Source organism: Sphaeramia orbicularis, chromosome 12 (genome assembly GCF_902148855.1).
Source record: "Sphaeramia orbicularis chromosome 12, fSphaOr1.1, whole genome shotgun sequence".
NCBI lineage: Eukaryota > Metazoa > Chordata > Actinopteri > Kurtiformes > Apogonidae > Sphaeramia > Sphaeramia orbicularis.
The window spans coordinates 56103906-56248084 of NC_043968.1; the positions used below are offsets into that span (position 1 = coordinate 56103906).

General features: G+C 36.8%; 2 protein-coding genes across 3 annotated transcripts in view; one reads left to right on the forward strand and one right to left on the reverse strand.

Moving 5' to 3' along the window:
* Positions 1 to 18011: 18011 nt before the first annotated feature.
* Positions 18012 to 52311, forward strand: adra1ab (adrenoceptor alpha 1Ab). Its single transcript, XM_030149671.1, has 3 exons — positions 18012 to 18142; positions 32023 to 33286; positions 51059 to 52311. Exons 2-3 carry the CDS (start codon positions 32377 to 32379, stop codon positions 51529 to 51531), a joined length of 1383 nt encoding a protein of 460 aa, XP_030005531.1. The 5' UTR covers positions 18012 to 18142; positions 32023 to 32376; the 3' UTR covers positions 51532 to 52311.
* Positions 52312 to 106206: 53895 nt separating this feature from the next.
* dpysl2b (dihydropyrimidinase like 2b) overlaps positions 106207 to 144179 on the reverse strand; it is a 60859-nt gene continuing 22886 nt past the window's right edge. For both annotated transcript variants that reach the window (XM_030149662.1, XM_030149663.1), the window contains 13 exons: positions 142297 to 142385; positions 137816 to 138000; positions 133938 to 134102; positions 132607 to 132668; positions 127704 to 127784; positions 127316 to 127384; positions 124244 to 124364; positions 121220 to 121376; positions 120998 to 121139; positions 118347 to 118517; positions 111026 to 111205; positions 110052 to 110217; positions 106207 to 108374 (listed from right to left, as the gene is read on the reverse strand). In XM_030149662.1, the coding sequence (XP_030005522.1) occupies positions 108283 to 108374; positions 110052 to 110217; positions 111026 to 111205; positions 118347 to 118517; positions 120998 to 121139; positions 121220 to 121376; positions 124244 to 124364; positions 127316 to 127384; positions 127704 to 127784; positions 132607 to 132668; positions 133938 to 134102; positions 137816 to 138000; positions 142297 to 142385 (1680 nt within the window). In that variant the 3' untranslated portion in view covers positions 106207 to 108282. The remainder of the gene's footprint in view (positions 108375 to 110051; positions 110218 to 111025; positions 111206 to 118346; positions 118518 to 120997; positions 121140 to 121219; positions 121377 to 124243; positions 124365 to 127315; positions 127385 to 127703; positions 127785 to 132606; positions 132669 to 133937; positions 134103 to 137815; positions 138001 to 142296; positions 142386 to 144179) is intronic.

Sequence of the window (144179 nt, forward strand, 5' to 3'; positions counted from 1 at the left end):
CTTTCTCTTCAGCAAAGGCGTATATTATGTGCTGCTCTCACTGCAGCCAAGAAAATGCTGGCATTGAGATGGCAGCCGCCTCATACTTTATCACGGCAACAATGGATCAGTTATTTTCTAGATATAGTTATGATGGAGAGGTCAGTGGCCTGGATGTCTGCAACCAGTCGAAAAATGCTTAGTATGTGGGATGGTGTTTACTTTATGGTTAAAGAAAGAGTGCAACATAATTGTCTGTGACTTTCCTGATCACTATTCTGTTTATATCTGTAAATTATATTCTCTTTCATCTATATACACGTATTTGCCTTTATTAGTTGTTTTTCGTAGTCTGAGATCCAGATTGGGTTGCTATGGGGGTCGCCACTGGTTGTGGGGGGCGGATTATACTTTGTGTGTCACAGAATCTTGTATTATAAAATGTGAATTTCTTTCTCTTTCTTTTGTATTGTACTTCTGAGATGCACTATGAAAACAAATAAAAAATTGATTAAAAAAAAAACAAAAAAAAACAAAACCAAAACCAAGTTACCACTTAGAAAACTGGCTAAGCTCATGGATAAAGGCTAGGAAGGCAGAGAAACAAAGACAGTGAGAATAAAAGGTTCAAAGTGTAGTTTGGCTTATTTTTCCCTGCACTTTACTGAAACTGTCAAGCTGTCATTCCAAAACTTCCACAAAAAAAAAGTTTTACATCTTTTAAAACCTTTTGACCTATGCAAATTAGCAGCTGAGTTTAAAACGAGGATCTGAACAAAACCACGGCCTCCCAAAAGCAGGCCTGTCAGTGTTTACAACTGTTTGATCTTCACACAGATCAACTCGACACAAACTCTAAACTTTATGTTTTCAAGTGCAATGCTTCCTGCCACTTTTTTGTTGTTGTTACTCACATTTTCTCAAACAGATTCAGTCTGGTTGTGGATTCTGTTATGTTAAAACCTGCTTTGGACATTAAAAAAACAAACAAACAATATTTCAGGAATGGCTTCACACAATGTCTTGGAAATTGGAGAAAATGTTCACTTGAACTCAAAGATGCTCAAAAGATGGCCAAACATCATGACCACTGTCACCTCTGCATTCATACTAATGGGATAGGGAAAGGTGAGACCCCACAGACCAAGCCTTGGGCCATAACTTTTTATTATTATTATATTTCCATATATTTAACCCATAAAGACCCAAATACCCATCGTTGACCAAAAGCATCTACTGATCTAAACTATTGGTCCATTAATCATATCAATACATGTAAATAATTGGTGTAAAATGCAGTTTGTCGTCTTTTCATGGTCATCAGATATGACCCATTTGGACGTTCAGAGGCTCCGTAATGAACGTGGAAACACCGTCATCTTCTACAGTATTGATTCACCAATAAAACCCATATAGCTGGATCAATGACAGTGGATGGGTACACTATATTTTACTGAAAAAGTCACCTTTTCTTCAGTTTTTTTCTGTTTTGATACAATAACCTTAAAAATAGAAAATAGATGATTTTCACTGGAAAAAATTTAAAATTCAGAGGACAATATTATAATAAATGGTGACAAATCCCTTAGGAAATGTTAAATAGAGAGAAAAATTCATTTGGGAACTGCCACAAAAGTCACACTGGGTCCTTATGGATTAACCAGGAAAAATGACTTGTTGAGATTAAAATTTCCTTTTGCAAGAGTGTCCTGGCCAAGACAGTAGCCATGCATCCACAGCAAATCATCTCTGGACCTGCTGCTGTGGTCCTTCTTCTCTCCTGTCTTCATCATCATCACTCATTTATCCATATAGTTGTGATAGTGTTTATTATATAGTTACAGAGATCAGTGGTTCTCAAACTTTTTACAGTGGAGTACTCCCTGAAATAGAGTTTGTTAGCCAAGTACCCCCAACTCTCACTCCAGGATTTTTAACTGAAGAAATTAAGTAAAATTTGTTCGTGTGCCAAAGGTGTCTGTTTTTATTTTTAAAACTTTGTAAACAACATATATTTATTTATCTGTAATATACTAAAAATGACACATTTTGTATGTAAATTTTGTGAGCAAAATATAAATGGAAAGTGCCATCTTTTAAAAGAAATTAATTGGTCATTAATTAATAAATGAACCTTTCATCAACACAATATAATTACTTAGCTACTCAAATAAACTCATCTTGAATAATATAAAAAAGAAATGTTCTTAAAATGTTACCAAAGCTTAAACAATATGATTGTTAATAAAATTAGGAGTGTCAATTTTATTATATGAAAGCAATTACTGTGTTTTATATTTCAGCATTATTTCTCATTACCTGTTTTTTTTATTCTGTACATGATGACTTATTTAATGTATTTTTCCAAAAAAAATTTCAACTACCCCCTAGCCTTCATCCAAGTACCCCAGGGGGTATGCACACCCCTATTTGAGAAAGACTGACATAGATGGTAGTTGTTTCTATTATTTGTACTAACAGCTGCAGTAGTAGTAGATACACTGTTAATACTTGTATTTGTAGTAGTAGTATTAACAATTATGGACATTTGTTGTAGTTATTGGTAATTATAGTAGCACCAGCTGTTTTAGTTTTTAACAGTTGTAGTTCAGTTTGCTGTGCATACATGTGTCGTCCCTCCCCCCAAATTTCTCTCTCTCTCTCTCTCTCTCTCTCTCTCTCTCTCTCTCTCTCTCTCTCTCTTCCGACCTCTCTCTCTAACCCCAACTGGTAAAGCCAGACGTCCATCCTCCAGTCGGGGTCTACTCCAGGTTTCTACCTGTTAAAAGGATGTTTTTCCTTCCACTGTCACCAAGTGTTTGATTCTGTTGGGTTTCTGTAAATTGGCATAAGAGTCTGGTTTCCACCAGCTCTAAATGTAAAGTGTCATGAGATAACTTGTTATACTGTGATGCTATATAAATACATTTGATTGATTGATGGATTGATTAAAAACCCACATAAAACACAGAATAAAACTCAGTGCTAAAACCCACCATAAATCACCATACTAAAAACATACATATAAAACACTACCAATAATTTAAAAGGGACAATAAGTATAATAAACAATGTTCCTTAAAAGCATCTCAAAGCAGAACCTGCTTCAATCAGTTGGAAACCATCAATTTGATTAACTTAACCCATCTAACATAACGTATGGCTCTAGTTTAGTTATGTAACAGGCATATTTTTTAGCATATTAATAATATACAAAACTTAATGGCAAATTGCCCTTAAAATTAGAAATCCAATAAATATGTTTAAAATAATATTTACACAAATCTTATGAGAATAATTAACATCAAGTCTTAATTGTAATGGCTGAAAGTCAGTAGGAATTGCTCATGTTCTTGTCCATTTTGTGCCAGAGGTGGGCTGTTTCCTGACTTTAGCTAATGCTATTACCAAGCTAATTACTGTTTCACTTGTCTACATACATAAAAATTGCCTGTAAACTGATTTCTATGTAGATGACCCTTTGAAGGATTCACTGTGAATATCCTTGAGTTCTTCATCGGCTCATCTTTACAGCTGAAAAACTACACATACAGTATATTCACTTAAACATGCAGTCCACTAGAGCTCCCAGTGCTTCACAGATTTCAACACAAATTTCATGCAAACCCCCCTGCAAGCACAATTCCTCTATACTGAATCTGAAGGGACTCAAATTGATTGAGCTGAAGAGATTGTGAAGCTGTTTACTTCCCATTCTGGGATATGGACTGTGATGGTTGCATGATTTCCAGTAGGTTATGGCAGCATTACGACCTCTGGAACTTGTGTTTTCACTGCAGCATATGTAGGAGGGGTCCTAGAGCCAGCTTGGACAGAAATACATGCAAATCAGCGAAATGGGTGGATGAAAACTCAAGGATAGTAGTGTTTGGACAAAACAGTCCCAAACACTGAACTACGGAGTATAAACCTAGTATACCAGTATATCAGAGTAGTAAATCAATATCCCCAGTGGCATCAGACTTATGAGACAACTCTGTCATTTCAAGATAAATGCATCACTATGATATTTGAGGCAGGAGGGAAAAAACTCTCAAACTGAACATAAATACCTGTTCCTACAGGGGCATCTCTGACACCTGTGGTCAGGTCGCTGAACCGTCACCGAACCCATAAATAACTGAACCTGAAACAATAACCTGAGAGAAGAAATGGCCTATTTGTCATCCTTGGGTTATTATTGATGTGTTGAACCCCTCCTCGCTCTACCCGAGGTTCACTTCAGTGTATCTGCAAAGTGAGAAGCAGATACTGCCAGGACTGAGACGATGCCACCAACCACTGGAGCGGAGCAAATCCCATCTTCCCCTGGGTGGATTAATGTCAGCTAACAGGCAGTTTTCAAACATGTGATGGAAATCACTGAAAACATGTACATGTATAGACTGTCAGCTTGACTTAAATAGATATTTTTCAAAAGAATACATGTTGAGGCTCCAAGAAAAGCTCCCCAAGCGCTAGAATAAAATGCTGCTATCATATGTTTCTGCAAAACACAGAAACACAGATGGTAGTCAAGATAGACTCCAGCATCTCTGAAACTTCATGAGGACTAAGTGATTCAGCAAATGAATGAATGAATGAATGAATGACTGAATGAAGTTAGGGTTAGGAAAAGACTGTGTTTTGGTTAAATTTTGAAAATATCATCCATGACTTATCCCATCTTTGCAGACTGTGCAGTTGCAGATCTATAACATGGGAGAACAGTACGAGGGAACCCCCATATACACTGTAAAAAAAAAAAAAAAAAAACAGTAGAAAAAAAAAAAACGTTATTATTCCAGCAGCAGGGGTGCTGGGCATACATACATACATACATACATATATGTATATATATATATATATATATATATATATATATATATATATATATATATATATATATATATATATATATATATATATATATATATATATATACACACACACACACACACACATATACATACACATATACACACACACACACACACACACACACATATATATATATATATACAGGGGTTGGACAAAATAATGGAAACACCTTCACCTCAAGATGATAATGCCCCAATCCATACAGCTAGAATTGTTAAAGAATGGCATGAGGAACATTCTAATGAAGTTGAGCATCTCATATGGCCGGCACAGTCCCCAGACCTCAACATTATTGAGCATTTATGGTCAGTTTTAGAGATTCAAGTAAGACATCGATTTCCACCGCCATCGTCTCTAAAAGAGTTGGAGGGTATTCTAACTGAAGAATGGCTTAAAATTCCTTTGGAAACAATTCACAAGTTGTATGAATCAATACCTCGGAGAATTGAGGCTGTAATTGCCGCAAAAGGCGGACCTACACCATATTAAATTATATTTTGTTGATTTTTATAGGTGTTTCCATTATTTTGACCAACCCCTGTATATATATATATATATATATATATATATATATATATATATACACACACAGACACAGACACAGACACACACACACACACATACATATACATATATATATATATATATATATATATATATATATATAATTTTCAATAAGACTAAGTTGTACAATCCACTGATAAAAACTATATTTGGACAGTTTATCAGCGCTTATACATGTTATACATTCACAAAAATACATTTATTCAACATTTTTGTTGTGAAACCTCCTGTAATTACACAAGATATTTATCAATTAACAAACAAGTCTTGTTAAACTTACAGAACAAATACTTCTTTAATGGTTAATTGTCAGTAATTTTATCTCATTTTATAATATTTTTTACAGTATTAAACTTTAAATTATCAGTTTAATCATAAATAGAAAAGAAATATTTGTGAAATTATGATACATTTGTAAATGTATTTTAACTGTATCTTTCTGTCAAAAAAGAAAAATTTCTTTTAAAAAATGGAAATTTTGTGGTTATTCACAGTTACATTTTTTTCATGTTATTTTACATTTGACATGTAAAATCACAGTCTATTTTTGTCATTTCATTGATATTTTCCTGTATCTTAAAAATACGGGAAAAATCTGTAAAATAAACAATGAAAATTCTGTTAAATTACAGATTTTTTTTTTTTTTTTCAAGTATATGTATATTTGAATGGATTCAATCAAAGATTTGCAAAAATGCTTCAATAAAACTAATGTAAGTCTCATAAGTTATTTAATAATTTATATTTCTACATGATTGTACATAATACCTAATATTACAATAAGTGTTTTAAACGTACAACAGGAACAAGACCAATGTTAAAACAAAACCAAACTGTGCAGCGATAAATAAAGAGACAAATACAAATATTCCACCACTAGAAGAAGAACTGCTCTGTAAATAATTACAGTAATTGCCCATAAGATGTAGAGGAAAAAGAGAGTTCTTAAATCATTTTTGGCTTGTTTCAATGCTTTGAGAAGCCTGTGGACATTGTAGTGGTTTTAACCCTCAAAGACCTAAACAGCAACCAAAAACAAGAACTTTTAGCCACTAATTCTATCAAAACATATAAATAATTCAGTTAAAAATAATTCTCTGGGCAGATATTGACAGATTAGGAAATAGTCCAAGAACATCAGCCACCAAAAAATCAAAACTGTACTTCTTTAAAAAATAAAGACACAAACATCCACCGTTGACCAAAATTGTTTACTGATATAAAAAGTTAAATTACTGTTGATTCACTAATCTTATCAATACATGTGAATAATTGGTGTAAAATACAGTTTGTCATCTTTTCCTGGTCATCAGATATGACCCATTTGGACGTTCAGAGGCTCCGTAGTGAACGTGGAAACACCATCATCTTCCACAACATTGATTCACCAGTAAATCCCATGGAGTTTGATAAATGACAGTGGTTGTAAATACTTGTTTGTATGTTTACTTCATGATATATTTTGTGGAAAAAGTCACTTTTATTTCAGTTTTCTCTCTTTTGATATAATAACCTTTGAATTTTTTTATCTTAACCATAATCACATGCTGCCAGTGCATAAACCTGACTACAAAAAGTGTTAGAACTATTACACATGGACCAAAATCAGGGGAATATCTGTACCACTCCTCTGCAGCTCTCTCCTCTTTGTCCATAAGGGTTAGGTTCTGTGAGTCCATGAATGTAGTGAAGATAAACCCTGAGCTCACTAAAATCATGCAAAGATTTCACCAGGGCAAGATGGTAGTTCATCCACTGAAGAAACTGAATGTGCCTATTTAATTCATATATTTCAGCTGTTTTTTTTTTTTTTTTTTTTCACAGAACAAAATCCAGACAGTAACACATATTTATTATACGTCTCCCACAGTGGCGGCTGCTCGTCTTTCAGAGAGGGGAAGCTCATTGTCGGCTTACATAAAAAAAAAAAATAAAAAAAAAGTCAAGTTATTTAAACATAAATTCGTCCCTCTGTTCCTTTTTAAGAAAATGGTCAGTGACCTTATCGTACCAACTAAACAAGAAAACGTTGAAATTATGTTAAACTGAAACAAGGAAGTCCAATGAGTGTCTTTTATTTACAGTGCAAGAAATTAACAAGTAATTTCGTAGTGGTTTCTCTCTCGATTTCACAGCAGAATGTGCAACGGTATTAAACTGAACTGTGTCAGTGAAGGAGTAGATTTCAAAACAGCTGTCAATCAAACGGGATTCAGCCTTTCGACTGATCCTCCAATCAGCACGTGCAAGCCTGGCGTCCAGCCCGGCCAAGCTCCGCCCACAGCTCCATTCACCCCCAGAGATGCCGGGCGTCCGGGGATGGGACAACATTGTGGCATTTATCCAATTACTGTCCAGTTTTGAGGCAATGAAAAAAACTGTTCCACGCAGTCCCATTGAAGTGCATGGACACTGAACGTCTGCGGGCAAATGCACTGACCATAGATCGTATGAGAAAACAGCGCAATGGGAATGTATGAGAAGTGAACAACATCGAGTCTGTTGATTTGTGAAAAAGCTGACTCTGAACGAACTCGTCTGTGAGATGAACGTGTTCTAACACATTTGTAGTCAATGAAATGTCAACACAACTGTACATATTTGATCATTTAATTTTCGTAGTTTTTGGGGAAGCCGAGCTTCCCTTGCAGTCTTTGAGAAATCACCTCTGGTCTCCCATAAATGAAGTAAAAATATGAAATATTGAACTTAAATTCACCAACTGCAGCATTCAGGTCTAGTTAAGGTTGTAAGGCTCCGAGTACGAAAACTGAACCCAGATGCACGACCCAGAGACAGACTGAAAAGTTCACAGTGTTTATTAAACACCTAGCTCACTGACAGTTCAATGAAAATGATAAAGTACAAAATCTTGAGGATAATGGTCACTGGGTTCTTCTCCGGGTGAGTACGCCGGACCGGAAAGGAAAACCCACCGTCCGGTTCAGTAGAACTTGTCGGTATCCCGACTGGGGAGAAGCAGAGGGAGGTCAGTGGCAGAACCAGGTCATACACGGGTAGGCAGTCAAACAGGCAACAGGACATAGGGATCAGGCTAGCTCACGTACCGTTAAAGTCAGGCGAGGAGGTCAAAACCACGAGGTCAGAAGGAGGCAGAAAAAACCGACAGGGATAAGGCAACAGGCAAAAACAGAGATGGCAAACCGGGTCAAACACAGGTAGGCAGACACACAGACAGGATCCAAAAAACGCTGGTAAGTATCTCACGAGGAAAATACGAACTGGCAACGAACAAGGGGAAAGACAGGGCTTAAATACACAAAAGGGAGGGAAGACAATGAGACACAGGTGGGAGTCAGGTAATCACACAGGTGGACACAATCAGGGACAGGAAGCAAAGACACCAGACATGACACACGAGGGAAACTTAAAATAAAACAGGAAACAACACACAAGACAGACAAGACAGACAAAACCAGTCTAACGTCTGGTGGCAGGCTTGACAAAGGTTGGTGGAACATCTTTGAATAGAAACCACTGTCTCCGGTGAAAGAAAGTTTATCATTATTTGGACAAGAAAAATCTGAAAACAACAAGGTGGTGAGAAAATACAAAGTAAAGCAAACAGGTACTGTGAAGGCAGAAAGGCCAAAGGGGGTTCATGGATGTGGAAATGAAAGTATGCAGCCAATCACTGGAAAAAGGTGAAGTGCAGTGAAGCCACAGGAGGGAGGAATCTAGTTTGGTTAAATAAAGCTGCAGAACAGAGAAGTAGTAGAACTATTTTGTAAAAATAAATAAATAAATAAAATGAGCAAATTAATGCACTGATACACTACCAGTCAAAAGTTTGGACTCACCTGGTTTTTCTTTATTTTCATGACTATTTACATTGTAGATTGTCCCTGAAGGCATCAAAACTAAGAATTGAACACATATGGAATTATGTAGTTTAAAAAAAAGTGTGACATAACTCAAAGCATGTTTTATATTTTAGATTCTTCTAAATAACTACATTTTGCTTTTATTTCTGCTTTGCATATTTTTGGCATTCTCTCGATGAGCTTCATGAGGTAGTCACCTGAAATGTTTTCAACAGTCTGGAAGGAGGTCCCAGTGATGCTGAGCACTGGTTGGTCATCTGTGGTCCATCTCATGTCATTTAAATGAGAAGGTGAGTCCAAACTTTTGACTGGTAGTGCATATAATATTTTCTTTGTAAAGATATTTGTATTGCACATCTACAGGACATGTATGGAGTATGCAAATAGAATAGAATGCACAATCTTTTTCACACTTTTCACACACTTTTCAATCTTTTTCACACTGACACTACAGCCAAAAACATCACTAGTCGAATGTTTCAGAATCAGATCAGAAATATACCATCACCACAGTAGATTACACTGTAAAGTAAAGTAAAATGCATTCAAAATAAAAGCAGCTAAACTTTAACAAATTTGAGTCACTAATAAAGAAAAAATACATGCTTGTTGATTGTAGTTTCTAAGATACAGTCTTGGGCCAAAATGTGAAATTGGTGTTATTCAAAAGGAATGTTTGTCTCAGAGCAACCAGATCTACCTCAAAACAGTGTCTGCACATTACAAGACATTCACTTTACAGGTTCTATCTAGTGGAACATTTATAAATCCATTGTATCAATGTACATAAACAAACATATATGTGTAATAACATGCCATCATTTATATTGAAAACATGAGCTACTCAGTACTTTGGTCATGTGTTTTCTGATTCATCTTATTAAAGTACGTAAGATTTAGCACATTTAATGTCTGAAGCAGATATTTTCTAAGATGTTGTAGAGCAGTGTTAGTGGTTAAAAAAAAAGGGGGAAAAAAAAGAAAATGAAAAACAAGGAAATGTATGGGTTCCCCCCCTAATGGAGTAGACTATTTTCTCAGGAGTATAATAACACACAAGCTCATTGATCCAGTGTTTCTGTGCTGGGACGTGGTATGAAATTATAAAAAAAAAAAAGGAGAAAAAGATTGCAGAGTGAGAAACATAACATCATTCTACAAAAATTATTGGCTCTTTCCATCCCATTGCATTTGGCAGCTCCCACAGCTAGTTCTACACTGTTTAAGGATTCTGTACCTCATTTCAGTCTTGTTTTTTTTAATCAACCTGCCAATCACATTTTGCTCGATTGGTCCTTTTCAAACTATTTGATCACCAGAACCTTAAAGCCTCTCCCCTGCACTGGTTCACCCAAGCCAATACAGAGTCAAGGGGTACGTGGGGTACACTAACATTAGATCCAATATAATGGGAATGTCCCAGTAAACCACAGGTGTCAAACATACGGCCCGGGGGCTAAAACCAAAGGGTCCAATTTGGCCCCTGGGATGAATTTGTGAAACGCAGAAATTACACTGAAGATATTAATAATCAATGGTGTTCAAATCATTTTTGGTCAATTCAATCTCAAGTGGGTCAGACCAGTAAAACACTATCATAATAACCTATAAATAATGAAAACTACAAATTTTTCTCATTGTTGTAGTGTAAAAAAAAAAAAAAAGTAAAATTACACAAAAATGTTTACATTTACAGACTAGCCTTTTACAAAAAATGTGAATAACCTGAAATGTCTTAAGAGAAGTATGTGGAATTGTACCAATATTCTGCCTCTTACTAAATGTTTTGTGTACTTGTAGATCCACTGTGATCTGTAAGTTATGATGCATATGTATAAATAATAAACTAAGGCATAGTATTGTTAAAGTTGCACTGATTTTTCTTAAGAATTTTCAGGTTCACATTTGTTTATGTTGTGTTCAAGTACGGCTCGTAGATGTAAACATTTTCATTACGGAATTTGACTTTTTTCACTCAAAAACATAGAAAAAAACTTTGGAGTTGACATTATTTATCAGTTCTTATCCTATTATTTATATTATTTTACTGGTCCGGCCCATTTTATATCATATTAGGCTGTATGTGGCCCCTGAACTAAAATGAGTTTGACACCCCTGCAGTAACCAGTTTAGGGAGCCAAGAACCTCCATACCAGGCCGACACCCAATCCACAATGCACTGGCTCCAGGGTGGGACCCCGGTAACAATGAACAAGGTAACTTGGTTCTTTAATTGAACATCCACATGGATTGAGAATTGCCCTTCGTCTGACCTGTCACCTTGGACCAGTTTACCTTGGGAGACCCTACCAGGGGCTAGATGTCCCTGACAACATACCTCCTATAGGATCATTGTGGGCAGTCGTCGTGGCTCAGGAGGTGGAGCGGGTTGACCAATAACCAGAAGGTTGACTGTTTGAATCCTGCTCTGTCGTAATCCCTGCCGTTGTGTCCTTGGTCACTCCCCCTCCCCTTACCTCCAGTGTTACTCACATGGGTGTATGAATGTGTGTTACTGTTTGATGTGGAATTTCTCTGGGTCAGCCTATGACTACACATGTAGTATACCACCACCAGAACATGAGTGAATGAATAATGGATCCAATATAAATCTATATATATAATCATTTATGTCTATTTTGTTATCATTATTATTATTATTATTATTTAAAAAGTCCAGGCTAAAAACTGCTCTGTTCAACTGTGCACAGAACAACTGAAAGGGTTCTATCTGCACTCTTCTCTTTTACTTTCTTTTAATTGATTATTATTTATGTTTTATTGATTATGTTTTAATTGTAATTGTGTGTTTTTAACCTGTCTCTTTTACATTTTGGTAAAGCACTGTGAATTGCCCTGTGCAACAATTGTGCTATACAAATAAATTTGCCTTGCCTATTAGTATTATTATTATTATTACCCGAGATATATTAATGATGGATGGATGGATGGATGGATGGATGGAAATGTTCCTGTTGAATGATTTTCCTTTGAGTGCCTAGTAATTAGTCTGTTGTGCCTCCTCAGGACAAATAGTGGAAATCTCATTTTGATACCCATTTCTGTGCAGATGACACTGAAAGATGTAATTTTCTTTTTTTACATGAAGCACCTGAAATGCATACCTTCTATACCATGCATGTTGCTGTATCTCCCAGTCTGTAGTCTTCATGAAAAGAAAAAAAAAAGTTATATTCAGTTTTTGAGACACTTTGAATGTTTCACACTTCAGTAAAACAGCGTATTTTTAAGTTTATTTTATCAAGCATATTAATATTCTTTTTCATCAACTTTCAAAACATTAAAAACCAAAGCCAAACAAGACTAGAACTAAAGACAGTAAAAAAAAATTCCACATAAGAATAACACAGAAAATGTAAAATATCTTCAACTAGCGGCTTTTCATCTTCAAGTGAGCAGTGGATGAAAGAAAAAGGCTCAAAGTGGCTTTAATTACTGGGGAAAAGCAGTTGTATACAACAAATAAAACTATTTGTTCTCTTTTATAGTGTGACTCATTGATGTTTGTTGGTAGTTAATTACACAGCACCATTACTACCACTTCCAAAATTCTTGAAATACACAGTTCTCAGAGATGAACATTACAGATTCAGATCAAAAAGATCTAAATCATTGGTAATCACAATAAACCACAAAAGATCTTCTGATGTTTTATACCAGGTTTCATTCAACACATGTCAGATGTTTTTAACTGTTTGTGCTGCTTCTTGTCATGGGGTCAGAGGTCACAATAAATAGTGACTTTAACCCTTGGAACACATTTATTTCAGCTTTTTATGTCTTTTACCTGTTCTCAGCTGCATTTGAATAGAGTTCTTATTCATTCGTTCAGATCTGCACTGTTTCTTTTAAGCTTAAACTTTTTATCTGTTTTATCTGTTTATCTGTTTTATCTATTTATCTGTTTTGGTTATTTTTTCCTCATTCCTATACTTTTTATTGCTTCCCTGCTGTAATGCTTTTAACGTTTTATGTAAAGCACTTTGAATTGTCTTGTACATGAAATGTGCTATATAAATAAACTTGCCTTGCCTATTTCTTGAATATTTTTATTATATTTATGGTCATTTCAACACTGCAAAAATAACCTAGTGCTTCTGCACAGTTCTGTATGTGCATTTCTGTTAAATTCATGCTACCAATGAGTATTTTTACTTGATGAATTGTGTGATTTTTTTTTTTCTTTTTAATCTATAATCTTTCCTGTGACTTTTTGTATATTTTGATAGTTTTTATAGGTTGTTTATGCACAAAACACACAAGTCATGGATGTCAAAGTCACTTTAGTTCAGGGGTTACATCCAGCCCAATTTGATGTCAAGTGGGCCGGATCAGTAAAATAATAACAAAATAAGCTATGAATAATTACTTCTTTTTTTTTTTAAGTGCAAAAACATAACATTAAATTATGAAAACATTTACATTTCCAAACTATCCAAACAAAAAATATGCAAATAACCTGAAAAAAAAAGAAATTTCTTAAGAAGAAGAAGTGCAGTTCTAACAATATTATGCTTCAAGTTACCAGTTATACATATGCATTATGGATCGGATCTACAAAGGCACAAAACATTTAGTAACAGGGAGAATATTGTTAAAATTGCACTTAATTTTCAATAGACACTTCAGACTGTTGAGATCAGGTTAGTCACCTTTTATTTTTAAAGGATCATTTATTAATGTAAATAATTTTGGAATTTAATGTTTTGTTTGCACTAAAACAAAGAGAAAAAATTATCATTGTTTAATAGGCATCTATATCATAATACTGGAAGGTTTCAGAGTGTGTGTGTGTGAGTGCGTGCGTGCGTGCGTGCGTGCCTGCACAATTCTGAGAAACTGAGATGCTTTTAACTGGCCAATTTGGCACCTACAGTTGAGGAATAGTCCCATCTCCACATTAAATATCTCGGCAAGTTGACAGGACCAATATTTTTTGAGATATTAGCAATTTTGGAATACAGTAGCCTTACAATCATGTTGCTATGCCCATTGGCGGTCGATAGGAAGTGCATTACTATGCTGCATGATGAGAAATGAAGTTAAAAACAGGAACGACACATTTACTAACTTCAGTCCCTAGATATTGGTATTGATGTGACCCGTGGTTTCCCACAGGTCAACGCACTAAAGTAATATTATTTTTTTACATTAAACCACGAAGAAAATTTGGAGTCACATTTATTTATTTATTTATTTATTTATTTATTTATTTATTTATATTTATTTATATTATGTTGGGTTTTTTTTTACTTGAGATCACAGTTGGTCTGTATGTAGCCCCTGAACTAACACAATTTTGACACCCTTGACCTTGAAATATCGTTACTGTAATTTTTGCACTTTGCTAATCCATCCTTCAGACCAGATTGGAACCTTTGATGGGCCAGTTTTGGCCCACGGGCCACATGTTTGACACCACTGACCAAAGTCAATACGATAACACTGTTTGCTCTCAACGTGATATCATGACTCACTTAAATATGCATGACTCACTTAAATATAATTGGCGTGTTATCTGTCTGCATTAGGAACTTTCCGTGTGTATGTTCACAGTGTTATTAGCCCCCTGTCCAACCTGAACTGATGCGACAAATTCCATGCACTGAGAGTTAGGGTTAGGGTTAGCAGCAGTGTTGGGGAAGTTACTTTTAAACTTTTGCTCATTACTTCTTTAAAACGTAATCCATTACTTTACTTAGTTGCCCTCTACGGAAAGTAACTTTTTACATTACTCATTACTTTTACCTTACTTTTATGTTGCTCGACTTTGGGCAGAACCACATATCTGTTTCTAAATGTGTAGGGCTACATAAAGTTCTACTATGGAGGACATAACATGCATTTCTTTTGTGGTCTTTGTTTTTAAAAAATGCCAGAGCACTGGACAAGAAAACATTGGACTACTACAGGCTTCAACACTACCACTAAGAATTATCACACAGTATGAAATAACATAACCTCGATCCATCTTATGGGCATACAGGTGAACACAAAATATGTAAGGCAGTGGTTCCCAACCTTTTTTGGCTCATGACCCCATTATAACATCCCAAATTTCTGGTGACCCCAGACATTTCAAACAGAGAGTTTTTTTGTTTTTTTTTTTACTAAAATTAATTTGTTTTTGATCGTGTAATAGTTTGCTATACTATGTTGTAAATAAATGTTAATTTTAGACAACATTTAGTCTATATAATGTATATTATTGTGGACGGAGGCAGAAAAGCCAGGTGTAGATTACTGCACAAAGTGAGAATTTTAATTTCCTTGGTCAGGATATGTACAGTCAGTCCAGTTTGGATTTACAAGGTTGACAATTAATACTGAACAAACAAGAACTCAAACTATGAATTATGAAAGAGCTGCAGCATCTGAAACTGACCACAAGGAACATTTGAAAGATAAACAGAACCACAGTGCTGCAGTTTCAGCTTCAGTTTGTCATGTCTTTTATGGATTGTTATTGTCTCTCTCAACTCACTATTTATTTTTATCAGTAAGTTTTTATTTTTATAATTATTTTTATCAATTACTATAAATTTCAGGCGACCCCATTTGAATTCCAGGCTACCCCATGTGGGGTCCCGACCCCAAGGTTGAAAAACACTGATGTAAGGGCTTATCATTTTTTTGTCTAATTCTTGTTTAGTCACCTAGTGAAATGAGGTGAAATGAGAGCCTGTGGCTATTACGCAGCTGTTTCACTACTGAATGTTTACACTGAAAAGAATGCGTTTGCGCATTCATTTGGAGCATGCACATAATTCTTAGGGCATAAAAAAATTGGGGGGAAAAAATTGTACGTGAAACACAAATCTGTCCATAAAAACAGTAACATTGTGCCGAATTGAAAAAGGAACTACATTTCGTCACCTCATTTTCAGTAGTAATGCATTACGCTACAATTTACCCAGAAAAAGTAGTTAAGTTACTGTAACATGTTACTTTATAACTCGTTACACACAACACTGGTTAGGGTTATGTTATGACGTATCTTACGTTAAATGGAAGATGAATGTGTGACTTTGACTTTGACTAGTTCTAAAATGTCGGATGGACATCATACATCATGAACCAAAATGGAGAAGAAAAAATGTAATGTTACAAGTTGTTTTGCTTGAAGAATCTTCTCTTTTAGCAGATGTATCCTTATTTGTACTGAACAGTCAGTGTCAGGTTGGATTTGTGTGTGTGTGTGGTTTTGATGAACTCACACCTGCCTGTGCTGAACTTGGAGAAAAGCTCAATTGCAACGAGAAAGATCTAATTTTACATCTTTAGAGAGTAATTGTGGTAAAGAGAGCTGAGCAGAAAACCCAGATTACGAACCTGGAGATTTTTTGTGGTCAAGAAATGCTAGCCTTATTGTGCAGGTGTTAAGCAAGAGCGTACTTTTTCAAACTCGTTTGTGGTTCAGCTATGCAGTTGGTTTGATTGACAGGTGTCCAAGGTGATTGTTAAACTCAAATGAACTTTCAGCATGGGCTTTTCTTAGAATTAGCTTATGGAGTGCAATTTTAACAATATTCTGCCTCAGTTTATCATTTCCACATGTACATTACAACATACAGCTCACAGTGGATCTACAAATACACAAAACATTTAAAAATAGGTAGAATATTGTTAAAATTACACTTCAGACATTTCAAAATGTTCATATTTGTTGAGGTTATTCGTATTTTTGTGAAATGTTAATTTGTTTTAGTGTAAATACAGTAAAATGACATGAAAATGTTTACATTTATGAAGGGAAAAATGTGGAGTTGTAAGTATTTATATGTTATTATGATAGTATTTTACTGATCCGATGAACTGGAGATTAAAGTGGTCTGTTTGTGGAACTGGAACTAAAATGGTTAATATCTTCAGTGTACTTTTTGCATTTCACAAATTCATCCCAGGGGCCAGACTGGACCCTTTGGTGGGACGAATTTGGCCCCCGGGCCATATGTTTGACATCTGTGCAATAAATCAAGCTATTGCTTTAACTTTTTAAAACCTCAAATCTTCTTTTTGGTGAATTCTTCATTTCTCCTGGTTTGGTCCTTCCATCCAAAACGTAACTGGTGAGTTAATTTAAATTACGCGACCCCCCCCCCCCCCCCCCCCCCCCCTCTGGTAAGCAGCCTAAATGGAGTAGTCCAGCGCCACTGTTGGTCCAAAAATCTCTAGAAAACACAGCTTTTTGTCCATAACCAGAGATTTTTTGGTACTGAGGTGGTTTAAATTTAACGAAACTGGGGCAGTAGTTCATTAACCAAAATAAATTGTGGTTTTTGAGATTTACTGCTTGCTTTGTGTGTACAGTGTGAACCGGAGATCTTGGCGTAAAATGACACGAGATCAAATGGCGTTCAATAACACACGAAAGCTTGGAAATGCTTGTGTATAGAACGCCAAGTGCCATAAGAACTGGTGTGACATACAATGGCATTTCATAAGATTAGTCTCTTGCTCTGGTCTGTTCTCTTTCCTTTTCGTTATTGATGCTGATGCTCGGTGTCACCTCCCTCTCCATGTGGTAGATGACACGTCCGTTCCTTTATCAGCACATGGGAGCCGTGGGGGGGTTGACGGGGAGGGGCCTGGAGGGATCAGGTGGGATGGTCCTCAGTGTCTTTATTCCTCAGCAGTGCAGGGCTGGAGGAGGAGGAGGATGAGCAGGAGGAGGAGGAGGAGGAGGAGGAGGAGGTGGATGGCACCGGGGACACACTTGACACCGCTCTCAGCGCACAGACAGAAACACACGGCTGTGTACTGAGAAAATTAGCTCAACTATTTCCTTTTCTTTTTTTTCTTTTTTTTTTTTTTCCAAGTCTGTGGAGGAAGATGTGTGCATTCTGTAAACGGTAAGACTTCTTCTTCTTCTTTTTTTTTTTACTCTTTCATCCTGTCACCTCACAGCTCATTTTACTGGCTCAGTGACTTCTAATTTCCATAATGGATCAGAATGATTATTTTGATTATTTTTAATCAGGTGGAGAATTTTGGTGATTACCTTTTTAATGAGTTGCTGATGAGTATGTTGTTAAATCTATTTTATTCTCCACCATCAGCTGAGGATGCTTATCCAAGCAACCTAATGATGTGGATTTTTTTTTTTTTTTTGTCAGTGTTAATTCTTCAAATGAGTCAATACTTTTACAAATATTGTTTTAATAAATGTGAACTGTAGCCCTATTTTTCTGTGCATCTTAAAGATTCCCCTCAACAAGTTGTAGTCAGTTAAAACACGTGAAAATATCTAAAAAAAAAAAAAAAAAGAAATAGCAGCCTACACATCTCTCTTACATCCTTCTGTGCTTTGGGACTAAAGAAAAAACATCAACCTATTTAGATTAATGACAGGACAAGACAAACCGTGTATTGTCCTCACCAAAGGACACTGTTCACGATTGATAAAAACCTAATGATGAATGTTATGAAGGTATTAAATCATGAACTTCTGGCACCGGCTGCCGTCCCCTCGTGTGTGTAGAACTTTAGAAATAGACTTCAGATGTCCTGTAATTTATCATCATAGTGCACAGCTCCAGAGACTCGACACTAACTCTCACAGACTCAGTGTTTGTAGAAGGAAATGATGTATGAGCTTCTCTAAAGTGGCAACAGAATGCATTACGGCGTTGGGAACATTCATGCATGCCTGCGGAAAGTGTTTTATATGTTAAATGTGATATTTGTTCAGCGTTGGGTGGCAGATAAATACTAAAAATCTTTAAATCAGATAGTTAATAGTGGGGGAATTAAATAGCAAAATACAAGATACTTTGATAATGAATTAATTCTATCAAACACAATCAAGCAATTTCTGGCCTCAAGCTTTTAAATTTACACCGCTTTTCTATTTTTCTTATATCATTCATTTTTAATATCTGAGGTGCTGGATTGTTTGCAGGATAAATCAATCCCAAGATGTGGCCCTGAGCTCAGAGAAGCTATGATGGGCCTTTTGTTTTGCATAATTTATTTATGGAACGAATAATGGCATCGTTTTAGTTGCAGTCTTTCAGCAAAAATAACAACATTCACATTCGGTGTTGTATGATTCATCTTTGAAAAGGCATTATGGAAAGGATTTTAATTATGAGTCCGACTTACGCACAGCTCCTTCGGTTTGAGTGGGCTTATGGGAATGTTTCTTCAAGGGCAAAGATGGGGTAATGCTTTCAGATGGATTTCAGGCTTGATTGGAGTGTAATGATGCTGCAGTGGTGGTGCTTTATTAAATATTATCTGCAGAGAAAGAGACAGATGAGCTGCTGGTCAACTAAATGAACATGTCTTTAGGGCTCATGTCCTCATTCATCATCTTTTAATCTCTTTGTTTTTTCAAGTTTTTGATGGATTGTTTTATAAATAAATTCTGCAGATGGAAACAGGGATATGAGTGTCCCCTGTCTCGATCCATAGGGTGAGGGATCGTTGAGTGGTTTTATGAAAGTGATGGAAATCATACGTTAAGATCTCAATTAAACACAGGGTTACCATTTGGAAAAACAGCGCTCATTCCTCCAGTGTAGTTCAGACTTCTGGAATCAATCTGCACCAAACAGTTCTGAGAGTCAGTGAGGATTAAGACCTGCTGTGGAGTTCCACTGAGTGTTACAAACCTTCAGGGGCATTTGTCCTTTGTATTCACCGATATCACCGATAAGAGCCCTTAACCCTTAAAGACCTAAACAGCTGTTGGCGACTAAAATCATCTACTGATCTAAAATGGTTAAGAACTTCTGAACTTCTAACCCTATCAATACGTATAAATAAAAGTCAGTTTGTCATCGTCTCATGGTCATCAGATATGACCCATTTGGACGTTCAGAGGCTCTGTAGTGAACGTGGAAACACCGTCGTCTTCTACAACCAGTCAATCTTTCGTAGTTTGACAAATAACAGTGGTTGTAGACTAGAGCTGCATGATATTGGAAAAAACTGACATTGTGATTTTTTTTTAACCCTGCGATATGAAAAAATACTCAGGAGGATATAATGGCTGCGTGGTGCCGACACAAATGGTCAAAGTCATTAGTTGTGTTACCTCTCATTGTGTTGACAGGTGGAAGACACTGTCGACACAGAACACGTGTTTCAGTATCATTCTTCTTGTAGCTGAAATAATTCCAGATAACTGGCGTTGCTTTTATTTTTGGCACCAAGTCTTAATTTTTGGGGATTTTCTGTTGTTTGTTGCTCATTTTTCTATGTTGTTACCAGCGACTCACTCCAAACTGATTAAGAACAATTGTGATTGGTGGATCGCTGTGTGCAGTGTGTTGTCAGGTACGCTTGAAATTAGTTGAGAACACATTGAGTTCATTTGCCTCCTACATTGCAGGAACTGCGATGTGACTATTGCGCACATGTACATTGTGATGACAAATGCTCAAACGATATAGTGTGCAGCTCTATTGTAGATGCATGTTTTTATGTTCAGTTAATGCTGAAAGTGACATTTTTTCCTTCAGTTTTCTTCGTTTTGATATAATAACTTTCGAAGGCAATCTAATACATATACATCATCAGTAAATCAAATACAGTAAGATGCTTAATTTTGACAGAAAACTGCAAAACGCAGAAGATAACTTTATAACACATGGTGATAAATCATGTTGACTAATTCATTTAAAAGCTGCCATAAAAATACTTCAGTCTAGGATTACACGTCAAAGCAAAATTATTTATTTGTAAGTAGTAATCTCATTGCATTTGCTCCTTCACATGCAGACTCTAAGCTTTTTAAGAGCTGTTGTCATCACAGCTAATGCTTTAAAACATCCATTTCTGATGCTGCTTTCCTTGTATATTTAGACAAATTGCTCCACTCTGAGGCCATATAAAGTTCCTCTTGACATGCAAACTGCCCTGAAAGAGGAGCTAAAAGACCCTTAAAACCATGAACAAATCTGCAGTGACAGAACAATAAAGAAGTTATTTCCACCAGTTAGAAGAAGAAAAAGAAAAGACGACTAAGTTCATCCTGTGTGAAGGTACCTGATGTTAAAGAGGATCTGAAATGATAAACACTATGACCCTGGTTCCACATCATGTCCAGATGGAGGTTTTCATGGCCCAGAAAACCTCCATCTCAAATAGGTCGACCCTTAGGCCAACAGAGATTTAGCTCAGTAGGTAATGCTTCGGATTGCAACACGGAAGACGAAGGTTTGATTCCCAGTTGAAGCAGCGATTCTTTCTGCAGATTTTCAAATGAGGGGGTGTGGCACCAGGGGTACCGGTAGTTAAATCCACCATTAGCTCTTTAAAAGATAATTTACTGAGTTAACGAACTGAAAGTAAATGATCACCATTGTTGTCCACTTAGAAGGCATTCTGGAAAAATCTCTCTGTGAAGCTGATGAATAAAGGTATAAACTCTTCCTTCTTTTCATCACCAATGATGTTCTCAGGGAAGTCCATGTTCTACCACATGGCCTTGGTGCTTAACTCATAAAGACCCAGGTCTACTTTTGTGTCAGCTCCCAAATGAAATTTTTCCCATATCTAACATTTCTTAAGTGACTTACCACCATTTATTATAATATTATCCTCTGTTTTTTGCATTTCATCAGCATAAATCAGGTATTTTCCTATATTTAATTCACTGATCATGAAAATGTTCGTAAAAGCTCAGATTAAACTTTAGGGTTATTGTATCAAAAACAAAGAAAACTGTAGAAAAATGTGACTTTTTCAGAGAAGTATATCATTAACCCTTTCATGCACAGTGGTCACTACAGTGGACAGCTATTCTACATCTGTTCTCTAATATATTCATGGGTTTTGTTGTTTTAGTTCGATATGAGTTAACACAGTGGACACTTTTGCACCATCCCATACACTGACATTCATACCAGTACTTTAACTCTGCTGTTCTTCATAAACCTGATCTGCACTAACATGTTTGAGTGTAAATCAACTGCTAATAAAAATATTGCATATGATAAAATGTGAGGAAACATCAAATTAGCTGCATTAAAAATGTTTTGATTTTGTATATCACTTTCTGATATTCAAAAATTAAACACATGGTGTCCAATGGAGTGGACATTTTTGGAACTCCACAAAAAATTATGAAGGTAGATTTGTTTCTGTATTGCTTTAACAAAAAAAAAACATTTTCATTACAAAAAATAAAATAAATAAATAAATAAAAAAATCACTTTAATCAAAAGAAAAGTGTTCAAATGCAATTTTTTGGATCGTAATTTTTTTTTATTTTGGCATTCAAACACTTTGTTTTATTTAATTTTTTTTTTAGTTAAAGCAATAAAGAAACAAATCTACCTTCATTAGGTTTACATTTTTCATTAGGTTTTCAACAGGTTTATAAAAAAAATTCAATTGCATTTTTTTTTCATGCCTAAAGAGGAACAAAAACACTCAGGAAAAAAATCTTGACTAAGGTTTTCATAATTCATGCGTGAAAGGGTTAACTGAACACTCCATCCACTGGAATCCATGTGTTTTACTGGTGAATCAATGTTGTAGAAGATGACAGTGTTTCCACATTCACTATGGAGCCTCTGAATGTCCAAATGGGTCATATCTGATGACCATGAAAAAAATGGCATTTTACACCAATTATTTACATGGACTGAAAGGATTAGTGGATCAGCAGGTATTAAACAGTTTAGATCTCTATGGTTTTGATCACCTGTTGCTGTTTGGGTTTTTATGGGTTAACGCAGCTCATTCCATAAAATGAAGAGTTGAGGCCTCATGTACTTTCAAATTTCCAGATCTATGAATCTGTGTGTCCACTTGTTCCAGTTCCACAATTCCTTGATAAATTCTGATTAACTTGGAATTGAGCGCAGGTGCACATGTCACTGGGACCGCCTCATCTCCTCCCATTAATAACTATGCAAATGAGGACAAATACATGTTATGTTTTTGTCCAAATAACAATGGCCAAGACATCAGCAATGTTAAAGAAGAATTTCACTGAATGTGTACTTGATATTCATGTATCAGAGGAGGAGGCAAGATGAAATATTTTATTTGGTTCTCAACCCTCCAGTATAACTAATAAAAGAAAAAGCGTGGTGTGACAGAGTGTGACTAAAGCACTATTTGGACTGGATTAGTATTACATGGGCACGTGGGGTAATGCTGCTTTACCACAGGACTTCAGTAATGCTGTAAATTTAGCAGGAGTGGAATTTCATACCACAGCAGAATTAAAGGAAAAATGGTCTGACATTAAAGACGACGTAAAAGTATGAGTTCTTTCAGTCACATGAGGAGCAAGTGGCTTCAGTCATCAGGGAAACGACACTTTCTGATGTCCTACACAAGGGGCAACTCAGATATGTGAGATAGGTATGGTAATCCCGAAGTACATAAAATATAAACATGATTTAGATGCTGCTTATTCACAACAATTAGAACCAACCATACATGTAGTGACATGTTAGATTAACATTAAACAGACAGAACACACAGATACAGGACATGAGGTAAAGTCACTGATTGTTTTATCAGTTATTATAACTTTTGCAGTTGTTATGGCTGCATTTTGTTTCATGTTTTTAGTTCTCTGATGACATTATTATTATTATTATTATTATTATTATTATTATTATTATCATCATTATTATTAATACTAGAATAAAGTACAAAATTAAGTGTGTGTATGCAATATATTTAAATGATTAAAATGTTGCTTATATATTAATTTCAATATATAAGCAATATATTACAAGATGATAATATATACAGATTTTTTTTCCATTTTGTCCATTTGTTTTATTATTTTATATTTGATCACATTGGCTTTTTTTCCAATTTGATTCATAATAAATCAAATTGGTTTTATTCATTTTTAATCTGCTTTTTTTTTTTTTTTTTTTTTTTTTTATTAATTTTGTTCATCATTAATTCCAGCTTTGTTCATTTTGTTGATTGTTTTCTCTTTTTTTTCTCTTTTTTTTTTTTTTTTTTTACTGTAGGTTATGTCTTATTTGTTTTCATTTCATGCTGTGGAAGCAGCACACATCCACAAATGGAGTTGGTACAGAGAATCCTAACCTTAAGTGTATTAAGTGGTGGGAGTGATATATGGACAATGTTTGGTTCTCTGTCTGTGGCAGAGCTACAAGCTTTTCATGCCCTTTAGAAGAGCTGAACCTAACAGCAACCTTTCCCAAGACTATAGCAAAGAGAGGACAGATTTCCTAGATCTTACAATCTTTCAGGGACTTTCTATTAAATACTATTCAGGAAACTTACATATGGAAACACCCTAATACATACCAAGGGTTTCCACCATGAAATGCTGCAAGACTGTTCCATTTGGCCAGTTTCAATCCATTACATCTAATAACCACTGAATTAACTCAGAGAATTTATGAACTTCGAAGTCAAATTAGTGAATAAGGTATCGAAGAATATCTGATTTTCAGAGAAAAATGCAAAATACAGCAGATAATGTTAGAACAAACAGTGGTAAATCACTTAGGAAAGGTTAATTGCAAAAAAAAAAAAAAAAAAAGGATTATTGGACAATTATTTGGAAGTCACCACAATAATAGTTGTTGGTCTTTGAAGGTCAGTAGCATTCACACCTTTAACCACTGTTGTAACAGGGATGGTTAGAAAATTAGGGCCAGATCTACTAAAGGTTTACGTGTAGTAAAACAAGTGCAAACTCTTTGCACACGCAATAAGATGTGCAAACTGATTTACTAACAGTGTGCACTAAGGGTTGTGTAATTCAAAGGCGCAAAAATAGCGCGTCTGTATCCAGTTAGTACATTTGACACAATAAATATGCAATAAGGGGTGTTTACACGCAATTGTGCATGTGCTGGGAGGAGAAAATGTAAATATATTAATTTAGTAATTTGTAAATGCTACTGTTCCTCTTGATCTGATGGTTGTGATTAAAAATATGCACCAACATTAGGCTACAGTGTGACAAAATTATGTGTGCCTGACTGTCCGGATCATTCCAGCACACTGTTGCCATTAGTGCTGGTGTATCCCAGAGCAGTTTTTCCAGCATTTTGTCTCTATGACAACAACCAGTAGTGCACACAAAATCCTCATTTAAATAGGGCGGTCTCCAAGACTTTGCACCTGTTGACATTTGCGCAGACAATCTTAGTAAATCACCTGCAAAGCGCGGATCAACCCCACATGAAAATTCTACATTGTGCACACAAATTAGTACACACAAACTGGGATCTCAGTAGATCCGGCCCTTAGAATTTTGGAAATGGTGATGCTCACATCCACATTGTTGTCATTACATGTCCATTACTGATATCTAGTGTTAATTCAACATGGACACCAAATTACAGGTGGTTCTGTCTCTGTCAGCAGCTGATGTGTAGTTAAAATCTGCTTTTTATCTTAATTTCATTCACAGTGCTGTTATCCAAGCAATCTGCAATAATTCCGTTGTCTAGCATCGTTATTGGTCATGTGATGTCCATTATGCAACAAGTTAGCATGATTATTTCTAAAGCGTTTCTCAAATGTTTGTGGATGGAGAGAGAATAAAATACATTTAGCATAAATGTACAGATGCCTTAGTTTAATAGATGTCTGGTTTTGGTACAAGAGGAAGTTACCATTTTGCCATATAGAAGAAAACAAACTCAGTGAAGTGCATTTTGATTATTAATGAGTATTTCCATTTTGTAGTTGAATTTATATCTATAGTCTCATAATACATACTGTTACTGTGATATCAAATTCCATGTACTGGTACAGAAGATCCTACAGAGATGCCTCCATAGTGCTACTTTTATTTGATCAACAGTCATTTAACCCTCATAATGAGATGATTGGAAGCAATTTTGCTTGAGAAATAAGGACAAAAGATTATTAATCATTCGAGTTGTTGTTGGCTAATTTAGTGTCCATTATGTGAACAAGTTCTTCATACATGTTGAAATATGATTCTTATTTCATTCACTTCTCTATATTCTTGATATAGATTATATTTTTAGACAAGTTCCTTGGACAAATACTTCAAGAAAAGCTTATCACCCCCCCATTGTTTAGATACAAAACATACAGTCTATGTGTATTTATCAAAAATAGCAGCAGTTGAACATATGCATTTTGGGTAGACAGGGTGACGTTGCTGGAAAGAGAAACAAATGCTTTAATATCACTGAGATGCTATTGGAAAGTGCGTGGGAAGGCAGTGAACAGAGGAGCAGACTTAAAGGTCATTTGACTAATCTCCCGTGTTTTATCATTTTGACCTCCGTTCTGAATACATGCATGAATGAAACATGAAGAGGAGGAGGAGAGCTTTTACTTAGGCGATAAAGCTGTGTATGGTTTAAGGCGGTGCATGTAAATATACTGTAATCCTTTAAATGTATAAAACCCTGTCCTGCAGCCATGAAGCTTTAGGACACTGCCATCATTTTACTGCACGTAGATGTGCCTCTCTGCTGTTATAATACCACTTTAAACATACAGTACGGAAATACATCATGACATATCGAATTTCACTGTATAATGTTCAATGTGGATGGTAAATTGTTTCCACAATCATCATTTTTACCCACAATTCTCTAACACAGTTGGGTTTCTGTAGATGTGGGAAATGTCTTTTCACAGCCACTTCAATGCACTGAGAAAACTCATTATAACCAAGCATGTATTTCAAATATCACAGCATTTCAGTCCTAGACATATATATCCATTTTCATTTCTATTCCCCCTCTGGCCACTGAAACAGAAACACCAGCATCAAGTGTTTCAGACTCTGATTCTGTACGTGTGACTAGCATGTCTGTAAAGCCTTTATGGCAGCTCTGCTCTTTACTTTACTTCCCTCCCATACTTTTATCTCGTTCAGTGACATCCCTGATCTGCGACATGTTCACTCAGTAGTACTAAGGGGTGGGTGGTGCATTATCAGCCGCCAAACCCCTGACTGCATTAATACAGCGCCCTCCTCCAGGTTCAATAGTTGGTTTGTCATCCTGAGGTTGAGTTAGACCTCCCGCCTTCAGACTCTAGACCTTCAAACGCATCATCACAGGTTCCAGCTGTCTCCTCTTGAAGAATTCCTCTCTGCTTTCATTTATCTTTGTATTGAATGCATGGGTGGCTGCTCTCATATAATGCAGATGATCTTCTGTATGCCTCAAGGATCATTACTGTCTCCTGGCGTCCTTGTCTCTACCTTTGTGATTAAATTTCTGGGGGTTTTTTATCCTCTTTTTCATCCCTTTAATGCTCAGCATGGGACAAATGTGACATCTTTTCTATAACTTTGTAATATACTGACTTCATCTCTCATCATTCAATTCATTCATTAGTTAACATTTGTGACCTTTTTTTCATTTTTTTGCATGATGAATAAAACCCTTGCGTCACTCACTGTCTAATATCAGAATCTGAATACCTTATTCCTCTCAGGGGTCAACTATATGACATGTAATACACAACATGTAGTGGTTAGTACTGTCCCCTCACAGCAAGAAGGTCCTGGCTTCAATTCCAACCAGGGACCTTTCTGCGTGGAGTTTGCATGTTCTCCCTGTGTTTGTGTGGGTTTACTCCGGCTTCCTCCCACCATCCAAACGCATGCATTAATAGAGGGTATGCATTTACGTCACTTCCCCTCCAGGCCACGCCCCTCTAAGTCAGACTGAGCAGCAAAAAACCAACCACACTCAACATGACAGAGTATAGCAGTAAACGCAGCGAGACCGGGAAAAATGTGAAATATGAAATTAAACTAAGGACAGTTGGACTGGACATGGATCTGTACGAGCTACCAAAGAACAAGTGATCCACGAACATTGACATGTGGACAGAAATCGCATATCCTGACATCCAGGGTGTAGGGGATCATCGCTATTTTTACCTGAAACAAATATACATGGTTTCATCATTACTGACAACCAGGGTCCAAAACTAGGGCCCAGAACCAACTGATCCAAGGTGCATTTACAGAAGACCATGTACTGACCCCAGTGAATATATGCATGATCTACTGGTACTGAGGAGATTTACGTCTAGTTCAGATCAAGTACTTTATACAACACAGATACTGCTGCTGTGGACCAGCAGGGTATGGCTTTATTCTTGTAAATTATGATATTTTTCCACCTGTGTTTAAATTACGACATTATTCTTGTAATATTTTGGCTTTATTGTCGGAATATGACGACTTTAATCTCATAAACGTATGACATTGTTGTTAAATTATGAGTTTTTTTATAACTATGACTTTATTCTCATAAAATTATGATTCTTTTTGTGTTTGACTTTATGCTCATAAAACTACAGGTTTTATGTTGATATTTTATGACTTTATTCTCATAGTGACAAGTGTTTTTATTTTCTTATGTGGCTCTAATACTCCGTTGTAGCTTTATTCTCCAGTTCCCCGTATTTGAAAAACTAGGTTAGCCTTAGTTTAAGTTAGTTTACTAATCATGTAGGAGCACAAGGTTCATAATCACAAAATGAAGACAAAAACCATGAAAGATCTGATCATGAAACCAAGAGCTTTACTAAGAACTAACGTTAGCCAAAACAATACGTCATTTAAGGTATGATTTTACCCAAAAATACAACATAAATTAATGTTACCTGACACCAAATGGGATCCACAAATCTAGGTTTGGTTTCCTGGATTTGTGGATCCATCTGCTTCTCTTTTCTTTGTCTTTCCGTGCCTGTAAAACAATAGCTCCGACTGCTTTTCAAACCTGTTTGTACAATCAGTCGCACAACAGCTATTTCCCATTTATTATCAAATATTGTTCTTAAGGTTAGACAGTATTGAAGCCAACGTTGCCACTCATCCCCCTCTTTGTGCCACTCAGTGGGCGTAACCACGGTGACTTCTGCTAGCTGTGACGTCACGTGCATACCCTCTATAGGTTAATTTCTCAGCCTAAAATTGCCCATAGGTGTGAATGTGAGAGTGATTGGTTGTTTGTCTATATATGTCAGCCCTGGAATGGCAGGGAGGGTGTACCCCGTCTTCACTCGTAGGCAGCTGGGATAGATTCCCACAACCCTCTCAAGGACAACGTAGTTCAGCAGATGACTGACACAACAATGACCCATATTCATTTCATTTGCAGGGCTGTTGTCGTACCCTGTGGTGTCTGTCTGTCAGTCTGTCCATCTGTGTCAACGCAATTACTCTTCACCAAATCATCTGATCTCTGCTGCCATGTTTAGTATTTAGGTGCAACCTGAGAAGCTTTTGGACTGGTTCTTTAGCTGTGAACCTTGACCTTCATTTTCAAGGTCAAATCAGGTTTGATGCATCACATTTGGATGCCAATGCTGACTTACATTTTTCAGGTCTCTCAGGGTCGGTGCATGGTCATGGGGGCCAATAGGAAAAGCTTGTACTAGATGAAGTGAAGGGTTAGTGATACAAGGGTACAGGTGCAGGACAGCCCTCATTGTCAAAAGGGGTCAAGGGGTCATTAAAATTTTCAGTGTTGGTCTCGTCTATATTTGGCTGAGTACTTTTTGAATTGTGCTCTTGTGTATTTTAAGGTCAGCTGACTTAAAGGGGTCATATTTTGTTAAACCCACTTCTATTAGTCTTTGGTACATTTATTTGTGTATTTGGACCCTAATAGTTCAAAAAGTTTGAATTTGAACCCTCCAGGTGCTACAAAGCTATCTTTATATTCATTTTGGCAAAAACAAAGTGGATTTCTACAACACGCTTTAATTCCTGCTTAATTTGTTACGTCTATAACTAGTTATGTCACGACATTTGCACATATGCAGTCAAGACTTCTAATGAACACTTCTCCGAGTACGACATAACTGTTTGTCAGCTGTTTGTAGTCCATACTGAAAATATGTCCCAACTTCGAGCTGAGTATCTAAAATGTTCAGTTGTTGGTTTAACATGACAGAGCAGCACAGCCAACAACCTGGAGGGGGTGGGGCGTGAAGTGGCTCATTTGCATTTAAAGGGCCAGCGCTCAAAACCACCTTTCTGGTGTCATTACTCAGAAATAGGGTTGAAGATGGACCTTTGGAGTTGAATTAATAAAGAATTCAGACCCAAGCAAGAGCATTTACAGTTTATGCAGACCACAGGGAAATGTTTAAAAATGCATAATTCCATTTGAAAAGCAAAATATCACTCCTTTAAGCTAAACCTAGCTACTGTTGCCCATGTAGTCTGTATTAGAAATGGATAAAGCCACTGTGTTCTCAAACACTGGTTTCCAAGCCAGTGTTATCATCACCCAGAAGTGACTGTATTTGGACAGAGTTGGGGGAGCACAAGCTGATGATAAACACTTAACACCGTAAAAATGTAAACTTCATCAAACATTTGTTTAACTGAGTCCTTCTACATTCTTGGTAGTGTAACTTACTAACCATAACTATAGTTGAGCTGTCTTCCAAGAAAAAAAAAAAAAACATAATTTAGTAAATAATCAAAAGGGTTAAAAGTTTGTCTGCAAATGAATTAATCATCATACTTGACACGGCTGATATGAAACTTCCTATTAGCATTAAGATCTTATTAAATGAGAACCAAAAGAGCGCCTATTACATAGATTAAAAAAATGGTCCTGGATATAGTTATATAAAATTATTTTTCTATACAGACAGTTTCATCCTCTGTTTTTTTTTTTTTTTTTTTTTAAATTCTGTCCACACAACAATGCAAATTTGATTCCAAACCGGTCCAAACACTCAGACCAACCATTGTTGTTGTTGTCCAATCTGTGGACACCGTGGATACTACTGGACGTAGCAGACACAGAGGTTTTTATCCGTCGTAGAGGGGAAGCAGCAACAAGATCAGTTGTAAACTTACGTCACCTTAAGTGTGGGTTGAGGATGTGGAAGTGTATTCTTTACATGATGTGGATTTGTCCATGCTGCCAGTCCAGTTTGTCTCCTGAAGGTATCGGTGCTGACCTCCATCTCTTGCAGGTCAGACACTGATTTATATACCTGGATTTCATGTTTCAGGTGCAGCTTCGTAACATAAAGCAATAACAGACATGAACAAAATGGGGTGAGATGCCATCATTTTCCAATCCCTGTCCACACAGATACATCCAAAATGCAATGTTTTTCATTCTTTTCTGTTATGATTTTGAGCTTCTGGCTATGTTTGTACAGAATATGGTTATTATCAGTAACATAATACAAATCATGTTTTTTCCCATGAAGAAAAACAAACAAAACCCATGAATCTAAATTCCTTTTGATGGGGAGAATAATAAAACCATTTTGTTCATATCTTGCTTTATGAACAAAAACAAGAAAAGGGTATTAGTACATGGAAAGGGATTTACATCATTTATGCGTCAGTGTTATTTTATTTGATTTTTTGCCTCATAGCATTATTGTAAGTTTCGTTCCATCAACCTGCCTGGTTAAATGGAAGTGAAAATGAGACATTAATAATATTTATGGCTGTTTGCTTGCAAAAAGAGACAAAAAGACAAACAGGATGTAATGGTTTTGGGATGAAACTGAATTATGAATGACTCTTAGCTCATTTAAGCATAACCCTTCTTTTCTCTGATGCGACTGTAATGAAGGGGAAAATTTGCAAATACTATGTGTCGCATTAAAATAATGATTTCTGGCAGCTTTTCAATGACTTTCTAGCAATTTAACGCTAATGTGTTTAATGTGCTATTTTGTCAGATTCCTTTTTTTTTTTTTTTAATTTATGCTTAAAAGAGACCTGTTCTGAGTGTTTGATTTACACATTCCTGTTCTTCTATTTTTGTTTTAACAGGTTGCCTTGGATGAAGGATGGATAAATGTCATATCCCCAAGATCAGCAGTGGATGTCGGTTAAACCATGAATAGTTGTCAGTTCGATTCACTCGAGTGATTCTGGACTCAGCATGACAAACTGTGGCAGGGATTCTCTTTGTTCATATGTCATTCAGCCAAGAAAGCCCAGCCAAGGCCACGTGTTCTGTGAAGCGTTGGCAAGAGCTGCTGCGTCTCCACTTAATTGGAGGGAGAAGCTTTTATGTTCCGTGTTAGCCAGAGGGACAAAGACAGGGGGTGGACTTGTAGTAATTAAGTATGTGTTGCGAGGTAAGGACAACGTTTAACAACTTCGTATTCTGAAAAGATTGCCATGATTCCAGCTGGTGAGAATATGAGTGTTTTCTCTGCAGCAGAGACCTGTCCAAACTGCAGCTCCTCCACATACCCGCAGGTGGATGTAGGGAAAGCGGTGGTTTTAGGGTTGGTGATGGTGGTTTTTCTAGTGTTTGGGGTCCTTGGCAACATCCTGGTGATCCTGTCAGTGTTGTTTCATCACCACTGGCGCTCTGTGACGCATTACTTCATCGTCAACCTAGCGGCGGCTGACCTGCTCCTCAGTTGTGCGGTCATGCCCTTCTCTGCCGCCTCAGAGGCTCTGGGTAGATGGGAGTTCGGCCGGTCCTTCTGCAGCGTCTGGGCCGCCCTGGACGTCCTCTGCTGCACCGCCTCCATCCTCAGCCTGTGTGTGATCTCCATCGACCGCTACCTGGCTGTCAGCTACCCTCTGCGCTACCCAGCCATCGCTACAGGGAGGCGAGGCCTGGCTGCTGTCGCTGCTCTCTGGGGGGTTTCGGCGATTATATCAGTGGGACCACTGTTTGGCTGGAAGGAGCCCGACCCAGAGGACGAGACGGTGTGCCAAATCACAGAGGAGCCCGGGTACGCCTTGTTCTCAGCTTTAGGCTCCTTCTACATCCCACTTGCCATCATCCTGGCCATGTACTGCCGTGTTTACACTGTGGCAACTAGAGAAACTAAAAGCCTGAGGAAGAGCAGCAAAGGAGAAGGTGTGGAGACAGAGGGGGTCATGCTGAGGATGCACAGAGGAAACGCTCCTCAGATGGACAATAAAAACACCAATGTGAAACACAAACGATCTTCCTTCACCCTGCAGAAGCTGTTAAAGTTTTCAAGGGAAGAGAAAGCAGCCAAGACTCTTGGAATCGTTGTCGGGTGCTTTGTTCTCTGCTGGCTCCCTTTTTTCCTGGTTTTACCCATTGGTAGGTAACACCTGACCTCTATATAAATATCTATGAAAGCATTTAAAGATGTTAGATGATCTGCTGCTGATAATGCACGCAAAAGCACACAAATGTGTAAAATGGCTCAACTCACCACTTCCTCTTTGAAAACATTCATGAGCCTCCCCACCCTTTCTATGATGTAGTCTCTACACCAGTGGTTCCCAACCTTTTTTGGCTTGTGACCCCATTTTAACATGACAAACCCACACATTCAAAACGGAGACTTTTTTTTTTTTACTAAAATTAAATTTGTTTTGGATCGTGTAATAGTTTCCCATACTGTGTTGCAAATAAACGTTAATTTTAGACGACATTTAGTCTATATAATGTATATTATTATGGACGGAGGCAGTAAAGCCAGGTGTAGATTACTGCACAAAGTGAGATTTTATTTTCCTTGGTCAGGATATGTACAGTCAGTCCAGCTTGAATTTACAAGACTGACAAATTAATACTGAACAAAAAATAACTCAAACTATGAATTATGAAAGAGCTGCAGCATCTGAAACCGACCACAATGAACATTTGACAGATAAACAGTACCACAGTGCTTCAGTTTCAGCTTCACAGTTTGTCATGTCTTTTATGGATTGTGATTGTCTCTGTCAACTCACCATATATTTTTAATTAGTAAGTAGATTTTTTTATGAATTACTAGAAATTTCAGGCAACCCCATTTGAATTCCAGGTGACCCCACATAGGGTCCCGACCCCAAGGTTGAAAAACACTGCTCTACACTATAGACTTTACCTGATGAGGTCTGTATAAGAAAGGAAAAAATCCATCTGAATCTGAAATAACATGATCATCCAACCACAGTGAAACAACAACACCAGCTGCAGAAATGTTGTTATTGTCAGGAAAATTTGGTAGGTTCGAGAGCACTTCAGGGCTTCAGTTCCCTGGGGAGAAAAGATCATAAGACAATGGGAAAAATTATAGCACTCACATAACTAGGTATTGATTTGTAGGCAGGTGGTAAAACCAGAACAAAACCTCAATCTAACCCTTTCAGAGCCTCATATGGTTCTATATAACTCTCCTGTAATACTCTGGTTTACAGAGGTCCCTGAACTACTCCTGTTTCACATCTGCTATTTGGACATCCAGACACTGATCACCTCCATTTCAGCATCTTTCTGAGTTTGTTGCAGCTTTCAGATTTACGTAGTGGTTGATGTCAGACTCATAACAGAGATAAAGTTACACTGTCATTGACAGGTAAATGTTACAGCTAGCTCACTTGCAGAGTTGGACTTGCAGAGTTTCTGTTTATTAAATAAAAAGATGTTTTTTTCCTGACAGGCAGCTCCACTGAAGTTGTCAATAAAAGACTGCAGCTACACCATAAAATGCCTTTGTTACACAAGAGCTTGGTGATATTTACATTTTAGTGAGCCGATATGTTAGCCTTTAGCATTCTGCTGCGTTCCAGGCCATTTTTTGAGCTTGTAAGTCACAACTTCAAACCACAACTCACGACTTTGTAATGTCCCAGGCAAGTCACGCTAAACTGCCTGAGTGCAAGGAATTGTGGGTGCTCGACAAACCAGCATGTCAGACCGTACATTTACAATCATTTCTATGGTTAAAGGTGCTTGCTCCTTGGTTATTTGAGGGAAACAGAGGAGTAAAAAAAGGCAAGAGAAACTGTTCTACCTTTTATGTTATGTTATTTGTATATTTGGATACGTATTTGGTATTAATTTATTCTTGCACTCAATGGACTAAAAACTAGCTAACACTAGAGTAGCTGCTGATTATGCACAACATTTGCAGATAAAAACATGCATAAACAGCGCATTCATGGGGGCTGCCATTGCTACATGACGTCAGAGCTCGGAACTGGGAGTACATTGATCTAGTACGAGTTCACGGGTGGGAAGTCACAGGTTTGACTGCCATTCCAGTGCATTTTCACAGGTAGAAGGTTGGAAAAACATGAGTTACAGGTTGCCTGGAACGCAGTATTAGTCCCCCCATGACCCTGCACAGATGGCAGCTCCACCCTTTTTTGTCCAAACATGGTCACTTCCAGCTTCAAATAAGCCAACATTGTGACAGTCAATTCACAAACTAGCCCCTAGCCTTGCAGCCCCTAAATGACCCCAAAACATCTAAATGAGTCGAAAATATTGCCCCGGCAAATACATACACCACCATAAACTTCTATTTGGTTATAAGTTCTACATTTTCTGTGAAGAAATACCCTACCCAGTATGGCTTTAATGCATTATCATAAGATTGGAGTCAAAGTGAGAGATCCTACTCTTTTAGAAGATTAAAACCTGGAAATATATATATATACATATACACACACACACACATATATATATATATATATATATATATATATATATATATATATATATATATATATATATATATATATACACACACACACATTTTTTTAAAATTTGTTTTTTAGAGAGAAGAACTCATCCTTCTCACTCTAAGGAATTAAGGGCTCTTCTGCAGTTTTACACCTGATAAATACAAGTGAATCTTTTAGCTGCTGCTGACTTTCATTGCTTTTCTAATCTGTATTCCAGTACTCTTTCCACTTTTAATTAAAAACACACACATATTCCATTGGTTTCATCATTGTTAGCTTAGCAGAAGATGTGACATTTTGCATGAAATGTGAAAAACAATGGCTAATTTATCCACCTGGTATTAAAAAGGACAGAACATCTGGATACATTATCAACACAAGACAAAAACAACAGATTGGGATCACAATAATCTGATCTAGTGGACAGCAAAGCCATCTGACAAGTTGAAATATTACCTATTTCTTTGCCTCTTCCTGCTAAGATCTCATGAGAGGTGTAAAGTAAAAAGGATTTGTTGCTGTGCTAAAGTAGATTTTTGGGGTATCTGTAGATTACTCTCAATATTTCAAAATGTATATCTATACTTTCTACTCCTGACATTTTCAGGCAGGCATGTTAGTTTGCTTAACACAACTGGAAGGGTTTGCCACTGACATTTACTTTATATGATAGCACACCTTCACAGTACAGCTGACCATGGAGAAAAGGTGTTATCTATTCAACCATGTGTCAAATGTGTTATTCAGTAGCTTTGTAGCCAGTAGAGATGCATAAACACCTCTTAATTTTTACCCCTCAGCCAAGTTCTGGCTGATGGGGTATTGTAATCATTTTGCCGTCTGTCTGTCTGTCCGTCTGTCTGTCTGTACATCCAATGACATAATCACATTATCTGAAGAATGCATTGAGATACCCACACCAAATTTATACTGTGGATGCATCTTGGCATGGAGCAGAAGCCTATTGAAAATAGGTGACCATGACCTACTTTTTCAAGGTCTAATACCATACCATACCATACCAACTTTATTTATAATGCACTTTAAGAACTTTAAAGCTGGCCAAAGTGGCGTACACCAAACATAAAACAAGTGATTAAATAAGTAAATAAGTAAGTAAAAACAGTGATAACACATGGTGCAAAGCGGGCTAAGAACAGCAAAATACCACCATCATAAAAACAAAGGCAAATTAAAATCTGATAAAAACAGCATAAAAAATATAAAAAAGAAACATGTCACTCACTGATTAAAAGCCACTGAGAAAAAGTGCATTTTTAGATGTGATTTAAATACAAGCAGAGACTGAGCCTGTCTAACAACTAAGGGCAACTGGTTCCACAGTGTTGTGGCGACAACAGAAAAGGTACAGTCACCACAAAGCTTCTTTTTAGTTTTTGGAACCACAAGATGCAGCTGATCTGCTGACCTGAGAGCATGAGGGGGGTGTAGGGGTGGATCAGGTCAGACAGGTAGGAGGGGGCAAGGCCATTCAAACATTTTGAAGCAAACTGTAGGTCTAATGGTGTTGTGCAGTTATAATATCTGAGTACTAAATATAAATATGTATGTAATACATTTTACACAAGGATAATCTAATCTAAATTATAGGGCAGGAACTTTCAACAGAATCTTACACAATATTTGGCCAAGGGGTTTTAAAAGTGTGCAGCACCTTATATTAGTCTGTGCATACATTTCCCAGCTTATAGTTTGGTACTTTTTCCAGGGTACAGAAGGAGATCAGTACTTCCTTCAATGACGTAATTTTTGAGCAAATGTCTGTACTTCTATTTGAGTAAAGAATGTGTGTAGTATTACTACTTCCAAATGTTTTTCACCGAAAAATACACATCTGACTTCTAACATGTAACTAACAGACAAAAGTATTGGGCCACACCTCACTGACACAGGTGTTTCATTCAGTCCCATTGCCACAGGTATAAAGTCCAAATATTTGGAGGGAACAGGTCACCATAAAGAGCTCACTGAATTAGTGTACAACTGCAACAAGATGTGACTACAAGTGTGACTACTGACTTTACTACAGTTCAATTTCTTAAATTTCTAATTCCTAATACACCTTCATATTCCCTGAACTCGAAGCTGCACTTTGTAGGAACCACAGCAGCTTATCTACTAAGTGGTAGACCATTTAAAGCACAGGTGTCAAACTCCGGTCCTCGAGGGCCACTATCCTGCAGGTTTTAGATATTTCCCTCTTCCAGCACACCTGGTTCAACTGATGATCAGCTCATCAACATGCTCTGCAGAAGCCTGATAACGATGTAATGGCTTCCAAGTGTGATGGAAGAGGGAAATATCTAAAACATGCAGGATACTGGCCCTTCGAGGACCGGAGTTTGACACCCCTGATTTAAAGGAACAGAGTGGGGAACTAAGTAGAAAAGTCACCAATGCTTTGCTGACTCAATGCTGAGTTCTAAACCTCTTCTAGCATAAACATCAGTGCAAAAACTGTGCATTTCATAGTATAAGTTTCCATGACCAGGCAGCTGAATGTAAACCTTATACCAGTGGTTCCCAACCTTTTTTGGCTCGTGACCCCATTTTAACATCACAAATTTCTGGCAACCCCAGACATTCAAAACGGAGACTTTTTTTTTTTTTTGCTAAAATTAATTTGTTTTTGATCATGTAATAGTTTGCTATACTATGTTACAAATAATCATTAATTTTAGATGACATTTCGTCTATATAATGTATATTATTATGGACGGAGGCAGAAAAGTCAGGTGTAGATTACTGCACAAAGTGAGAATTTTATTTTCCTTGGTCAGGATATGTACAGTCAGTCCAGCTTGGATTTACAAGGCTGATAATTAATACTGAAGAAACAATTACTCAAACTATGAATTATGAAAGAGCTGCAGCATCTCAAACCGACCACAATGAACATTTGAAAGATAAACAGTACCACAGTGCTTCAGTTCCAGCGTCACAGTTTGTCATGTCTTTTATGGATTGTGATTGTCTCTCTCAACTCACCATATACTTTTTATTTTTATAAATTACTAGAAATTTCAGGCAACCCCACGTGGGGTCCCGACCCCAAGGTTGATGAACACTGCTTTACACCAATCACATTAGATGGAGTGGTTTAAAGTGTGGACTCTGGAACAGTGGACACATGGTCTGTGGAGTGGCAAGTAATGCTTCTCTATATATTACCGTTTTGGCTACACTATGCCAATTCAAAAGTTTGGTGGAGGAGCAATAATGGCACAGAGTTGTTTTTCTGGGATTGGCCTCTGCCCCTTAATTTTAGTCTAGGGGAATTTTAAAGCTTCAAAATACCGTTACATTCTGGACAAAAACATGTGTACAGCTTTGTGGGAGCTGTTTAGGTAAGACCCTTTTGTGTTCCTGTGCCCCATTGTACAAAACAGGATCCATAAAGGCATGGTTGGATGAGTTCGGTGTGGAAGAACTCTAATCCTAAACAATCAAACACATCTGGGATGAACTAGAATGGAGTTTGTGATCCAAGCCGTTGCATCCAATCCCACAGACAACCCAAACTAAAATGTTGTTGAAAATCTTCCTTGAAGAGTGAAAGCTGTTATGGCTGTAAACAAAACTCCATATTAAGGCCAATGGATTTAGAACAGAGCTTTCTCTAGTGCACAGGTGTCAAACATGTGGCCCAGGGGCCAAAACCGGCCCGCCAAAGGTTCCAGTCCGGCCCACAGGATGAATTTGCAAAGTGCAAGTTAGGGCATCAAACTCAAAAATAATATCATAATAACCTATAAATAATGACAACACCATTTTTTTTCTCTATGATTTAGTGCAAAAAACATTAAATTATAAAAATGTTTATGTTAACAAACTATCCTGTAACAATAAAATGTGAATAATCTGAACAAATATGAACAACCTGAAATGTCTAAAGAAAATTAAGCACAATTTTAACAATATTCTGCCTGTTACTAAATGTTTTGTGCCTTTGTAGATCTGATCTGTAATGCATATGTAGAAATAATGAGTCAAGGCATAATATTCATAAAATTGTACTTATATTTCTTTACAAATTTCTTTTTTTTTTTTTCAGGTTATTCACATCCTTTTAGTTTGGATAGTTTGTAAATATTGGCATAATTTAATGTCATTTTTTGCACTAAAACCATTTGCAGTTGTCATTATTTATTGGCTATCATGCTATTATTTTACTGGTCTGGCCCACTTCAGATTAAATTGGGCTGAATGCAGCCCCTGGAAGAAAATGAGTTTGACACCCCTGCTCTAGTGTAATGTGTAAAGTGGCAATACTTTTGTTTATGTAGTGTACTGATCATATGCTATTCAGATTGTTTCTAAATACAGCCTCTGTAAAGTGTTCATCTTTCAGCTAAAAAAACCCAGGCTGAAATGCAACAATAAGACATGAGACAAACAAGTGCAGGTAAACCTCACAGCAGGAAAAATGTCACAGGAACCTTAAAAGGAATCACTTGCTGTAAATGTTTTTTAACCATTACTTTCCATTGAATATTTGTGTATATAATGCTGCCTTCGTGCTGTGTAATGCAAAGCAACACTTTCCCATGTGGTGCCTCTTTACCATAATATAATAAAAAATATTCATAGGGACTCCAGGATAAGCAGAAATGAATGGAAACTGATAAATATGATTTATTTCTGCATTGGGCTTCATTGAGCTGTCTGAAAAAGTCAAATCAGAAGGTTCAGGAAAAGGTAAATGCCGACTGAGCCCTCCTTCACAAATACTTTCGAGTTATCTTTACAAATTTTGTCAGGCTCTCTAGAATAAGGAGATAACGGCGATAAATTTGAGATAAGAACAGAAACCAGACCATTGCAGAGTTTAATCTATAATCTTAATTGCACCTGAAATAATTCTTATGATGTAGATGTATAATGATGATAAGTGATTCTACATGCGGGTCAATGTGTACTTAAAGATATTAGTCTGTCAGGTGTTGTCTTCTAGGTCACAGATGGTGAAACTGATGCTGAAAAGTGTGCTTAGTTATACACTATAATCTAATAGGAGGAGGGAAAACCTGGATATCTCCTGGACAGATAAGAAGCCACATCTACCATAAGTTTTGTCTCTTTGTTTTGACTGTTTATGTTCATGACCAGACATATAAAAGCCCTGATGTGTAATCCAAATGCAAACAAAGTGTCTCTTTCTCCGTCCCAGATGGATTAACTGGTCTTTTGATACAGAATCCAACACCACCCAATAACTAAATCCAATGTATTACAATTCATTTATGTTCCAGCTCAGTTTCCAACATTATGTCACTGGCAGCACATATAGGAGTTTTTATACTGTCTGTGTTGGCATAAATGTGAAATGTAACAACTGAGTACACACCAACGGCAGCTGAAAACTCTGTGATATGGTTGAATGAGGGGCTGCTTATTCAATGTTAACAATTCAGACCATCAGCAGAACCATGCGGGATAACATCATAGCAGGCCAAAAACATTCATAATCAGAGTTACCAAACAGAAAGGAAAACTCTAATGGAAACAGAAGAGGGTGATGGGAAGTAGTTTTTGTCTGCCGCTCCAACATTCTCGGCTCCAGTGCATAATTCAGCAGAAGTTGGCGAACCTTTTCAACCAGACGCCAATGCAACCTCCTCTTCAAGCTGGAAGCCAAAACACTGACAACAGCTTGTCTGGACAGATACGTCATATGGGATTTTAAAACAGAAATACAAATTGGACACTTTATCCCTGTAACAATGTGGAAATTTGATGATTTCCCATAAATGATGATGAATAAGAGAATTAAACATGTCAAAGGGTTTTAGTGTGGAATGGCAGCTGAAAGGTGAGCTGTAGCGTAACTGGGTTCTAGTGAAGAGAAAATGTGAGCAGTAAGTTTTCAACATCTGTGACTTTGAAATGTACTTAGGAATCTAGATTGAAAGTTAATTTATTGAGCTTGATTGCGGTTTATCATCACGGTTTGTTGTGGTTCTGTTTTAGACTACAGGCTGCTAGGAGTTGTGTCACAAACAATAGTTGGGTTTCCATTACATAAGAAGCAAATCTGAAGCAAAAGGAACAATAGGTCACAGAATTATGTGTTCCCATAGACAGGTTTGGAGGTGATGGTATAGGCTTTAGTAGTCCTGACTCTGATAGATATCTGAAGTCCAGTTGTGTCCCATGGGACCTTATTTTTAATGTCTCCTGAGTGTCATCTCCAAAAATGAGTCCATCTCCATAGACCCCTGTGTAAAAATGTTCAACTTTGAACTCTAAAGCCAAAAAGTACTACATAATTACAGAAGTGGTCGCTGTGATTGACCAGTGGCGTTAGCTTGGGGCTGAGTTGAACATTCAGAGCTCTAGTTTATTGCATAAAACTAATGTTCCTCCTTCAAGGCAGGTCTGCTGTAGTTGAATTTAAGGGGTTACACTAAGACCATCAGAGGATTCTGTCATGAAGTTTACTGGAGATTCATTACAGTAACCAGTGGAACTCAGCTGCCTTAGCTGATGTTAGCATTAATGGATTCTGTGGTCTGTCGGCTAGTCTGCTAATTAGCTCAGGTAGCTGATATTAGTGTGTTTGTACATTTATACTGTTATCAACACAACTGTATGTATTAACATTTGTTAAGGATCTGAAATGACCTGATGGTGTTAATTAGGAAATTGTTAGTGGATGTGGGCAGAGTTTTCTGTAAACTTTGATTTTACCCCACATGCCATGTAGACTGATGTCTGGAAAAATGTGTTTTCTCAGGCATTTTTGTCTTTCATCGACATGAGCACTCTGTAAATGTTGTTTAGGTCACTTTAGGCTCTGTTTAGGTTACTGTAAATGGTTAATTCTGAACACTCCGGCCAAAGTGGAGACTTTGGAAAACTCAGTTTTACATGCTTGCGTGTGTTCAGGGGGAAACAGAGTTTTAGGTCCTAAATGCCACAGTATGAAACAAAAAAATGTATTAATGTTATGATAGGAGTCTACAGCGTATTTATGGGTTTGTGAAGATGAGAACGTCTCTGAAAATAATCTGGTGTGTACAATGTTATTATTGAAAACAGAGGTGGGGAGATATCCTTTACTATATATATATCCAGTTATGTGTATACATGGCCTCAGTCTTTTCCAAGTCCACCCTCTTGTTTCCATTTAACCAACACTATAATGGCCATACATTTTTAGGCTTTGAAATTGCAGTTCACAAACCAAAAGGTGACATCATGGAGGATTCATCCAGTATTTATACTGTTTACAGTCACAATTTATTGAATCTTAACAGTGATCTCTAACTATAGCTGTCAGTTGTGTATTTAACTCCCCATCTGTATCAAAACACCAATGAGGGGCCAAAACCTCCAAACACAGGGTAGAATTTCCACAGGAGTGGGTAGAATTCTTAATTCATCTCACACCACTTAATTTACGATGTGCTGAAAGATTATTATCGAATTTTGCCCAATGGTGCCACAGAAACATCAACGCACACATTTCTCAATCCATCACTCTGACACCACCGTTATAATCATACATTATCCCCAAAACTGAGCCTTTAATACTCACGCATAGCCTCCATGTGATTTAGCAGAATAGTTAAACCTACTGTAATAGAACAGCCGCTGGTCTGAATCATCTATATAATGCTGCTTGCTGGTATACGATGCTGTATGAACAGAATACAAGGCAGGACCTTCCTTCCTGCTGAGCCTTGACACCATGGCTTGAGATTCTGAAGGGACATCAAGAAATTCAATTACAAGCAACTAAATAGAGCAAATAAAACACCACACTGGAGCAGAATGGGCTTCTACTGTGAAATGAAATGGAATGAACCACACTATTGCTCCTCTCTATGAAAGCTATTATAGATAACAAGCACAAGGCCTAATGGGCTGTGATGCTAGCAGGCGTCTTCAGTCACCCAGCCAGCTATCGGAAAATATGCATTTCAATTGAGACAGAGGTTCACAGCTCACAGCTCTGAGGCATGATAGTCCTGAAAAACTACTGAATTTTGTATTTCCCCCCCGAGCGCTTCACATGGGAAACCCTTTAGTGAAGCACAGGTGGTTGTGTGCCTTTCACTGCAGCTGAAAACAGGCTGGAATTAGATGTATGAGTTTCATAAAAGTCAGTTTTGCAAAAGAAGGCAAGCCTTTACTTTTTTGGTAATTCATAATGGACCAAGTAATAGTTTCATTAGTTTAATTACATTAGGGCTCTTCATTTTGGGTCTTGGATTGTTGTTTTTTTTTTTAATTCTGCTGATATGATGTAAGCTACTTTCATGCAGCCACATGTCATATTTAATTCTATTAGTGTAGTATCTACTGCAAATAATACTGGAGATAGCAGGAAGCTTAAAGGCTCAGTGTCCAATATTTAATGACGTCCAGAGGTGAACTTGAATATTGCCATATTTGGACAAAAGGGGCTGAGCTTTAAGAGCACAAGGGATCATGGGTGAGCTAATGATAAACACTAGCTTACTGAATGGAAACTTCATGAAGCACTTTGAAACAAAGTTCTTTTACAGTTTTATTAATGGAACCTATCAACGACAACTTACAATGGAGCTCTCGTCAGGAAAAATATAAATGTGTTTTGTTAGACAAACCAAAACTGTGATAGTCGGTGAAGGTCAGATGTGGGTATGGACGTGGGTTGGTGTACAGATGTAGATATAAATTGGATTGTTTGTATATGTGTATGTGACTGCATGTGTATGGGTGTACAGGTTTGTAGGGGTGTGTTTATGGATAATCATAATCTTATTTTGTATAACATGTGATTAGGCACTAACAGTCTGAGGACTGGAATCAGGGGGTTAGGACTGGATAAGCAGTGGCTTCTTCCTACTCCCTTTCAGGCACAACAGTTGTTCTTCTTTCTATTATTCTATATTTTTCTGTATTATTATTATTTTTTTTGTTTTTTTTTTTCTCCTATGTTTTGTATTGTTTGCCTGAAATAAACTAAACTAAACTAAAGTCTGACTGGGCAGATTACATAGCTTCTATTTGACTTGAGATCTAATAAATGGAACAATAATTTAAAGATGGACCACCAGATCACTTATTAGAGGTTCCAAATTAAATGAACAACACTGGAAAAGATATTACTAAAATCTTAAAGAAGTGATATTTTGCCTTTTTTTTAATGAAATTATGCATTTTAAAACATTTCCCTGCAGTCTACATAAACTGTAAATGCTCTGCTTGGGTCTGAATTCTTCATTCATTCAACTCCACAGGTCCATCTTCAACCCTATTTCTGTGTAATGACACCAGAAAGGTGGTTTTGAACACTGGCCCTTTAAATGCACATGAGCCACTTCATGCCCCGCCCCCTCCAGGTTGTTGGCTGTGCTGCTCCGTCCTGTTCAACCAACAACTGAACATTTTAGGTATTCAGCTCGAAGTTTGGACATATTTTCAGTATGGACTACAACTGCTGCTGACAAACAATTATGTCATACTCGGAGAAATGTTCGTTGGAAGTCTTGACCTTATTATGTGCAAATGTCATGACATAATGAGTTTTAAAAGATCACAATTTAAGAAGGAATTGAAACAGGTTGTAGAAATACACAAGATTTTTGCCGGAATGAATATAAAGATAGCTTTGCAGCACCTGGAGGGTTCAAATTCAAACTTTTGTAAGTATTAGGGTCCAAATACACAAATAAATGAACCAAAGACTAATAAAAGTGGGTTTAGCAAAATATGACTTCTTTAAAAGAGACGTTCAGTGTAAGTCTGTGGGAGTTGGAGCATTTGGAGCCATATCCAGTGTCTGTCAGTGTATTACAACTTAAAAATACTTCAACTTTGGCTTCATTTTAGACTTGAAGTCCTTGTCCTTTGGTTTGGTATAATGTTGCTATAATATAAAAGCCCTAAACCACCATCTCTGAGCTGATCCTATTTTGTGTGTGCGTTGTATTTTGCATATTATACTTTCCATAACTTGCAGGATTTACTGAATTTGAGAAATTAAACCTTCGGAGGGCCCTAACAGAGGCTCTGTTGTTGTTTATGTCACAAACAAGCCTGGCTTCATTTACATAGAGATTGTGCAATCATGGCCACATTTAAAAGACAAGACTGTGGCTGTCAGCCTAAAGCAATCCTGCAAAATGTGATAGCTTTTTGCAAATGGGGACATTTAAACAGATACTACAAAATTAAAACATGTTTTTTTTGTGCTGTGGACTAAATGATATAGGCTTATTATAATGAAACACATCAATGCTGGTGTGTTTAGGTTGAAATATTTCTGACAATGAGTTGCTCAAGTGTTGGAATTGGCTCAACATGCCACTGGCTCTAAGTGATTGTAAACACTGAAAAGCTGATGCTGATAAAGGTTGAGTTGAAGTAGTCAGAAAAAAACTATCTCATGTCTCCTTTTTCTCCACTTTTTTTCTTGACCTTCATGAAAATGTCATGAAGTCAGAAAAAGTTGTAAAGCAGAATCCATAAAGACAACCATGGTGCTGATACAGTCCATCTGCACTTAACTTTGCAGATCTTTTATGGGTCTGCTGTGGTCAAACTACAATCTCATGAAGATCAACTACAAAAAGCATCTCAGATATTTCACTCAGTCTACAAATGTGAACAATCAACTGAAAGATGGCATCAAAACAAAAACTGGAGCTGAAACAAAAAGTCGTTCACATATATAACACATCATCTGGTATTTTAACCCTCATATATCTTTACTCCCAGCCTGATTTGGTGGCATTTCTCTTCCCACTCAACATCCCACTGGCGTCTGTGACTCAAGTAAAAGTAATTGAGGTATTCCTAAAGGCTGGCAATACAACTACACACAAAAATTGATTAAATAACTAACGCAAACTGAGCAGAGAGAGCGCCTTATGTCTAGATAGATATAGTCTTTTATTCTTAATACAGATTATGCCGAAGCATTAATTTCACTAAGGTAATTTTACACTAGTATTAGTCTAATATTCCTAAATCATCCTTGGGTTTAACATATTGCTAATCATACTGTGATGAAAAATTATGTCATAAAATGTAAAATGCGCTTCTTGTCTGTTATGATGAGCATTTGTTTTTCTAAACGAGCCTATTTTATGAATTGTGGAATTATGTCCTTTCCTTTGGTGAAGGACGGTCCAGATTATCTGCTGCTGAAGGAGAAACTAAAGGAAACACTGAAGTACCGTTTCTTAGAAGTCCATAATTCCACCAGCTCTTATCATGGCTACCACTTAATAATTCTTGGTCATTTCACTAGGAACTAGGAATTAGGAAACTTCAAACACAGTCACAGAGTTAAGTATTTGGGGCATGTCTACGTCATTAATATATTAAAAATGAATGTTAACACTAATCAGATGTGCAGTTCAAAAAGGCTCATTTTCCCACAGGAAATGGAAGCAGTTATATCACTGTCCTTAACCATCAAAGACCTAGAACTATTTTTGTGGCACTTCCGTTCATACATTTAACCTTACATATATATATATATATATATATATATATATATATATATATATTTATGTGTGTGTGTGTGTGTGTGTGTGTGTATATATATACACATATATATATATATATATACATATACAGGGTGGGGAAGCAAAATTTACAATGAACATTTAGTTGTTTTTTCTCAGCAGGCACTACGTCAATTGTTTTGTAACCAAACATATATTGATGTCATAATCATACCTAACACTACTATCCATACCTTTTCAGAAACTTTTGCCCATATGAGTAATCAGGAAAGTAAATGTCAATGAGTGTGTGATTTGCTGAATGCACTCGTCACACCAAAGGAGATTTCAAAAATAGTTGGAGTGTCCATAAAGACTGTTTATAATGGAAAGAAGAGAATGACTATGAGCAAAACTATTACGAGAAAGTCTGGAAGATACTATTAAAGAAGAATGGGAGAAGTTGTCACCCGAATATTTGAGGAACACTTGCGCAAGTTTCAGGAAGTGTGTGAAGGCAGTTATTGAGAAAGAACAAGGACACATAGAATAAAAACATTTTCTATTATGTAAATTTTCTTGTGGCAAATAAATTCTCATGACTTTCAATAAACCAATTGGTCAGACACTGTCTTTCAATCCCTGCCTCAAAATATTGTAAATTTTGCCTCCCCACCCTGTATACATACATATATATATATATATATATATATATATATATATATGTGTGTGTGTGTGTGTGTGTGTGTATATATGTATATATATATATATATATATATATATACACACACACACACACACACACATATATATATATATATATATATATATATATATATATATATATATATATTTATATTTATATATAAACAAACAAGAGTCTGCAACATTTATTAAAACTCTACGGGTTTTCCTGGTGACTCAGTGTTCCAGAAGGTGTTTCCAGATCATCTACAACCTCTGAATATCCCAAAAAGACATGTTCTTTTCTGATGAAGAGCTGAGAAATTACAATTTGCATTAATTATTTAAATGTATTGATACAACAAATGGTTAAAAGTTATTAGACATTGTCAGTAGACAATTTGGGTACCCAGCAGCTGTTTAGGTCTTTGTGGGTTCATGCCACCAGATTCCACCGATAAAAACAGTAATTTTACCTCTCAGACACAAATTTGCAATTTGTTTTAGTTTGATTCTGAAGTAAGGCGTTAAAACAGCAAAATCATTCAACAGCAAAGAAAGAAACTGACTTCAAGCTCAGTTCAGTCTGCCTCTCATGTTGTGCAAAAACCTATTCTTGCTTTTTCAGACCTTCTTATGGTTCAGCATAGTTACCATGTGATTCAATGTCATTCATTAATTTTTCTCTTTTCAAGATTTCATACATGCAACCTTCCACCCAGAACCCATTGAAAGTTCACTCAATTCTTTAGTTATCGCAAATGTTCAGTAATGTTCCTTCACACTGATTATTTTTGAGAGTTAAAATACAGGAGCAAATTCAAGTGGTGACCTGTAGTCGACAGATGAATGCCAGTACTATTTCTGTCAAATAAAGGCAAATCAATGTTATTTATTCAAAAGGAGTAAAAAAAAGACATAAATTCAAGGTTCTACTTGTTTTTGATGGCGATGAGCCCTCCACTGGACAGAAGATGTTTACTAGCATATAGGGGAAATGGTCCTCGGCAAGAATTTAACCAAGAAAATTGTAGTTTTGTATAAAGGTTATAGGTTAACTTGCTTCACTATCCCCATAGGGAAATTCAGGCTCCTAATATACACCCAATACCTAGCATCAATGCCAGTGGTAGGCATGGGCAGTCGTGGGATCAGCCCACCCAAATATCTGTCTTGCCCATCCAATCAAAAGTTAAGGGAAAATGTTGAACCAATAGAAAAATATAACAGACTACACTACTGTTGGCTCTTATTTGCGATTGGGTGGACAGCCTACAGCCCGCCCTATTCCATATATGCTTGGTTGTCATCATTGTTTTGCATTCCCTAAGCACTTCATTCACTCATACTGCAGCTCACTGTCTGTCGTCCGTTTCTGACTGCAGGGAAACAAATGACCCCCCTCTGTCTCTGCTGCACCTATCAGGGTTTCTGTTTAACACCATGATTCTCTCTATGGGAGTTTCACTGTATCTGTGGCTTTTTGACGTACTCTTGGGCTGAGCACCGTCTCTGGGCTCCTGCAGAGCAGCCCAGTTCGGCAGCCACTCGCATCCCTTTATGTATGCACACACTGACTAAAGCAACGCTATAAAACAGACACATAGGCAACACAACGCCAGTAAAACACACACACAGTCTCAACATGGAAGGGACAAAAACTGAGTGAGGGTCAAATGACCTAAGTCACTAAATTATATGAATTATTCTTATCATTTTGTCCTCTTGGTATATATGTATATAGTTCTACTGACATTTGAGTCTAAAGTTCAGGGTTTTAGACGGAAAAAGAAAGATTTGTTGTTTTCTTTGTCATTTGTCACTTTTCAGATTGAATTTGAATAAGACTTTTTGTGAAAGGTGGTTTGTGAAAATACACAAAAATACAATTTAGTTTTTTATTTTTACTTTTGGTCAAGTTTCAGTTGTTTGTGCAGTTTTTCTATTTTCAGTCGGAGTTTGAACACAAGTAGACTGCCTTCTTTTTGTATTAATTCTGGCCACAGTTTTCATCCAATGAAAAGAAATATGCATGAAGGACTTTTAATCATTTTTATTTTAAATTCAAGAGTAAATGAACACAGATGAGCTGCCTGACAAGTGAATTTCTCTTTGGGGATCAATAAAGTGATTCTTATTCTTAAATAAACCCTCAGACCACTTCTTTTCAGTGCTGTCAGGACTGCAGTTCAAATTGTCAGACTTCAGGACACTATTCAGCTTCGCTATCATTTGTACATACCAACTAAGTAGCCCACCTGTTATTTCAACCAGCCCATCCTAATATGTCAGACTAGAACCTGCCCTGCCTAGCATTAGGATTTATTAATTAGCAATGGACTCTATGCACAGCCCCACTACTTCCTGAACTTCAGGTGGGTCCTTTATTTCCTGTCTTTCATTATTGGACACACTGATTAATCCAGGTGTGTCTACTACTTCTTGGTGTGACTACTGATTAATTAGGCACACCCGGATTAATCAAGATAAAATAAGCCTTTATTCATCCCACAAGGGGAAATTCCAGGTTTACAGCAGCAAAGTACAAGAGCACACAAGAGCAAAACAAGTGCAAGATCAAGATAAACACAAATCAAGAAAGCTATATACACTATTTACACCTGAGCACATGCTGATCATGCCACAGGTTTATTGCACAGTTTACTGTACTGTTTATTGTATGGTTATTGGACAGAATTTTTGGAGTACTTTTTGTTGTGGAGCCTGAAAGCTGCAGGAAGGAAAGACCTGCAATATCTCTGCTTCACACACTTTGGATGTATCATTCTGCCACTGATGGAGCTCCTTACTGCAATGAGTGTGTATCAGAGGGGGTGGGAGTCTTTGTCCATCATGGAGGACAGCTTGGCTGTCAACCTCCTCTTCCTCACCTCCTCCACAGGTTCCAGAGGACATCCCAGGACAGAGCTGGCCTTCTTTATCAGTTTGTCCAGCCTCTTCCTGTCAGCTGCTGTGATGCTGCTCCCCCAGCAGACCACACAGTAGAAGATGGCAGTGTGTCCAATAATGAAAGACAGGAAATAAAGGACCCACCTGTCGCTCAGGAAGTAGTGGGGCTGTGCATAGAGTCCATAGCACACATTAAAAGCGGGCAGCTGCCATTGAAGGCACTCAGGACAAACTCCAGATCATCAGCACCATGGTCAAAGAGAGACTTAATCTATGAGTAACTGTTTTTTAAGGGCGGGGAAACAAATGTGCTTAATATGTGATTTTGTTTTTTTTTGTGTGTGTAATTGCAGGTTCATTCTTTCCCTCCTGTAAACCCTCTGAAACTGTCTTTAAGATAACCTTCTGGCTGGGCTACCTCAACAGTTGCATCAACCCTATTATCTACCCCTGCTTCAGCCAGGAGTTTAAGAAGGCCTTCCTCAACGTGCTCCGAGTTCGCTGTCTGAGAACTGCATCCCAGACCTCCATCCAGGGACATGTCATTGCTTATTCGTCCGGCTCAGGCCACGCATCCAGCACCTCTGTTCTATCAACACAGAATCATGATACAGTTTCCTCATGCGGCTGCTGCGGGGCGCTGTCGACCTCTTCCTCGTCTGTTGGCAGCACCAGTCAGGCTCAGAGTGCACAGTCCCAGAGTAAGAGTCTGCTGAAAGCGTGGTGTTTCTCTACAAGTCAAACTCCAGCGCCACAGGATGTTTCCAACCACGGGTCAGCAAAGGTCTTACGCCTTTCTCTCAGCATGACAGGAGAGGCGGTTTGAGGAGCTTCTGTAGATACTGAATGAATTGTGAGCATCTGATTTTGTATTTCCCTCTTGCCTGACGGGACACGTGTGTTTACATGTATATTTCTACTCCTCAGAGGCCTCAGAGCACAGGGCCATGCTGCGATAATGACTTGGCTCCAGGGCAGGCAGAAGATGACTGTCGCCTTAAGGAGCCTTAAATGGCAGTTTCAACCCCTGGAGCATCAATGAACGAAACATACTATAATTTATCTACACTTAATATTGCTACTCAAAGAGTTCCAAGTGACACAGCAGCATCTGCAACTAAAGAACTGAAAAAATATACATTCATATCAACGCAAATGTGGAAAAAGACACTTTTGCAAATGGAGTTACCTGTTGCACAGACTTTGAGAAGGTCATGAGGATATCTTTCTGCATCAGAGATGTAACATTTTATTGAAGTGACTTTTTCAATAAACTCCCAAGACATAATTTCTTTAAACATTAAAAGGGATTTCTGGTGATTGCATGATGGTCCTTGAGGGTGAGGTACTAAAGTCTTGGCAGAATTATCAACCACCGACAGTTAAGAGGGAAACTGGTGTAGGAGTGTGTAACCTTTAAACACTTAAATTTAAGTTTAGGAAAGTTTGTTAGGGAAGGAAAAAAAAGAAAAATAAATATCAATCAAATGTGCATGAGGGAATGACTTCCAAAAAGGGGATATAAGAATACAATACACAACACAAGACTCATGTGACTTCTATGAAGCTTTTAATGTTAATTTTTTGTTTGTTATGAGACTGAAAATATTTGTGGAGGTTTCAATTCAGCCTTTGATGTTTGTCATCATTACTTGTGGTGTGTCAAATAAATTAACCTGTTTTCTTCGGTCATGACTAATGATTGACCTTTTCCTTTTTAACTTCCACCCAGGAAATAGTCTGATCACACATTGTTAATATTTCTCTGGGACTGTGCAAAAAATACGATGCAGATTTCTGTGAAGCTCAGGGAAAGAGTTTGGTATAGGTCATGGCCAGGAGTTATTTGGAGTTTTGAGATTCGAAAATTAATCCAATGCTTCAAAAATACCAGTGAAATAATCCTTTACCTTCCCATAGACTCACTGAGGCAAGTGTGGAGTTCATGGTTGGCATTACTAAATTTACCCCTTTAAGCACAAAGTCAGTCAAAATAACACAAGCCTTATAATCCTCACATACATCAACAGCTAGTTTACATTATACTCAATGAACTTAGTTTTTAAGAAGAAAACAGCCACAGCAAAATCACAAATCACCTCCATTTTCAAATCAATGCCATGTATCCACAGACTATCACTCACTGAATAAAGTATAAAGCTCATTGTTTACACACATCTCTATTATGGTATCATCAAGTTTTCTTTTTCAAGCTAAAACACATAAAACCTTAGTTTGACAGTCACTCAAAATAACACTGTGTCTTCTTGTCATGTGCTACATAAACGGATAGTTTACATCAGGGGTATCAAACTCATTTTAGTTCAGGGGCCACATTCAGCCCAATTTGATCTCAAGTGGGCCAGACCAGTAAAAGGATAACTGTGAAAAAAGTAAAATTATATTATGATCAGGTTTACATCTACAAAGTTTCCTTAAAAATCTGAATAACAGGAACAACTTGAATTGTCTTAAGAAAAACAAGTGCAATTTTAACAATATTATGCCTCGGTTTATCAGTTTATCATTTACACATGTGCATTACAATCGCACAAAAGATTTAATAACAGGCAGAATATTGGTAAAATTGCATTTACTTTCTCAAGACATTTCCGTTTGTTCATATTTGTTCAGGTTATTCACATTTTTTGTAAAAGTATAGTTTGATAATGTAAACATTTTCATTTAATTTTACTTTTTTTACACCAAAAAATAAAGAGAAAATTTGGGGTTGTCATTATTTATAGGTTATTATGGTAATATTTTACTGGGCTGACCCACTTGAAATCTAATTGGACTGTATGTGTCTGTATGTTGACCCTGGATTAAAATGATTTTGACACCATTGATTGTTCATATCTTCAGTGTAATTTTTGCATTTCACAAATTCATCCCATGGGCCAGATTGGACCCTTCGGCAGGCGAGATTTGGCCCCCAGGCCGCATGTTTGACACCTGTGGTTTACATTATAGCTCTGTTAGCTTAGGTCTGTTTTAGACTGAAAACAACCCCAGTAAAACCACAAATCCCCTCTTTTTTCTGTACAGTTTGTGTTGTTAATAGCTGCACTAAAGATGTTTTAGTTTAGTCTGAACAGATGATTAACAAATAGCAATTTAGCAAAGATAATAACATACATACTACATGACAAACTTAGTGGTGTTGAAAAAAGGAGCAAGAAATGCAGTTAAAGGTGGGGTGTGAGATGTTTTGCAAGAGCATTTTTTACTATATTGCTTAAAATCCCCTTCACACCCAGATTTCAACCAATTAAAAATGCTCTAACACAAAAATTAAAAAAAAAAAAATGTAGTCACCTCTGGAACAGAAAGGACTGAAAAAACACCATCCAATCATTTTGAGCACCCAATCAAAATGATTGAACAGTGATATGTCTATCAAACTCAACTGTCATTTGTCCCTCCCCCCTCTGCCCGTACCCCTCTTTGTGCATGAATCATGTGTTCTCAGAAGTTTGGATCAACTGTAAAGGAAATGAACCCAGAGCCAGAGCTTGGCTATATTAGTGATATTAGGATGGAAAATTCACCAGTAAACTGTTTTGTCACTAACATAAATCACTAGGAAGTGTAACATTAGTCAGATTGGTATGAACTGGGGCTGTTCTGTAAGAGCGGGGGTGTTGGAGGAGACTGAATGAGGTATGCATGGATGTGGGCTGGAGCCACCGGAGCTGGGTGAATTGATGCTGTGCAGCACTCGTGAACCCTCGAGAACAAGCATTGCATGTGCCAGTACTCTGGAGGCGTGGTTTCGGGGGGGATGTCTGAAGAAAGGGGTTTGGACTTTTGAATTGAGTATTTTCAAAATGTAACTTGCTCAAACCGTTTTTCTAAGATCTCATACCCCACCTTTAAATGAAAATTAGCTGCTATTAGCGCACCTTTTCCTGTTGGGATCATGGATACCATCATGTAGACATCCTGTCAAAGGTACTAAATGACTAAAGACTAATGATTCTGATGAAAAGATATAAAAATAGAAAGTTTAAATGTTCAAGTCAACAGACCAGTGCTGCCAAATAGACCTGCCAATCAAAGCTGATACAGCAGACTGCCAAGTCTTTTCCTTGCCCTGAGATCTTATTAAGGGGAAAATGGATGGACTGCCTGATCCTTTATAAGAGACTCAACATAAAATGGATGAGACTGGAATGAGTCCCAGGCCTTAATATTAACTTAGGGTCCGATCAAGCGGTAACACATGGACACATTTTGTGTTCAATAGTCTCTGCCATGTAAGCAGAGTAACTTATATGCATGTATTATACATGTTTGAGTAGGTACACTACCAGTCAAAATTTTGGACTCACCTTCTCATTTAAACGGCATTAGATGGACCACAGATGGACAACTCAGCATCACTAGGAACTCCTTCCAGACTGTTGGAAAACATTTCAGGTGACTACCTCATGAAGCTCATCGAGAGAATGTCAAGAATATGCAAAGCAGTAATAAAAGCAAAATGTGGCTGTTTTGAAGAATCAAAAATATAAAACATGCTTTGAGTTATGTCACACTTTTTTTAACTACATATTTCCATGTGTGTTCATTCATAGTTTTGGTACCTTCAGTGACAATCTACAATGTAAATAGTCATAAAAATAAAGAAAAACCAGGTGAGTCCAAACTTTTGACTGTTAGTGTATTTATAAGTACTTTAACATTATGCAGAACAAAATTTGGGGAGATAAAATTTATAGTTGAAAAATGTCAAATTACTGCTCTGTAACACGTAGACTTGAAACGGACATCAATTTTTTAAGCTTCACGCAAACATTCAAAACATGTGGTTCTTGACATAAATTGATATCAAGTTGAACAAAACCTTTTAGATATGATGTTCAACTATGCTGAAAGTACATTTTGGAGTAAAATATTGAAAAATCTCTGTTTTATTGACATGAGAATGTGGTAACACCTGGACAGGTTGCCATAGTAACACGTGGACGACTCTTTACCATTGTATGCATCACCCAAAATGTATCAAAAGATCATTACTTTCTGAAAGTTTCACTCAAATATCTGAATTATAAGTAATTTGAAAATTAAAAAGTGGTATTTTTGTGGTAACATGTGGACAGGGCCTTTGAAGCAACTCACAAATGGTCAAACTCATAAATATCAATAATATTCACAAAATAATGAAAATTTAACACTTGAAACTTAACAATCATCTATATAATCAACAGACTGAATAAACATTCAAATTTTTGTTGATATAATTTTTTGCGTCAAATTTGAGCTATGGCTATGGTATAAAAAGTACAATCAATAAAATTAGTTGTAATTTTTTTTTCTAAAACTGGTATTTTAAAAAAGATAACACTTCCATAAAATAGAGATGTTTAGCTAAAAAATGAGCCCATGTGATAATTGCTGTGTGCAAATTTACTTTTTCATGTTGATGTTCACTTTTGCTTGATCAGACCTCTTAGTATCTTGAGAGACAAGTTCAATGTAAACCTGTGGGAGCACGGGGTTTTGGGAGCCCCCAGTGGCCACCAGTGGTATTACAACTTTAAGAAATTAAACTCAAACATCTCAATCATCATCATCATCACAGATATGAAATCCATTCTGCTGAACAATAAGACTGACAGATGTAAACATTAGGAGAATGTTCAGTGGCATGAACCGACACTACTGGTACACATTAGTGACACATGCAACCAAACACAAAGCTAATTCACCACAGGTTAACCATTATGTGAATCAATAGTGAATGGATTACAAATGGATTTTGTCTTTATACAGTATGGTCGAATGGTTTTGATGGTTCAGGTCAGTCTGGTGGTTCTGGGGGACTGTCTTACTTTATACTGCATTGTTACGGTATTAGAAACACAAAAAGTCCACACAGCTTGTTTCATCTACACATATCTGAAAAGTGTCAGTCTACTGGTTTACTAGGCAATACATCCTCCTTATGCTTAAATAAATCAGACAACAGGCTACTCCTTCTCACTTTAACTACTGCCAAAAAATAAATAAATAAATACACTGATTAACTGGAAATCAAAAAACCTAATAAATATCTCTCAATGGAAAAATCTACTCATGGAACATATGACAGTGGAAAGCCTGACCATCTCTGTAGAATCTCACACCATAGTCCCTCTTCTCTGCCCAACACTCATCCTTTTTATTCAGCCCTGACCCCCATTCAATTACAACTCCACAAATTTTATACACTCTTCATCCTATTTTTTTCTTTGTCTGGGAACTCCCCCCAGTGACACAAATATTAACATTAAAATCTGAGAATTGGCACTTCACACACACACCCCCACACAGCCTGTAACACTCAACATAATTGTGAACATTTACATAAATAAATACACCAACATCTACATAAACACCCCTTTATACCAACATGCCTATTCTGTTTTTGTTTGTTCTTTCCTCGTCTGTCTCAAATACACCAGTGTACAATCATTTTCTATCATCATAGTCCACCTGCCCTGTCCTTTCTATCCTTCCTCTTTCTGTTCTCCTCTACAGTCTCTCATTCCCCTCCATCCCGTTCTACATGTGTACATACATACAATTTCAGAACACTAGGGTTGAATCCCAATTCACCCCTTGGCCTTCCCCCTTACCCGTACGCCTCAGTTTTGTGTGTACATGTGAAGGGGTAGTTTTTATCCCAATTCTGAATTAGACGGAGGGGAAGGGCTAAGGCGGAGAGCTGTATAGTCCTCGAAATGGAGATTTTCCAAGACCACACTACAAATGGAGGGGTAGGAGAAATTTTCCATAATTCTGTTCAAATCATTGGCAACATGGAGGTAAACACAGCCAAAAAGTGCAGCAGTGTGATGGAAGAAACACACAAATATACGTATTTTAAACAACTTAAAGGTGGGGTGTGAGATGTTTTGCTAGAACATTTTTTACTATATTGCTTAAAAACCCTAACCCTTCCCACCCCAATTACAACCAATTAACCCTTTCATGCGTAGCGGTCACTGCAGAGGACAGTTACTCTACAGCTGTTCTCTTGTATATTCATGGGTTTTGTTGTTTTAGTCGCATATCAACCAACATAGTGGATACTTATGCACCATCCCATAATACACTGCAATTCATACCATTACTGGAACTTTACAGCTCTTGAGAAACCTGATCTGTAGCAACATGTTTGAGTGTAAATCAATTGCTAATTGTTATTAGACTGTAATTAACAGTTTAAAAAAAAAGTTGTTGTGTTTTGTTTTTTTTGCATATTATTTGACTGAATAATAACTACTATTATAGTATGTTAAAATGTGAGAAAACATCAGAGTAGCAACATTAAAAAAAACATTTATTTCATAGTTGTCACACCGTGTGTCAATAAATGCATGTTTCTTTGCTTCAAAAATTAAGCACATGGTGTCCAGCTGGGGGGACATTTTTGTTAATCCGTGAAAAATAGGTTCTTAAAAAAATTAAATTACAATAACATTGTTTTTCATGCCTAAAAAGGAATAAAAACACTCAGGAAAAAATCATGATTAAGGTTCTCATAATTCATGCATGAAAGGGTTAATTAAATGCACTAACACAAAAATTTTAAAAAATGTAGTCACCTCTGGAATGGACAGGACTGAAAAACACCATCCAATCATTTTGAGCGCCCAATCAAAATGACTGAACGGTGACATGTCTATCAAACTCAACTGCCATTTGTCCCTCCCCCCTCTGTGCGTACCCCTTTCTGTGCATAAATCGTACATTCTCAGAGGTTTGGAGCACTTGTTCATGAAACAAAGCCAGAGCCAGAGCTTGGCTATATTGGTTATATTAGGATGGAAAGTTCACTGGCAAACTGTTTAGTCATTAACATAAATCAGTAGGAAATGTAACATTAGTCAGATAGGTATGAACTGGGGCTGTTCTGTAAGAGTGGGGGTGTTGGAGGAGACTGAATGGGGTCAGAGCCTGAGCCGGGGCCGTACAGGGCTGGAGTCGGGGAACTGTTGCTGTGCAGCGCTCGTGAACCCTTGGGAACAAACATTGCACTGCCAGTACTGTAGAGGCGTGGCTTCTGGGGGATGTCTGAAGAAAGGGGTTTGGACTTTTGAATTGAGTATTTTCAAAATGTAGCTTGCTCAAACTGTTATTCTAAGATCTCGTACCCCACCTTTAATCATTTGATCGACCGTTTAATGCTGTTTCAATGTGTTATGGATTGCATTTCTGCGGTTTATAGTTGATAGCTGCTAAAAGATGACCAAAGCCCATGCAACAGAGGTGGTGACAGTTGCTGACGACATGTAGATTACTTTTGGAAACAAATGCCGCATTTCCACTTTGTGGAACCAGCTCGACTCGACTCGGCTCGGCTTGGCTTGACTCAGTATTCCTGGAGACCGTTTCCATTACAGGATACTATTGACTTTACAGTACCTGGATGTCATAGCGATGCGGCACGTTATTTCTGTGTCATCTGCTCAGAGAGTTGCTGAAAACTCACTTGTTGCATGTTGTCTCATCTGAATTTTTACGTCGACCAAAGACTGAATGTCCTCAACCGCTTATGGTGTAGTTTTGGGCTGTTATCATGTGGATTAACCTACCTCTATATTTACTGTCCACTTCCACATCTGTTTTTTGTGAAATGGCGGGTCACAGAGAAAATTGTCTGACCAATCAGAGGTCTGCAGTGTTATACGTCACGGTTTAGTATCGCTTGGAACCTCGGCGGAAGTGATATCAAAAAACTAGTACCGGGTACCAGATTCCAGGTCCTTTTTCGTAATGGAAACGCAAAAAGGCCGAGCCGAGTCGAGTCGAGTCAAGCCGATACCACGCAGTGGAAACGTGGCAAAAGTTGTTGCATCTGTTTACAGCAGTATTGAAGTCTGCTGATGACGTAACAGGTCTGGAAGGGTTGACCCATTTCATAGGGGAACGTTTCAACCCCTACCCCTTGCAGTTCCGTTTCAGGGGATAATGGGGGGGGGGGGGGTTGGGATTGAGTTTGGGATTGGGCCTAGGTTATGAACTATTTTGTGTTTTGCCTGTGTTTTATGTTATTCTGCACTCTATGTATGTCTTTGCATATCAAAAAAGAAACATGACAGTATAATTTTCTCTAAGGGGTTGGATTGTTCAGTGTGATTTTCCATACTCCCCAGTCTGTTTTATAAATGACCATAACACAAAAACCATGTCACAATATGCCCCCTTTAAATACCTTTAGTGCTGAGCAGATTAAATATATTGGATTTCCCACTGAACACAGAGGAGAAAACAGGCTAAAGAAGAGGTTAATAAGCTCTGAGACCAAACCAGTAAACGAGACTAAAAAACTGAGCTCAGTCAAGCTACAAAGTTTTTAGTTTTCTCTGAGGGTTTTATCTTATTTGTCTTCAGTCTGCAGTTAATGAACACTATTAGTCTGTTCATTTGTTCGTTACTGATTAATGTTAAGACAAGATGACTGTAACCTTGTTTACCTCAGTGGATCCTAAAGCATCTGCTCCAAAGATCAAACAAAGACCTGAGGAAAGCAGTGAACATTATTACTCCCTTCACAAAACAGGGAATAGGAATGCATTCACTAAAGCTCTTAAGTAATATTTGCAACAAAAAAAAATATATTCTATTTTTTTTTTGTTGTTGTTTTTCAAACGGATGAAGAAACAAAGTGACTTCATCTTTTTTTATTTATTTATTTAATAGTTGGTAAAATTGAAGCACTTTCTCTAAAAATAATTTCTTAAACCATTTACCACAGCAATTTACAAGTATCTCTGAGCAAAAAGGAACAATTTAACCCTGAGGAACAGATACTAAAAGCATTGGTGAAATATTGACTACATTTTTTTTTCCTAAAAACGGAACAAAAATAACCCTGTGCTGGATTTTTCTGTCTTCATTCAGTTTCTGTTATTTTATTTATTTCTGTTATTCCCCAAATGCACAATGCATTATTAAGTCTAATTTCAATTTAATGGGTTTCTTTCAGTAAACTGTCATTAGCAGTAATTTATTCAGGATGTCTGACCTTTTGTAACCCTTGTGTATTTGTATGTTCATCTTGTCCTAAGAGGAAAACAAAGCAGTTTAATAGAGTTTTACACCCCAAATGTATTGTGCTTGAAGAAAAACCTGCCTTTCTTTTAAAAAAGTCTGTGGAAAATCTTGGTTTTCTTGTCTATACATCACAGAAAAAAAATAATAAAACATACCAATCGTTTTTTTGACTGAATTAGAAATGTATTATTATTATTATTACTACTGGTAAAGATGTAAGCATATTTTAGCCCTTTCACGCATGACATCCACATTTGTGGACACATAGTTTAAGATCACTTTCCAAAGGGAAAATATAAAATAAATTCAATATTCTCCAAACCACATGGGGGCGGTCTCTATAGAGGAATACGATGAAAAAAATGATCATCTTAGTTTTTGAATGGACTCTATGCAGAGCCCCACTACTTCCTGAACTTCAGGTGGGTCCTCTTTTTTCTTTCATTATTGGACACACTGATTAATCCAGGTGTGTCTGCTACACTACCAGTCAAAAGTTTGGACTCACCTTCTCATTTAAATGGTATGAGATGGACCGTAGATGGACAACCAGTGCTCAGCATCACTGGGAACTCCTTCCAGACTGTTGGAAAACATTTCAGGTGACTACCTCATGAAGCTCATCGAGAGAATGTCAAGAATGTGCAAAGCAGTAATAAAAGCAAAATGTGGCTGTTTTGAAGAATCAAAAATATAAAACATGCTTTGAGTTATGTCACACTTTTTCTAACTACATATTTCCATATGTCTGCATTCATAGTTTTGATGCCTTCAGAGAGAATCTACAATGTAAACAGTCATGAAAATAAAGAAAAACCAGGTGAGTCCAAACTGTTGACTGGTAGTGTACTTCTTGTTGTGACTACTAATCAATTAGGCACACCTGGATTAATCAGTGTATCAAATTACATGGACCTGTATAGATGTAAGGCAATTTGATTAATACCTGTTTATATATGTATGAGTGTAAAGCAGTTTGATCACTAAAAATTATTTGTACTTGTGGACATTTGAAACATTTGACGATTTATGATTCATATGTTTGACAAGTTTAAAAAAGTTCTTTTCTGCTCTTCTAAGACGACGTATATTGCATGTCACGTGTTATTGTGGTCAGATACTGCATATAAAACACCTGTGTAATTGTACTTGTGGACATTTGACTAAGATCATTTGTGATTGATTATATGTTAAGTTTAAAAAGAATTTTTTCTGTCTCTCTACATTGACGTATATTGCAGGTCACGTGTTGTGATTAGACACTGCATATAAAACACCTGTGTAAATCTATCTGTCCTCAGTCTGATGAAGGGCCTTGGCCTGAAACGTCACATTGTGGAATAAATGTTTTGGGAGCTCACAGGTTGTGCGGACCTTCTTTTATTTATTTTTTCATCGTTAATTTTGGGATCCTGCACACCTCTGATTTTTTGGATGTGCATGTCGTTCACCTCTTTTCACACTGTGCGTAGAGTCCACTTTGACTGCTCTGTGATCTCATACATTTAACCTCCTAAGACCCAGCTATGGGTTTTCTGTCCATGTTTGTGGACAAGAGTTTCAAAGTTTTATGTGAAAAAACAGAACAAAACTGTGCACCGTAAAAGACATCCCATTAATTAAAAAAAAAAAAAAATGCATTTGAAAAAACTGTTGCATCATGATGTTTCCAATACAGGTATTTATTTAATTAAAAAAAGCCAAAACTTGTTCTTTCCTGGGTCTCAGGAGGTTAAATATCTTCTTAATAAATCATGTTTTAAAAAAAAAGAAAAAAAAAAAAAGAAACAAAGTACATTTCAACTTTAGCCTAATTTTGAGTAATAATTTAAAGTATAAAGTAATTTTTTTTTTCCATTGGCTTTAAATTGAGTGAGATGTTTCCTTCATTTCTTTCTTTTTTTTTTTTTTAATAATTCTTATGTTGTTTTATCAGATTTTAACCCTTTCATGCATGAATTATGAGATTTTTTTCTGACTATTTTTATTCCTCTTTAGGCATAAAAAAAAAAACGTGATTGAAAATTTTTTATGAACCTATTTTTCATGAAGTTACAAAAATGTCCACTCAGCAGGACACCATGTGTTTCATTTTTGAAGCGACAGACTGTTTGAAAACTATGTAATAAAAACATTTTTAATGCTGCTAGTCTGATATTTTCTCACATTTTAACATACTATAATACTAGCTATTACACACTCAGATAATATGCAAAAAAACGTTTGTTTTTTTTGTTTTTTTTTTAACTGTTAATCACAGTCTAATAACAATTAGCAATTGATTTATGCTCAAATATGTTACTGCAGATCAGGTTTATCAAGAACAGGAAAGTTACAGTAATGGGATGAATTACAGTGTATGGGATGGTGCATAAACGTCCACTATGTTGGCTGATATGGAACTAAAACAACAAAACCATGAAAATACAAGGGAACAGCCATAGAATAACTGTCCACTGTAATGATCAGTATGCATGAAAGGGTTAATTTGTCTTTGTTTTTATGATGGTTGTATTTTGTTGTTCTTAGCCCACTTTGCACCTTGTGTTATCACTGTTTTTATTTACTTATTTTTTTCCTTGTTTTATGATTCATGTACAGCACTTTGGCCAGCTGTAAAGTTCTTCAAGTGCTTTATAAATAAAGTTGGTATGGTATGGTAATATAATCAATCTAAAAAAAACCTAGATATTTTTTTTCATAATTCATGAATGAAAGGGTTAAAGTAATAAAAAGGACTAGTGTAGCTTAAGAAGGTAGTAGAAAGTAGTTCTGAATGTATATAGTTGAGCAAAAACAACATCCTCGAAGTGTTTTGACAACACACCGATATAGACGGTGAGAAATTAAGAATCCACCATGTGTTTCTTCACCACTATTAATCCTTTGCTCACTTTGTTGTTCCTTGCCGTGTTGCATTAAAGCATTTTTCTACACTACAGTGATTAATACCTGGGAATGCTTATCTCTAAAAAGCAGGATGTGGAGAGAGTTGTCAAAAAACACAATTTGTCTTATTATAGTCACGTAAGGTTGGGACAGAGTTCTGCAGTGCTGTTGTGGTTTTATACATCAACAGAGAGACTATCTACAGTATGTTGAGGAGGATGAAGTCTGTTTAAAGTCTTGTAAACTCTGCCAGTCCACAGACTTTACATTAATGTTCCCTGTTAAATTGTTGTAGATGCCCAATAAACATGCCGCCCTCGTTTCCTGAGATAATTCAGAATGAGATAATGTTCCACTGCATTAGGCAACAAGTAGCACAACAATGTGGTGGATTTTCATTTGAAAGGGAATGTAAAACTGACTGTAAAAAAAAAAGAGAAACATGTTGGTAAATACAGCGACATTTAATGATTTCATGCATCAGTGTCATTACAGAAACTTAACCCATAAAGACCCAAACAGCCACTGACGACCAAAACCATTGACTGATTTAAACTGTTCAATACCTGTTGATCTACTAATCCAGTAGTTCCCAACCTTTATACCCATTTTAACATCACAAATTTGTGGTGATCCCAGACATTCAAAACAGACTTTTTTTTTTTTTTGCTAAAATAATTTGTTTTTGATCAATAGTTTGCTATACTATGTTGCAAATAAATGTTAATTTTAGACGACATTTAGTCTATATAATGTATATTATTATGGACGGAGGCACAAAGTGAGAGTTTTATTTTCCTTGGTCAGGATATGTACAGTCAGTCCAGCTTGGATTTACAAGGCTGACAATTAATACTGAACAAACAATAACTCAAACTATGAATTATGAAAGAGCTGCAGCATCTGAAACTGACCACAGTGAACATTTGAAAGATAAACAGTACCACAGTGCTTCAGTTTCAGCTTCACAGTTTGTCATGTCTTTTATGGATTGGGATTGTCTCTGTCAACTCAACATATATCTTTTATTAGTATTTATTTTTATTTTTATCAATTACTAGAAATTCCAGGCAACCCCACGTGGGGTCCCGACCCCAAGGTTGAAAAACACTGCACTAATCCTATCAATACATGTAAATAATTGGTGTAAAATACAGTTTGTCATCTTTTTGTGGTCATCATTTGGATGTTCAGAGGCTCTGTAGTGAACATGGAAACATATCTTCTACAACATTGATTTACCAGTAAAACCCATGGAGTTTAAATCAGTGACAGTGGATGAAGATGCTCATTTTTACATTCAGTTATTAATACATTTTCTGATAAAGTGACTTTTTCTTCAGTTTTCTCTGTTTCTGATATAATAACCTTCAACTTTAATCTTAAAGCTTTTATGAACATCTACATGGTCAGTAAATTAAATATAAGAAAATACATGATTTTCACTGAAATAACAAAAAAAAACAAATACAGAGGATAATATTATAATAAATGGTGATTAATCAATTAAGAAAGGTTCAATCTAGAGAAGAATTAATTAGGGCACAGCCACAAAAGTAGCACTGGGTCTTTGTGGGTTAAATTAACATTCCTGGAACCTGTAATGGAAAAAACCTGCCTCCAGCATTCTGCAATGTAGGTTAACCCTCAGAGACCTAAACAGCTGCCAGCGGTCAAAAGCATAGTGACTCTAAAATGTGCAATAACTTTTACACCGCTGCTCCTATCAATATATTTAAATAATTGAGGAGAAGTGCATTTTCTTAGCTTTGCATCGGTATTAGATGTGTCTTTTTAGGGCATGAGGTCTGTATTGAACATGGAAACACTGTCATCCTCTTCAACATCAATTCACCATCAAAACTGATACAAATGAATGGTTTTAGACATTTTTTTCTTTAGTTAATGATATATTTTGTCACTTTTTTCTGTTTTGACATAATAATCTTTGAATTTACTCAGAGCATTCTTGAATATCTACACCAGTGGTTTTCAACCTTGGGGTCGGGACCCCACATGGGGTCGTATGAAATTCAAATGGGGTCGCCTGAAATTTCTAGTAATTGATAAAAATAAAAAGTTAATAATGCTAAATATACGGTGAGTTAACAGAGACAATCACAATCCATAAAAGACATGACAAATTCTGAAGCTGAAACTGAAGCACTGTGGTACTGTTCATCTTTCAAATGTTCATTGTGGTCAGTTTCAGATGCTGCAGCTCTTTCATAATTCATAGTTTGAGTTCTTGTTTGTTCAGTATTAATTGTCAGCCTTGTAAATCCAAGCTGGACTGACTGTACATATCCTGACCAAGGAAAATAAAATTCTCACTTTGTGCAGTAATCTACACCTGGCTTTTCTGCCTCCGTCCATAATAATATATATATTATACAGACTAAATGTTGTCTAAAATTAATGTTTATTTGCAGCATAGTATAGCAAACTATTACATGATCAAAAGTAAATTTGATTTTAGCAAAAAAAAAACAAAAAAAAACTGAATGTCCGGGGTCGCCAGAAATTTGTGATGTTAAAATGGGGTCACGAGCCCAAAAAGGTTGGGAACCACTGATCTAAATGATCAATCAATTAAATATGAGAATATACAATGATTTTCACTGGAAAATGCAAAATTCAGAGGGTAATATTAGACTAAATGCTGATGACTATTTAGGAAAGGTTAAATGTAGAGAGATTAATTTGGAAGTCACCACAAAAATATTTCTACACCTTCAAGGGTCAACGTAGACCTACTGTTAGAAAGTAACTAGTAGTTTTACTCCACATTTACACTCCTACAGTACGACCTGTCTGTAACTACCGTTAAACTTGTGCATGGAGAACAGACAAATAGAAGAATATGGGAGACAGGAGGAGATTCTGTGAAATGCAGGGGACTAAACACAAGGAAAAATGAGAAATAGCATCATTATCATGGATTTATCAATACAGCCTCCTCCTGCAGATCAATGAGACATGACCACACCCCCAGCTGATTGGGTCCATTCTTCCTTTAGGGCAGTCTCCATCATCCATAAATTGTTCTCCAGATTGGTAAAAATCCCCATGTAAAATTATACTTTCGTTCACTGAATATTGCTAAATAAACTGCATCGTTAGAAGAAAAATTATATAAAGATACACTGGATGATGGTCATGGGCTGATTTAAGTAACAGTGCTGATGCATCCAAACACTGCCTGTAAACCAATAAATGTGTAAATCTATATACTATGAAAAGATGACAAACTGCATTTTACACCAATTATTTACATGGATTGATAGAATTAGTGGCTCTAAGGTTATTAAATATTTCAGATCAATAGATGTGTTTGGTCACTGGAGTATATTTGGGTGTTTATGGGTTAAATCAGCACTGCATAAAGTTTGAAAAAATGTAGACAAAAGGCCCAAACATAGAAAAACAAGAAAAGGAGGAAAAAAAAAAAAAAGTCTATATTATGTGGATGGGGCCTTAATATTGCAGAAGTCATTCCCATCAGACTCAACAATACCTGATGATGACTGATGGTTGCTTATTTAACTGTATTTCTGTTTGGTGTTCTTTATGTTCTTGAACTTCTGGAAAAAACATCTCTAGTTTGTGTAACAAGGCAAGGCAAGTTTATTTGTATAGAACATTTCATGTACAGGACAATTCAAAGTGCTTTACATAAAACATAAAAGCATCACAGGAGAGGCATAAAAATACATTTAAGATGAGAGAAAGTTAACCACTCACTAAACAACCAAAAACATTTTGAAACTACCCTTGAATGCAGATTAAACACAGCACTCATGGGCTGTATCATGCATAGTTTATTTATTTAAAAATAAATGTTTATTATCTTCCTCTTCAAATGAGACAGGTGGGGTGGTGCCCTAGTGCCCTCTGTTGACGACTACCCACTGGTGTGATAAATGATGATAAATCACTGAAGAAAGATTAAATAAGGAGAAAAAAAATCATTTGGGAACTGCCACAAAAGTAGGTAGTAATGGGTCTTTATGGGTTAAACTCGGGTTAGGGATTTTAGTATATTAACCCTTTCATGCATGAATTATGATTACCGAAATCAAGATTTTTTTTCCTGAATGTTTTTATTCCTCTTTAGGCATGAAACAAACAATGTGATTGAAATTTTTTTTAATGAAACTATTTTTCATGGAGTTACAAAAATGTCCCCTCAGCTGGACACTATGCATTTAATTTTTGAAGCAAAAAAACATGTATTTACTGACATACTGTGTGAAAACTATGAAATAAAATCATTTTTAATGCTGTGAATCTGATGTTTCCTCACATTTTAACTTACTATAATACTAGTTATTACTCACTCACGTAATGTGCAAAAAAAAAAAAACTTTTGTTTTAAAAGAAATTTAAATTACAGTCTAATAACAATTAGCAATTGATTTAGACTCAAATATGTTACTGCAGATCAGGTTTAGCAAGAACAGGAACAGTAATGGTATGAATTGTAATGTATGGGGTGTTGCATAAGTGTCCACTGTGTTGGTTGATATGCAAATAAAACAACAAAATCCATGGATATACAAGAGAATAGCTTTGAATAGCTGTGCACTGTAGTGACCACTAAGCATGAAAGGGTTAATATGGATTATTAGTTTATACCACACGTGTCAAACATGTGGCCCTGGGGCCAAATCCGGCCCGCCAAAGGGTCCAGTCTGGCCCCTGGGATGAATTTGTGAAATACAAAAATTACACTGAAGATATTAATCATTTTAGTTCAGGTTCCACATACAGACCAATTTAATCTCAAGTGCATCAGACCAGTAAAATACTATCATAATAACCCATAAATACTCACAACTCCAATTTTTTCTCTTTGTAAATGTAAAAATTTTCATGTCATTTTGCTGTATTTACACTAAAACAAACTAACATTTCACAAAAACACGAATAACCTCAAAAAATATAAACATTTTGAAATGACTGAAGTGTAATTTTAACAATACTCTGCCTGTTATTAAATATTTTGTGTATTTGTAGATCCACTGTGATCTGTAAGTTGTGATTTACATGTTTAAATGATAACTTGAGACATAACATTGTTAAAATTGCACTTAGTTTTCTTAATAAATGTCAGTTTGTTCATGGTCTTCACTTTGTTTTAAAGGATAGTTGGTAGATGTAAACATTTTCATCACATAATTTTACTTTTTTTGCTCTAAAACATAGAAAAAAGTTTGGAGTTGACATTATTTATATATTATGTTATTATTTCACTGGTCCAGCCCACTTCAGATCAAATTTGGCTTAATGTGGCCCCTGATCTAAAATGAGTTTGTCACCCTGGTTTATACAAACAAATTGCATGTCTCTTTTTCAACAAACTCTCCTTCTGTGACAGATCAGATGAATTTTTGTAACTTTTAACACTTATTCTTTTCTTGAAACCTAAACCTGATCTTAATGTTAGGGTTATATAACAGAAGACTGATACCCTGTCCACACAAACAAGTATGATTCTAAATATATTTTCATTCACCATTTAAAAAAAAAAAAAAGATTCTGTCCACATGACAAGACATCAGATAAACCATTGCTTCTATCAGACTTCAGACTATGGTTACTGTGGATAATAATATCAGACTCAAAGGATTTAATCTGTAATGAAGGGGTTGTTCAGATGTTAACATGCGTTTCCTTTAGTGCTGGTTGTAGTTGTGGACATGTGTTCTTTACATGATGTGGGTTTGTCCATAGCACTGGTCCGGTCTGTCTCCCAAAGCTATTGGTGCTGACCTCGATCTACTGCAGGTCATACACAGATTTATACACCTGGATTTGATGTTTCAGGTGCAGCTTCATCACATAAAGCAATAACAGACATGAGAAAAATGGGATTTGATTTATCATTTTCGAATCTCTCCGTTTTCCCTGATTACACACCAATACACAAACTGGATTTTTTTTTTTAACCCATAAAGACCCAGTGCTACTTTTGTGGTAATTTCCAATTTAATTTTTTACTCTATTTAGCCTTTCTGAAATGATTTATCACCATTTATCATAATATTATCCTCTCCATTTTTGCATTTTTTTCAGGCAAAATCAGGTATTTTACAATATTTAATCTACTGATCATGCACTTTAATCATCATACTGAGATTACATTTGAAGGTCACTGAACCAAAAACAGAGAAAACTGAAGAAAAACGGATTTTTTCAATAAAATATATCATTAACTGAACATAAACTGTTTCCATCCACTGTCATTTATGAAACTCTATGGGTTTTACTGGTGAATTGATGTTGTAGAAGATGAGGGTGTTTCACTACGGAGTCTCTGAATGGCCAAATGGGTCATATCTGATGATGACTGACATCTATATAGTGAATGTTGTGTAGTGTTTCTACAGTGAAATGTTGGGAAAAAAGACCTAAAATCATCATTAGAATGTAAATTATAAAGAAATGTGAAGTTCTGCCAAAGATACCGATGCATTTAATTGTAGAGATATGAATAGAATTTATTTACAGTAATAGGCCAGTGGATTTATGTGGCCACTAGAAGGAGTAATGAGTCACCCTTCCGGTCTCCCATGGGCAGGAAACCCAGCACAATGGGGACTTGGACCAAAGCATCAGAAAGTGACCAGAAGGGATGAGAACCACTAAGAAACAATCTTTAGAGTCAAAGCTAGAAGTACTGCTGTTGTTTTCTCCACTGGACACAGCTCTAAATGAAAAGAATGGAGTTTGATGCTGAAAGGGCAGCATTTCTTCTATACTGGTGAGTTTGATTATGAGGCTTATAAAGGTATAAACTTATTATGGGATGATATTATCTTTGCTAAGTCGTAGTATTAATTATCCACGGTTCAGACTAAACTGTGACAGTTCTGACCTTGTTTGTTTGATTCCAAACAGATCATTAGTTCAGCTACTGACAATCACAAACCTACAGAAAACAGAGATGATTTGTGGTTTTACTGTGGATGTATTCTGTCTGAATGTATAATGTTTAATGTTAAATGTTTAAAAGGATCCCCATTAGCTGCCACCAAAGTGACAAGCTAATCTTCCTGGGATTGACACAGAAGGACAACACAAAACACAGAACATAACAATACATGATATGCATGACAATCACAATTCACATTATTAACAATGAAAATCTAAAAATAGTAACCATTATTAACATCATTAAAAACATAAAACATCATTAGACAAAACAGGATTAGTTATTACATTCATGAGTTGCATCCATCAAAGAAAATAACATACACTCCCCTCCGTACAGAACCTGCTCAGAAATTTAAATAGTGCCTTTTCAGATGATACTTGAAAGATGATGTACCATTCAATTTACGTATGTTCAGGGGGATATTATTCCAATGATTGATGGCACGATAAATAACTGTCCTCTTTAAAGCATTTGATTTTGGATGTGGCAACATAACCTGGCTATCACCAACTAAACAGAATAGAATAGAATAGAATAGAATAGAATAGAATAGAATAGAATAGAATAGAATAGAATAGAATATGCTTTATTGTCATTGAAAAATATTATTGTATGGTGCAACAAAATGTTGTTTTTATGTTCTGTAAAGTGTTTAGAATAAATATACTGGACAGTTATAAGAACAGTTAAGAAAAACAGAGCTAAGCTAAGCTATAATATAAACTAGAAGCACTCGGAAAGTGCAGACCTCCGCCAAGGCTGATCAGTGCCCCCCCCACCCCCACCCCCCGTGGGCCCCCCCACCCCCGATCACCACCAAAATTTAATCATTTCTTCCTTATCCCATTTCCAACAAACCCTGAAAATTTCATCCAAATCTGTCCATAACTTTTTGAGTTATGTTGCACACTAACGGACAGACAAACAAACAAACCCTGGCAAAAACATAACCTCCTTGGCGGAGGTAATTATCAGCAGATGCAGCACATGAAGATTATATGACACAATGTTATTTTGAGTGTTGTTGTGTTTTTTTTTGTTATTTTGTCAAAAATAATTATGACTTTATTTGGGAGAAGAAAACTTGATGATCCCATAATACAGATGTGTGTAAACAATGAGCTTTATACTTTATTCAGTGACTGATACAGTTTGTTGATTGGTAGATTTGGAAGTCTTAAGTGTGTTCTGGTACCAGACTGCCTCCTATTGGTGAGAGTTTGGAATATCAATACTACGTCAACCCATTTTAAGTTAAGGTATTTGATGCAGAACTTTTAGTGTACTGTAGTGCGTTTTTCACAGTGTGGTTGTCTGACTTTGACTTAAAGGATCTGAAAACCTGCCCTACCTACAGGACCAGTTCATCTATAACAGAGTTTGAAATATAACTTTCCATGAACAAACAACAGTGTTACTGGTATTCTCAGTATTAATTATTTGCCGTTGACCACCACTGCTCTCTTTTTTCTGGGATGTTTCAGGTGTTCAGCCTCCCTTCACTTTTTGTCAACAGGTGAGTCATTTTTCAACTCTATTTTTAAAAATCTGGCAATGAGGCCGTTTTCAACTGGAATAAATGATGAGAAGTGTCTGACTGTTACTGTGATGAAGATAGAATACTTTCTTGTTTTTGAATGGAGCTGCCATGGAACAAATGCAGAGTCCAGTTCCTGGAGTTAGGGCTTCTAGGTTTGAAGGTTTCCTTTCATGGACATATACGGTGAAATACAAAATTCTTCGAAATGTTCCTCTTTCATGGGGAAGCAACCCTTCGAGGTCTTGCCATCATTTATCTTAGTGGTGCTTGAAAGTTTATGACTCCTTCAGAATTTTATCCTTTTTTGCATAACTGACCTAAAACGTGATCAGATCTCTTCTATTTGAATGAATTAATAAATATATATAAAAATTAATAAATAAATTTCTTTATGCAACAAAATATAACACAACCAGGGTTAATAGTGTCAAAGTAACTCTAAATTAAGGCCATGTTTACATGTAGGCAGGTATTTATAGAAACTGATATTTCCCAACCTCCATTTTTAATAATGACATCGTAAACACCAGATCATTTTCAGATGAGTTTTCATCTACATGAACATGCATAAATACACCATAGAGCACCATCTTGAGGTTAGGATTAGGAAAAACAAGGGTTGCACACATGAATTTGATGCATTTTTTGTTGCATGCTGTAATGTTCAGACCCTAAAACTCAGTTTCTCTCTGAACACATGCAAACACAAAAACAGAGTTTTTCAAAATCTCCACTTTGACCAGTTTTCAGAAATAATGATTTTCATGTAGATGAAAGACAAAAACGTGTGAGAAACCTGGCAACATGTATGCAGGGCATCAGAATTTACAACAGAATGTTCTGTAAAGTGTTTAGAATAAATATACTGGACAGTTATAAGAACAGTTAAGAAAAACAGAGCTAAGCTATAATATAAACTAGAAGCACTCGGAAAGTGCAGACCTCCGCCAAGGCTGATCAGTGCCCCCCCCCCCCCCCCCCCCCCGTGGGCCCCCCCCCCCCCCCCGATCACCACCAAAATTTAATCATTTCTTCCTTATCCCATTTCCAACAAACCCTGAAAATTTCATCCAAATCTGTCCATAACTTTTTGAGTTATGTTGCACACTAACGGACAGACAAACAAACAAACCCTGGCAAAAACATAACCTCCTTGGCGGAGGTAAATATTCAGCGGCTATTTAAACCCCCTAATGCTGTTTGAACACATATATGTCCTCTCACCTCATGTCCTGTCTAGTAGATGAATATTTCAGTTCCACTTAGTCAACGGGAAGAAGGCAGAGGCCGTAGAAAACCCTGCTGTTGTAAGTAACCTACTCAATACTCAGATCTACCACATATGGTAGTTTAACACACAGGTGTCAAACATGCGGCCCGGGGGCCAAATTTGGCCCGCCAAAGGGTTCAATCCGGCCCCTGGGATGAATTTGTAAAATGCAAAAATTACACTGAAGATATTAACAGTCAAGGATGTTAAAATCATTTTAGGTCATTTCAGTCTAAAGTGGATCAGACCAGTAAAATACTATCATAATAACCTATGAATAATGAGAACTGTAAATTTGTCCTTTTTTTTAGTGTAAAAAAAGTAAAATTACACAAATGTTTACATTTACAGTCTAGCCTTTGATAAAAAAATGTGAATATCTGAAATATCTTAAGAGAAGTATGTGGAATTTTAATAATATTTGTCCTGTTATTTATAGTTTTGTGTATTTGTATATCTACTGTGATCTGTAAGGTGTGATTCACATGTATAAATGATAAACTAAAGCGCAATATTGTTAACATTGCACTTAATTTACTTAAGAATTTTTAGGTTGTTCATATTTGTTCATGTCATGTTCAAGTGCAATTCGTAGATGTAAACATTTTCAGAATGGAATTTACTTTTTTCACTCAAAAGTTCTTATCCTATTATTTATATTATTTTACTGGTCTGGCCCACTTTAGATCATATTAGGCTGGATGTGGCCCCTGAACTAAAATGAGTTTGACACCCCTGGTTTAACATATACTGAAGCAGATTGTTCTCCTTTATCACAGGAGGAGGATGATTGTGAGGAGACACTGCCTGCTGCATCCAGAGGCTGACACAGGTCACAGAGGTTTTTTTATGTATAGCTCAGAGTAAATCTCTACCCATTCACATTACATTCTTTTACTGATTTTTGATTGTGATGTGAGAGTGTGACAAGTGATGAGAATAAGGGTACGTTCAGACAGCAGGTCTTACTGCACAATTTGGATTATTTTGTGAAATCCGTTTTTTGTGTGCTCGTTCATATTACAAATTAAGTGCGACTTCTATCAGTTCTCAGTATGAATTGAATGCGACCCTGAAGTGACCTGCATACGCAAAAGAGGTCCTGACGTAATACGCGACCACACAGCACGCACTGTGTTTACGGAAGTAAATATGGAGGCATCTGGAATCGGTGTGTGTGGCACTGATAAAGTTTCTCTACAACTGCAGTCAGCACCATTACAGTCAAATAATTTAAAGTAGTCGATTAAAAAAGAGGAGAGCCAGGTTTTTTGCTGTGGCCTTTTGTGGTGCAGTGGCTGCTACGTCTGTACAACAGAGTATTTGGATGCGAAGTCGGAGTCAGGAGTGGTGGGATAGTGATGTTAGCAGCTACACTGACACAGACTTCATTCATAATTATCAAATGACAAGAAGAACGTTTCACGGCCAAAATTTACTTAGGGGGTCAAATGAGTGGCCATTTCTGTCAAAAAAAAAAAAAGTTGTAAGAAATGCATAGAACTGTGTTGAAATAATGCTAATACATTTGTGCACAGACTACTGATATTATTTGACAGTGGGAGCTATATTTTCAGAAATATTGGATTATGAATAGCACGTGTATGTGAAAACTTTTGCTGGTGGACGGACGTGACATTACCCGTGATGATCTGGTCAGTACCAGTACTTTATTAGTGATAAACTTATATACTTACTATTGCTAATTCTCCTCTTATTCATAAATGTTAGTATTGTGGATCTAAAACAATAACAGCTGACACAAAAGCACAAAATGTGGCAGTGGACGGATGTGACATGGTTGTTACGGATCCCATCATACTGATGCTCGGCAGCCATGTCACCGTTTCCACAAATGATCCCTGTGCAAAAACTAGTATCAGAATTATTTATTGTATAGTTTATCATCATACTAAAGAGTAAATAACAATATAGAATTGTTATTTCTTTATAAAAATGCTTATTATTAGAAAACTGTTGATTTAAAAAGTGACGTGCGACATTCTAAATGTATGTATGTGCGTAGCATAAGCAGGATGGATCAGCACCATACTCCATATTGCAACCTGTAAAAATAAAATGTGATATGTAGTATATAATCTTGTCAGAAAAATTGGGGAATCTAAAATAACAGAATATTTGTTTTTCAGGTAAATTCAGTTAAAATATAACTTGGCCATTTGTGACATGAAAATATAGCATTAATTGTGATGAAATTGGACATTTTTGACCTGAAAACATAGTTCATATGACCATCAACATGTTGCAACAGAATTGAAATCCTGTAAATTTGCATAACTTGCATTTACCAACACAAAGTTCCTTTGGGGATTCACTTATATTGATTTCTTATGCACAAAGATGTAAATAAGACCTCTAGGCAAATTTTAGCTGTTAAATATATCTGTGACCGCCTCTCCATAACACTTTCACAACAAGACACTCATCTCCTATATCTGTTCGCAAGCCTGTTGCAGTTGGGCTGTACTGGCATTTCAATGACGTAAAGGTTGGATAAACGTGACCTGGCCGTTCAGACTGACATCGCATTGCAAAGTATCCGATTTATATCGGATTTAGTACCACATATGAAAGTGGCCTGGGTCGGATTTGAAAAAATTGGATTTGTGCTGTTCAAACTGTCCTTAACAGGTCAGATACAGGTCAAATAGCAGCAAAAAATCTGATTTGGACCATATTTGGCTGCAGTCTGAACATAGCCTAAATGATTGGATAAATAGCTTGTGCATTCTTATCTTTTTTAACAGAGCACAGCTGGCCAACAGCAAGAAAAGGATCCATCAACTTCCACAGCAGCAGCAGCTAATTTGTTACATTTGGAGGACCAGCAAAGTGAAGCTCATCACTGATCTCAGTCTGAGTTTACAGCAGAATGTCTCTAACATTATTTAAAATATAAATTAGGATTTAATATAGTGTGTAAGATTGATACGATAATGATAATAAACTTTATTTTGAACATAAGTAGGAATAAAATATAAAGGTGAACAAAAGAAAAGAGAAATTACAAATTTAAACAGAAGAACAAAATATTTAAGGCAATAACCAAAAAAAGAAAAAAAGTCACACACTGTACAGCTACTTCATTGTACATTGTGGCTTTTTAACAACACTTAATGTCTGAAATGGAATAGGAAGAAGCCGAGCTTATATTGACCAACTGTTAATAGACAGAAATAGATATTCATCAGGAAATGATAGCACATCTATTGTAGTCTGAAAATCCTCTCTCTGTGTATTAACTGTGCTTTTAAATCTATGGGATCGTGTTAGTGCGGACAATCCATGTCTAACAGCATGTTTCATGTGGGAGGAGTCAGGTGAAACTCCAGGTTTCTTATAGAAAACCTGCCAACGAGCAGGTGATGTTCATGGAGTACGTTACCATGGTGACAGACTCAGGGTTTGACTTGTCTCTCATTCTGGAACGGAAAACCCAGTGATTCTCTCATCTTAGGGGTAACATACTTGGAGTTTTGATATAACCGGCTTTCTGGAACACCCCTCTGGTGCTTTTTCTTCTGATTTTAACTCCTGCAACTTTAATACAGATACAATGGATTTTATTTGATACCCAAGGGGAAAGTCGCTTTTTTCATCAGCTCAATAGAAAGAAAGCAAGATGACAAAAATGAGTCATCATAACTCTATGAATGATCAGACTGAGGTGTTGTGGACTGATGGCAGTGGGCGGGAAGGATCTTCTATACCTCAGTTCACACGCTATAAAATATTGGTGAATTTGGTTTGGCAGTAGATGATCTTACAAATGTCATATAGAACAACTTGTGCAAAAATCAAAACTACAGCCTGGGTTTTGGACAGGGCAACAGAGCCTGTTCCTCCTCCACCTTAGATTATGTGGCTCTACTGTATTTACACTCCACACACTGCTATTGTAACAGCAGAACCTTATCACACTCATCCCTGTGATCTATAGAATAAGGTCAATAAGGCATTAACACACCTCTGTTTACATCCACAGAGCTTTGTTTACTAAGGTTTTTAAGACCTTTTGTTGTATTCAGAGCTCATTTGCATGACCCCAGATCAAACGGACAAACTTTAAAACTTCTTCACATGTCATTAGTGAAACCAACTGCAGCACAGACTGACCTCTGGCACATTCATTCAAGTAAGACACTTTAAAGCTCTAATTGCCTCTATTTTCAGTAACACTGATTTTCATCCAGAACGCATGGAGAACCTGTGTTATATAATGTGAATATTTTATTATATACTCAGGTCTCTGTTACATATATAAAAGGAGAAAGAAAAAGAAGACAGCATAGAATTTTAGTGCTATTAGAGAATAGTGACTATTCTTGTGGTTAATGTGATTAATAAGCAGAAATTAGAACGTTATTGCAGGAAAATTTCATGTATGTTACTGTGGTTATAGACTATGATCATGCAGAATAAGTTGTTTTATGACAGCAAAATAAAAATGATCAGAGGTGGAAAATGCATGATTTACTCTAGAAGAAGTACAAATAGTGGTAAAATACTCTGGTAGAGGTAAAAACACTGAAGGTTGTTACTGCAGTAAAAGTGATAAAGTACTGGCTCAGAAATGTACTCAAAGAAAAAAATGCAGGAAATCTAAAGGAAGGAGCTGATTTTGAGAATGTAAGGACCACAATAGTACTTGTGTCAAAATGTAGAAGCAAAACTAGACAATCACAAAATGCACCGTCTCCTCCTTGGATCATGCTGTACCCACTTCTCTGAATGATTCTGTTATGAGTAGACTATAGGAAAAGTTAGGAATACCTTAATTTACTGACCCTTAAAAAATACAACCAGAATTATTTTGAAGTTACTTTGTCGGAGTTGATGTGATTTCATTACCAATATGCCAAATGCAGTGAGAGTAACTCAGTCAGAAATGGATCATGTTGATAGCTATTTTGCAGCATGTGTTTGATTTTTTTTCTTCCCAGAACAAAACCTGCCTTCATTTCTGAGAAATTCAAAAAATTATCAAAAACCCTCTTTTCCTGTAGTGAAAGTGCTGTCAAGTCCTAGACCCTAATCCACATCTAAACCTTTTTTAGGCAGACCAATATATGGTAGATATGTACAATATGTAGAATTTTCACATCAAAATGTGTGGTAGTGTTATAAATGTTGACAAGCAGATCGTGAGAAAAACAACATGTAAATGGTTGAAAACAACTGAAATAGGAGCTATATCCCAAAATAACCTTAAAGTATCACTAGAGTCTTTAGAATAAACCCTTCTGGCATTATATCAAAGATGCCAATGTATTGAATTGTAGAGATATGAAGTGAATTTATTTCCTGCAACAAGCGGGAGTAATGAGTCCCTGTGCTGGTCTCCCATGGTGAGGAAAAGTAACACCACAGGGACTTTTGACCTAAGCATCAGAAAGTGATCAGATGGTATGAGAACCTCTAAGAAACGAACAAAGTTAGTGAGTTGGTGATAAAATCTAGAAGCACCATTGTTGTTTTCTCCACTGGACACAGCTATAAATAAAAAGAATGGAGTTTAATGCTGAAATGGCAGCGTTTTCTCAACATGGGTGAGTTTGATTATGAGGATAATGAAGGTACAAAGTTATTATGGGATGTTATTATCTTTAAGTTGCTGTTTGTTGATCCACAGTTCAGACTAAACTGTGACAGTTCTGACCTTGTTTGTTTGATTCCAAACAGATCTTTAGTTCAACTACTGACAACACAAACCTACAGAAAACAGATGATTTATGTTTTTACTGTGGATGTATTCTGTCTGAATAGAATAGAATAGAATAGAATAGAATAGAATAGAATAGAATAGAATAGAATAGAATAGAATAGAATAGGCTTTATTGTCACTGAAAAATACTATTGTATGGTGCAACAAAATGTTGTCTTTATCTTCTGTAAATTGTGTAGAATAAATACATAGGACAGTTATAAGAACAGCTAAGAAAAACAGAGCTAAGCTAACAGAGATATTATGTAAACTATCAGCTGACACAACACATGAAGATTATGACTTATTATGAGTGACTGTCAAAATATGCGTCTATGAGTTTTAGTTTGAAGAGGGAAACTTGATGATCCCATAATACAGATGTGTGGAAACAATGGGCTTTATACTTTATTTGGTGAGAGGTACAGTCTGTGGATACATACTGTAGCATGGATTCACTGGTGGTTGTCATAGTCTTAAGTGTGTTCTGATGTAAGACTGCCCCCTGCTGGTGAGAGTTTTGTGTCAGTATACATCTTGTAACAATACATGGTAAATGCTGTGCTAAAGTTATTACTCAATAAGGGGGTCTTTTGCCTCACAGGGACATTTATTTGGATGATTTTCCACTGTGAATAAATGAGTAAGTTTAATGTTTTGGTCCTTGTTATTCAACTGAGTTCATTTAATTATGTTGAATTATTTTACGATATTTTCCAGGAAATTGACAAAGAGCCATTGTAAATAGCAGTCGCTCATTCACATCCTGCTACAGTTCATCATTTTATCTCAAGGCTCTTACTGTCTTGTTGCTTCTCAGCCAATAAGAGATGAAACCTTGGTAAATAATGACACACTGGAGACCCTTGTAGAGAATCAAACGGCTACCTGTGTGTGCAGTCTTGTGTGTACATGCATTGGTTTTGATTCAGCACAGGTTACTTTTCTTATGCGCGTCCATGTGCACAAAGAGCCGTCGGGTTGTGCGTGCAGCGTCGGCTTCCATCAGATCAGACATTATTTATGGAAATAAATGCACTAGATTCCTATTAAACATGCGCCTCTCATTTTTACAAAGCAACACAGGGTTCAGTCAGTGTTGCAGCAGCTGTCATATTAAGCAAACACCGTTGTGATAAATGAATTCAGTCTCCCATTACTGGCAAGACAAGCTGCTGCTATTTAACCTAATCAGTTGACTTAGCAGAGGGAGGTTTCATTATAGTGACGATAAATAGTGTAGAGCAGCAAGTGAAGTTGAAGACGAGAACTGAGGTCCTTATTATTTGCAGTGAGAAAAGTACAGAGTGTTTCATAAACTCCAAGACCCTGAAACTTGATTCGAGTCTTCAAACTGAGTTGATGTTCTTCCAAAGTTTGAGCATAAATTAACAATTTTATCAACATTTCTAGTGGTTTTCTTGCAGTAAAAACTCTCAAAGTACGAAGAAAAGTTTTTGTAACTACACCCAATTAACCCACTGCCTATGAAAATGCTCTGATATTTAGGTGCAAATGATCAACAAATGTGCTAAAATGAGAAGTCACTGTGTAAAGGCAGCTGCTAACACAACTTCTGCTCTGAAATTTCCCACCGTTTTATTTACTTCAATAATTGTACGTCTCATTAAGTCTTAACTTGATACATTTTAACACAGAGGTGACAAACTCAGCGCTGCAACAGGAATGAAATTGGACCAAGATGGTTTATGTTGTGCTTTCTGATTAATCCCAGTGTGTTCAAAGTGCTTTTAAAAGTTTGTGCAACAGCCAAATGGTTTTTAAATGGTGCTCCGAGAGCTGATTTCAAACATTTTCTCTGTGGGAAAGTGCTTGTTATAATGAGCGAGATCTCACAGCGTTGGCTTCTTGTCAAGTTCTGAATTAATTTTAAGATTTTCAAAATTACTTACAAAGCTCTGCAGTTTAGCTCCTGCCTACACTTCTGGGCTTTTATCCCCAGAAATCACTGATTGGACACTGCTGACCAATTGTTTTTGTCCTGATGATGCACATTTAAACACTAGTGAATATATGAACTGGTCTTTCATCAGCTGTAATCGCTTTTAAGAAGAATACACACATAGCCACATCCAAAAAAATAAAAGCTCTTGAAATGCAAATATATCAATTTCATGATGACGTAGGACGTATGCTGCACACACACCTTGGAGGCAGAAAGCACGCCGAGTTCGTAGCAAAGCACTGACTCTAAGTGTGAATAATGCCGTCGTCTTGCTGTGCCGTGGGTTGTCAGAACAGAAAGAACACACAGAAGGATTTAAACTTCTACAGACTTCCTGCTGGCAAACATCCCTTCCAGAAAAAAAATCGGCAAAAGTTATGGTTCCAGGCATTAAGACGCGAGAACTGGTCTGAGGAGGAAATTCAGAATGCTGGTCTGTGCAATGCACACTTCAGATCTGTAAGTACTGGAGATCTACCATACAGAGGTCACGTAAACCGTAAATATTCCGTCATTGACAGATTTTTTTTTTTTTAAATGACAGAAAATTCTGAAGGCCGTCCGTAATTTTGACAGATTAAAATACTGAGGGTAATCGTTTAGCTAACTTTAGCCTAAATTAGATGCTACTTTGCTAGCGCAAAATGTGAAAACAGCCAAGTCTCCTTAGTTCTTTTAAAACTCCAGTAAACTGGATGGCATTGATAAACGCAGTGAAAAAAGAGGGACTGATGTGGAGAAGGATGACGGACAAGCAAGTTATACACCAGTTCTGATGGCATTTGGAGTGTTATATGTACGCATTTTCTACCTTTCATGTGTTATTTGATGGCATGTCAATTTGTGCCCAGGTCTGTGGTTCACAGAACCTGAACCCTAACCCTCAGTGGATGGGATTGACACTGCGTGAACATACACAAGGAAAGCTTAGAATGTCTACAGATAATACACCAATCGTGATATCACGTTGGTTTATCAGCCAGCAGCAGCTACAGTTGTTGCATCATTGAGATGTTTTTGAACATTAAATACGACTAAATATATCTCATTATCATTAAAAAAATAAAAATTTGAAATGACAGATAATAATATGTTATGATGGAATTTTTACGACCCTGTCCGTCAAAATGACAAACAATAAAAATGTCTAACGCAACCTCTGCTGCCCACCCGTCTGTGCCAGTCTGCCTTTCTACTATGGGACAGCCTTTCTGATGCGATCAAGTCAAATTATCCGGCCGTGAAAGAGAAGACGGGATCGGCTGGACAGAAACAGTTAATGGACAGTTTTAGAGCTAACATATTCGCTCGTTCACGAGTTCCAGGGGAGAGCCTAGAGGTGTACACAGCTGATGTGAGCTGGCTGGTAGCTGGTACTGGTGTTTTGCCTCTGAGTTGCGCGCGCATCACTGTTGTTAGTAAACATTGAAACTCATCTAGTTTCTATCAAGTGTTTGCACATTCAAAAACAGATGAAGTCTCCCACTGACTGACAATATTGAAAATCTATGCAATGAAAACATAAAGTTGACAGCTAAAATGTTAAAGAGTGGTTGTATGACTGCATCAATAAATATTGGTTTGTTGTGTGACTCAAATGACCTTTAACCAGCGGTGGCTGGTCCACAGGGGGCATCATCCCACTTAATATTACTTAAAGACGTGAGGCTAGACACAACCATTTGCTAAAATCAAGTCATTTTAAAACAAATGTTTATGATAATAAACGTTTAAATTATTAGGATATTATACTCCCATGTCCTGCACTTCATATCAACAGTTAGTGAAACAATTTTTATCCATATTTAAGGTTAAAGAGAACCTGCAACACTGCACAATGTAAGTGTGGTGTATTTCTTTTGTATCTCAGGTAATGTATAACAAACGAGTTATTCATATGGATTAATCAGAAAAATAGATTGTTTTTCACCAGCAGGGGGCAGCACTCTGATACTGATTGAGGTAGGTGTGTGTGTGTGTGTGTGTGTGTGTGTGTGTGTGTGTGTGTGTGTGTGTGTGTGTGTGTGTGTGTAAATTATGTACCTGTTTTATAGTGGAGAAAACACTTGCAGTGCTTGTTGCTAATATGCTACATGCTAATGCTAGCTACCATTAGCACTCCTATCTGAATATGTTCACTTTCAGGTCAAAGGTGACTCACTGGAGGATTAAAGAACTTTTTTTTTTTTTTTTTGTCCCTTACAACTGGATGATTTTCACTATTTTTCCAGGTGACCTCATATACAAGATTTTAATAGAAAAGCTGTCTGTTTTTTAGCTTTGTATGAAAATATTTTTCTAAGCAACCTGTATGTGTGTTTTTTGGTATCCACATCAAAAATGTGTTTACACTCAAAGTAAAAAAAAAAATAGCCAAAGACAGCAGCAGGACTCAGAGACAATAATATTATTTTATTTATTTGATTGTGCCATATGCTACAGTCCAAAAGTTGCTTCCATTGTAAATGGACACAAACACAGAGCTCCATATTCATAGATTTTCTTCACCTGCATGAGCTGACAGGCATTTCAGAATGAAAGGACATTTTTATTTTTGTTGATTTTCTGTTCCAAAGTGGCCAAAATCCAAAAAAATCAACACAGCTTTAAGGAAAGAGAATGGAATCCTCACATTTTTCTTAGCATTTATCATTTATTCACACACACATCTCAGTGTAATATATTTACCTCCGCCAAGGAGGTTATGTTTTCGTTGGCATTGGTTTGTCTGTTTGTGTGCAAGATAACTCAAAAAGTTATGGACGGATTTGGATGAAAATTTCAGGAAATGTTGATACTGGCACAAGAAACTAATGATTAAATTTTGGTGGTGATCGGGGGGGGGGGCCTGATCTGCCTTGGCGGGGGTCTGCGCTCTCCAAGTGCTTCTAGTTCTAAACTGGGCTACCAAAAATTTTTTTCACTGAGATGGTACACATACAACTAATTTCTAAACATACCATACAAAGGATGCCTAGAGTCACATCGTCCTCCCACATGGGTGTTTTCATTTTTCTACTTCATTAGACCTTGTGTAAACAGACCAGGTTTGATTGAAAGCTGCAGCTGCACCTGAAGGTTAGTGCATTAGCTACACCAACTCCTGAATGTTATGTTTAGAACCCAATCTGTGCTATGTCGCGACTATTTCTGCTTTTATCCAACACGAGGCTGTGTTTGAAAAGTTCAAAAACAACCTCCTATCTATTTTTTGTCTTTCCTTCATGTAAAACATGATGAGGTCAGTGAAAGATGGAGAGAATTCACAAGAATATTCTGAAGATGGACTATGAAAGGATGCTCTACACATACCTATGTTGTTTAAAGCAAATTATAAAAACAAAATTTAGCCCCCTCTAATTTCCGGACATTTTCCTGCAGTTACAGGTTGTTGTTTTTTGGGTTTGAACGAGATTCTACTGCAACATTAACTTCACATTTTACACCAGAAAAGAATATTTCAGAGATCAGACATTTGTGGCATGAGATGGAAAAGGCATGTGTCATGTTTTTTTGTTTTCAAGAATAGTCAGACGTTGTTGCAGTGAACTGTAGGATGTTATTCTCTCCTCTCCTTTAATAAATGATGATAAAGGAAGCATCCGAGCTCCTTTAGTTTCCATGTAGCATTCAGACACGTCTTATCATGGCTGACACTGACACACATCCATTCTACTTCATTCTATTCATCCTTTATACTTTGGAAAAGTTGCGATCAATGACACCAAGGCTCCCAGTGGCTCAAAATGACATGCTACATACTAGTGACTGACACTGATGAAAAGAAGTACATAGTGAAAAGCCTGAAAAATGTTCTGCTCACTAAATATACCTGGATGGAAACTGATCCAGCCAAATTTCTCCGTAGTTGTTTGAGCTCTATGCATCATACTCTGCATAATCCGGTTGCAATTACCATAATTAGTGCATTACAGCCACCTGCTTTGTTCATACATGGTAAATATAGACATACAGGAGACATCTGTGTGTGTAGTGGAGGAGATGAGTGACACATGTACCGAAAGTGCATAGAACTAGTGATAAACTGTATTGTCAAACAAATGATTCTTGCCAAAAATAATAGCATAGTGCTGAAGTGTGGAGCATTCAGATGAGATAGAAGGAAGCACATGTTACTTTGGACACCAGCCATTACTTCACTATTTCACTGAGATTTCTATTCATTCATCCATTGTCTACAGCAGGAGTGTTAAATAAGGCCCGTCGGCCAAATTTAATTGATGAATTTGCAAAGTTCAAAAAATAGACTGAAAATATTAACAGACAAGGGTGTTCAGGGGCCATGTACAACTCAAAGTTATATCAAGCAAAAAAAAAAAAAAAAAGAAAAAAAAGCACATTACCCTATGAATAATGACGATTCCAAATTTTCTCCTAGTGTGAAATTACATTCTGAAAATATTTACATTTGGGTGTTGCAATGAAATTGGTCCCTAAAAACAGGACATGGGGCTAAAAATTCAAACCTGATGTAGACTAATGTTATGAAGCATGTTTGGAAGCACTTTGGGTCTATTTTAAAAATAAATATTTACTGAGTTAAAAGAGAAACTATTTTTCAGATAAAAACACATTTTACTATTATTTTTCTACTATTTCTATACAAAAATCCACATGTAACATGGTAAAAAGGACACAGAATTTATGCACTACTATTTTTTTGAATATCTCTTTATTCTCTCACAGGTACATTTTGAGAATTGTACTAATTATGCAAGGTAGAGAGTTTTGGAAAAATGATCGCTGTTGCGAAATCACTCACGATTTATATGCGTTTAGCTGGGCAGGTTCTGCATGTGACACAAGTGGACACGATGGGTTATGTGCAAAACCTGAAATGAGACTGCCAATTCATGAAAAACCTGCATGTCTGAATTAGAAAAACCACTAGGATTGACAAATTTAACACAGTGCCTTTATTTATTGCACTATATGAGACCATTTCAAGCCATGTGATCCAGATCAAATGCACTGACACCTAGGTAGGTTTTCATGTCCCAATTTTATTTTATTTAAAATTCATTAATTTTGGGATGGCTCAGAGCAAGATATAAGGTGTAATTTTTTTTTTTTTTTTTGCATTTATCTGAAGTCATCATTAGGTACATCCTGGGGGGAAATATGTCTAAATTTGTCTTTTATTATTGGGTCTAAAAGCTGGCAAAGTGCCAGATACCAAAATAAACCCAGTTTCATAGATGCACCTATTTACAAACTATCCTGTCACAATAAAATGTGAATAACCTGAACAAATATGAACAATATGAAATGTCTTAAGAATATTTACAATTTCAACAATATAATTGCTGTTAATAAATGTTTTCTGCATTTGTTGATCCACTATGATCTGTAAACTGTTAATAAGCAGAGACATAATAGTGTTGAAATTGCAGTTATTATTTTTACAGAAATTTCAGGTTGTAGATGGTTGTTCCAGTTTTTTACACTTTGATAATGTAATTTAACTTTCATATTAAAACAAAAAGAAAAATTTGGATTATTATTTATAGATTATTATTTTACTTTTCCAGCCCACTTGAGATCACATTGGGCTGTATGTGGCCCCTGAACTAATATGGCTGTGGAACCCCTGGTCTAGAGTGTTGTGGAGGTACTGGAGTGAATCTACCCCCTCTACCATCAGGTGAAGGCGGGATCCAAACTGGATGTGTCGCCTGTTTGTCACAGGGCTGGTGTATACAGACGAAAAACCATTCGCTCACATTCACACCTACAGGTGATGTTTGATTTATTTTTATTTATCAGCCTTTATTTAACAGGAAAAAAATGACTCATTGAGATTAATAATTTGTTTTGTAAGAGTGTCCTGGCCAAGAGAGCAGCAGCAGAAGTTACAGAAAGAAATTTCAGCCATACACCCACACTGAAAACCTATAGAAAACACAAAACTAAACTCACTAAACATCTAAAATCAACATTACTGGACAATCAAACCTGCCTCCACAATCTCGTTTAAAGTCATCTGGCACTCTTAAATTGTGTGTATGTATATATGTTGTGTACAAAGTAGTATAAATGTGTTTTTTTTGTTTTGTTGTTTTTTTTTTGTCAGTTGAATGAGTACAATGGATTGGACGTTTATGTATTGCGGGTACTGGATTGTACTGTTTTTATGTGAACTATGTTGTTTCATCGAGGGACTGAAGAGGGAAATTAGCCTCAGCTATAATGTTGCGTATTGGCACATATTATGTATGTTAATATGCATTGTCCCTTTGAAAAACTAAACTTCAAACTAAAACATACATATAAAACATAAAATTTAAAAGTTACTAAAAGTATAATCAATAATATTCCTTAAAAGCATCTCAAAGCAGAACCCGATTCAGTCAGTTAGAAAAACATCTACATCCAGATATAGCCTTTCCCCATTCATTTATAAAAACTTTGAATCCATTTTTTTAACCAAAAAAACCCCAGCTCCTTCAGTTTTATCTCCTTCTGTATGTTTTTCCAGGCAGTGGGAGCAGAACTCTTAAATGCTTTCTTTCCCAGTTCTGACTTTTGGAGCACATACAGATAACAGATCCTGGGAACGAAGACTGTAACTAATTGAGACTTAAAATACATTTAGAAAAGAAAACAAAAAAACGATGTTTCAGTCTGCATGTCCATCCATGTAGACTGAACAGCTACCTTATTAAGCTACCTTTCTTCCCGTCATTGATTATGGTGATCTACTGTACAGATGTGCAGCTACCTCCACTTTAAGAGCCTCAATTCAGAATAACATGCTTCTTTATGTTTTATTTCTAATGCAAAATCTCTCACTCACCACTGCATTCTCTGTGACTTAGTGGGTTGGACATCATTAACCATCCGTAGACAAAAACACTGGTTTATGTTCATCTATAAAACTCTGCTGGGTAAACTCCAAAAATACCTCAGTAATCTTCTGTTAGCTCTAGTAGTTTCCATTTACGTTGCTCCAAGTGGTTGCTTTGACTGTTCCCTGAGTTCTGACAGACTCTGGAAAAACAGCATTTTCCTACCACGCACCATGGTCGTGAAATAATCTTCAAAAAAAACTGTAAAACTACATACATTCATTTCTATTAACGATTTTAAAAGTATTATGGAGAATGCAGTGAAGGAGGAATGTCACTGTTTTTCTTGATGCCTTTATGGTTGAATAGTTTACAAACATTATACAAATACTTCATATGGCTGCTACCTTGGCCAGGTCTCCATTGCAAAAGAGATTCCTAATTTCAGTGGGACTTCCTGGTTAAATAAAGGTAAAATAAAATAAAATAAAATAGGGTAAGTGTCTATGGATGGTATCAGGATGGCAGAAAACCCCCAGAGAACCCACGAAGAACATGCAAAGTCGAACCCAGGACCTGCTTGTTGCGAGGAGACAGTACTAACCACTGCACCACTGTGACGGCAAACAGTACGAGTTATAAACCAAAATACATGTCATAACTAGGGATATTTACTGAAATCTGGTACAAAGACACCCCCAGGGCTCTGAGATAAACACCCACCAACAGCCATGGGTTCCCATACTGACAAGTTTCATGGTCATATGACTGCAGTTCACCGCATTTTAATATGTATGTTTCATTTCTTTCCTGCTTCTTTTCATTATACACTGTAAGACCGGACAAGTTGAGTTTGCTTAAAAAATTGGAGGAAGCCAGTTGCCTTAAAAATTTTAAGTAATGAGTAATGAAAACTTGGGTGTATTAAACTTAAATGTTTGATTTGAATGGAATTGCTATTTTAAGTACAACACACTAAATGCCAAGTTAATTAATCTTAAAATTTGTATTAATGTCAATTGCTTTGTATAATCATGAACTTAAAGCTATACCTACCGATGTGGCATTTCTCACAGCACTTAGTAAAAGTTTGAACATGAACAACCCGTCTCCCTCCAAAGCCCCGCCCCCTTCCCTCTGCCTGAGCACTGAGGCTCCCCTCCTTTCTCCTCCTCTCACCTGATGCACGATGGAAACGGAGGAGGAAGCAGAGGTGGAGGTCCGGTCCGTTTTGGCATGTCCGCAGACCCCTCCCTCAGTAATCAGATGCATCATCCACCTGACACGGGCCTGCGGCTCCTGTTCCATTAGTAGACCCTGTATTTAAGGGTGTGGTCTGTGCAGTACTGGGTCAGTGTCTTCACTGCAGTGCCCAGGGGATGGGCGCGCGCACTGTGAACGCGCGGCCTCCACAAATTTTCCGTGGACATTTGAAGTTTCATAGTCCATACAATTATCATCCTACATCATCTTACATGTGTGACACCATGTACATGTACCTGTATGAGTCCAAACGTCATAAAAGTTGAGCTTTATGCAGACCTGTTTAGTCCAGTACAGCTGACTTCCGGACTTTTATCTCCATCTTTCACTAATCAGACTCCCGTTTGTGCCCCTCAGTTGTCGTTTCTGTTCATAAATCCGTTTAATCCCTTCCACATGTGCATGTCAGTTCAATCCAAGCACATCCTAGACAGCAGACTGTGGTCAGTGACAGGAGAAGCCGCGACAGTGAAGCGTCAGATTCAGAGGGACACATATTGGATGTGAGACGGCAATAATGGATCGGATGCTGGACGGCCGTAATGGATGATTGACAGGAGGCTCAGTCAGGTTCGGCCAATTATTTCATTCGGACTGACTAAAATGATTGGTCAGACTTTTATCAGAAATATATGAGAATTAAACATTTTTGAGTTTCAATACCTGGTGGATTTCTTTTACATTTTAGTTTGACACACACTTATTAGGAGCATTTTAAGATGACAAAAGAAAAATGTAAAAATGCCACATCATACGGTATAGCTTTAATATCATCAATTCCTTGTACTCAATTCCAAGTTGATCTAAATTAAAATGTTTTGGAATATAAATTGCGTTGTATAATTACTCAATGTGGATGAAAGTTAGGCAGGGAGTTAGCTCAATGTAATTTGCCAGAACAGGATGCATTTTAAATTTGGCAAGGTTTAAAGATTTTCATAATACAAACACAAATTCAGACGAACAGGAAAGCCATTGTTGGGCCTATGGCTCTCACTCATGGTGCAGCTCTACAAAAATACAAAAACACACACATTAAGTCAAAATTAACACTAACACCACAACCCCACTGAACCCCTGCACATAAAAATAACACATTCTCAACAACATGCCCAATACCCACAATGCAATGCGGAGATACAGAGGTGTGGTCATGACTAAAACTTAGTGATTTAAATTCATTCAACTTAAACTTTTTCGTACTTTTGACTATGTCTACAAATTAGGAGAGTATACTTAACATTTTATAGTAATGTGATAAAATTTAAATCATATAAGTACATTGTAATTAAAGCATTTTAGTAAATACAAAGTCTGGGTTTACAGTGTACTTTTCATTATACTTGGAGCGACTGTAACACCCAATAATTTCCATCTAGGATTGATAAAGTATTCTGATTCATGTACAGCAGTGGTTCCCAACCTTTTTTGGCTCGTGACCCCATTTTAAGATCACAGATTTCTGGCAACCCCAGACATTCAAAACGGAGACTTTTTTTTTTTTTTTGCTAAAATTTGTTTTTCATCATGTAATAGTTTGTTATACTATGTTGCAAATAAACATTAATTTGAGACAACATTTAGTCTATGTAATGTATATTACTATGGATGGAGGCAGAAAAGCCAGGTGTAGGTTATTGCACAAAGTGAGAATTTTATTTTCCTTGGTCAGGATATGTACAGTCAGTCCAGCTTGTATTTACAAGGCTGAAATTAATCATGAACAAACAATAACTCAAACTATGAATTATGAAAGAGCTGCAGCCTCTGGAACCGGCCACAATGAACATTTGACAGATAAACAGTAACATAGTGCTTCAGTTTCAGCTTCACAGTTTGTCATGTCTTTTATGGATTGTGATTGTCTCTGTCAACTCACCATAATTTTTTTATTTGGAAGGTTTTTTTTAAATTTATTTTTATCAATTACTAGAAATTTCAAGCGACCCCATTTGATTTCCAGGCGACCCCACGTGGGGTCCCAACCTCAAGGTTGAAAAACACTGATGTACAGCAAACTGGAATTTCCATGTAGTATTCAGTATGTGATTCTAAGCACAAGAGTACATTTTCCTGGATGGATTCTTGTGTATCTGTACCTTCAGCCCAGTGGTTCTCAACTCATCTCACATCTCATTAGATCACAGCCCATGTTTATAAAACACTAGAAAGCATATTTAGCCTTCGGTGTAATCTAGTAAAACAAAACATATACATTTCCCTCTGTGCGCTCAGTGACTCCTGCTGATTCTGCTGCATATGAATAAAATTATCACAATGGTGTAACTGTGTTTACATACAGAATAAGTCTAACGGTTCATGGTTGTTTTTCTCATAACAGACGTGTTTCGATTCTAAACGATGCTTTAGTTTTGATGATTTTATGCATTTCAGTTTATTTTATCCCCTCACTCTGCATATTTCCATGTTTAACAAACTCGTGGTCATATTTCTTCTTCTTCAACAACATCGCAAATGACCATGTAAATTTAGCCTGTCACCTGTCAATCAAATGGCAGGGTTACTTTGGCAACAGACAACCTCATGAACATCTGTCAAAGTAAAAGTCTGACACAGAGGAGCTGAATATTTAGAAGAGATGGGTTGTGTACGCCTCAGGATTCTGGTGGAAGTGGCTGGGGAGAGGGCTGTCTGGGCATCTGTGCTAAGGCTGCTGCCCCTGTGACCCAGACCTGGATAAGTGGATGAAGACGAAGACGGGTTGTGTAAGTATATGAATGAATGAATGAATGATTTTTTATTATTGTGTCCTGCATAAAAATATGCCCAGCCCTTACATGGGCTTATAAGACACCAAAAATACAAACCAAAGACCAAACACCAGACAATAGGCACAATAGATATTAACAAGACAATGTACTGACCTATTTAAACAAAGACATCTGCTGCTTTTTCCAGGCTTTACAAACAAATAATACTAATTTATATACTTTTGAACTAAACAACCATTTCATCTTATCATCAGTGCTCCAAAAACATATCAGGATTTTGAATAAGCATTCCATCAAACAAAGAGGCTCTCAGTTCATCATATAGAGGACAACACAAAAGATAAAGTGATTCATTTTCCACTTCCCCCAAATCGCACAGCATAAGTGTACATTTCAGATAGGAATGTAAGAACCACATCCTCCTGAACATGATGAAAATGTTTGTCTCCTCAATAGAAAAATTTAACGTGGAATGAGTAGAGGGATTCTGTCATTTTTCAAATACAGTGGTTCCCAGACATCTACAGCTCAAGAGTTAAAACTTTACAGGAGTTGTATGTAGGTTTGTGGCCAAAACTGGTACTGCAATCACATTCAAAATACTGTAGAGCGTGGTGTCCCTGCCCAGACCAGAGGCTGCCAGATCCAGCATGAGTGCCTATCACAAGCAGCTATCATGGCAAGTGACAAGTCCTACACTGTAAGTTTACGGTCTGTTAATTATGTTTACGCTTCCCAAACTTCATAAAATTGCTGTCGCAGGATAGTAACTTATTCAGTTCTGTCAGAAAAGATCAAGAGTACTGACTAATAATTAACATTAGCAGTGGTCATATTGGTCAACTTGCTCTTCACTCTTCCGTGTGAATAGTCCACCAAATTCTACAGGCTACTATACAATATGTAAAGACTGAAAGGGGACTCATCTGTAAGGGTGTTAGAAAATATTGGTTCTGCAATATCGTGATATTTCATTTCACAATACTGTATCGGTATTAAAAAGTACTGTATCGATATTTTTAGTTATCTAGTCAAATGGAGATATTGTGGAGGTTCATTTCATTTTTTAAATTTTTTTATTTTTTGTTTATGTTTTATTTATTACTATTTAACACTCTTTTATTAAATAATGTTAGTTCCTTTGTTGGGATTGCAAAAAATAATGTTATGATGTTAGTTCTGATCAAATAGAATATGAAAATTTGAACAGAATCTTAAACTGTAATGTCTGTAAAACATTTAAGTTTTAATACAAGAACATTTTGTGATATAGCATCAGATCCTGTTGCGATCAAATAAAAATGTGTTAGTATTTGTGCATATTTCTGGTGTAATTCAATTCTTCAAGGAAATAATCATTTTAAAAGAAGAAACAAGCCAAAATTGGCCTTTTTAACAATATCACGATATATCATGATATATCGTGATATATCGTATTGTGACCCTACTATTGTGATTTGTATCATATTGCCAGATTCTTGCCAATACACAGCCCTACTCATTTGACCAAAGTAATGTCTCAACTACATTTCATATTGCCATGCTGTGCTAATGGTGTCTCAGCATAATGCATTCCTAATGTTAGCAATAACGAGTCACCGTTTTTGATTCTCAATTTATTACCTGGTCAGTTCGATGACCCACCTGCATACAGGCTCATGTACTATGAACCAACATGCATAACATTATTCGACTGTAGAGAATGTTTGAAATGTCCGTGCGTATAATAAATTAAGTTAGCCAGACTTAGATGAATCTTACCTATCCAGGAGAAAATAAGCAACCTCAGCAACATTATTCAAATTCTTCTCCACTTTCAGCTGTCTGTTTCAAAAGCATCTCCTATAGCATGGGTGCCCAATCCTGGTCCTTGAGAACTACTATCCTGCATGTTTTAGATGTTTCCCTCTTCCAGCACACCTGACGGTCATTATCAGGCTTCTGCAGAGCTTGATGATAGGATTATCATTTGAATCAGGTGTGTTGGAAGAGGGATACAACAAACTAAACTAAACTAAAACATGCCGGATTGTAGCTCTCAAGGACCAGGACTGGACACCTCTGCCCTATAGCCTACATATCCTTGTTTTGTTTCTCACTTTGTCATGACATATTTGGGAATCATAACGAGGCCTTTTCGGTTCAGTAACGTCAGACATTTGTGATCAGAAATGTTCCAGCTGCAGCTCAGTGAGAACTGGCAACCTGGATGAACAATCAATCAATCAATCTTTATTTATATAGCACTTTTCATACATTAAGGGTGTAGCACAAAGTGCTTTACATATAAGTTTAAAAATCAGCACCAGCCCCCACCCACCCACCCACCCAACCGCTCACACACACACACACACACACACAAGCACAGACATACTTAAAAAGAGAAACTGAGCACGAGAGGACCAGAAAGTAAAAGTAAAAGAGGAGGTGCTGTCTCAAGGAGCCATCCGCACCAGGAGGCAGCCGCCGACCCCGGCAACCAGGCGCCAGCGACACAGCACCGGATCCCAACCAGTGGGAGAGGGCCAACTGCCACCGCATCGCATCATTGTTCTTGCATCCCACAAGCACAACTGACTTCATGATTGGGAGATAGGTGATGGGTGGAGCATAAGACCAAAACTGGTAATCAAGGTACAAGATGTGTAATCATGGAAAGACTTGTGGATTTGTGATACTTTCCCTTGGAATTGAACTGATTACTTGGAATACGTTGTTACATACAGCTCCTTTGAAGTTGTGTCTCCTCCTGACCCGAACTGTAAATGCATCTACATTTTACTGATTTTTTTCACCATCTAATCCACGGGTGTCCAACATACAGCCCGTCAGCCAAAAGCAGCCCACCAATGGTTCCAATCTGGCCTACAGAGTGAACTTGTGCAAAAAAAATGTCACTGAAGATATTAATATTCAAGTGTGTCAGACTCATTTTAGTTCCAAACTACAAAGTCCAACAATATTGCATCTCTTACTAAATGTTTTGTGCCTTTGTAGATCCACTGTGATCTACATTAAATGCACATGTTTAAATGATAAATTGAGACATAATATATTATGCACTTATTTTTCTTCAAAAATTTCAGGTTTTTCAGAGTATTCACATTTTCGTGAAATATAAAAACTTTAATTATTTAATTTTCCTTTTTTGCACTTAAACACAGAAAAATTGTCATTATTTATAGGTTATTATCCCACCACCCGAAGGGGAGGCAAGGGGTATTGTTTTTAGTTCAGTTTGTTTGTTAACAGTTTACAGCAAAACTATTGGTTGAATTCATACCAAATTGGGTTTATAGATTGCCAGTGACCCAGAATAGATGTGGTTACATTTTGGGAAAAGTAGGTCAAAGTTCACATTTTTTATGAATCTTTAAAATGTTTTTTTTTTCCCCATTTACTTACAATGACTGAAATGTGTCTATGCTGTCTACATCTATGCTGACATCCGCACATGCATAGACATGATGACATCAGCTGGATCAGTGCCAAAATAAGATACAATACGTGCGAGGGGCGGGGTTTGTTGTACCTGGCACCACTTGTCATGCTATTATTTCAGTGGTCCGGACAACTTAAGCTCAAATTTGGCTGTATATGGCCCCCTAGGATACCAATAAGGGGGGTTAAACATGACAAATTCAGGTCGCCCAGCATTTGTGGGAGGCCCATAGAGCAGTGGAGGGGGTCCAGTGGACACAGGTTAGAAGTTGTTAAAACTCTCTGAAAGTACTTAAACCTTGTTTTCTTCTCATATCTTAGAAATTGTTTTAATTTACTTCATCTTGTTTAATTTTTATGTGAATTTTCATCATGATGCATCTTTTACACCTTGTGTAGTTTTTTGTTTGTTTGTTTTTTGTCTTCTATCCTTTACATAATCATCATCTTGTGTCTTTTACATAATTTTCACCTTGTGTCTGACTTTTTCATATTGTTCCTTCATCATTTTTGTCTTTTTGTGTCCTTTATGCTTTTTTGTACCTTTTACATCTTTTTCATGTTGTTCTTGTTGATATCAATTTCATCTTCTGTCTTTTAATGTTTTCTTCTACATTGTATTGTTCTTGTTTGGTATTAGTTTATTAGTCTTTTACATCACTTTTATCTTGTTGCATTTTTTACATCATTTTCCTCCTGCGTCTTATGTTGTTTTTTCTTGCATCTTTTACATCTTTTTCATGTTGTTGTTTACATCAAGTTCATCTTGTTTTTTCTTATACTGTTTACTTCCTGTACCTTTTACATCATTTTCCTCTAGCTTTTTTTTAACATCTTGTACTTAAGCCTTTGTCATTTTCATCTTTTACATCATTTTCCTCAAATCAAGCCATATAAACTCTTTGCGTATCCTAATCAGGGAAATCAGTTCACATTTCCTATTACCCTCCCATTTTTTAACTTTCACAGTTTATACTTTTTATTGATCATGACTAACACTAATTTTAGGAATAATGTCACCCACAGCCCATATGTGATACAAGTTGAAGAGTTCAAGTCCAGAAGTTTCTGAAATACTGTTATATGAGGTAAATAACATACATATTTGAAGAGGCTATCAAAGTTGATTTACAGGAGAATTTTTAAAGACAATTTTTTTAAAAAGCCTGAGAGTCCATTATATTCCACTTATTTTCTGTTATAGTAACTGTCAAAATATGCCTGACATTTTTAAAGTGCGTATAAAACCACAAGAATTTCAAAAGTAAGTAGTTGCTCAGACCTGTAATATGTCCACTCCATGGTTCCACTGAAACCCCCGCCCACGTAAGTGCAGTGATTTCACATAATCGCTGCACGGCTGATGTCACCACAATGAAGCGCAAACACCTGTGTGAACATTCACATCCTCGAAGCTTCGAAACAATAAAAACACCTGCATCTTGTCATGTGATGAGTCACCTGAAGGGATATGACCAGACTCGAACAGTGAACGCACCACAGGACAGACACATGAAATACAGAGATTTTACCCTAAAGCTAAAGAGAATTTGATTATTTATCTGCACTGTCAGACATTTAGCATCTGAGCAACTTAAAAACACATAAAAGTAAGATTCTCTTGGTATAAATGACTGCAATGTTTCACCTTTCACTGAAGACTTCTGGATTTATTTTAGCTCTTTGCATGGACTTGAAATTACTGGATTGAACTCTGGCAGCTGTGAAAAGAAATTAATTAGGAAAGATATAAACCGTTTGCACATGAGAAGGAGCTAATGCCACATAAGATGCATTTAATACTCGTGTCTTGGAGCGTTTGTTTTAAATATCAGACTGCTGCCATCTGGCACACTGTCCGCCCTTCTGGTGTATTCACTTTGTTCTCCATCAAAACGCCTTTTACATTTTATTATATATGGTTCAATTATGCCTCATATTTTAATCAGTAATATGCAGCTGTCATGTTTTTCTAATAGGCATTCCCCTGAAGAGGAGGGAGAAATACTCAGAATTATTAGAAATATAAAATAAAATAATTGTGTTTTGTTGTGAAGGAGTAAAATGTACAAAAAGGATCAAACATTTACCTTTTACATCTGGATTCAATATTCATTTATTTGTTCATGACAGGTATTTGCAGTATTGATAATATGGTGTAAAAGGTAATAAAAACAATAATATTCTAAAATCATTTTTAATGAGATTGTCAGACCAATATAAATTCATCAGATAAAACAGTAACAGGTAGAAATACAGTAGTTAATTTAAAATGTAGCCTTCACTACCCTCTATATTATATTGGTCAAATTCGTTAAAAAAAAAAAAAAGAAAAAAAAGTTTTGACTAAGTTTTCTTTCACACTTTTTATGTCCCTTAATTCTTCTAGCTGTTCCCAATTTAGGTTAAACACAGCCTTGATAATACTAATGGTTTAAAAGGATGTGAAATTACAATGTTCTGTTGAAGGGATGAAAATGAAAAGTCGTCATCAAACTTAGGGAAGATGTTGGAAATCAGACAACACATAGGGTCTCTGAAAAAATATAAGAAAATCCTGATTGTTTGGATTGATTGATTGATTGATTGATTTGTTTCTTATTTTTAGTCAATGTGATTAATATTCCACTCTGTTTACTGTTGTATAGTTTGATCTGAAAGGAAAAATCTCTTGTCTGTGGGTTTTGCATTCAAGAATTTTAATCTGTGAATTAGAAATGTTGTCATTCACCATTGGCTTCATTTTGTTTCAGACATGCTCTCCCCTTGGTTTCAACAATTTAAGACAAAATATATTCAAGTCCATGTTGGAGAAATCTGTTAAGGAAAACTACAGTCATGACCTCTATTTCATTTTGAAGCTGAGGTCCTTGCCCATTGATTTTTCCATAAATACTTTACAAATTTAACATCATTGGTTATTTCCATTTTATGCAGCTGTATTGTTTTTACTCTATTACATCTCAGACAAATATTGTACTTTTTAGATATTTCACCCCCTTTTTTTCAGTGAAAACCCTGTATCTCCAAAATATGTTGAAGTGAAGTGTTTTCCTTCCCCTTCCTCCTATAATAAATAAGCTCAGTAAAAACCTCTTCGGTTTGCCAGAAAATGCCTCATCACAAAACTGAAAACAGGTCTGAGCTCATGGAAAGTTGAGTTTGTAGAGACACATGGACAGATGATCTCATAGAGCATAATGCAACTACCAACAGATTATAGGGTTATTCAATGTGTGCAACAGTGAAATGAATCAAAAGTCATCAGATATAATAATAAATAATAATAATAATAATAATAATAATAATAATAAAAAAACACTGCACCATTTTAGTGCATTCATTGAATTGAAGTAATGGATCTAAATTGCCCTTCCCCTGCTGCTCATGTCCATTGTTTGGACATTTCTCACCTTTGCTCCACAGTAACTGAGCTCAGATGATCTGAGATTGTACAGCAGCAGGTTTTTTTTTTTTCCTTTTCCTCTTTGGTAGAAAATGCAGCCGCAGCTTGACCTCCGGCTGATTCATGTTAAAACTCACATTTCTAAAAGCCAGAGTGAGCTTGAAAAGGTCAGTACACTTGTCCGGTCAGTGCTCTGACTTTGTCTTTTGGAGCGCTGTGAATCAAGACAGCTTAAGTGTTTGTGCTTGAAAAAAAACATGTGAGCCAACACTAGCAACGCAGGTTTTTATCTAAAGTTCATGTCAGGTTTGTTGTAGCGTTAAAAGATTCCACATGATATGATAGTTTGAAAAAAGGGAAAACACCATCCAGTGCAGCAGGGAGGAAACATTAGCCGGCATCGTGTTCAGCACAGAGAGTGGGAGGATTCATTTATTGACATTTTTCTCCAGTCGACCTGTTATCAGTTCCCCAGGTTATTAAAAGCTTAACCCCGCTGTTCATTATTTATTTAAAATTTACATCTCTTTTAATTTATTTTGTAAACACTGCAAAATGGTTTGGTCAATCAATGGCGCCCTTCATAGAGTCAAAGAGCAAGAACCGACTCAGCTGTCTGTACATTTATTTATTCGCTCATCGTCCTGACTTTTGGTTCCCTGCAGGAGCTTAAATAATAATATAAGAGTGTTTCTAGTGTAGTTTGGTATCCATGACTGTGATCGATACAACCACACCTCTAGCTCATTGAAAAACCAATGTTTCCTCACAAATGTGTTTATAAAAAGTAGATGAACGGCAGTGGGAGGCATCAGCATGTGACTCAAGTTTCCAGCTGTAAACAGGTTGATATTATCTCTGGATCATTTACTTGAGTAAATTCCCTTTTCATTCGATTATTACTTGTAGCTAGGGGAGAAAAACATAAGAGCAACCCTATACTTTCATTTCCTTTTATTTAAGTAAAAGTACAAATAATACACCTTAAAAAGTAGAAGTACTGCATCTTACTGTGCTATAAAAAGGTCCAGGTCACAGTTTTGCTATTCTATCTGATGTTTTGATTCATTTTACTTCTACAAATGTTTAAGTTTGATCTTATTTTAATGGTTTTATATACTGTTGGTACAGAAATGCACCATGTTCTAGGCCAGTGTTTTTCAACCTTGGGGTCGGGACCCCACGTGGGGTCACCTGAAATTTCTAGTAATTGATAAAAATAAAAAATAACAACTTACTAATAAAAAAAAAAAATTATGGTGAGTTGAGAGAGACAATCCCAATCCATAAAAGACATGACAAACTGTGAAGCTGAAACTGAAGCACTGTGGTACTGTTTATCTTTCAAATGTTCGTTGTTTATGTTTATGCATTTGGCAGATGCTTTTTTCCAAAGCGACTTACAGGGGAAAACCAATCAAATCACTCAATCAATCAAATTTTATTTATATAGTGCCAGATCACAACAAAAAAGTTCTCTCACAACGCTTTATATATAGAGTTGGTCAAAACCAGCCTCTAAGCCAATTTACAGAAACCCAACAGAATCATTGTGGTCGGTTTCAGATGCTGCAGCTCTTTCATAATTCATAGTTTGAGTTCTTGTTTGTTCAGTATTAATTGTCAGCCTTGTAAATCCAAGCTGGACTGACTGTACATATCCTGACCAAGGAAAATAAAATTCTCACTCTGTGCAGTAATCTACACCTGGATTTTCTGCCTCTGTCCATAATAATATACATTATGTAGGAAAAAAAAAAAGTCTCTGTTTTGAATGTCTGGGGTCGGCACAAATTTGTGATGTTAAAATGGGGTCACAAGCCAAAAAAGGTTGGGAACCACTGTTCTAGGCTATACTGTAAAATGATCTTCATACATTTGTAGCATCACCGTCCTGTGAAAACCACACATCCCTGAAAATGAGGAGTGTTTTAAACGTGTGTGACGATGCATTTTCCAGCAAATCTAAGGGGGTTTTTAAAGAGTTGATTCAGTTTAAAAAGGAAAGGAAATGCCTCATCTGTCAGTTTATCACAAACATTAAAAATCAACACATTTGGAGATACATGTAAGTGGTTTGCATTAGACAGGACAGGAATGAAAAACTGCAAAAAGAATTAAAACTGTCAGACAAATGTTGTATGAATACCTCAGATTTGCATATAAATGCACTAGTAATACAATACAATAAACCCTGCAGTGATAATAAAAAACACAACGATACAGTTGTGTGTTTTGTTTGATGTCAACGTAAAATACTTAAAATTCATTACAGCAATCTGTGGACACATTGAAGCTCTATGGATTTAGCCCAACAGGTTGATTTTAATAGTTGGGTTCTAGCTACTTGTTATTCCACCTTCAAAAATTTAAGAACATTTGAAACAGGCTGCAAGGTGAATATTAATTAATTAGGTGACAACATTTTAATTACACGCTCTAAAGCAGTGATTTTGGGTGACTTTAGCAGAAGGAAAGCCACAGGGTGACTCCTTAAATAATTTTTCATTCACTAAATGAGAAAAAGAAAATTCCACCTGTCAGTGAGGGAGGAAGCAGAGGGATGAGCGTGAACAGGATGACAACACTGCCACCTAGTGCAGACAAATAGAACACATTCTGCAAACAGGTCTGTGTGGGAGCGTTATTTTCTACAGGTGTGTTGGATGTAGAAGGGTTACTGTATGGATCAGCTGTTGGAGATTCATCATATGCTTTGACATCCTCGTTATGAGCTGCGCTACAAATGCACGGAGAAAGTCTAGCACAGGAAGACAGGAATGCATAAACAATCACATCTCTGGGAAATGTTGCATTATTTATGAGTCACAAAAACGGCAAAGAAAAGGAGGAAATATTCAACCTGTGCAGGAAATAAACCATAAAAGCTTAAATAAATGCCATTATGCAAATTTCAACTTAAAACTCACCTTTTTAGAATGACATTTAACTTGTTTTAAATGGTTTATCAAGTGCTTTTTGTATGATAATCATCATGCGGTTTTCATTTCTATATTCTATACACTGTGTTCTATAGTCCTATGAATATTCTTCTTTCTACTGTCTTGTTTTAACTCATATAAAGCATCTTTAAAAGTGCGATACAAATAAAATGTATTTTCATTATTAAATCATGCATGGATTTGCATTTTTATAGCCTCTTTCTACTTTGATGGTACCCAAACTGCAATAAACTATCCCCCATAAAAACATAACATAAGACACTTTATTGCCCAAGGACATATGTAAAGGATGAACGAGGGATTGAACCATCAACCTTTGAGTTTGTTTACAACCTGCTCTACCTCATGATCTAACACTGACTGAGTTCTCTTATTGTCATACGGAACATGTTTAACCCTCAAAGACCTAGAACTATTTTTGCTGCGACTTCCAAATTCATTTCTTTCTACATTTAATATTTCCCACTTCGTTATCCCCATTTATTATAGTATTATCATTTTTAGTAAAAATCGGGTATTTTCTAAATTTCTAAATCATGTTCAAATGTTCATAGAAGCACAGAGTGAATTCACAGGTTATTATATCAAAAGAGAAAACTGAGGAAAAATTAACTGAACTAGCATTAACTGAGCATAAAATAAGTGTCTAAAACACTTCAGTTGATCAAACTAAGGCCAGAATATCTGAGTTGTAAAAGTTTGACCTATGAAATGTCATAAAATGAGGAAAAATGTTGATCAGTGTTTCCCAAAGCCTGAGATGGCATCCTCAAAAGTCTTGTTTCATCTACAACCCAAAGATATTTACTTGAGCGTCACAAGGAAGGAAATAAACCAGGAAATGGTTACATTCCAGAATTAATTTAAACCTTAAAGACCTTTCTGTAGTGGCTCCCAAATGAACTTTTCTCCACATTTAATTAAATATCATTTCCTGCATTTTGCATTAATCAGTGAAAATTAGGCATTTTATTTTATTTAACTTACAGATCATGTAGATGTTCATAAAATCTCAGAGGTCATTATGTCAAAACAGAGAAAACAAACAAACGGGACTTTTCTACAAAACATGTCACAGACTGAACATAAAAACACGCATCTACATCCACTGTCATTGATCAAACTCCAAGGGTTTCACTGATGAATAAATGTTGTAGAAGATGACAGTGTTTCCATGGTAACTACGGAGCCTCTGAACATCCAAATGCGTCATATCTGATGACCATAAAAAGATGACAAACTGTATTTTACACCAATTATTAACATGTATTTATGGAATTAGTGTTTCATAAGATATCAAACACTTTGAGGGTCAATCCAATTCTTTGAGAGCTACAGTTTAAAATGAAAGGCTTCTTAAATAGTGTCTGAAACATCCTCATCGGGACAGGAGGCATCTTCAAGGCTAAAACTCCCCATCGTTATTCTGCCTCAGTTTACTGTTGTATTTAACGAGTAATGGTCAAAGTGTAAATAAAGACTGATTTCACACCAATTTTAGTGGTTCAAGTATCATCAATGAAGTGAAATGGAGCTAAGGTAAGGAATAAGTTGCTGAAAGGACACCAGATAATACACATTTGAAGGAATGAGAAATGACTCATGAACTTACAGTTTTTCTGCAGCCGTGGAGTGAAATGAAGCCCTGTTTGTTGGTTCCTCCAGGTGTCCTGACTTGTGCTGATTACTGATAAACCCTCTGTCAGTGTGAAAGCAATAAAACAGATTGTTCCTACTCCTCTGAAGCCTCATTTGGACAATATTGCACTACAAGGAAGTTATTATAATGATGAGAAAAAGGCAATTAACATGCAGATTATTATAACCCTTTAAAGTGTGTTTGTAAAAATACTAAATAGTATAATATTTTAGGAGTGGTTTGACAGAATTTTGGCACAAATGTTCACTCAGAAGAAAGTTAAAAAAAAAAAAAAAAAAAAAAAAGGTAAATACTGGAGTCCATAGTTTTTTTGTTTTTTTTTTTTCTTCTGAACATGACATTAACATTGACACTGATGCTAATATTCACTTGGAATAAAAAAATAAACGGACTATATTTTAATGGCCAGGGGGGTGTCCCAACACATTTTCCACTGTAATTGTGGCTTGCATAGAATAATGTAAAGATATTGAACACATCTAGGTCATGAAAAGTTTGCCAAATAAAATATAATAAAATTATGAAAAATGTTGATTAGTGTTTCCCAAAAAACTGAGATGTCAAAGTTGGATACTGTTAAAATAAAACATCTATGAGTTTTTATTTGAAGAGGAAACTTGATGATACTGTTATACAGATGTGTGTGAACAAGCTTTACACTTTATTCAGTGTGTGATCATGGATAGTGTTAATTTGTTGGTGTTTTTTTGGTCTTGAGAGTGTTTTGGTACCAGACTGGCCCCTGCTGGTGAGCTAAAATATCAATACTAAAGTTAAGTGAAGGGTTAGAATATTTTGTCCAACACTGCTCTCTCTTAAAGCCTCCATCCGATAATGAAAAATTTAAAAAAAAAAAAAAAGCACACAAAAGAGCTGAGATTGAGTTCCTTTTCCCATTTTTTTAATTGTTTGAAGTCCTTGTTCTTTTTCTTTACACCATCATTCATGGGATTTGACACTTTTTTTTTTCCACAGTGAGCAAACCCAGAAAACCCCAAATCCACCGAGACAAAATACCATCACACAGTTTTCACTTTCACAAAGAGGAAAGGCTTACAGAGGAGGGTGAGGGTGAGGGTGAGGGTGAGGGTGAGAGTGGGGGTGGGCGAGAAGGTGTTCGACAGCATCAACAACCTCAGAAAGGAAGAAGCTCCTCTCAGTCTGCAGCACAGTGCGTACATACATATCACTCATATATCATTAGCATAATATGGCATAGAAAAGCATCCAAGCTGACAGAGCATTAAAGGAGTATAGGAGTGTGTTTGTGTGAACTGAGGAGGCATGGGACACAGGGGCGGGGGGGCAGCATTGACAGGCAGGTTTAAATATCCAAGTCGATTCTGTTTATGTGTGTCACTACTACAGTCCGTGCTGTGCTTTCAGCCCTAATAGCTTCTTTTTAGGCTTGCAGCGGATTTTGGACTTCACGCAACTCAGCGGAGGATTATGAGTAATTATACAAGTGTGTGAGTGCTTCTGTGAGGCTGTACTAATAGCACCGGGTTGGGACGGGTTGCTACTGGCAACCTCCAATCTCACAAGTGTTGCCATGACAAACAAAAAGCAGAAAACCCTGTGAGAGTCCAGGGGTCTGTAACCACAGCAACAGCCAGAAACAATGACAGGAGCCAAAAGAGGAAGGGGGGGGGGGGGGGTGTAAGGGGAAAAAATAAAAAGATAAAGGCAAAGTGAAAGGAAGAAATGACATGGAAAATACAAGTGTGCAGGAGAGCTGGTGTTCATGGACTTAGACCAGGGGCGGGCTATGAATTCCTCCAGACATTGACTTAGATGAAGCATAGAAGGGACTGTACATCAGACAGTTGAATCAGGAAACATTATGTTAAACTACATGAATGTGGTGAACGTGTTAGAGAGCTTTACACATTCAAAAAGGCCTGAAAACAGCTATTGTTTGAGGTCATTGTGTGCCTGATCAAGATGGTCTAAAGGCTGGTCTGTTCTGTCCATGTGTAACTATAGGTATTAAAATACATCCTCACCATCTACACTGACACTGAATGTACAGATAAGGTGTTAGAAATTACAAGAATATTGAAGATGGGTGTAAAAAGAAAGGGTTTTATCTCACAAACAAGCTAAATGTACAGTCGTGTATCAGTGTTGGGGAGAAACTAGTTATGTGTAAAAGCTTTATATGATTAAACTACAAAATAAACTAACTTTAATCAGTTACAGAGAAAAAAAAAGACACCTAAGAAGTTCTACCAATTCAATCATTCAAAAATGGATAATTTTAATAGAACTGATTAAAGTGTTAAAGTAATCAGACTCTTACATTTCAGTAAACTTCCCAACACTGATTATTAAGATGAAAACAAGGTGAGTCCAGTCCACAAACGTGACTCACATGGGGGGAAATTCCCCATCCCTGACTTGATAGAAACCTTGTTGTGTGATGTGATAAGTTGCCGTGGAGATCCAGTTCTCGCTTCCCGTCCCGTCTCATCTTTGAATGCTTATGAGATATTTGTCATGTTTCGCTGCCTGCTTTAGATTCCTCTGATACTTAGAGCATTCATAACGCTGACAGACTTTGCCTTCTATAGGCGTCCAGTCGCATCAGGAGAAACTGGGGTTGAAAGCACAAACACAGAGACTGTGTAACTTTAAAATGTCTGCATTGTGACTTAATAGTGTGTGTTCTCTATGTGTGTGTGTGTGTGTGTGTGTGTGTGGGGGGGGGGGGGGGGGGTTCTGCATGAAGACAAACTGAGAACTGAATCTAATTTAAGTCGGATTAAACTACAATACACAGGTGATTTAATGATTTAGAATAGACATCCAAGCACTTTTCACACCTTTTTTGCTTTTTTTTTTTTTAGATTTTTGCACTTTCCATAAGTATTGGCACAAACTTTTTTACTTTAATTTTACTGTCACTTTAGTCATTTTACTCCTACTTTTGCCCTCAGGCCGATGAAATAGAAGAAAAGTTATTGTTTTTGTTTTAAACAATGAACTGGCTATTCTTTCTAAATAGGATTACACCAGTTTAAAGCCAAACTGAAATTAAAATCCTTCTCTAATAAAATAGTCAATCCTTGGTTCGGAAAGTGAACATGTAAGCCTTTATTTTTGAGGCAGAATCAGGTTATATTCTATTCCAGGCTAAAGTCTAGAAGCTAATCTTACAATCTCTTGGTGTAGCGGGCCCCTGGCTGTGTTTATGTCAGGATGAGCTTATTGCTCCGTGTTGAGTCATGGAGAAGAAAAAGGTCTGCAGAACGGCGGTGAACGGCAGCCAACATCCAGCTGACACATGAGTGAAAACAGGAAACCGGTTGCGCGGCTTAACTTAAACCAGATCGAGGGAAGAAACGCGCTGTTGAGCGTTTAGCCTGGCCCGGTTCGGTTTAGAGAAGCGCGGCACAGGAACCTGCTGTGTGTCCCATCCCTCACACATCAACACTGCACACTGGTCAGAAATACATGAGCTCATGTCTACTGTACTCGTAAGCAAAATTAATAGTGCTCAGCCCTTATAGGCACCTAGTTACAGAATGACACTAGAAAGCAGTTTGACAACAAGTTAAAACTCTAAAACATTAGAACATTTCAACATATCGAGCATTTTTCGTCTTTACACGGGCTCTACCGACAAGCGTAGGCCCTTTGAAAGCGCAAAATCTGGCACCTTTGAATCGGTTAATCCTGGCTATTTTACATCTTTTTTTTTTTATCTTACATCCTTCACTTACCTCAATAAGAATAAGAAAATGACAACCAAACTATATCAGTACAACTTCAGTGGGTTCAGGCACGTAAAGAGCAGAAAGGAAAGAGGGATTCAGATGAGTAGAAAACAGTCACATTCGGATGTAAATGCACTGATCGGCGATGGACGGTGTTGAGGAGGAAGTACGGGAGCTTTACAGGAATGCAAATAAGACGGAAAAGTATGTAGCTGCGTAGTGTATGGCACCTACTGCGTGCGGTCTGGTAAAAAAAAAAACAACAACAACAAAAGGACGGTGTTAAGAGCGATAAGGCAAGGAGAAGTTAGCAAGTAAAATGTTCTCTTTCCTCCGAGTCACCTTTTCCCACCAAACGCTCAAAAATGAGGCATAAAGCTCTATTTACTACCTGCCAAAGCTCCTTCTCTGCTCAACAGGACTGTTCCCGCCGGCTCACAAAGCTGGAAGGCAGCTGCCAAATACAAAATATGGTTTTATACTCATGTACCTTGGAAAAGCCACAGGTGGGAAAACATGAGATGAGAGCCAGTGCAGAGAGACGTCGATTTAAGTACGCATTCGCCAAATAATAGGTCGCTTTGCTGCTCAATTTGTCAAATCCCAAGGCCACATGGCAGTGAATCAATAGGATACTGATCACTGAACTGTGGCCGGTGGATAAACTCATGTTAAATTGAAAACAACCTACTGTTTTACCTGTTTCAATGGAAAAAGGAAGAAAGATACTGTTTTTGTACCCATGCTACTCCCAAAAAGAAAAGAACAGTTGTGTTAAAATGAACCGCATTAATTCATTTCGACCCCTCAGTAAAACAATCATTAAACGGTTACATGGCAGGGAGGAAAAACAGTATAAAAAAACTAAACAATGCAGTCAAAAGTGCTCAAATAAGAAGTGTTTTCTCTTTTTTCACCATGAGGCAGACTTTTTTTTTTGTTTTTTTTTTCTTTCTAACTGTCCTTAAGGGTCTTGGGGAGGGGGAGAGTGGGAACGTGAAAAAGCATTGAAGGAGGAAGAGGAGGAGGAGGATGGTTGGATGGGTGGACGGCCCCGTCAGGTGAGGTGAGGTGAAGGAGGCAGGTGGAGGGTTCAGCTCCCACCCGCCCCCCCTGGTGTCACGTTGAGGTCTTCGAAGCCCTCGGCTCCCGGCGGCCGTCCCTCCTCTGACCCTCGATTCCTCCTCAGCAGCCGACGACGGGGGCTCTAACCCAGGCTGGTGATGTTGGCCCTGCCACCCGGGGGCGCCACAATGCGCTGGGTGTTACGACGGGGGATGTTATCGTCAATCTGGGCCCCTGTTGGATCAAATAAAGAGTCAAACTTCAGGTTTTATATAAAGATAAGACATACACTATATGGACAAAAGTATCGGGATACATTGAATTCAGGTGTTTCTTTTCTAACAGGGGTCTGGGATACAAAATAATAAAGACAAATGTCATAATATAATTTTATATTGGGATAAATATCATTGGATTGCATTGGTTAGTTTTGTTTAAATTGTTATCTTTGCTTCCAAAATGCCTCAGAGACGGTTTTTACTTAATTTCTCTCAACATTCTTTTTTTATTATTATTATTTTAAATGTTCTACCCCTACATTCATTCATTATCTGAACCCGCTTTATCCTCACTAGGGTCATGGGGGTCGCTTGGAGCCTATCCCAGCTACTTGAGGGCGAAGGCGGGGTACACCCTGGACATGTTGCCAGTTCATCGCAGGGCTGACATATAGAGACAAACAATCACTTTCACAGTCACGCCTATGGGCAATTTTGATTAACCAATGAACCTATCAGTGCATGTCTTTGGATGGTGGGAGGAAGCCGGAGTACCCGGAGAGACGGGGAGAACATGCAAACTCCACACAGAAAGGTCCCACCCCCATCAACTGGTGTTGGAATCGAACCCAGGATCTTCTTGCTGTGAGGCACAAGTGCTAACCACTGCACCCCCACCCCTACATTTCTAAAATATTTTACATGCTCTAATAATAATAATAATAATAATAATAATAATAATAATAATAATAATAATAATAATTTCCTACTTTTCTAACATCTACTTTCTTCACGTCACTTGGGAAGAAAAATCTCCTATTAAACTTTAAAGAAATATTGGTGTTTTTATCTCAAATCAGCATGAACAGGACATCTTACAGCTGTAGCCATGATGTGTCCCAATATTTTTGTTCATATAGTTTATAAAAAACCCTAGAGATAGTTGTGTGTGATAATCTCAGTAGATTAGCAGTTTTCCATCTGGCACCAACAACCACACTAAACGCTTGGTAAATCACTTAAATTACCTTTCTTTTCCATTCTGATGCTCGGTTTCAACTTCAGCAGATAATCATGACCATGTCTACATTAATTAATGCATTAATCTGCTGCCATGTGACCACTTAGATATCTGCCTTGATATGCATTGAACAGGTGTACCTAATAAAGTGGCCGGTGAGTGTCAATAGCCAAAGAGGGAATCTGTTCCATCCTGTTCAGTGGTGGCAAACTCATGTCTTATCAAACTGTGAAACTGATTTACGTTATTTGCAATGACAACAGATGAAAAACATGGTTCAGCAGGGAGCTTCTCTTTCACCAGCAGGGGCAGATTAACAGTACATCATCTTATCAGCTTCTAATTAAATCTGTAATGTTTTCACTGAATCTTCTGAAGGGCATCTGGTTTTAGAGCTCATAAAGTCACAATGTGTAAAGTTTGTTGTTGGTGAATTGAAGCAGCAGCGATTATTAAACTTCTACATTAGAAGTAATTTAGAAAAAAAAGAAACCGTTTGAGCAGTAATGGGATATTAGTCAGAGTGAAGTGTTTGTCCTCATCTGATCACATTTAGAAGCTTTTAGAATACATCAATATCTGAAAATATTTCAGTCACAATAACAACAAAACTATATCATCAGAATAAAATCCCTAAAGCAGTGTGAACCCCAGTGCATTGTGGGTACTGACCGGATAGGCTGAAGCCGGACTGGTGCAGGTTGCGGACCGGCTGGTTCACCTGCTTGGCCGGGGAGGTCTTAGCTGAGGAGGCAGGGGTCATGGTTTTAGGGGTGACGGACACCTCGCACACCGGGCCATCATACAATCCTCTGGGCACGCCCCTGAGCTCAGCCAGCTGCATTATGGGTAAGAAACACAAGAGTCAAGCAGGGCGTTACAAAGACATGTTAATATGTATGAAGTGTTTTACAAAATGATTCTGGGCTGATCCTGATGTTATTTCCATTTGGTCATTTTGTTTTAATTATTTATTCACACCTAAAATGGGTTACTTCAAATGTTTTAAAGACTTTTTCCATTGCATTAATTTTAAAGGACACAAATTCAATCATACAAATTCATGAAAATAACTTTCATTCAACGCTAACTCTTGCATGCTAATCCTGATGTTCAACCACTCTATTGGTGCATCCATTACCAGACAAACTGCTATATTTTCATGATTTCTAAAAAAGTTGAATCTCCTACAACATTATTCTGCAGCAAGAACACGTCACAATAAATTAATTGATGTTTTCTATAACTTCAGCACATACTTTAAGCCCTAATTAACCATAAATCCTTGTTCCACCATTTGTCTCCATCATTAATTACCAGTAGAAGATAGAAATAAAGTACGGTAGTGTAACGTATAAAATTGATATCATTTATTGCTACTTGACATTTCTACTCCACTACATCCCAAATATTGTACTTTTTCTCCTCTATATTTACTAGCTGGTTTAATTACTTGTTAGTTTTTACACATACACCCTACATTACTATGAAAAAATAGCTCCACTTTGAGAGACAATATTAAAATGTTCCCATGTGTTTTCCTTAGTGGTAAAAATAGAATAATATATGATATACACTCAATACATTTACCTCTGGTCAAGATTTGAGCACACTTAAGTGACTCAAAAATTCTGACATTATCGTACCCTGCTGCGAGCTTTTATCCTCTTGTAGACGTAGTCAGGGAAAGGTTTACGGGCGATGTAGCGTCCTGAGCCCTCAGTGGCGTGGAGGTTCCCTTCCTCCAGGACGATCTTCCCCTGGCTGATGACCACCAGTGGACCACCGCGTACCTCTGTACCCTCAAAGATGTTGTACTCCACGGTCTGGGAGACATGGAGACACACATCAGTCCTCAATACACTTTTACAACTACTCTGCAGTCATTTCATAATATAAAGTTTTCATACACCACTGATGGACATGATTAGGTTAAAGGATTTGTGTGAATAACATCTTGTAGTAGATTATAAGGCTCAGATTGTTGAAACTGTTTAACCCATAGAGAGCCAGTGCTGCTTCTGTGACTGTTCCCAAAATACATCTTCTCTAGATTAACCTTTCTTAAGTGATTTATCACCTTTTATTGTAATATTATCCTCTGTATTTTGCATTTTTTTCCAGTGTAAATCATGTATTTTCCTATATTTAATTCACTGATCATGTAGAGAGTTCATAAAAGCTCAGAGTAAATTCAAAGGTAATTAAACCAGAAACAGAGAAAACTGAAGAAAAAGTTACTTTTTTCAGCAAAGATATCAATAACTGGATAAAAAAACAAGCATCGACAATCACTGTCACTGTCTAAGCAATTTATCACCATTAATTATAGTAACGTCCTCCGAATTTAGCATTTTTTTCAGTGAAAATCACATATTTTCCATTATGTACTTTACTGAAAGGCTCAGAGAAATTCATTATTATATCAAAATAGAGGAAACTGAAGAAAAAGTTACTTTTTCAGCAAAATATCATTGACTGAACATAAAACCAAGAATCTGCAACCATTGTCATTGATCCAACTCCATGGGTTTTACTGGTGAATCAAGGTTGTAGAAGATGACGGTGTTTCCACATTCACTACAGAGCCTCTGAACGTCCAAATGGGTCATATCTGATGACCATGAAAAGATGACAAACCACATTTTACATCAATTATTTACATGCATTGATACATCAATTATTTACATGCATTGATAGGATTAGTGGATCAACAGGTATTAAACATTTCACATCAGTAGATGCTTTTGGTTGCCGGTGGCTGTTTGGGTCTTGATGGGTCAAGTGCGATATGAAAAACTTTTTCTATCACGGATCAGTGATACATGGATCTACAGTCACATTACACTAACTTAGTCAATGTTGTGGGAATTCATGAAAAAAAAAAAAAAAAAAAACTTGAGTGGGAAGAAAACTCCTAAATCTCTACCTTTTTAGTTTTAAATTTTCAAAGCTTTCCCATAAGAACTTCATTTTATTACTACTATGTGTACTCTATGCTCCATCAGTTGCTTATTTGAATTGAGTTGAAAAATTGTCCCAAAAACCCAACAAACCCTTAGAATAATTTGCATAATATATTCATGTGAATAGTTTTTAATAAGAATATGTTATTTGTTTTGTTTTTTTAGTTTCTATTTCCACTTTCTCCACTTTTCTTACATTTCCATTTTTACTTAGAAGAAATGTATATGAGAAATATAGTTATAGTTGTTTGAAGATATTCAACCAGGATTTTATAAAATCAATTTGGCTCAGATTAGAAGTAAGGTAACATTATGGAGAACAAGAAACTTGCTAATTAGAAAACTAGGCTTTCCTGCTGAAATTATAACTCATACTTTTCTTTTTTGAGCTCAAGATTTTCTAAAATAAGCCCTGATATGATGGATAACAGCGGATACTTTATCTTAGAAGGGGAGATTTAAATGTCTGTGATTTCACGCTGGTTTAAGTTGTTGTTGGACAGCAGACAGATGTGTTCCTGTGATGTTTTATTACTGCTGCTTCTACCTAACATTAGCAACATTGACAATGTATTCAATCATCACAGAAATGCCTTCAAAGGGAGATACGTTCATCCCCTTCACCAGCTGTTGTCCTGCTCTGGGAAGGATGATGGAACCTACAATAGCGCATTAATGAATGCAGAGTTACGAAACTCTGATTCAGTGTTTAAGTGTAAAATTGCTGGTTTTGATGTTGTGACTCCAGTGTGTTCAGCGTGTTAAATTGACAGAATCTTCATGGTTTATAGTGCATTTATGGAAGGAGATAAACTGATTTCCCTGGGCCAGAGTTAAAAGTGTACCCTCCGGCTGCTAATGCTACAAAAGAAGGCAAAACTAATGGTTGTTTGAGGTGGAGAGAAGACCGTGGTTCTCACAGACACAAAGACGATAAAAAAGAAAAAGATGATGATGATGAGGAAGGAGATAAAGAAGAAGGCGAACATGAAGCTGGATGTTTGGGTGTGTTTGCAGTAGGAGTGTGTGACCAATTTGGACACTGTGTGACTGGACTCTCCTAAAAGCTACTGAGGCTGAGGTCATGGTGGACTCTGAGATTTCGAGATGAGATCACCAGTGGGCGGGCCGTCCTGTGACACACACACACTCATGTATATACTCTCCAAATGAGCAATTTCTCCCATGAATATAGTCTGTCATTTTCTGACCAAGCGGAATAAAATAAAAACCAGAGAACAAGGCGGGTTTAGACGAACACTTTCCACGAACACACACTGTCTGTTGTACTTGTCCACTGACATTTCTTGCACTGTTTTAATGTAAGTGATACTGTGGAATCCATACTCTTGTACCTTAAACCCTCTGGTCACCACTACACATCCACACTCAAAACCACAAATCTACATTTCATTTGCATTTGGAGGTTGATTCTTCAGGCAGCAACAGACCATGAAATTACACCCACAGTATCTGAAGATAGGTTGAGCGCAGAAACCTTTTAACAGTATGTCGCCAGTTCTTCCAAAAGTATCTATCTGATCAAATGGAAAAAGAACATGTCAACATCTAGCAATGCACAGGATACATTTAACAGCAGAGAATGTGGGTCTTATTTATTATTCCAATATATATATTCACTTTCATTAGCATTGGCTGTTAGCACATTAGGAGCAGTAAGTTTTTTGGTATTTTTTTAGCATTTACATATATTTACACATTCAGTTGTTACTACCTACTACACAATACACCATTCTATTTCATTAAGATTTCCTCTATCACATTGTAGTTTTTCCATGGCTTTTTTTAATGCTATATTAACCCGTAGTGACATTCAGTTTGTTGTGCATTTTACCCATCCTAATACACTCAGTACCTAGCATTAGCATGAGCGATTAGCATTAGCGATTAGCATAAGTGGTTTGTACAGTAAGCTTTTTTGTGTTTATATTTACATTTCCATTAAATTACATTAGATAATACACTGTCCAATTTCTTTAAGATTTTTTTCCAATATATTGTGCTTTTTTAAAAAAAAAAAAAAAAAAAAAAAAAAAAAATATATATATATATATATATATATATATATATATATATATATATATATATATATATATATATATTTATATATATATATATACACATATGAGTAAAAGGTGTCTGTCTATCTGTCTGTCTGTCTGTCTGTCTGTCTGTCTGTCTGTCTGTCTGTCTGTCTGTCTATCTCAACATCAGCAAATGCTTTCAAACAGCCGTGTGGGAGCATTGTGGTTTGTTGAAAGGACCATATTTAGCATTGTGCCAATGGGATTGTGAGAGGCAATACATCAGCTAATACTAAAACCTTGCTTACTGACCCAGTAAAACAGTAAACTTCTGCATAACAACGTCATTTTGTGATCTTGATTATGTGAGTTATTGACAACTATAGTCAAAGTATATGTCAAGAAAAAAATTAAGCCTGCTAGGATCCCATTCAAATAAAGCCAAAGAGAGCAGCACGACTCCTGGAAATAATATGTTGACAGTATTTTTGGAGAAGTCCAGTGTAAGTCTATGGGTGTCAGGGCATCAGAGCAGCATCTAGTGGCGATAAGTGGTATAACACTTTATGTCTTACGCAGAGAGAGCAGTGTGTGAGATCCTTTCTTTAAAACTGAACATCAGAGAGAGTTGAAACTATGATAAACTGTTGTTATCCTCCTCTATGACCTCCTCTCTGCTCCTCTTTCTCCCTGACCTTTTCTCTCCTAATTTTCTCTTCTATTTACGCCCCAGTGAATACATGTTACTGACTTGACTTCTTCCCTGGAGTCTCTGTGCTTTATCGCCTCACAGGTTTTCCCAGGATCATCACAGGTTTTCCCAGGATCATCACAGGTTTTCCCAGGATCATCACAGGTTTTCCCTGGATCATCACAGGTTTTCCCTGGATCATCTGGACCTGCTGCTGTGGTCCTGCCTCTCTCCTCCTTCATTGTCATCACTCACTTATCCATATAGTTATGATAGTGTTTATTATATAGTTCCATAGATGTTCTAGTTCAGTTATCTGTGCATCCACTGCATCCATGTGTCTACCCCTACTTCCCCCCTTTTCTCCCTCTCCCCCAATCTCTCTCTATTTCTATCGCTCTCTATTTTCACCTCCTTTACTCTCTCTCCCTCTCTCTCTCTCAAGGCAGATGGCCATCCTTCAGGAGTTTTGGTCTGCTTGAGGTTTCTGCCTGTTAAAGGGAAGTTTTTCCTCGCCACTGTCACCAGTCACAAGTGTTTGCTCCTAGAGGATTCTGTTGGGTTTCTGTAAATTGGCTTAGAGTCTGGTTTTGACCAACTCTATGTGTAAAGTGACAAGAGATAACTTTTGTTATGATTTGGCGCTATGTAAATAAAATTTCATTGATTGATTGTTTAGTTTTAATACCTACTATTACTTCCACTGGTACTACTTTGTACTGCTCCCTTTAGGCGTTGCAACAGCACATCATATGCTTCCATCTGACCTTGTTTCCTGCATCTTCTACCTGTATGTCCTCCTTCACCACATGCGTAAATCACCTCTTTAGCTCCTGCCTGGTAGAGAACATCTTCATCAACCTTTGACCATTTAATTTTTGTAGCAGTATCAGAAAAAAAATTCAACTGATCCCTAACACTACTCTGAAGGTGTTTTATACAGGGTTTCACGCCTTAGTTATTATTAAATCTCTCATGTCAATCACTAGTAAATGGTAGAAATACCATGTTCTGTGCATGCAGTAACCTAACAGGAATGTGCAGTTGTATGTGTTTTATTGGCCAAAGTGAGGTTGCCAGAAATGTTTTAACGTCAGCCCCTTGCCGTGGCCTCCAGCTGTGAACAAGCTCCATTAAAATGAATCAGAGATGTTAAAAAATGTCGTCTGTAAACAGCGTCCAACACAAACCCATAATCTAATCTGAAACATCGAACCAAGCTTCAACCTCCAACCAGACCTCAAAAACAGTGAAACGTCCGCCAAATGTCTTCATTACAGTGGTTTAAAACAATGACTGGTCGTCAGAGGATTTAGAAACACTCACACACTCGCAGAGATCTGCCTGCTAACAATCAGAAACGATGTGTTCCAGTTCTCTGGCACATATCGGGGATGACCTCACTCCTCTGACTCTGTGTGAGGCCCACACCCTTCAGCGTCCAGACAGACACAAAGAGAGACATCTCGCAGAACACAGCCCAGAAGTGGACTAATAAACCACTGACATACACACGATTATTATGAACCAGAAAAGGCACATAGCACCACCAAGGCCTCCACAGTCCTACAAATCTGTCACCCACTATCTCACCGGGAGAGAAGAAGTGTTGTCTGGACCTGCTCCAAAGATTAGGCCATTCATTCTTGGCTCATGTACTCCAACACTTTATTTAATTATAGCAAATAGGAATCTGTAGTAAAAATAGTTCTTACTCTTCCTGCTGTCTCTCGTCATATCAACATTTATTTAAGCTGCTGTCAAACTGTAATTACTTAATATCTGTGAGAACACTTATACTTCCCGTAGGAGGGACGTCTATCAGATGAATGTCTATGTATGATTAAAAAGTGATACTGAACACGGAGATGTGTTTTAGGTGAAAACAGCTCAACACCACTACTTTGAAAATGAAGCAGATTTGAAGTATTCACCAGAGTCCAGTCCACCTGGAGAATGTTAATGCACAGATACTGGTGGGCCTTTCTCAGATGGTAAACCAGAACAAAAACTTAAACTAACCCTTTCACAGCATTTCATGGTTCTGTGTAAGGCTACATTCAGACTGCAGCCAAATGTGGCCCAAATCCGATATTTTTGCCACTATTTGGCCTGTATCCGATCTGTTAAAGAAAGTTTGAACACACAAATCTGACCCAGGCCACTTTCATATGTGGTATTAAATCAGATACATATCAGATATTTTGCAACGCGATGTCAGTCTGAACAGCCAAGTTGCATTTATCCGACTTTTACATCATTGAAATGCGACAAACGTCATGACTCTGCATCCCAGGAGGAGCAGCAGCGTGAAAAACAGCCATGGCGGAGGACAGAATGGAAAGTGAGCAGTGGAGGGACAGCGAGGTCTTGGAATTAATAAATATTTGGGGTGTCAGTGAAGCCGCTAACATCACTATCCCACCACTCCTGACTCTAACTCCACATCCACATACTCCATTGTACAGACGTAGCAGCCATTGCACCACAAAAGGCCAGAGCAAAAAACCTGGCTCTCCTCTTTTTTAATCTTCTACTTAAAATTATTTGACTGTAATGGTGCTGACTTCAGTTGCAGAGAAACTTTATCAGTGCCACACACGCCGATACCAGATGCCTCCATATTTACTTCCGTAAACACAGTGTGTGCTGCGTGGTCATGTATTACCTCAGGACCTCTTTTGTGCATGCGGGTCACTTCAGGGTCGCATTCAGTTCATACTGAGAACTGATAGAAGTCGCATTTAATTTGTATTATGAACGAGCACACAAAAAAATGTATTCCACAAAAAAATCCGAATTGTGCTTTACGACCTGCTGTCTGAACGTAGCCTCAGTGTCTTATGATTATCTGGTGTACAGATGTCCCTGAACTACTCCTGCCTCCCATCCTCCTGTATGTTCGGACACGGATTACATTTATCTGAAGCATCTTTACAATTTTCAGAATCATGCAGTGGATAGAGTTATACTTTAAACGTCTGTGTGATTAAAAGGCTCAAGATTTTCCACAGGGACATGCCTACTTTTACTGACAGTGAACTGGAACTGTCTTTATTTTGACCTTTTGTAATTTGACAAGTGTTACCAGGTTGCCAACCCATGTTTTAGCCTAGAGACGGACATTTTCAAGACTCTAAATTGAATATAAAGCAGACGGTGAACATCACTGGTGCTGCAGACAGACTGTTGTAATTCAATTCCTCCCACGTTTCATGTATTTCCATTAAATAACATTCTACTCAGTGATGGACAGTGATCGTACCGAGTTGTGGCTCTTGGCAGAGATGATCTTTGTGACCTCGGGGTCCCACAGCACCAGGTCGGCGTCTGAACCCACGGCGATGCGACCCTTGCGGGGATACATGTTGTAGATCTTGGCGGCGTTGGTGCTCGTCACCGCCACAAACTGGTTTTCATCCATCTTACCAGTGACCTGAAACACAGCACAGGTCCTCTTTTAACTCCAGTATCGGGTCAAAAACCTTTCTTCTGATACTGATATTTTTTATTTAATTATTTCTCATCTGGTTTAACTTGTGTTTTAATGTGTTTACCTCTTGAGAACCAGCGGTGGATTTTTGTCCTCTGTAAGGGACAAGAGTTCATTTCTCTACATGCTTTTAAGTCCAAACTGACAGTTCTTGAGGCTGACTCTATAACTTAACCCTTTCATGCACGAATTATGAGAGTCTTAATCAAAATTTTTTCCTGAGTGTTTTTATTCCTCTTTAGGCATGAAAAAAAACTATGCAATTGAAAAATTACCTCTGAAAAATAAATAAATAAATAAATAAAATAAAATAAAATAAAATAAAATAAAAATAATTCAAAAAATTCAAAAATGCATAAAAAAAACAATGAAAAAAAAAAAAGTCTTATGAACCTATTTTTCATTAAGTTGCCAAAATGTCCACTCAGCTAGACACCACCAGTTTAATTTTTGATGCACAGAAACATGTATTTACTGATAAACTATGTGAAAACTATGGGGAGGGCTTGTGACTCTGGGGGTTTATGCTCAGGAGAGATCTACATAATGTTACCAATTCATGTCAGAAAAGATATGTAGTGTCTTAAAATTTTAATAAAGATATGTATAAAAAAAAAACAACAACAACAACGAAAAGATCAACAAAATCCATGAATATACAAGAGAACAGCTATAGAATAGCTGTCCACTGTAGTGACCACTATGCATGAAAGAGTTAAAATAACATAAATGTTACTTTTATCAACTATTTGTTGTTAAATGGGTCTGTTATTTATGTTTTAACTCTGTAATCTTGTAAAGTTGTGTGTTGTATTTGTGGGCTCCCCAGCAAAGGAGGTTCTTAATCTCAATGGGAATTTTTTCTGTTTATCCCAAAAATGTGATAAACTGCAAATGTAATAAAAATTTGCATCTTTTAACATAATAATCCCACAAACGTAACAAAAGTTGCCTACCACAAATGTAATACCTCTTATCCCACAAATATCATAACTATGATGTTTGTGGGGATTTATTACGTTTGTGGGATGGTAAAAATCTTCTATTTCCAAAATTGTAATCACTTCCCACAAACAAAATAAATTAGTAAATCACATAAATTTAAGTCATGCATGCATAAATATTCATTCATCTTTCTTTTTCTTCCCATTTATTCTTGTCCTTTGGATACTTGACTTTTTCGAATGATCAAATGTTACGGTTACACCACATGGTGCTAATTCCAGATTAGTAAGTGTTTAATTACACATGCAAGTAGAAGAACAAAACAGAATGGGCACAAATGTTGTAAAAGTTTTATTATAAAAGCTTTGGTATGAACTGGATATTATTTATTCTCATTAAGTATAATAGAAGCCTATGTTTGAACCATGTAAATAAAATGTCTGGATATGATTATGATAAAAACTGAGAGGGAAGGAGCTCACTGTGGGAAAATGAGGCATTATGTTTGTGGTAGATGACTGTTATCACATTTGTGGGAAAATTATTACATTTGTGGAATTATTACATTAAAATCTGCTAATTTGTTTTATTACATTTGCGGTTTATTATGTTTGTGGGAGTTCTTACCTTTGTGGGGTTAACATTTTCCTGGTTAAATAAAGGTACATAAAAAAATAAATTCATTAAAAAAATAAATAAATAATAAATAATAATAATAATAATAATAATAATAATAATAATAATAATAATAATAATAATAATAATAATAATAATAATAATAATAATAATAATAATAAAATGGTATCTACTCCAAACAATATTCCATTAAAAAAATCAAAAAATGCATTTGAAAAAATGTTTATGCTGCTTCCAATCAAGGCAGTGATTTAATATAAAAATACAAACCTTTAACTCACTGGGTCTCAGGAGGGTATGTACATATGTGTTACTTTACTTAAGGCTTTGTAGACTATTGTCATGAATTTGCTTTAATATTCCACTGTTTCTGTAATGAGGTGCTGTTTAACACTCTGTGAATGTACATGTGTTACCTTGTTATCTATGAGCCCTGACCTTCATACATCAGTCCCAACAGCCTTTTTCAATAACTGTGTAATTTCATGACATTCTACTTATTTTTGGATCATTTTTGTTTTGCTTGGATTGTGGGAATAACTGATCAATAGCAGAATCAATGAAATAATCTACATAACTGAGACTGGAAAATTTGTTTAATTACTATTATTGCAACTTATGACTAATGCCACTAATTTGCATTATAGTTATTGTAGATGCATGATGATTGGAGATCTCATCACAGCACAGCAACAACACAAATATTTTTTCTCTATAATTTCATATAAATTTAGGCAGTAAGGGGATAAAAGCTGCAGAAAAAAATACTCTTACTAGTTCATATTTTATTGCTTGTGTTTGGTTGTGTACTGATATTTGATGAAATGGGATCTATTACATACCACACACTTGTCCCAGATGATGGACATCCTCTCCTCGGTGCCGTTGACCCCTTCAGGGATCAGGCTGAAGTCATCTTTTCCCACGGCGCGTTGGGCCGTGTTGAACGGACAGTGTGCACTTCCTGTCACCTGCAGGTCGCCACTGTAGACAGAAGAATAAAAGTAATTACTCATTTGTTTTATGGTGCGTGTCTGATCTAAAGGTCTGGACAGGCCGCTCACCAGGAGAGCAGGGAGTTGAGATAGTCTGGGGTGGTGGGGTCGGGGCTCAGAGGGGGGGAGGTGACGTAGGCGGCTGCTTTGGCCCAGTTCTTACTCCAGTAGTGTGAACCATCTGTTCCCAGACTTGCAGTGATCGGCTCTCCATAGACCACAGTGCCTGCAGGAAAAAGAAAACTTAAATGAGTAAAGCCTTTGTCAGGTCAAACAAACTGGAGCTGACTGAGATTTTCATTGTCTGTTGTAGATTTTTTTAAGCAGATTATTATTTTACTTTACTAATATTTAAATTGGCTTTGGTTTCTTACACAAAGAGCAAAACAGTTTCAGTTTCTCAACCGGTCGAGACAAAAACATCTCAGAAGTGGAGTCACGTTCAGTTGAGGATAGAGGTGAAGTTAAAGAAAATCCTTGACCACCTCTGAGACTGACTCAAGCCAACTGTTAAACCCTTAACCACGTAGAACTATTTATGTGGTGACTATCAGATGAATTGTTTTGTCTGTAAGATATCAAGCAATGATGGAAAATGCTGTTCAATGTTTCCCAAAGTCTGAGATGACAAGTGCTAAAGATATTCACTTAAGTATCACAGGGAGGGAAATAAACCAGGAAACAGTCACACTGAAGAAACCTGAATCCGAATTTTGATTAATTTAACCATTAAAGACCTAGAACTTTTTTTGTGGTAACTTCCAAATGAAATATGCTCTACATTCAAAACTTTCCATGTGACTGATCAACATTTATTACAATATCATCCTCTGCATTTTGTATTTTCTGGTGAAAATCAGATATTTCCCCTTTAACTTATAGATTATGCAAATGTTCATAAAAGGTCAGAGTAAATACAAAGATTATTACATCAAAACAGACAAAAATTAGGAAAAAGTGTATTTTTCAACAAAATATATCATTAACTGAACATAAAAACAAGACAAGACATAAAACTATTCTTCTGTATCATTACTTGTGTTTTTATCTGTACAGTCGAGGCCTAAAGTTTTGTCAATGACACACATTTCGGTGTTGATTCTGTTCTTTAAAGGCTTTTTTCCACATTTTTGAGCTACACTGAAGAACAATTTCAAGCCTTTTATAAGTTTTGATGACTTTTGTTTGCAAAAAATAAACACATTTATGCAGAATCAGTTTGAGTCACTACCAAAACTTTTGGTGACGACTGTAGATATCCCAGATTTTCTCTGATCGCAGGTGTTTTCAGACAGATATGGTGGTTAAATGCATGATTACCAGCTGATACTCAGATTCTGTCTATGTCTCAAAACAGAGGCTTAGAAAAGTGCACGAAATCACATCAGTTTCATCTATATTTGCATCTATTCCTTTGTACCAAGAGGTATAAGCTGCACGAAGAAGGTGTGTATTTGAGTATTTGTGAGTTTTTTTCCATCTGATTTTGCTTTCTGAAGTACAATTTCATCACAGTAAGACTACCCTCACTTTTATGTTTAAAATAATAAAAGATAAAACACAATAATGACAAGGAAAATAAACTAATTTAGTCAACATTACACCTCTTCAAACTTTTTTATGTATATGCACTTACAGTATAATTGTGTTTCAGTGCCTTTATATTTAATTAGGGCGTTGACCTGTGGGAATCCACAGGTTCTAGAAGCAGTAGAGTTGATAAAATGGGGAAGTGAGCAGATCTTACTGGTGTAACACACAGATTAGGAAGAAAAAGAATGGCCCTCATTTTGTTTTGTATTAAAATCAGAAGTAACAGATAAGAATGCATTCATATTTACCTTATATATTGGTTTGAAAGGGCTTTACTTCATTACTGTGTGACTTTATCACATTCACATTACTTGATGACTTGACTAAACTTACTGGTGAAACACACAGATTAGAAAGAAATATGACCCTCATCTTGTTTTGTATTGACACTGATGTGGACCAGAGACTTTGACACAGGACCGAACATGCCGGTTTATGAATTTTACGATTCCCGGAAGCACGTGAAGGCAGCATAAGACTTTTACACAGGACTGGATATGACAGTTTATTGCGACTCACTGTCGTCCGCAGTGACTCACAATAGTTTCGGTCAGTGATCCGCTGAACTCTGGTTGTCTGATCAAAGCTTGCACTCACTCACTCATTCCGTACTCTTCTCAGGCTGTGAATGTACAGGCTGTAGCTGATGATATTTAGTGTAACTCATTATTTATGGAACACATTTCAATTTCCAAGAGCAGCAGACTATCAACTGACCTCCCAGTAACATACACAACAGAGAAGTGGGTTTAAGGCGGAAGCTGGAGCCGGCGCTGGAGCCAGGTCAAACCCACCAGTAGAAACTCTTCTTTCATCCATCAGCATAGGCCCCACCCATTAAGTGCAGTTAAATTCGCAAGCAAAACTCTTGAAGTTGCAAACAAAGAAGAGTGATTTTCAAGCAAAACTTTTGAAGTCTCAAGGAAAAGTTTTTAACTCACAAGCAATGAGGACTGATTTATAAGCAAAATTATCTTTTTTTTGGATTGCCACTTACTGTCTTTTGCTCTCAAATCTCTTTTTTGGTTGCCAATCTATTCTTTTTAATTGCAAATCCATTCTTTTTGATTGATGAATAAAGAAACAAATTTCTCTCCATAATCGTGTTGCAGCGAGGGAGGAGAGGGGGGGTCCGGGTCTGGCCAGGTGTGACCAGGGACCGACGCTGTGGAACCGGGCCACAGTAAGAACCAGACTGACTTTGTTAGTGTGTGATCACAGCCGGACACGGACCCAGACACCCCCCATGAATGGACTAGTCCATAAGCTGCCTGTAAGCTCATTGTAATTTTAAAAACAACTAATAACTCCAAAAGTATCGGTCGTATCAATAAGCATTTTCACCTGTCTGATCCTTGACCCAAAATGCATAAGCCCTCCAAAAGGTAAAGGCTAGATCTGTCCAGTTTTTCAGTTATAAAGCATACGCGTACGCACACAGAGGTCAGTTGGCTTTTATAAGATTATTTCTATATTTCTCTCATGTTTTTCGTGCCTCACCTTTCTTCCTGGCCTGAGCGATGACATCAGCGGCGCTCTTGCTCATCACCTTGGTAACGTAGAGAGGACAGTTGGTCTGATTGGCCACCGTCACGGAGCGGTTCACAGCCTCGGCCTCCACCTGGATGAGAGGAACATGAATAATACTTTAATTTAATCATTTCCAGTGTCCATTCTTGTCCTCTTTAAAACTTTTACACCTAATCTGATGGAATTAAAGTCCAAACTGTGACAAAAATGTACATCCACTGTCTGGTCTGAATATACTTTAATGTTACACAGTGATTTATTATTTGATGTATTTTTATATTTGTTTGTGTTTTGCTCTGAAACGTTGAACAGGTTTGCATTAAAAACTGTACCTATGTTATACTTCACACTCTGGAAACATCATGAGCTGGTTAAAGTTTGATCCTTTGTGTTTTTTCCTGTTTTTCAACCATGGCAACAACAGTAAGGTAAAACACTTAAGAGGAGCTTGGCGCATTATTTTGACAAATGAGGAGCCAGGATTGATTTTTGTCGATGACACACAGTAAAAAATGTTCCAAAATGAGAAAATACTGCTGATTCTTCACGTTGCGTAATTTCCCTCTGTCGATTTTTCTTTTTTTTTGCTGTAGTTTTTAATAACCACCATATAACCATAACCAAAATACAGTTAATTAACCTAAGTAGAAACAGCAACAGTGAACGTCCTGTTTTATTACTGGGCTGTGAGCAATTACTGGGATTTTTAATTTACTACACAAACAAAAATTAAATAGCAGATAATCAGAGAATAAGAAAACCCCAAATAAAATAGGGGTCATTCTTTGCTTTTTCGTCCACATCTGGACGTTTATGAGTAACACCACTGATTTCTCCAAAGGAAGTGGTCAAAACTACAGCGTCTGTGGATTATTCCCATTAATCATAGGAAAGGCGATACTAGTTAATCTTACAGAGGTGTTTAAGTGTTTGCCAAGGCAGCTGGAGACTAAACGTAAAGCTTTTAATCAGAGCAGCATCAGCAGGCGTGACTTATGAAAAAGGTCACATCCTCTGACAACAGTACAACCCTCAGAAGTGTATTTCTTTAAATTAAACTCTAGTGTAATGTGTCAGAACGGCGAGGCTGCATTAGGACAACGTGTTTTACATTATAGTGTGTAAGGAGCGCAGCCACTGGATGGCCCTCAGGGAAAATAAAAAGAGAAATGCTAAAGAAAAGGTTACGGAAACTTCACATTTACATATTTCGCTGACATTTAAAATAATCATAATGAATTAAATGTGGGTTAACTTGGCATTTTAAGCTTTTCTCCAGCCTCTCTTAGTTTGAGCATAAATTTCTCATAATTTAATTTATTGTTAGCAGGTTTGATCTTACATTTTTAGATTTTTAACTTTATAAATAAACGAAGTTAAGTTTTAATGTTTGTCTGAACTACAAAGGACAGAGGAACCATGACGTCACACATATTTTCTGAACTGCTGTAGTAGTTTGTGTTTTTGTCATCTTTCTTTGGCTTTTTGAAGCCAGAAGTGACTAAATTTGGAAAAAAGGGGCAGAGCAAAGTACACTTGAGGGGTCAAAGGTCAGCTAATGCTAAACACTATCTTACAGACTTGTGAAAATAGTGAAACTTTATCAAGATCTCAGGGATTGTATTTGACTTGAGATGTGATTATTTCATCTTTAGCACATGTGTCAAACATAAGGCCCGGGGTCCACATCCGGCCCGCCAAAGGGTCCAATCCAGCCCGTAGGATGAAATACATTGGAGATATTAACAATCAATGGTGTAAAAATAATTTCAATTCTGGTTCCACATACAGACCAATTAGATCTCAATTAGGTCAGACCGGTAAAATATTATCATAATAACCTATAAATAATGAAAACTGCAAATTTAGTATAAAAAAGTAGAATTACATGAAAATGATTATATTAAGAAATTATCCTTTTACAAAAAAATGTGAATAACCTGAACAAATATGAACAACTTGAAACATCTTAAGAAAAGTAAATGCAATTTTACCAATATTCTGCCTGTTACTAAATGTTTTGTGTATTTGTAATTGTAATGTAAGTTGTAATGCACACGTGCAAACTGATGAACTGATAAACTGAGGCAGAATATTGCTAAAATTGCACTTGTTTTTCTTAAGACATTTCAGGTTCTTCATGTTATTCAGATTTTTAAGGAACCATTGTAGATGTAAACATTTTCATGATGTAATTTTACTTTTTTCACTGTTATTATTTTACTGGTCCAGCCCACTTGGGATCATATTGCGGTGAATGTGGCCCCTGAACTAAAATGAGTTTGACACCCCTGATCTTAAGGATTTTTTTTTTTTTAAATATCATCTTCATACAATACTATAGTTTGATTTGACTTAATTTTACTCAACGTTGAAATTTTTACTGTAATTGTTTAAAAAGTTCTACCTCTAGATTTCTGGAATATGTGTCAGTTCTGACCACAAATATGATTTTACACCACAAATAACCATTTGGTTTCTTCAACTTTCACTCAGGAAGAAAAATCAGCCTTGAATAATAATAATAAGCACTTGAATAATAATATCTGAGATCAGCAGGAGTGGGAAGTCCTCCAGACTGTGTGTGATGTGCCCCAGTATTTTGGTCTTTATAGTATATAAGTTTTCTATTTTTATTTTATCATACTATGAAGCCTGATCCTGGCCAAAAGTTTTGTTATTCTGGAAAGTGTAGGTTTACTTGGAAAAGCTAGAATTTCACTTAAAAATGTAGCTGTGGGTTGATTTCTTGTTCTATTCCAAGATGAGGCTGGAATAGCCAAGAATTCTAGATTTATTCTAGTGTGAGCTTTTCTCTTGACTCCTTGATGATAGGTGATTCCTCGTGACTTTATATGTCTAATAAAATGTCACCGTCTGAATGAATATCAGGTCAGATCTAGACAGCTCATATTTATTACCATTAATCTGAGGCATGTGTGGATTTTTCACATTCCTCTCTCAGATCCAAAAGTCATAAAACCACTTCCTTCTTTCTCCTCTCCTCTCTTTAAAGCCAACAGAGCTGGAACCCCGTCTTACCTCCTCAGGGCGGCTCAGGACATGGCCCTCAGGCCCCGTGATGCCCTGCTCCAGGATCCGACGCTGCTCCTAAAAACAAACATGAACACACAATGAAACCACTGAGCAAGATCTGACAGGACTACGCACATAAAGCTGCAGAAAAGAAGTGTGGCCATGATCTCCGTGAATATTCAGCCTCATCTGTTGGTTATTAACAGCTCAGTGTTGCACATGTCACCATGACTGTGGAGAAAATGAAGCACTGCAGTTTTTATAAACTGCAGACGACCTGTCAGCCTTTGTGAGATGAGCGGCGCTCTGAGCTGAGGGCTTTATTTTTCATTTAATGCCAATTTCAAGAGCAGACAAACACATGTCTTTCATCTCCTGATCCTGGATATCGTACCTCAGCTACGATGTCGCCGTTCTCAGCGTGAACCTGGGCGATGGCTCCCAGATCTCGGATCACACTGAACACCTCGTACACCTGCAGCAAGGATGAGCACACAACAGTCAGGAAATATACAGATAACATAAAAACAAGCCCCGAAAGCAGCTTTTTACCTCTACAAATGTCTGAATAGTGGTTTGAATAGTAGTGTCTGAGTAGGTTCTCAATTTCCTAGGTCAGTAGTTCCCAACCTTTTTTGGCTTGTGACCCCATTTTAACATCACAAATTTCTGGCGACATTCAAAACGGGGACTTCTTTTTTTTTTTTTGTTAAAATTAATTAGTTTTTGATCATGTAATAGTTTGTTATACTATGTCACAAATAAACATTAATTTTAGACGACATTTAGGCTATATAATATATATTATTATGGATGGCAGCAGAAAAGCCAGGTGTAGATTACTGCACAAAGTGAGAATTTTATTTTCCTTGGTCAGGATATGTACAGTCAGTCCAGCTTGGATTTACAAGGCTGACAATTACATTTGAACATTTGAAAGATAAACAGTACCACAGTGCTTGTTTCAGCTTCACAGTTTGTCATGTCTTTTATGTATTGGGATTGTCTCTCTCAACTCACCATTAATTTTTTTTAGCAAATTTCTTTTTTTATTTTTATCAATTACTAGAAATTTCAGGCGACCCCATTTGAATTCCAGGCGACCCCGAGGTTGAAAAACACTGGTCTAAGTCATCGTTGTTCTTGGTAGTTCTTCTCAAGTGGACTGGTTTAGCTCTTTTGAATTTTCAAAAGAGCTAAACCAACCCAGTTGAACTGAGAATAACTGCTTTGAATAGTAGTGTTTTCATGGAGCTTAATTGTCCGCTTTACTAGAATATCACACCAATCAGACCAAAAATCTGTCATGTAACTGCCTCAATCTGATGAGACTTGTCTGATGAGTCAATGAGTTGAGTTGGATGGTGTAAACCTTTTACAATTACTTAATAGGAAACAGATGGATATCCACTTTCATTATTTCTATGATATGATATCACCTCTGTTTCTTTTATTGCACTTATATTGGGATTTAGTGTTGATCCAACCAATTTTTCTTTTATTATTTTTTAATTATTTAAAACAAGTAGAGAAAGGAGAAGTAATACTGTCACCACTGTCACCAATCACAAGTGTTTGCTCCTGAAGGATTCTGTTGGGTCTCTGTTAACTTAATTTGATTCTGATTTGAATTGATAAAGCACTTTGTGACTCTGTCTGTGAAAAGTGCTCTATAAATAAAATTTACTTACTTACTTCCTTAATACCAAGGTATGGTTGAGGATGAGAACTAGTAAGAAAGTGACTAAGTATAGAAGCACTGTTGTTGTTTTCTCCACTGGACATAGCTCTAAATGAAAAGAATGGAGTTTGATGCTGAAATGACTGTTTTTCTACACAGGTGAGTTTGATTATGAGGCTTATGAAGGTATAAAATTATTATGGGATGTTATTATCTTTGCTCAGTTGCTGTTTGTTGATACACGGTTCAGACTAAACTGTGACAGTTCTGACCTTGTTTGTTCGATTTCAAACAGATCTTTAGTTCACTTATTGACAACACAAACCTACAGAAAACAGAGGTGACTTATGGTTTTACTGTGGCTGTTTTCAGTCTAAAAACAGAGCTAAGCTAACAGAGCTATAATGTAAACTATCAGCTGATGCAGCACGTGAAGATTATAAGACACAGTGATATTTTGACTGACTGATGATACCATAATATAGATGTGTATAAACAATGAGCTTTATACTTTATGATACAGTCTGTGGATGCATAGTGTTGATTCGTTGGTGGTTTTGATCATACAAATTTATAAAACAACCTTTAATATCATTGTATCATTACAATAAATTAATGTCAGCCACTGCCACTGGTGAAATTACACCTCAGATGGCAATAGTTGATACATGGAAATAGTATTTGTAAATGGAGTATTTGTAAAACAATAAAATGTCACATAAGTAACTACAAACTTTTGGCAAAGTCTCCCAAACACCCAAGTTATTGAGTCTAGTCTTAAATGAACTCCATAGTGAATAGTGTACGGTGCAGTCCTAATCAGTCCTGCTGTGTTTACATTATATGTCTAATCACATTCATTTGTACCAGATGAGACCTCAAGCCCAAAATCTGTCAGTCAATGATCCTAACCTCAGTGGGAGTGAATAGTTTAGTGGTGAAACAGAGCATGGCTTCTGACTTTCACACAGTGCGTTCATCTCCCACACTCTGATTGTTTAACCAACACAGTGACGTGGCGCGTCCAATGACTCATCACCTCACAGCTGCCAAACATGCAACAACAAAGAGCCGTCAAAGTGTGACACGGCGGGGAAGATGATAAACTCTGGATGCTCTGCTTCACCAGCATTCCTCACACAGGTGCAAAGAGCAGCAGCGATCTATTTCACAACAGATTAATTCATTTGACCGTGAGTCATTTGGACGATCTGTGTCCAAAAGCAACACGCAGACAATCAGGGTGAAGCGACGCCTCGCCAGGACAAACACATGAACACTGTAACTCACGCTGTAGGATGATGTGAGAGACAAAAATCAGCCTGTGAAATCTGTGAAATCTACCTATTTCTTACAGTTTTCTGAGTTATCTAATGCTACAGAGGTGTGCGGTGCCAGTTAAAACACAAACTAATGTGTCTCAGCTGCTTGATATATACAAAACAATTAAATTTTACAAAGACTCTGGATTCAACTCTGCAACATTTGAGAAGTGAAACATCTACAATAAAAAGAATGATCTTTGTCTCTGAACCTGAACAATATAAATAAATGAATGTGCATCATCAAGTTTAATGTCAGACAAGAATTAAACTTTTTGTACTGTGAATAATACTTGTGCATATAAACATAAAATTAGAGTAGAAGTTGCATAAAAGATGCAAACCAATCCTTGTGCTACAGTCATCTCTAACTTTACAGAGATCTGCTTGAGAGTTTATACAAATATCTTCAGTAGAAAAATAACTAATGCTTGAAAAGTGTCATCACGGCTGAGCGGTATGGCCAAGAAACAGAATATTGATTTTTCCTGTCAGTGCTTAAAATTGAGTGTTTCTCATCTGCGTGAATTTAATTGAAAAATGATCCAACAGCAGTTTTGTTTTCTAAAACTATGCAGTATCAACAAAAATACAACACTTTTAAAGATGTCAATATGCTATACTGACAAAAATATAAAGTACCACTGATGGAATTGACTGAAGACGCATAGTAACAGTCAATATATTACAATCCACAAACAAACAGATTGCATATCGAGCTAAATAAGTCTCCAGAGGAGGGATTCATCCATCATTTTTCACAATTTTTGGAATATAAAAACTGAAGTAAATTAATAGAATATATCACCTACTCTTAAATCACATGCTCATTTAAATATTGTTGCTGTCATTACTATTTATGGACAAAATGTATATATCTATTTTGAGACAAAAGTAAAGGAAAAGGAGTTTGTCTGGATCAAATATGATCAGTGAACTAAAGATCGAGGATCAGTTGATGATCAAAAGGCAAAAACAGCCAAATAAAAAGGAAACAAACATTTTTAATACAACCAAACTGTCAAGATCATCTAAATCAGGGGTGCCCAACCCTGGTCCTCGAGGGCTACTATCCTGCATGTTTTAGATGTATCCCTCTTCCAACCCACCTGATTCAAATGATAGGCCTATCATCAGGCTCTGCAGAAGCCTGATAATGACCATCAGGTGTGCTGGGAGAGGGATACATCTAAAACATGCAGGATAGTAGCCCTCGAGGACCAGGGTTGGGCACCCTGATCTAAACGTTGTCCAAGTCATAACCAAGACCAGATTAAGACCTTCAAATAATGGTTTTCAAACCAGAGACCAAGACCAGTGTCCTGTATCACAATACTACTGTCCTGGATTAAGAACAAATATCTGTTAAGTGCAAAGATATAGAAGTGTGGTCACTCAAAGACAATGAGCCTAAAAACTAGAAGAAATATTTAAGAACCAACAAAGGCCTGATTATTGAAGAGACTTAATATTGTTAAAAATAATGAAAAAGTCTCATTCTTCTACATACAGTATATTATGTAATGTTATGTAAACCATTGTTTTAACTTTTTACCAATAAAATATATTTTCTAAAAATTGTACTACCTTTTGAATGAAAAAAAATCTTCATTTCTTACATTAGATAATTTTTTAGGGTGAAAAAAAAAAACACCCAATTTCACAAAAAGACATTTTTTTATGTGAACTTCCCTGTTTACAGTGAACATCCATTCACATTCACATGTTAATTTTTCTGCTGATTTGTCAGTTATACAACGTGTAAATATCATTTATTTGTTGAGTATTAAACTCAAAATGTAATAAGAAATGAGCTTTTCCATGTGGTCATTTATGATTATAAAGTTAATCTGTATCTGTATCATCATCAGGATCTGAGATTTTCTGTATATTGTACAGACTTGGATGCATTTATTTTAATGTTAAAACTGTATTCATTGGACCAGTGTTAGGATATGGTATTGTTTAATATAATACAAAAGAAGAAAGCACATATATTCACCCAAGTAGTTTGTAGGAAAATGTCTTACAATTATGACAAGAACTATCCATCAAAATTCAACCAGGCATGAGGTCTGCAAACTGAGGAGAAAGTAAAAATATTAAAATAAAATGTCCTAATTGAAGTGAGGGTGGGTATCAAATAGTAACAAACCACAGAAAAACACATGAGTTTCAACCAAATGTATCCAGTGCCTGTCATATTCTATATTATTGATTCTGATTTGTGAAGTGAGAAGACGTCCTATTGTCTTTATTCAGGAACGCTTAGAATGATAAGACGTCCTACTCACCTGAGAGTCCGTGAGCTGGAAAATATCCTTATAAACCAGATAAACCAGGAAGGAGTTGACACCTGAGAAACACAAGGCATCAGTGTGAAAAATGTACCGAGGTTTAAAGCAGGATAAAGAACAGCAGAGTGACTTTCCAGGAGACTCGTATGTGTAGTTTGACTGTTAACTGGCTGTTTTACTGTTGGATTTCCTGTCCCAACTCTTGGCCTTAGTGGGTGTAGTGAACATTTCAGCCTCTAGAGGCTCCCCTTTCTCCCATAGAATATATCAAAGAATAAATCTGCTGCATGTGACGGACTTTAGCTCCAGTGCTTTTACGTATTCATGGACTTTTTGGTGCATTTTTTGGAGCCAATTATGACCAACATTATTAATTTTTTCCTATATTTACAACTAAGAAAAATCTTGTGGTGTTCACATCCACCCTGTTCATACAACTAGACCAGGGGTGTCAAACATGCAACCCACCAAAGGTTCCAATCTGGGCTGCCGAATGTATATGATGCAAAGTGCAAAAATTACACTGAAGATATAACAGTTAAGGGTGTCAAAGTCGTTTTAGGGGTGCACCCCAAGTATGATCTCAAGTAAAATAATATCATAATAACCTATAAATAATGACTCCAATTTTTCTTCTTGGGTTAATGTGACAAAAACAATATTACATTCTGCCTAAAAATAATGACAACTCCAAATTTTTGTCTTTGGTTCACTGCAAAAAATAACATTAAATTATGACAACATTTACATAAACAACTATCCTTTAACAAAAAAATGTGAACAACCTGAACACATATGAACAACTTGAAATGTCTAAAGAAAATTAAGTGCAATTTTAACAATATTCTGCCTGTTACTAAATGTTTTGTGCCTTTGTAGGTCTGATCAGTAACGCACATGTGCAAATAAGTTGAGGTATAATGTTGTTAAAATTGCATTTATTTTTCTTAAGAAATTTCAGTTTTTTCAGGTTGAATTGTCATTATTTATACACTATATATGCCATTATTTTAGTGGCCCAGCCCACTTGAGATCAAACTGAGCTTTATGTGACCTCTGAAAGAAAATGAGTTTGACACCCTTGAACTAGACTCACAGTAAAGGGTAGTGTAAGGCCACATACATGTTTTAGACACTGCTTAAAAGAAGAAATGTTCTACTTTCTGTGCTTAATGTGCTGGAAAAGTACAACTTACATGCATCAGTTCAAACGTGGCTCAAACACAGCCCCTGTGATCTGAAGGATCTTTTGAGGTCTAAGTAATAAACGCAGTGGTTTTGATCTAAACCCATTCATTTCTAAGTGATTTTAGAGTCTGAGTTCGTACCATGATCCTTGACCAGCATCTCCATCTCTTCCTGGATGCCTCTGTGCCACTCGGTGATGTCAACGTGCAGCGAGTAGTCGCAGCAGGACTTACTGTCGGCCCATTCACGCCACTGCTCAAAGGCCGAGATGAGACTCACTCCAGGCTCGGGCACCACATGGTCCACTGTGAACAAACAACCACATGTGAACATTAGCTTTGGAGCAGATTCATTGACTCAATGGAAACAGATTCACACCTGACAGCTGAATATACAGTCATATATGAAGCATCTCTACACAAACCAGAGACAGTCCATGTCATAGACTGAACCATTAACCATTTATTGTAATAGATGGAACTTTTTTTCTCATGACGCTTTGTAAATTCTTGAGCTTGATGCACCAAAAGTATCTGTAAGTTCATGCCCTTCTAATCTGAGTTGATGAAGTGTATGAACTCAAAGACTCTTCATGCCAAGGTGATGTCTTTAAACTACTTTATTTTTGAGTTATTACTGCATCTGTATTGTCTCATGTCCATCCATCAGTTTTTGACCATTTTCTAGGCCCTGGTTGCAGCCTCAGTGGAGAACCCATTGATCAGACACCCATCTCCCCACCCACCTCCTCATCGGACATCGACTGACCACTAACATTAACAGCTTTGCTTTTTCAGCTCAACCCTCCAACCATCCACCTGTTGATCTCCTGCTCCATCTTTCCTGTACTCATGAGGAAAGACCCAAACATCCTAAAACTCCTCCCATACTCCAGCTGAAGACCACGACCTCAGACTTGGATTGTTTTCTATTGTGCAGCCAAGAATGAAACTTCACATGGATCTTGAATTGGAGAAGTACCTGGAGATCATGAGAATTCTGTATATTTTGGTATTAATGCATTATTAACCCATAAAGACCCAGTGCTCATTTTGTGGCAGCTCCCAAATTAATTTTTCACTCTATTCAACATTTCTTAAAGGGGTTATATTTTCTTAAACCCACTTTTATTAGTCTCTGGTACATTCATTTGTGTATTTGGACCCTAATAGTTCAAAAAGTTTGAATTTGAACCCTCCAGGTTTTGCAAAGCTATCTTTATATTCATTTGGGCAAAAATCGAGTGGATTTCTACAACCTGCTTTAATTCCTTCTTAATTTGTGTTGTCTATAACTAGTTACGTCATGACATTTTCCAGACTTCCGACAAACATTTCCCCAAGTACGACATAATTGTTTGTCAGCAGCAGCGGTTGTAGTCCATACTGAAAATATGTCCACACTTTGAGCCGATTAGTTAAAATGTTCAGTTGTTGGTTGAACAGGACGGAGCAGCACAGCCAACAACCTGGAGGGGGTGGGGCATGAAGTGGGTCATTTGCATTTAAAGGGCCAGTGCTCAAAATGACCTTTCTGGTGTCATTACTCAGAAATAGGGTTGAAGATGGACCTGTGGAGTTGAATTAATGAAGAATTCAGACCCAAGAAGAGCATTTACAGTTTATGTAGACCACAGGGAAATGTTTTTAAATTTATAATTACATTTTAAAAAAGCAAAATATCACTCCTTTAAGTGATTTATCATCACTTTTTCCTCTGTGTTTTGCATTTTTCACTGTAAATCATGTATTTTCCTATGTTTAATTTTCTATACTTAATTTAGATGTTCACGAAAACTCACAGTAAATTCAAAGGTTATTATACCAAAACAGAGAAAACTGAAGAACTAGTGATTTTTTCTGCAAATATATCAATAGTTGAGCTATGGGTCATATCCGATGAACATGAAAAGATGACAAACTGCATTTTGCACCAATTATTTACATGGATTGACAGAATTAGTGGATCAGCAGCTATTTAACATTTTAGGTCAATAGACGCTTAGATGTTTGGGTCTTTTTAAGGTTTGAAAAAAGTGTTGCAAATATGTTTGTCATGCATGTTTCTGCCAGAGTGTATGAAGATCAAAGTAACTTGTTGTCATTTGTGAGTGGTTTTGGATTGATAATGTTTCAGTCAAATTGTGGATCATGGTTTAACCTGATTTCTCACACATCTGAGGTAGACTCTGTTTCCACCAACAGCCCTCTCAGTGTGAACACAGTTGATGAATGTGTTTGTGCAGTAACACCAGGCTGCTGCTGACATTCAGGCCATCACACTGTCACATTGTTACTACATTCATCCTCAGACCTGTCGGACTCTGAGCGTCTGCAGGAGTCAGCGCTTTGCCCGAGGTGACAACGATGCACTGCTAGTGTTTGTTCTGTTGGAGGAGGAGGAGGAGGAGAAGGAGGAGGAGTGGAGCTGCTGAATCAGCACAGGGAGGACCGCTTCACCCGGCTTTGTTGTCTTTGTATATTACATCACCTTTTCATCTCTCGATTCTTGGAACAACTTTAAAAACATATGATTTTAATTCCTCCAGAGTTAGTGATGGAGTATGACAGGGACAAATTTTCTCCATGATACTTTTCAACGGTTATTTTATACAAAGAAACTAAGACTTCAACTCACATTTTCCCCACTTATTGTTATTACACGGTTCTGTTGAATTCTCAGTTCTGATTGGTCAGTGATGACATTCTCAATGACTAATCGTTGCTATGCTATATGTAGTTCTGACTGTTTCATTTGTCAGTCATCTTTATGTACAAAACCTGGCTAAAAAACATAAAGTCCCACAATTTAATGTCACTGGAACACACACATTCACCATAGCATCGCTTCAATACATTTATGCAACATTCATTTTTGTGATTTTTTTTTTCTTTTTTTTTTTTTTACACATAACATTGTGAACTTAGACTTGACCAACTGAAGGAACCCTAGATCAAAACACTGCCCCCACACGCTTCTATTGTAGGCACTAGGCATGATGGGTAATCACTTCATCCGCCTCGCTTCTCACCCTGCTGGATCATCACTTTGGAACAGGGTCAATCTGGACTCATCAGACCACATGACCTTTTTCCATTGAAACACAGTCCAATCTTTATGCTCTCTACAAACGGATGGTCGTTTAAGAAAGAACTTGTTGCCGCTGAAATGTATCAGTTACTGCTGTAATTATCTAGCGTTCAAATGTTATGATCTCAGCTACTGGTTTGGTTAAATCCAGGTGGGAACAGTTTTTGGTTCAGGCTGTTATTGTATATTGCTTATGCATTTGGATGTTTGTGAAAGTAACTTTTTGTGTGCTAGTGTTCTCTTTTTTTCTTTTTTTCTGTGTATTATTATTTTTTGCTTCCTTGAATTTTCATTTCTATATTATGTTGTGCAAATAAGTCAGTTAGTAACAATCAGAAGGCTTGTACCATTTCCATATTCGAAATAAATCAATCAATCAAAAAAAAAATTGTCACAGTCCATAGTCAGCACATCTAGCCATTTAACCCCCCACTCTAAACTGGATCCAAAATGTGCTTGGCTTCTGCAGCAGCTGACAGTTTAAGAGCGTTAACATAAGTTCTACTGCAGGAAAATGCCCTGCACTGGTCATCAGTTCATTAAAACTTATTGTTTAAAGTGCAAAAAGTTGGATGAAAAAAGGAACATCACATAAAAATAGAAATGATGATTAGAAACTTTAGAAATTTGATAGAAACTAAGACTTACAGCAGAGAATCTTCAGTCTGAACATGGTTTCAGTTCCTGGCTCACAGTCCACAGCGTCAGCACCCCACAAGTCCTCAGACCAGATGGATGATTTAGATTTTGGCTCAGTCATCAACACGCCTGGCAAATGTCCTGATCTCATTACGATACTTTCAATTAAACCCAATCAGTGGATGAGGAGTCGCTGCAGTCGGATCTGACTCAATCATCACCTCAACTCAAAGACTCACTGATACGTCTAAACTCAAACCAATCAATGACTGTTTGACTGTTGACTCACTGATCATGGTGGTGCCTCCTGCCAGCGCTGCTTTGGTGCCCTGGTAAAAATCATCTGCAGACGTCATGCCTCGGTCCGGCATCTGGAAACGCGTGTGCACATCGATGCCGCCTGGCATCAACATGCGGCCGTGGGCATCGATAGTTTTCACCCCGCCTGGTACGATGAGGTTTTCCCCGATTTGTCTGAGAGAGAAAAGGAGGACAGATGAGTAAGTAGTGATTAAGAAAGAAAAGACTGACTGAAAGATGAATTTAAATATCTGCAATTACTAGCCAGTTATTTGACTCCTCTGTTAAAAATAATAACATACTGGACACACTGGAAGAGGAAGAAAAGACAAAATTTATGGTTTTTTGATTCATGAGAGAAAACTGTTTTTTAAGATTTAAAATTGTTGGTTGGATATAAGATAATGTAATATCCCAATCAGTTTGACCAGAGTGATAACATTGTATTGTATTTACTATATTTGGTGTAACTGTTGAACTGACTTAAGTGTTAGTTGTTGCTTTTAGCTGTATTTTGTTTTTAATCTACAAATGCACACATGGTAAATCTGTGCAACACGAAGTTGAAACAAACGTTCCAAAGCCATTTTCTGGTCTGTGTTTAATAATCTACAACTTCTGATACTTGACAAAAGCTTCCTGTATTTTCTCAGATTCACTGATTATCGCAACAATAAATGATTCAAAGTAGATGGATTTTGACAGTTTATAAGTGTTTTCTGTATAATCAATCAATCAATCAATCACTTTCTGATATCCATCTGCAGCTCCCATTGTTGCAACATAATAGCACAATGTCATCTGCAAACAGTGCAGTGTATTTCAGATTTGTTCTGACAATATAATCATCAGTATCAGTACTCTCATCATCACCATTTTCTTTTTTTAATAGATGAAATATTTAAACACTTCCTAAATAAATCTTTTTAAAAAATATTGCAGAATAAGAAACCATGAACATAGCTGTTATTTTTAGCACTTAAAGACAATAAATTGTACAAGATGTGTAGAAAATGGAGATGAAATACTATTTCTATTTTTGTACATAACCTTTAGGGTTTAATATAAATGATATGAGACAAGTGCAGTCTGTTTGGGACATCCAACCAGGTGAGTATGATGTCGTTTCATGTTTATTTCTGTCTGGTTCACTTTATTATATTAATATTTTTAAACAAATAAAAGAGCTGAAATGCTGTAGTATTTCTGACCTGAAGCAACAATGGTCTGGACTCTGTGCTTGTTGCCTAGCAACTTTAAAATGAGACTACATCCTCCCTCCTCATAAACGATAAGGCGTCTTATTCCTATTCACATGGAGCCAATACTACTGAGAACCTTTGGTCAGGTGTAAGGAGCACAGAAGTCATCTGTAATTTGTAAAGTAAAAAATCCACCACAAAGTCCCTGGTATTTCAACAAGGGATGGTTTATATTAAAGTACTGAGTGTATATTAATATATTGAATTTATATTAATGTATTGAGTTTATATTAAAGTATTGTTTTTTTTAAAGTTCTGAGTTTGTATTAATGTATTGAGATGATATCAAATTACCCTCTCTGTTGTTGACTTATGGAGTTCCCTCCATCACCTGGTAAACATTTCTCTCTTTCAATATTCAAGAACTAATGAAGACATATTTTGTTTTCTTTACTCCCTGCATTATTCATAGTGTTTGGGCTGTTATGATGTAGTAGATGTAACTACTGTATATCATATGCAGAGTTATTATTAATTTGCTAATTTCAGTGTTACCTTGTTAAAGTTTATGTTACCAAGTTGTGTAGAACATCCATACATATTGAAAACTCACTTAACATACACTCACTACATTTTAATCTGTTCTAATGTTTTCTTCCATTGCACTTTGCCTTTGCATCCTATTTAGTTTTTATCCAGTTTTTTGAGCTTATTTGAGCGATCCAGTTTTAGAAACCTCTATTGGATTTTTTATCCGACCTGCACAATTTATTGGATTTTTGATCTTTTGTTTTATCTTATTTTTCTTTCAAATAGACTAATACATATATACATAAAACCAAATACAGACATCTATGACACTTGGCCACATGTCAATCAACACCTGTGTGATCTGGAGTCGTCTACATCAGTTTTTGTGTTTTCTGCATAAATGATCGATGCATTCCTAGAACAGAACTGTGGAGGCAGTGCTGGTATTTATAAACAGGGTTCCTAAAGGTTTCTACAAGTTAAATTTAAGACTTTTTAAGACCTTGTTAAAACTACTTAGAACAGAATTTAATGCTGATTTCACCACCATACTGGCAAAATTTGTGAGTCCTACAATTTAGGAAAATGTATTTATTTACTCCAACACCTTAATTCCCACTGTTCTGAGTCATTTCTCACCAGTGGCTGCAAAGTTAACTATAACTGGTTCCTAATTTCAATATAAACTGTCAGGTTGGAACTGAGTAGATTAATATTACTTTCTTTGCTGCTTGGACATTTCATAGACACATTTAAACACAACACAGCGAGCAAGTTTATGGCAACATAACTTAAGACCCATCATATCAAATTTAATACCTTTTAAAGACGTTTTAAGGTACTAAGTGCAGATTTCTAAATTTGTGATTTTTAAGACTTTTTAAGACCCCACAGGAACCCTGTATAAAGGAAAGTCTTAAAAGCATTTTTGGTGCAAATTTAGGAGATTCATCCTGCAGTATAGCCCAGATGGGCTATACTGTGGTGGTGCAGTGGTTACCACTCGTGCCTCACAGCAAGAAGGTCCTGGGTTCGATTCCAACACTAGTTGATGGGGGTGGGACCTTTCTGTGTGGAGTTTGCATGTTCTCCCCATGTCTGTGTAGGTTCTCTCCAGGTACTCCGGCTTCCTCCCACCATCCAAAGACATGCACTGATAGGTTAACTGGTTAATCTAAACTGCCCATAGGTGTGAATGTGAGAGTGATTGTTTGTCTCTATATGTTCAGCCCTGTGATGAACTGGCAACTTGTCCAGGGTGTACCCCACCTTCACCCCTATGTAGGTGGGATAGGCTCCAAGCGACCCCCGTGACCCTAGTGAGGATAAAGCGGGTTCAGAAAAAAAATGAAAGTATAGCCCAGATATTCAACGAGAGAGCACACTTAACAAAATCCCTCTGAAGAACAAAGACTTCAGAGATGATTGGATGAGATGGATGGTGTGTACGGCATCAACTGTTAGGAAAAACTTCCTAACATTCAAGAGGCTCAGTCGTTAGTTAATTAGTTAGTTAGTTAGTTAGTTAGGCAGGTAGGTAGGTAGTTGTATGTTATATGTTAGATTCTTTTGTACCTAAGTTAACTAATAACTGTTGACTGTAGCTGTGATAGTTGGAGAACCATGATGGCATCGATTAAAAAGGAAATGACTACAGCAGTGTTTTTCGACCTTGGGGTCACCTGGAATTCAAATGGAGTCGCCTAAAATTTCTCGTAATTGATAATTTTTTTTTTTTAATGACTAATGAAAAATATATGGTGAGTTGAGAGAGACAATCCCAATACATAAAAGACATGACAACCTCTGAAGCTGAAACTGAAGCACTGTGGTACTGTTTATCTTTCAAATGTTCATTGTGGTCAGTTTCAGATGCTGCAGCTCTTTCATAATTCATAGTTTGAGTTCTTGTTTGTTCAGTATTAATTGTCAGCCTTGTAAATCCAAGCTGGACTGACTGTACATATCCTGACCAAGGAAAATAAAATTCTCACTTTGTGCAGTAATCTACACTTGGCTCTTCTGCCTCTGTACATAATAATATACATTATATAGACTAAATGTCATTTAAAATTAATGTTTATTTGCAACACAGTATAGTAAACTATTACATGATCAAAAACAAATTAATTTTAGCAAAAATAATTCTTTGTTTTGAACGTCTGGGGTCGCCAGAAATTTGTGATGTTAAAATGGGGTCACGAGCCAAAAAAGGTTGGGAACCACTGGACTACAGCTTCATGTTTTTCTTAAGTTTCTTTTTAATTTAGATGTGTTTTTTAAATGTATTTAGATGCAAACTAAATAAAGAGCTAGTATGACTGGAAGACAGAATGGGGGCTCTTAAACTGTGTTACAAAACCATGCATTAATGATGATCCCATGCTCTAGTTTTTCCAAAATAATTTGAAATGGTCATGATAAAAATTATTCATATGACTGTTCTGAGGTCTGCTGTTTTGTTATGATTGATGTTTAGTTTTTGCCAGAAAAAAAAAAGAAAACACAGGCTCAAGGTTTGGCAAAGATGCGCTGGTTAAAGTGAAACCACCATCGACTCCCAGAAGGAAACAGGAAATAAACAATGTTACTGTCAGGATGTTTAGTTAATTATGTATTTATGCTCATCTTGCCGGAAAAAACAAGATAAAAGACAGACAAACTGACCATATTATGACCCCATAAAATAATAAAAAGAGGGTTTTCATTGGGTTGAATGTTGCAGCAGTAAACTCACTTAATGACTCCATCCTCCATGTAGATGTCAGCACAGAAGGACTGGTCATCGTTCACAATCTTAGCCCCTTTGATCAGGAGACGGTCGCTCTGAAAGGCAATAAATACGATTAATTACTGAACATTTATCTGCAATTTAGAACATTAAACACTTCAGCAGAAATCTGTGGGAACCGAATGCTGCAGATCTAAACACGCAGAGACCGGTTTCTGGTTTTATAGACACTTATAAAAATATGCTTATGAGGGCGAGAACCCGATTTGGCTCGATCAGATACAGGATTAAGTGCATTTAATGAAAGACGCTTTGGGAAATGTCACATAAAGGAGTTGACTGGCACACGCAACAAAACATAAATACTGCAAAATACACAGCAGCCTCTGCTTGGCCTTTTTAGGATGCGTTCAGATAAGAAACACATGGCTGTGCAGCGTCTTTTCAGCTGATACTGGCTTACTTTTCACTGCACACACAACACAAACAGATAACCATAAACACACAGCGCTGCAGAGACGATGAGACACAGAACAGAGCTGAGATCGTTGGATCAGCACCAGGTTTTTTTCTTGGATGTTTTAATGATGACAGTGTTTATAATGTCAGGAGGGAATTAGCGAGAGAGAACGAGGGGGATTTAGAAGAGAGGGAAGCAGGAAAGAGAAGCAAACAGAGGAGGGAGAGGAGGTAAAGACAAAAGACTAAAAACACAGGGAAGTGATGACAGAAAAGCAGGGATAGATGGGAGCAGGAGTTTGGAGAGTACACACACTGATCTGGAGAGATTTGACGCTAATTGTTTGACAAATAGCCACTGTAAGTCTGCTCTTACATTTTTTGGACTACATTCTCACACATTGTTTGGAGTATGACACAAATAGGTTAGATCAGAGGTCTCAAACTCATTTTCTTTCAGGGGCCACATTAAGCTCGATTTGATCTGCAGTGGGCCGGACCAGTAAAATAATAGCAGAATAACCTATACATAATGACAACGCCAAATTTTTGTTGTTGTTTTAGTGTTAAAATAAAAAACATTAAATTATGAAAATACTTACTTTTATAAGCTATCCAAACAAAAAAGATGTGAATAACCTGAAAATAAATGAAATTTCTCAATAAAAATAAGTGTGATTTTAACAATATTATGCCTCAACTTATCATTTCTACATGTGCATTATGGATCAGACCTACAAAGACACTAAACACTTAGTAACAGGCAGAAAATAGTTAAAATTGTGCTTAATTTTCTTTTGACATTTCAGGTTGTTCATATTTGTTCAGGTTATTCACATTTAATTGTTACAGGTTAGCTTGTAAATGTAAATATTTTCATAATTTAATGTTATTTTTTGCACTAAAACAAAGGGAAAAAAATGAAGTTGTGAATTCAAGATTTTTTGCTAAAATTCAAGATTTTTGCTTAATTCAAACTTTTTTTCGCTTTAATTGAAGATTTTTTTTTCTTTTTTGCTTAATTCAGCATTTTTTCCTTAATTCAACATTTTTCTCCTTCAACATTTTTTTCCTTAATTCAAGCTAATCATTATTTTTTGCTTAATTCAGTTCAAGACTGTGGAATATTTGCACTGCGCAAATTCATCCCACAGGCCGGATTGGAACCTTTGGCAGACCACATTTGGCCCTTGGGCCACAACTTTGAGACCCGATGGATGGATGGATGGATGGATGGCTGGATGGATGGATGGATGGATAGACAGACAGACAGACAGACAGATTGATACTTTATTAATGCCGAGGGAAATTCAAGAATAACAAGAATAAAATAAAATGAATAATAAGGAACGTCAAACATGATGTCAAAGGTCAGACCTCCACTAAGCCTAACACTCCACTGTTATTGTTATATGGAACAAAACTATGAC

Bases quoted from the DNA above. Each gene is read 5' to 3' on its own strand.
- adra1ab (XM_030149671.1), top strand. From the start codon at position 32,377: ATGATTCCAGCTGGTGAGAATATGAGTGTTTTCTCTGCAGCAGAGACC. The intron at 33,287-51,058 runs GTAGGTAACACC...GTGTAATTGCAG, and splicing joins TTTCCTGGTTTTACCCATTG to GTTCATTCTTTCCCTCCTGT.